The following is a 144,179-nucleotide window of genomic DNA, read 5'->3' on the forward strand; positions in this document are numbered from 1 at the left end:
GTAATAGAATGTTTTTCATAGACTGTTCTAATATTTTCATAAAGTGTTATTAGTTCTTTTTGTGTATGTAAAATGTTATAAATGTGTTTTAGCAGTATGAATGATGCGTGAGTGTGGTTTAAGGTTAATATGAAGATAATTGTTTAACGAGTTATGTAGTAGGATTTAGTGTGGGAACATTTCGAAGAAGGATGGGTATAGAGAATGGGGATTTTTGTAGAATAGATTTTTAAAGTAAGTTTATGGTAAAGGGAAAGTTAATTCAGGTATAAATAACAATAGTAAATAACTTTATGCATACACAAAACTTCAGCATATTAGATAATTACGACGGTAAAAAGTGCAGTCGTTAGGTTTACTATTTTGCAATTGGTTATTGGTGAAAAGCGCGGACTGACGCGGGAGTGTTGTTTTGCGATTGGCTGTTGAGTAAACAGACCAATGGAAGAGCAGTATTCTTCGCGCGCCTTTCTCTGCTGGTAGAGAAGACAGAGAATTCTAGAGAGGAGTCGAAGCCTAGCCATGAAACAGATCGGACGTGTGTAGTAGTAGTTCCGATGTAAATGATAAGTTCCCGGATCTAGCAGTGTTTCATACATCAGAAGTATTGGAAAGTGACGGCATAATTATTCCAATGTGTGTGTAGAAATTTCGGAATTTTTAAGTGAATTTTGTGACGAGAAAAGACGTATATTCCGCGTGGCGTGTTGAGCAGGTCGGTGGCCAAGAACTGTGATTGCATTAGGTACCGACAGACTTAATATTTGGCGAGCATTCTCAATCAAAAACGATCAGTATTTTTGTAGCTATTACGTTTTCGGGAAATGCTAACGTGACTGAAAGGGATTGCGAGAGATTGTGTTAAGACTAGCACGGGCTTGGCAGTGATACTTGTTCACCTAAGTTTCAGAATATATTAATTGAGGACAAAACTTGAAACCTTTAATTTCGTGTGAAAACTTTCTCCCGAAACGTAGATTAGTGACTTTAAATGCAGCCCGGTTCACGTCGAAGTACAGTAGGTTTCACTCGGCTTTCCTTCTGATGATCTGCTGAGACAATGTTCACAGGTAGGTGCAGGTTCCGTCTAAAAGGGACGGAAAGAACCGCGCCGCCGCAACGTATCTCTGTATTTGAATAGGCATGCCTATACCAGTTTCTTGGTAGCTTCAGTGTACTTCTAAACGCGCTGTAGAGCTGACCTGGTTGTGGGCGGCGGCGCCTTCCCGCGCCGCGGCGGCGACGCCTGGACGCGCTTGGAGGGCCGCAGCGGCGGGGGCGGCGGGGGCGGCGTCTCGGAGGAAGTGTCGGTGGCGACGCTGCGGCAGCTGACCACCGGCGCCGCCTCCAGCGCGCCGCGCACGGCCTCCAGCTGCCGCCTGGCGTCCTCCAGACGCCGAGCAGCCCCCTCCGCCTCGGGGGGCGGCGTCGGAGGCGACGGGGGCGGGACCGGCGCCCGCGGGGGCGAGAGGGCGCGCACCGCCTCCAGGTCGGCCAGCTGCCGCCGCTGCGCCCGCAGCGCCACCTCGGCCTGCTGCAGGGCCGCCGCCGACAGGCAGCGCGGGGGCGGCGGGGGCGGCCTCGTCTCCTGCGGCACGCCACACAGCCGCCAGTCACTCCAGTGCGCTCCACATTCGGTACGAAATAGGATGTCAAATTAAACACCTTTCAGCCGTCTAGTTTTCAAACTTATTTTATTTGGCTACCAGTTTGAGCGTTTTACTATGCTATCTTCAGGCCCCTGACCGACGTGTAGGAAGATACCGCGTCGGTTCTGATCAGAATAGAGGCCAGCAATACTGGTATTGCTAGATATTTGCTACAGTGATCACTTCAACCATCATCTACCGACCGTTGGCCCCTGTTTTGATCACAACCGGATTCTTCCAACACGTCAGTCAGGGGCCTGAAGATGGCGTAGTAAAAGGCTGAAACTGGTTGCCAAATAAAATAAGGTTCAAAATTGAAGGCTGAAAGGTGTTTAATTTGACATCCTCTATCTAACAGCCTAGTCCCGCAACCATCTCTAAAAAGACGGACAACGTAAGACTCACGGCATACCATGCTATTTACTCTGATAGATAACATTCGTGTAATAGGAGCAAAGAGCATTGCAAAGTTACAATAAGCGATAAACGGTGTGGCAGTTTGGAGTGTTGAAGACGGATTCGAAATAAATGTGGCGAAAACAGAAATGATGGTACTCCGAAATGGAGGAGGAACACCTGCATCAGCCGAGATCTTCATACGGGAGGGAAAACTGAAAATCATACTAGACTTCAAATACCTAGGGGTCACAATACAAACAACTGCAAAATGTTTCACAAAACATGTAACAGAGGGCTCTGAGTCTGAGGACTATGGGACTTAATATCTATGGTGATCAGTCCCCTAGAACTTAGAACTACTTAAACCTAACTAATCTAAGGACAGCACACAACACCCAGTCATGTAACAGAGAAACCAATGCAAGCAATAATGGCAATGCATGAAATACAATACATCAGATGGCTTAGCCTAGAGAGACCAATGGCACTATTCCGAGCCAAAATCTTCCAAATACTGACGTACGGCGTAGAAATTATCGGACCACGTGTTACAGTAGAAAACTTAACGATACTAGAAAGAGTGAAGGCGACCTACATAAAGAAAGCAGTAGGAGTGTCCAAAACAACACGATCAAGACTTGTATACCTGCTGGCGCGGGAACCTTTCCCCACTGAAGACCTGATGCTACCCATCAGCAGCGCTTTCGAAAGTCTACTTAAAACAATGAAGGAAAAAGGGAAGACGTACCTGCAGAATTTTGCAGCACAGGCTCCATGACTGACCGAACATGGACAAACGACAACTTCGAAATGGGACACGTGGCCAACAGAATGGCAGCCCCTGGTTTCCACCAGCTTATTTGCAACAACTCGTCGTACCGTGAAGTAAACGCAATGTGTAATTGTGAACTGTGTCACACGTTACGATATAGAACCCTGTACGAAAAGGACACGGTCAACAAGTTACTGTGCAAGTCACAGTAGTGTCGCAGAGGAAGCCGAGCGGCACAGTCTCCGTGGTGCAGTGGTCACGACACCGCACTGTTGCAGTGTCTCGATATACTGGCACCATTTTATGAAGTCCTCTGCTGTCGAAACGTCCTTCAGGAGTAGGGCTCGATACATGACCTCAGCAACACCCTTCATGAGATGTGAAACCTTATCTTCATCCTTCATTCTAAGCTACAAGACGTCTTGAATGTAGGATGCTGTAGTTTCTCCTGCACGCTGTGCCCTGCACTTTAATTTATCTTCAGCCTTGCACTTCTGTCGTTGTGTGTCGCCGAAATACTTGCGCAGTTCCGCCTCGAATACTTCCCAGCTTGTCAATTTCTCCTCGTTGTTCTCATACCATTGCTTGGCAGTGCCCTCCGAGTAGAAAAATACGTTAGGCAAACACACGGTGTCATCCCATTTGTTAAATTTGGCTATACGCTCATATGCCTTCAGCCACTTGTTTGCATCTTGGCCATCGTCACCAGAGAACCCGGAAGGATGTCTCATGTGGTTGCACACAGTTGCTGTCATCGCAACGTCCTCTTCTTGTTCTGTCTCCGATAGATTGCGATGTGTTGAATATGGCTCGAACTCGGGTTTCTCGCCACGTAAACGGCAGCTCTGTCGTGGCCTGATGGGAGCCACTGTGTCGTCGATAATGTGAGCGACAACAAGTTCCAACACCCAGCGCCTCCACCAGAATAATGTCACGTAGGAGAAGGTGTAATTAACAAAAGTTTAATCAGCACTTGCACATACAAGAGCGCGGAGCGAACTGCCTCCGGCCAGAATACATAATGTATATATATGGAGTTACATAACATTCCAGTACAATGATTCTTGACATTTGTGGATACTTCTAGATTGTACTCGAATCGAATATAGAAATTAAAATTTTACAGTTCAGGTGAGTTTTGACCTTACGACCCTCCCTGCAACAGTCTAGTATCATAACCACTACACCACAGTGCCTCGGATTCGCAGCCTCTTCTGCGTCAATATGTAAAAGTTTCTAGTTTCGTTTGTTATTATCATTTGTAAGTAGGCTGTTTAGGTTCTTATATTGGTAACGCCGCCGCCACGTAGCCCTCTCTGTATGAAAATCACTGGCTGTGCTGTGTGCAGTCTGTGGCTAGTTTGCATTGTTGTCTGCCATTGTAGTGTTGGGCAGCTGGACGTGAACAGCGCGTAGCGTTGCGCAGTTGGAGGTGAGCCGCCAGCAGTGGTGGGTGTGGGAAATGAGATGGCGGATTTTTGAGTACAGAATGGATGTCATGAACTGCTATATATATTATTACTATTAAAGTAAATACATTGTTTGTTCTCTATTAAAATCTTTCATTTGCTAACTATCCCTATCAGTAGTTAGTGCCTTCCGTAGTTTGAATCTTTTATTTAGCTGGCAGTAGTGGAGCTCGCTGTATTGCAGTAGTTCGAGTAACGGAGATTTTTGGTGAGGTAAGTGATTTGTGAAACGTATAGGTTAATGTTAGTCAGGGCCATTCTTTTGTAGGGATTTTTGAAAGTCAGATTGCGTTGCGCTAAAAATATTGTGTGTCACTTTAGTGAATGTTTAAGTACGTTCAGTTTTGCTCAGCTGTTTGAAAAGCAAATAGTGTAAGCGGTTTATCAGCACAGTAATTCAGAAATTGTTCTAAGGGGACGTTTCACATTTGTACGCCTATTTGACTGCAATAAACGTATTACAAGAAGCTGACGCGTGGCGCCACACTTCAAACGGCCAGGTCAACGGCCAGCCACACTCGTGTGGCCCACGCCTGCCTCTACTCGACGTCAACGTGCGACAAGCACTCAGAGAGAGCAGGCGGCAGCGCTAGCAGCAGAGGGGGTACAAAACGTGCCGGGGGACGCGGAAAACACCGCAGTCGTTGCCATAATGCGGTCACGGAGCGATTATCTGCCATCTAAAAGGGCACCATCACTCGCTTTTCAGCGAAGGTCAAAGTTCGTAGTAATTGATTCAGAGTCATCAAGTAAAACAAAAGTGATTTATGGCGTTCCGCAAGGTAGTGTTATAGGCGCTCTTCTGTTCCTCATCAATATAAACGGTTTAGGAGACAATCTGAGCAGCCTTACTAGGTTGTTTGCTTGTGATACTGTCGTTTATCGACCAGTAAAGTCATTAGAAGATCACAACAAGTTGCAAAACGATTTAGAAAAAGTACACTACTGGCCATTAAAATTACTACACCACGAACATGCCGTGCTACAGACGCGAAATTTAACCGACAGGAAGAAAATGCTGTGGTATGCAAATCATTAGCTTTTCAGAGCATTCACACAAGGTGCTCACATGAGCAAAGTTTCCAATCGATTTCTCATTCACAAACAGCAGTTGAGCGGCGTTGCCTGGTGAAACGTTGTTGTGATGCCTCGTGCGAGGAGCAGAAATGCGTACCATCACGCTTCCGACTTTCATAAAGGTCGGATTGTAGCCTATAGCGATTGCCGTTTATCGTATCGCGACATTGCTGCTCGCGTTGGTCCAGGTTCAATGACAGTAAGCAGAATATGGAATCGGTGGGTTCAGGAGGGTAATACGGAACGCCGTGCTGGATCCCAACGGCCTCGTATCACTAAAAGTCGAGATGACAGGCATCTTATCCGCATGGCTGAAACGGATCGTGCAGCCACGCCTCGATCCCTGAGTCAACAGAGGGGGACGTTTGAAAGCCAACAACCATCTGCACGAACAGTTCGACGACGTTTGCAGCAGCATGGACTATTAGCTCGGAGACCGTGGCTGCGATTACCCTTGACGCTGCATCACAGACAGGAGCTCTTGCGATGGTCTATTCAACGACGAACCTGGGTGCACGAATAACAAAACGTCATTTTTTCGGATGAATCCAGGTTCTTTTTACAGCACCATGATGGTCGCATCCGTGTTTGGCGACATCGCGGTGAACGTACACTGGAAGCCTGTATTCGCCATCGCCATACTGGCGTATCACCCGCCGTGATATTATGGGGTGCCATAGGTTACACGTCTCGATGACCTCTCGTTCGCACTGACGGTACTTTGAACAGTAGACGTTACATTACAGATGTGTTACGTGCCGTGGCTCTACCCTTAATTCGATCCCTGCGAAACCCTACATTTCAACAGGATAACGCACGACCGCATGTTGGAGGTCCAGTGCGGGCCTTTCTGGACACAGAAAATGTTCGACTGCTGCCCTGACCAGAACATTATCCAGATGTCTCACCAACTGAAAACGACTGGTCAATGCTGGCCGAGCAAATGGCTCATCACAATACGCCAGTCACTACTCTTGATGAACTGTGGTATCGTGTTGAAACTCCATGGGCAGCTGTACCTGTACATGCCATCTAAGCTCTGTTCCACTCAATGCCCAGGCGTATCAAGGCCGTTACTACGGGCACAGGTGGTTGTTCTGGGTGCTGATTTCTCAGGATCTATGCACCCAAATTGCGTGAAAATGTAATCACATGTCAGGTCTAGTATAATATACACTCCTGGAAATTGAAATAAGAACACCGTGAATTCATTGTCCCAGGAAGGGGAAACTTTATTGACACATTCCTGGGGTCAGATACATCACATGATCACACTGACAGAACCACAGGCACATAGACACAGGCAACAGAGCATGCACAATGTCGGCACTAGTACAGTGTATATCCACCTTTCGCAGCAATGCAGGCTGCTATTCTCCCATGGAGACGATCGTAGAGATGCTGGATGTAGTCCTGTGGAACGGCTTGCCATGCCATTTCCACCTGGCGCCTCAGTTGGACCAGCGTTCGTGCTGGACGTGCAGACCGCGTGAGACGACGCTTCATCCAGTCCCAAACATGCTCAATGGGGGACAGATCCGGAGATCTTGCTGGCCAAGGTAGTTGACTTACACCTTCTAGAGCACGTTGGGTGGCACGGGATACATGCGGACGTGCATTGTCCTGTTGGAACAGCAAGTTCCCTTGCCGGTCTAGGAATGGTAGAACGATGGGTTCGATGACGGATTGGATGTACCGTGCACTATTCAGTGTCCCCTCGACGATCACCAGTGGTGTACGGCCAGTGTAGGAGATCGCTCCCCACACCATGATGCCGGGTGTTGGCCCTGTGTGCCTCGGTCGTATGCAGTCCTGATTGTGGCGCTCACCTGCACGGCGCCAAACACGCATACGACCATCATTGGCACCAAGGCAGAAGCGACTCTCATCACTGAAGACGACACGTCTCCATTCGTCCCTCCATTCACGCCTGTCGCGACACCACTGGAGGCGGGCTGCACGATGTTAGGGCGTGAGCGGAAGACGGCCTAACGGTGTGCGGGACCGTAGCCCAGCTTCATGGAGACGGTTGCGAATGGTCCTCGCCGATACCCCAGGAGCAACGGTGTCCCTAATTTGCTGGGAAGTGGCGGTGCGGTCCCCTACGGCACTGCGTAGGATCCTACGGTCTTGGCGTGCATCCGTGAGTCGCTGCGGTCCGGTCCCAGGTCGACGGGCACGTGCACCTTCCGCCGACCACTGGCGACAACATCGATGTACTGTGGAGACCTCACGCCCCACGTGTTGAGCAATTCGGCGGTACGTCCACCCGGCCTCCCGCATGCCCACTATACGCCCTCGCTCAAAGTCCGTCAACTGCACATACGGTTCACGTCCACGCTGTCGCGGCATGCTACCAGTGTTAAAGACTGCGATGGAGCTCCGTATGCCACGGCAAACTGGCTGGCACTGACGGCGGCGGTGCACAAATGCTGCGCAGCTAGCGCCATTCGACGGCCAACACCGCGGTTCCTGGTGTGTCCGCTGTGCCGTGCGTGTGATCATTGCTTGTACAGCCCTCTCGCAGTGTCCGGAGCAAGTATGGTGGGTCTGACACACCGGTGTCAATGTGTTCTTTTTTCCATTTCCAGGAGTGTATTTGTCCAATGAATACCCGTTTATCATTTACATTTCTTCTTGGTGTAGCAATTACAATGGCCAGTAGTGTATCTGTATGGTGCTAAGATTGGCAGATGACCGTCAATAATGATAGGTATGAGGTCATAATACTAACGCGAATTCTTTACAGACGAATGGAAAAACTGATAGAAGCCGACCTCGGGGAAGATCAGTTGGGTTCCGTAGAAATGATGGAACACGTGAGGCAATACTGACCCTACGACTTATCTTAGAAGAAATATTAAGGAAAGGCAAACCTACGTTTTTAGCGTTTGTAGTCTTAGAGAAAGGTTTTGACAATGTTGATTGGAATACTCTCTTTCAAAGTCTGAAGGTGGCAAGCGTAAAATACAGGGAACGAAGGCCTTTTACAATTTGTACAGAAACCAGATAGCAGTTATAAGAGTCGAGGGACATGAAAGGGAAGCAGTGGTTGGGAATCGAGTGACACAGGGGCGTAACCTCTCCCCGATGTTATTCAATCTGTATATTGAGCAAGCAGTAAAGGAAACAAAAGAAAAGTTCGGAGTAGGTATTAAAATTCATGGAGAAGAAATAAAAACTTTGAGGTTCGCCGATGACATTGTAATTCTGTCAGAGACAGCAAAGGACTTGGAAGAGCAGTTGAACGGAATGGAGAGGGTCTTGAAAGGAGGGTATAAGATGAACATCAACAAAAGCAAAACGAGGATAATGGAATTTAGTCGAATTAAGTCGGGTAATGCTGAGGGAATTAGATTAGGAAATGAGACACTTAAAGTAATAAAGGAGTTTTGCTATTTGGGGAGCAAAATAACTGATGATGGTCGAAGTAGAGAGGGTATAAAATGTAGACTGGCAATGGGAAGGAAAGCGTTTCTGAAGAAGAAAAATTTGTTGACATTGAGCATAGATTTAAATGTCAGGAAGTTGTTCCTGAAAGTATTTGTATGGAGTGTAGCCATGTATGGAAGTGAAACGTGGACGATAAATAGTTTAGACAAGAAGAGAATAGAAGCTTTCGAAATGTGGTGCTACAGAAGAATGCTGAAGATTAGATGGGTAGATCACATAACTAATGATGAAGTATTGAATAGAATTGGGGAGAAGAGGAGCTTGTGGCACAACTTGACTAGAAGAAGGGATCGGTTGGTAGGACATCGAGGGATCACTAATTTAGTATTGGAGGGCAGCGTGGAGGGTAAAAATCGAAGAGGGAGATCAAGAAATGAATACACTAAGCAGATTCAGATGGATGTAGGCTGCAGTAGGTACTGGGAGATGAAGAAGTTTGCACAGGATAGGGTAGCATGGAGAGCTGCATCAGACCAGTCTCAGGACTGAAGACCACAACAACAACAACAAGAACAACATGAGGTCATCGACGTGAATGCTAAAAGGAATCAATTAAACTTCGTTTATACGATAAATCAATCAAATCTGAAGGCTGCAAATTCAAATAAATACCTACGAATGACGATTACGAACAAATTAAATTGGAAAGAACACACAGAAAATGTTGTGAAGAAGGCAAATCAAAGACTACGTTTCATTGGCAGAACTCTTAGAAAATGTAACGGATCTACTAAAGAGACTGGCTACACTACACTTGTCCGTCCTCTTTTGGGGTACTGCTGCGCGGTGTGGGATCCTTACCAGGGAGAATTTACGGAGTACAAAGAAGAGCAGGACGTTTCGTATTACCGAGAAATAAGGGAGAGAGTGTCACGCGCAAGATACAGTGTTTGTGGTGGACGTCTGTAAAACAAAGGCGTTTTTCTTTGCGACAGGATCTTCTCACTAAGTTTTAATCCTCAACTTTCTTCTCCGAATGCGATGATATTCTGTTGACGCGGACCTGTATAGAGAGAAACGATCATCATAATACAGTACGGGAAATCAAAGCTCGCACGGAAAGATTGAAATATTCGTTTTTTCCGCGCGCTGTTGGACAGTGGAATAATAGAGAACTATTGTGAAGGTGATTCAATTAACACTCTACCAGGCACTTAAGTGTGATTCGCAGAGTATTCATGTAGGTGTAAATGTAGATGTGGAAGAATTTCCAAAACGGCTGAGTTTGTGAACTGTTCGCGTGCCACCACGGTTAGAGTATACGGTGCATGACAAAAATCGCTATCCAGAATCGGCGCCAAGGCGACTGTGGTTCACAACAGGTGACAGATGAAGAGCTTGAAATGTTTCCGCAGTCACGAATATGAGCAACCGTCAGCTGACTAATGGAGTGTGCCGGGCCGGGACTCAAACCCAGAGTTCCCGCCTATCTTGAGCGGTCCCCTTACCATTAGGCTATCCGAGCAAGACTCCCCGCCAGACCCAAACATCCTCATGTCGTCAAACTACATGTCCGTGAGTCGTGTCGGATAGCCTAATGGTAAGGCGACCGCTCATGATAGGCGGAAAATCAGAGTTCGAGTCTCCGACAATTTTCTTACTCGTCGTTCCATTATACAGCTGACGATTCCCCATATTCTCAACTGTGAATACAGTTCACGTCTTACACAATGGATGTAGCCGCTGCAGTGGCTGTTCCAGATGTCCCAACGAAAATTTGCGCCGTAGTCCTGAACAACAAACGCACTGCAATACTGTACAGATGACAGGGCTGAACGATGGCTGTGGCCTACGGGTGAACAGACGTGCAACTGTAGACCACTTGACCTCCCAGACAAAGCAAGAGGCTGCCAACAGGGTCTCTCCAACGACCGTTCAGCAAACGTTGCTGTCTATGGGCTTCCCCGACAGCTGAATGGTTCGTGCAGCCACGCTGACTGCAGTTCGTCGGCGACGAAGGCTGGAATTTGCACACCAGTGCCGCAGCTGAACGTCCACCGAGTAGCGACAGGTGACCTTCTCACACGAATCGTGTTTATGCTCCATCAGACTCAAACTAAGTAGTCTGTAACAACCGTGTCAAGGGCCCAGGCCGCAGGAGGGAGCATTATGGTCTGGGGAATGCTTTCGCGATTCCTTGGGCGATCTCGTCATTCAGGTAAGGACTATGGGCCAAAACGAGCATTAAATCGTCCTCGGGGACCGTGTCCACCCCTATACGCAGTCTGTTTCTCCTTGGCATAATGGCATCTACCATCAGGACAACGCAACGTGTCACACTGCTTATAACGTTCGTGCGTTGTTCCCAGGTGAGTTTACGGTACTACCCTGGCCACCAAACTCCCCAGGGTTAAGCCCAATCGAGAATCTGTGTGAGCACCTTGTTCAGGCTGGTCACGGCCCTGAAGTCGGCGCCTTCCAGAACCTCACTGACCCTCTTCCGGCACGGCTCGCGGCGGTCTGCGCTTCAAAAGGTGGTCACCAGTGTGAGGAAGACCTCCGTCCGGGCCTCTCGCACTGCCGGCTCCGCTTTCGCTTTCGCTCTGTGACGAGGACCCACCTCGGTGTCACTCTGGTTCACATGTGACTGTCGTCCGCATCTTGCTGCCCACTTTTAGCCGTTCTGCGGCGTTGGGCGGCAATGCCTCAACAGTTTAGTTCTACCTTTTATTCGTGAGGGGGGTTTTTATCGTACCATCTAAGGGAGGGGTTTTAGCCTTCTCTCTGAGGTCGCCACCCTCCCTCCATTTTAACACTGCCGCACTTTGCAAAATGGCTCTGAGCACTATGGGACTCAACTTCTGAGGTCATTAGTCCCCTAGAATTTAGAACTAGTTAAACCTAACTAACCTAAGGACATCACACACATCCAAGCCCGAGGCAGGATTCGAACCTGCGACCGTAGCGGTCTCGCGGTTCCAGACTGCAGCGGCTAGAACCGCACGGCCACTTCGGCCGGCCGCACTTTGTATTTGTTTGTCTTTGCGGTCGTCTTTTCCCTGCATGTGTTCACCTCGCCTCGTCTTTTTGGGATGGACATTTTAATGTGTTGCAGAGTGGCTGGCTCATCCTCTTTTACTATTGTGATCAGCCAGTCCAGACCATCTGGTCTTTGGTTTTAATACCTTCTTCTACTTTTCCTTGTGGTGCATGTTTTCCCCATTTTTGTTCATTCCATTCGTTTTGTTTTTACGTGTGGTGTTGGATGTTTTTGTACCTTGAGCCTTGCTTGCTTCAGGAAAAAGGGACTGATGACTCTGTAGTTTGGTCCCTTTACACCCCGAACTAGCCAACTGGATACCGTAGATTTCAACTTGGTAGACGAGGACCGCTCACACCTCTAACAAGAGGCGTGAAGAGTCCACGTCTGTCGAGTAGTAGTCAGTGGAAACCAGTTGCATGTACTAGTCCCATTGTCAAAAGGTGGTTATTCAGGCGTTTGACTGGTGGTCGTATAAACGTCACTGGGCAGTGTATTATATCCTGTTAGAGTGTAGGAGATGAGGTACTCGACCAAACAAGCCATGAACCGCAACAGTACCAGCCTCGTAAACTGACATACGCCCAGGAGAGCGGTGTGTTGACCACATGCCCCACCAAATCTGCATCCCGTGACGCCTTTGGGCCCAGGATGACACGGCTGCCGGTCGGCACAGTTGGGCAGAAGAAAAGCTTGAGAAGAACCTGACATAGACTAATCAACTGGAGCCGGCCGTTGTGGCCGAGCGGTTGTAGGCGCTTCAGTGTCGAACGACGCGGCTGCTACGGCCGCAGGTTCGAATCCTGCCTCAGGCATGGATGTGTGTGGTGTTCTTAGGCTAGTTAGGTTTAAGTAGTTCTAAGTTCCAGTGGACTGATGACCTCAGATGTTAAGTCCCATAGTGCTCAGAGCCAACCGAACCATTTTTTGAACTGGAGAGCGACCATATGCTTTACATAAATTTTTATGCAACTGTCGTGATAGCAAAAGTTTTTTGAACAAGATTAGCGGCTTCGGCTATGAAATAACCATCTTCAGAATCTACGATAGAATTAGAAGACGAAAGCATTGCAGTCTACAACATTAAGAGGTTAAAAGACAAAACAGAAATCATAATATAAACGTAATATATCTCTCATTATGCTGCACTGTGACAAGTCGTAGACATGTAGATATCTCACCAGTTTGGAGGAACTTGAAATTGTGAGCAATAAGAGACAGCATCGCGGTCTTGTCCTAAACGGCCAAAGTGATTTCAACCATTTATTCGGAAATTTTTGAAGCATTTAACTCCTCACGTTTGAGCTCCTAGTGTGAATTGTCAGAGAATGTCGTCGCAGGGTCACAGAGGTCAACCTACGCTGCCGCGCTGTATGAGGTCAGGGCGCAGGGGTCAGCGCGCCTCTCCCTCGAACAACGCCCGCTATGCCGAACGGCACATCAAGCACTGAAGCCGAGACAAACGAACACGGACCTGCGAGCAGCCTGCGCTATCTACCGATGAATGCTATACTTCACTGTCGTACCACTATAAATTATGCTACCTCATTTACACTCCTGGAAATGGAAAAAAGAACACATTGACACCGGTGTGTCAGACCCACCATACTTGCTCCGGACACTGCGAGAGGGCTGTACAAGCAACGATCACACGCACGGCACAGCGGACACACCAGGAACCGCGGTGTTGGCCGTCGAATGGCGCTAGCTGCGCAGCATTTGTGCACCGCCGCCGTCAGTGTCAGCCAGTTTGCCGTGGCATACGGAGCTCCATCGCAGTCTTTAACACTGGTAGCATGCCGCGATAGCGTGGACGTGAACCGTATGTGCAGTTGACGGACTTTGAGCGAGGGCGTATAGTGGGCATGCGGGAGGCCGGGTGGACGTACCGCCGAATTGCTCAACACGTGGGGCGTGAGGTCTCCACAGTACATCGATGTTGTCGCCAGTGGTCGGCGGAAGGTGCACGTGCCCGTCGACCTGGGACCGGACCGCAGCGACTCACGGATGCACGCCAAGACCGTAGGATCCTACGCAGTGCCGTAGGGGACCGCACCGCCACTTCCCAGCAAATTAGGGACACTGTTGCTCCTGGGGTATCGGCGAGGACCATTCGCAACCGTCTGCATGAAGCTGGGCTACGGTCCCGCACACCGTTAGGCCGTCTTCCGGTCACGCCCCAACATCGTGCAGCCCGCCTCCAGTGGTGTCGCGACAGGCGTGAATGGAGGGACGAATGGAGACGTGTCGTCTTCAGTGATGAGAGTCGCTTCTGCCTTGGTGCCAATGATGGTCGTATGCGTGTTTGGCGCCGTGCAGGTGAGCGCCACAATCAGGACTGCATACGACCGAGGCACACAGGGCCAACACCCGGCATCATGGTGTGGGGAGCGATCTCCTACACTGGCCGTACACCACTGGTGATCGTCGAGGGGACACTGAATAGTGCACGGTACATCCAATCCGTCATCGAACCCATCGTTCTACCATTCCTAGACCGGCAAGGGAACTTGCTGTTCCAACAGGACAATGCACGTCCGCATGTACCCCGTGCCACCCAACGTGCTCTGGAAGGTGTAAGTCAACTACCCTGGCCAGCAAGATCTCCGGATCTGTCCCCCATTGAGCATGTTTGGGACTGGATGAAGCGTCGTCTCACGCGGTCTGCACGTCCAGCACGAGCGCTGGTCCAACTGAGGCGCCAGGTGGAAATGGCATGGCAAGCCGTTCCACAGGACTACATCCAGCATCTCTACGATCGTCTCCATGGGAGAATAGCAGCCTGCATTGCTGCGAAAGGTGGATATACACTGTACTAGTGCCGACATTGTGCATGCTCTGTTGCCTGTGTCTATGTGCATGTGGTTCTGTCAGTGTGATCATGTGATGTATCTGACCCCAGGAATTTGTCAATAAAGTTTCCCCTTCCTTGGACAATGAATTCACGGTGTTCTTATTTCAATTTCCAGGAGTGTATTAATTTTTTGAAACTTTCCTGAAATTCACTCTTCTCTGTCATTCCACGTCCGATTTTATTTCCATTTTCATTTGTATTACTTATTTTCCTAACCGCAATGAAAACAGGAATATGGGGGTCATACACGCCCAATTCAAAACTATAGACCACGAACACAGAGAGGAGTTAAACGACTGTACGTCAGTCCCAGTGAACAGGATAGGAGACAGCTACAAACTGGCACGTGCAAAAAGGGCTCAAAAAAAACATGCAGAAATTGAGGTCCAAAACCAAAAATTAAATGGCCTTCGCCATATTGCTTTGGCGGATAAAAAGTAAAACGCGATCGACAGCCCACGCGTCATTCGCTAAAACGGCTGATATGTCAGACGGCAAACCCAAGCTGGAACGTAAATTGTTAAAAAAAAAAGGACACTGCAACAGGAAGTGGCAGACAGTTTGAAATTGGCCGCAATGTGTACAAAGTGGTGCGGCAGCGTCAGTTAGAAAATGACCATGGCTAAAAAGGCAGTGCCCAATACGCAGCCGACTTAAAATAACCTCCTCCCGGCGGTAGGGCCGAGAGGAGGTCGTGCAAGGCGCCGGGAGCGGCTTAATGAGCCGAAGCTCATTCCAGTGAAGGGAGGACCATTGGCGATGCCAAAGGGACGCCACCTCCTGACAGACCGCAACGCAGCGACCATCGCAGGGGATATAGCGACTCGCGGGCTGAGGTCCGAGCACTGAAGCCTCGGCAGCTGCCTCGGCAGCCTCGTTTCCTGCCAGACAGACATGACCAGGGACCCACACAAACATGACACTGGCTCCACGAAGAGTGAGCAAGTGACAGTTTTCCTGGACCCGCTGCACTAAGGGATGAGCAGCGTACAGCGCACACAGACTTTGGAGGGCACTGACTGAGTCTGAGCAGAGGACACAACTGGAAAGGCCGTGTCGCCTGACACAAGGCCCAGAGCTCGGCTGTAAATACTGCGGAGTGTAGCGGAAGCCGATACCGAAAGACACGGGCGCCCATGACGAAGGCGCACCCCACCCCATGGTCAGTCCGAGAGCCATCAGAGTACACAAAGGTACTATCGCGAAGTTCCATGTGAAGGTCGTAAAACTGGAGGCGATACACAGAGGCTGGAGTAGCGTCCTGAGGAAGCGAATGAAAGCCAAGGTTAACACAGGCAGCTTGACGAAGCCAAGGTGGTGAAGATTTCACACCCACCGGATAAGTTGCATGTAGTGTGAAGTTAGGCCGCCGTAGAATACATAGAAAGAAGGATCCTTTATTGTATGATTATATGATAGCGGAACAAACACTGGTAGCAGTTACTTCTGTAAAATATCTGGGAGTATGCGTGCGGAACGATTTGAAGTGGAATGATCATATAAAATTAATTGTTGGTAAGGCGGGTGCCAGGTTGAGATTCATTGGGAGAGTCCTTAGAAAATGTAGTCCATCAACAAAGGAGGTGGCTTACAAAACACTCGTTCGACCTATACTTGAGTATTGCTCATCAGTGTGGGATCCGTACCAGATCGGGTTGACGGAGGAGATAGAAAAGATCCAAAGAAGAGCGGCGCGTTTCGTCACAGGGTTATTTGGTAACCGTGATAGCGTTACGGAGATGTTTAGCAAACTCAAGTGGCAGACTCTGGAAGAGAGGCGCTCTGCACCGCGATGTAGCTTGCTCGCCAGGTTTCGAGGGTGCGTTTCTGGATGAGGTATCGAATATATTGCTTCCCCCTACTTATACCTCCCGAGGAGATCACGAATGTAAAATTAGAGAGATTAGAGCGCGCACAGAGGCTTTCAGACAGTCGTCCTTCCCGCGAACCATACGGGACTGGAACAGGAAAGGGAGGTAATGACAGTGACACGTAAAGTGGCTACCGCCACACACCGTTGGGTGGCTTGCGGAGTATAAATGTAGATGTAGATGTAGATGTAGCAAGTGGCGAAGGAGACACCAGGAGAAGAGGGACGAGCCGCATACTGACGATCAAAGGAATCATCAAAGAAGGAGGCATAGGCGGGATGGCCATGCATACTAATATAACAGGTGTGTGAGAAAAGGAATGAGACTTACTTTTTATCTGGCAATTTTTTTAAAGAACTATATTATCCCCTTGAAAGTAATTTCTTCCGGCAGAATCGTTGTTCCTCGTCTTGGTGGCAGCGCTGAAGGACTTCAATTCATAGGACCTTTAACATGTCGATCGCAATGTTATATGTTCTGGATAATCCTAAAATGGCGTCCTTTTAACACATTTTTCAGTTTCTAGAAAAGAATAAAGTCACAAGTACTCAGTTCAGGTCAGTTAGTAGCTGTGGAACAACAGGTATGCCTTTTCAGGTGAAAAATTCGGTGATGGCAGTGGTCGAATGACATGGGCCGTTGTCACGATGCAGCATCCTCTTGTCTGCACTGTCCGGCCTCACTCTATTCACCCTTTTCATGAGCCTTTCAAGGACATCTTGGTAAAACGCTTCGTTGTACTGGGGGGACAGTCTCATTCGACGTTTCCGTCGGTTTTTGAATTTGAACGTCTCCGTGAGAGAAGTTCATCGTCAGCGTGCATTCGGCCTTCCAAAACTGATCTGTGCCAGCGATAAAAAATGTCCCCATAGGCCTGTTTGAACTTTTCGAAGGTCACACTCGCCGATTCCCCAAGTTTGGCATAAAATTTGATGGCATAACGTTGCTCTAAATTCCACTGTTCCACTTTCATAACACATAACAGAAACACAACTTCACTGACGGCGCTCTCAAAAATCACGAGATGGCTTTACGGAGCTGAATCTCGGGCGGAGCATCTGGATGGGACGAAGACACCGGTCTACACAAGTAGGACAACACAGGGTTGTCAGACTCATTACGTTTCTCACACACCTCGTACATGTCTTCTTTCTCGATAAATACCAATTAAAGTCATCACAATGTGTGAACAACCACCCGGATTTAGTAGTCTGAAATGCCCTTCGGATTAATAATGACATTGGACCCACTCGCCTCGTCCGTGTTTTCTCTGAATCTGCCCTCCTTAAAGAGGGAGCCCTGATACACCACCGCCGCCACAAGGTCGAACCTTCCAAATCCCATCCTCAGTCCTACCTCTGCCAGAACTGCCTACATTACAATGATCACCTTACTGCAGATTGTAAAAACCCACCCACTTGTCCACACTGCAAAAATTCTCATTTTCTCAAACAGTGGCCTGACCTAGCATCCCCTCCTATCCGCAGCACTTGCACCTCCCACCCTACTTAATCTGCGAAATGCAAAGGTAAGCCACAACCTGCCAAATCTGAGCTCACTGTCCCAATCCATCCCACTGATAGCCACATTGACCCCAACAATTCCCTTCATCCAACGCCCACTGTTGAAGACATTATCAAACTCATGACAATCGTCATCCAAAACGTCCATCCACTCTGACGTACACACACAACAAAAAATCTCCCTTGCTGCCTGCCCCATCTTCCATCCCGACACCCAAGCTACCTCCTCCACAACCAAGTCCACTCCGTTTGTAGCCGCCTCGATGCTCTTGTATAAACCTCCTCTATACCTGACCCACACAAACCAATTTCATCCTCTATCATGGTGTGACAGCACTACAAACACCTCTACCACGACATCCACTCCCTCCTTCGTCATCCATAAGTTCATCCTCAATGAAACGTTCCTACAACCCTATCACACCATCCAAACCTCTCCTTGTGTTCTCCTCCACACAGATAACCTCCTTCCCCTGGCCAGAGGCGGAGATGCAGTTGGTTTCCACAAGAACATCCCTGTTCAGCTGAAACCATCATACAATACTCCCACCGAAAACCTTATTCTTATCCTCTTTGTCTTAATTCTAACCATTACCTGTGCCACCACATATATCTGACCTAATCATCCCATCCCCTACGTCTTACTCAATCACACAAACCACACCTTTTCCATCTATATTAACGGCGTTGACCTCATCATCCATAGTACTCCTCCACAGAACTCCAGTGGTGGCCTCAGTTTACCAGCTTCCAGCGAGGCGCCATTTTCCCATCCCACACCACACCTGTCATCTACATCTACATCCATACTCCGCAAGCCACCTGACCGTGATATCAGTACCACCCCAGATGTTCTTGTATCTCAAAACCTCCTTGGATACCTCACTGCAGACGTCCTCAGTCTGACTGGAAGAGACGACCTACCTGTACTCGTTCAACATCCCTTACACACATCCTCATGCCCGTGCCCCCATTCCAATCTCCATCCAAGACTTACCAAGACTACTCCCATGCCAACTGGAATTCTTACCAGCAATTCACAGAAACTCCGACTGGATGACACCCCATGACCTTCCAGCAACCTGTCAATATCTCCCACACAACATTCTCCCTGCAGCAGAACTAGTCAGACACGCTATACCCACCCACATTCCTACCAAGACCGTGTATCGTCACTGGCCCACTCTCCTCCCCCCCCCCCCCCCTCACAAGCCCTACCACTCCTCCGAGACTCCCATTCATGTATTGTTCCTTCTTTCAGGCTCGTGATTGGGATACATTCGTACACCACCGGCAAATACGGAAACATGTCACTAATTTATTAAATGTAAAAAGAGGTGGGACGGACATGCACCAGTCTCAAAACTACACTCCTCATTAACTCTCCCAAGTACTGGAAAGCATTCCATCGTCACACTGGCAATAACACCATACCTCACTACCAGTTTCTCCGCAACAATTATCCCTCACCCGACAACCTGAGCGAAGCTACTAATTTTGCATTCTATCTCACCATCATCTTCTCCATCCCTGGTGACCCCACCATGCATACCGCTGTCACATCCCTGGCTCCCATCTTCAAGCATTTGGACAACATACCATACACAAAATTAAATACACTAACCACAGCACATGACATAAAACAAGTAATCCATAAAAAACGCAACACTTCCTCTGGTCGTGACTGCATTACTTATCGACAGCTTGAAGAATTCCCTGTCTCCTTTCTAGTCACCCTAGCAACCCTTTACACTGCTATCATCTCCACAAATTTCTATCCTCAACAATGAAAAACCTCCAAAGTCCTACTTTTCATTAAACCGTACAAACCTGCTACTGATACGTTCTCCTACTGCCCCATCTGCCTCACCTCAGTGTTTAGCAAAGTCTCTGAGTCCATCCTCTCCCGACGCATCCATCAACAGCTGAACCAACACCACCTCCTTCCCATCAGCCAGTGTGACTTCCACCTCCATTTCTCCTCTGATGACGAGCTCCTGCCCTACCAACTCAACTCTCGTAAATCCGCTATTTTTGTCTAGCGAGAGCTTTGAACCAGTAGAGCATTCTGGTTTCCTTTTCAGACTCCAGCACATGTACTTCCCATTAACTATATCCGCCTAATTGCATCCTTCCTCTTTACTCATCCATCCTTTGTCACTATTAATAACATCAGTTCCAGCACGTTACATCTCAGTACAGGAGTTCTTTAAGGCTTTGTCTTCTCTCCTCTCCTTTATCTCCTCTACAGTGCTGATAAGTCCAAACCAAACCTACCAGATCATCTCTTTCAGTATGCTAAGGACATCGCTTTTCTCACTCTGTACCCTACACAACAGAAATCCCAACGATCATTCCAAATCCACCTCAGTCAGTTTATTTCCTGGTGTAACTAATGGCTTCTCAGCATGAACTCCTCCAAAACCCAGGCAACAATTATCGGATGAACTACCTGCACCTTCTCTCTCCATGACTTCTACCTTACGATTTATGACAGTCGTATCCTGTTAGCTAATACGCTAAAATATCTTGGACTAACCCTCAACTGGCTACTAACGTGTAAAACTCACCTACTGAACATTCAACAGCAAGCCACAATAAAATAAAACTACTGAAACTATTAACAGGCTGAACCGGGAGATTATATCCCTCCTCTATTCTCCACACCTACAAAATCCTAATCTGACCATTCTCTACCCTGTAAATGTTGCATTTCCTCCACTCCAACAAAGTTCTACAAATTCCTCCAAATAATCAAATTCCATGCACTCCATCTCATCTCGCTTTCCTCATCTGTTTACCTTCTCCCACATGGATACTCTGCCATCACATCACATTCCCATCCTTCTTCACCGACACTGAACACCTCTGGATCTCCCATACTATTTACAAACTATATTCCAATAACCCCATTGTCTCCCCTCTGATCACGAACTATGGTATGCTGCCACATTTTTACAAGCGTGTTCCACAGTCTCTAAGCCTACCGACTCTCCATATCCTATCTGAACGCAGCTTCAACCAATTCCCGCTCCCAGATAATGAGACATGCTCCGATGTTTATCCATACTAACAACTACAGCATTTCCCACCTAACTCCACTCCACATTAGAGCTCGCCCATCTTCCCCCCTCTCCATATCACTCCCACCTGTCCTCCCATGGCCCCGCCCTCCCACCAGACCTCTCCTTCCTTTTCGCCTTTCCCAACACCCACCTTACCGCCTACCCTCTTTCTACAGATACGACCTATAAATTTAGAACCACCATCATGCAAACGCTTAATCTCCCCTACAGCTTCTTCAACCAGTGCAGTTGCTTGAGCTGCTTAGTGAAAGTGCAGTACTTCTTTTTAACGGACTTTGCAGTTTCATTTTCAGTTTTAAATGTTCATTTTTATCTTTACCTGTCAGAGTTTTTATTTCCTTTTAAACTTTCAGCCAAACCTATTCTGTACATGTGTACATTGTATTTAAAAGCTTCTCAAATTTTTAATCCATAAATATTTTTGCTAGACTGTACCGCTGGCAGCCCACTCCCGCCCCCTACCCCCCTCCCTGATCATATGGGGCAGGGGGGGGGGGATGAAATAACAGTAAAGAAAAAATCAGAACATACTCAATGTTAGCATAAATTTTGTAAACAAATTTTACTGTACGAACAATTTGCTACAATGAGATCAGCTATAAACTGTGAGAAAATAATAGCACTTTATATTGTTAGATAGAGTAGTTTTCTACTTATTTCCATACAACGTAGAACACTTTTAACTATACCTCTAAATGAATCTTCTTTTAATTATTTTGTACAATTATCTGTACAATATGCATGCTTCAGCGACCTCTATCAATTTGTATCCTATACAAACTGGTTGAAACATGCACGACAACCCTCACATGTGTTACTTCTACGTGTTAATGATTTGTTGCAGTGCAGCAGAATGAGAGGTATACCATGTTTATAATTTCTGTTTTGTTTTTTTAATCTCTTAATGTAGCAGACTATAATGTTTTCTTCTCTTACTTCTACTGTAGATTCCGAAGACGAATATTGCATAGTGGAAACTGGTAAGCTTGCTCAAAAAACTTTGCGATCAAGACAGTTGAATAAAAAATAATGAGAAGTAAATCTATGGGAGCGGTCATGAGTCGTGTCTGGGTAGCTCAGCCGGCAGAGCACTTGCCCGAAAGACATAGGTCCCAGTTTAGAGTCCCTGTCTGGTAGGCAATTCTAATCTGCCAGGATGTTTCAGAAATGGCTCTAGACTGAATAGTTACTGGTACGAATGTTGCAGCGTGTAACGCTGAAGTATGTTCAGATTTTTCCCGAAAAAAATGGATTTGGACGCTTGCTGTCGATCTCGTATGTTAATGATCTAGCATACAATATTAATACTTATCTCTGACTTTTTGTAGATGCGTCCGCAGCTCGTGGTCGTGCGGTAGCGTTCTCGCTTCCCACGCCCAGGTTCCCGGGTTCGATTCCCGGCGGGGTCAGGGATTTTCTCTGCCTCGTGATGACTGGGTGTTGTGTGATGTCCTTAGGTTGGTTAGGTTTAAGTAGTTCTAAGTTCTAGGGCACTGATGACCGTAGATGTTAAGTCCCATAGTGCTCAGAGCCATTTGAACCTTGTTTTTTTTTTTTTTTTTTTCTAGATGATGCAGTTATCTGCGAAGAGACACTACCTGAAAAATGCTGAAAATATATTCGGCCACATTTTGGTAAGATCTCGAAGTGGATCAAACAGTGGCGCTTTGCCGTAAATGTTCAGCAATGTAGAATTGTGCACTGCACAAAAATAACAAAACCAAATATCATAAGACCACACTATCAAAAGCACGATTGGAGTCAGTGAACTAATACAAATACGAAGGTGTCAAAATTTATAGGGATGTGGAATGGAATAATAACAAAGGCTCAGTCACAGATAAAGGAGGTGGCAGATGTCACTCCATTGACTAAACGCTGGTCTGCATGGAGAATGCTCACAAATCACTTGCGTAGCCCATCTTCGAATGCTGCACACGTGTATGGCGCTCATACTAAACGGGACTAAGAGGATATATTGAACGTATACAAAAAAAAAAGACAGCTCGAACGGTGTCACGTTAGTCTGACTCGTACGAACACCTCGCGAATACGCTGGAAAACCTGATTTGGTGGCTTTTTTGAGGTAGACTCCAAGTTCGGATGAACGCCGCTTATAAATTTTCAACAACCAATGGGGCTGTGGTATCGTCCGAAGATTACGGTGCCCCACTACAGTCGGCAATGCGTATCAACGGCGTAGACATTAGCGATGTTTCACTGCAATCCATCAATGTTTCACTGCAATCCAGCAATGCCCTCACACCGAGGACAATATAGAGCCGAGCACTGAAGCGCTTTGCCCCTCTTCGCGACCTCAGCTGAAGCAGTCAGCATCATCGAGTAGGACTAAAGTGTTGTTCAAGACTCAGACGGAAATGTACTTTTGTAAATGTTGAACATTGTACTTCAAGAGAAGTGTTCGTTAATTAGGGCATCACGTGCGTTAACAGTCAATGACAGTTGTGAATTGTCAAGCACTCCTGTGCCAAATGATTCTATCAAGTTACGTAAACAGTTTAATAAATCACAGCTGCAAAATACTAACGCGAATTCTTTACAGGCGAATGGAAAAACTAGTAGAAGCCGACCTTGGGGAAGATCAGTTTGGATTCCGTAGAAATAATTGAACACGTGAGGCAATACTGACCCTACGGCTTATCTTAGAAGCTAGATTAAGGAAAGGCAAACCTACATTTCTAGCATTTGTAGACTTAGAGAAAGCTTTTGACAATGTTGACTGGAATACTCTCTTTCAAATTCTGAAGGTGGCAGGGGTAAAATATAGGGAGCGAAAGGCTATTTACAATTTGTATAGAAACCAAATAGCAGTTACAAGAGTTGAGAGGCATGAAAGGGAAGCAGTGGTTGGGAAGCGAGTGAGACAGGTGCGTAGCCTATCCCCAGTGTTATTCAATCTGTATATTGAGCAAGCAGTAAAGGAAACAAAAGAAAAATTCGGAGTAGGTATTAAAATCCATGGAGAAGAAATAAAAACTTTGAGGTTTGCTGATGACATTGTAATTCTGTCAGAGACAGCAAAGGACTCGGAAGAGCAGTTGAACGGAATGGATGGTGTCTTGAAGGGAGGATATAAGATGAACATCAACAAAAGCAAAACGAGGATAATGGAATGTAGTCGAGTTAAGTCGGGTGATGCTGAGGGAATTAGATTAGGAAATGAGACACTTAAAGCAGTAAAGGAGTTTTGCTATTTGGGAAGCAAAATAACTGATGATGGTCGAAGTAGAGAGGGTATAAAATGTAGACTGGCAATGGGAAGGAAAGCGTTTCTGAAGAAGAAAAATTTGTTAACATCGAGTATTGAGTTAAGTGTGAGGAAGTCGTTTCTGAAAGTATTTGTATGGGGTGTAGCCATGTTTGGAAGTGAAACATGGACGATAAATAGTTTAAACAAGAAGAGAATAGAAGCTTTCGAAATGTGGTGCTACAGAAGAATGCTGAAGATTAGATGGGTAGATCACATAACTAATGAGGAGGTGTTGAATAGGATTGGGGAGAACAGAAGTTTGTGGAACAACTTGACTAGAAGAAGGAATCGGTTGGTAGGACATGTTCTGAAGGATCAAGGGATCAGCAATTTAGTATTGGAGGGCAGCGTGGAGGGTAAAAATTGTAGAGGGAGACCAAGAGATGAATACACCAAGCAGATTCAAAAGGATGTAGGTTGCAGTAGGTACTGGGAGATGAAGAAGCTTGCACAGGATAGAGTAGCATGGAGAGCTGCATCAAACCAGTCTCAGGACTGAAGACCGCAACAACAAACGTAAACATTTTTATCATTCATGTAATAAAATGAATTAAAATTTCACATTCGCAGTTGCTAATATGAGCTACCGTTAGCTGTATAATGAACCCCAGTTTCTGGCTTACCGCGAGCGGTCGCCTCACCATATCCGTACACGACTCACGGCCAGAACCGAAATTCCATACGTCGTCAAGCACGTATCCAATACCTGTACTCGTATATCAATTACGTATATGCCCATACCGGGGAGACATTTTACTTGAAAACTGCTTGCCCGGTATCGACTGATAAATACGATGCTGCAGTGCTTGCGTTATTCCGATTTACTATGCAAATTTGCTTCTTACTTGCATATCCGAAGGAACTTTGCATCGTAATTCGGAATAATAAAGACACTGCAATATCGTAATTTTTCATATTTCGTATTTCCAATGATCCAACTCCCAGAGTAATCAAAAAACCCAGAGCTATGGGTGGACGATCGTAGTTTCATGGTCATAACACCGGGCTATTTAGTGAAGAAACTATAAGGAGCGTGCGAATTTCAGATGCTACCCACAAAGCAGCGGACTGCTGTAAAGATGACTGAATTCTGAGCTTCAGGTTCTGGGAAGGGTGACTGCAATCGTTCAGTCGTTGGCTGTGACTTCATATGTAGCAGCTCTCCTTTCCAAATGTAAAGCAACAGAGCTTGGACCATGGCTTTGCAGAGGAATACAGCTCTCGGTTTCCCGCAAAACTTTCTCGCCTTTGTAGTCGTCATTTCATCAGTGGACAACTCGTCAGCCCATGATATGTACCAAGACTGCACGTGACACCGACACTATTCCGTCTGGAGGTCGTAAAGGATGATATTAGTACGAGATACAAAGGGAGGAAAGGGGTGTACAGCAGGAAAGAAGAATCTGCAGGCAACTACAATGAATCTAGAACATCCCAAGCAAGGACGCACACGGAGTACAAAAATACAAATCCTCCTAATAGCATAAAAAGTAACTGCGAGCCGGAATTACCAACCCTTTCACAACTGAGTAGGATACAACCTTACCTTCACTTTCACATTCTCCTCGTGACGTATGAGACGAGGCGCACTCTTGTTTATTAAGATTGCTGATCCGTTGCTGAAAATTCAACAGACTGTGTTTATTCTTTAACCTTTTCGCCTTCGTAGTACAAGCTGCAATGAGAACGGCATAGATTCTCGCATTGTTCCGAAACGGTTGTTTAAAAAAACCTCTTTCACTATCAATGAATCAGCACAATGCAGCAAAATGTGCAGGCCTGCTTTACACGCACATTCGCCTTCGATCACCTTTCTGTTGCAGCTTTTCTGGAAAAAGTGAGATATTGCGCGTACCGCTTATTAACGTTCTACAGATAACATTCTCATCTTACACAATTACAACGAAAGTATTTTCGCAATTTACTCTGCTTTTAATCGCAAAAGGAGGCTAATTAACGCTGGATTTTGTTAAAAACTTGTGGGACACTTCCTGCCCCAACATTTCCGTAACTTCAAATACATGGTTACTGTTTCGAAGGTTTATGCCTTTCTTTATGTCGGAACATCTGAAATACGATGACTCCCATTTCACATTCTGGAAGCTAACATGAATTAGACTTGTAGTATCGGACGCCATAGGATAGGTGGGAGTGAAACCCCGCAATTCTCAGCTTTTCTAATATTTTGGTCAATGAGGAGAAGATTTTCCCCTCCATTTCAAATTAAAGTCATAGTTTCGGTTGTTAATCATAATACCTCCATATGCCAGCTCTGTACGATTATTAATCAACGAGAAATTTACAATTTAGCTAAAACAAAAATTGCGGGATTTTACCCCACAAAATAGAGAAAAGACCTTCTGTGGCGGTCTATGCCACATTTGAGATAAAGGTCAATAAAATGGAAAAAAACCTTGAAATGGAGCTCTGTAGCACTGTTGTATTGCAGCCAAAAGTTAGCCAACACAGCACTGAACTGAAATGTCTTGTAAATTTGATTATAATGCTTAAAAGTATTTGCACAAAAACAGTGCTTTCTTCTCCACGAAGGGAGGATTAGTAAGGTAACCTGAAAGAGTTCAATTACAGAGACTAAGAAATCTAGGTCCCCAGTATATAGTGTACTTTTTGTAGCTCCTCTGATACTTAGTTGATGTCCTAGGCTACTGTTCTGCGGAAACTTGGTCGCCAAAGAATAAGTCCATATCTGTAAGGTGACAATTATTAAACAATATGAAATAAAATCGCCATAACTTCTCAACGGTTCGCATTAGGACGTTCAAACTGCACGGTTGGTCGCGGGGCATGACGGGAATTAGTATGCTCATTGTTGTTTGGCTTAGTGATGAAGCCCACTTCCATTTGGATGGGATCGTCAACAACCAAACTGATGCGTCTGGGGGCCTTAGAATCCGCATTTCGCGTCCGAGAAGTCTCTTCACCGTCAACAGGTGAATATGTGGTTTGCAATGTTCAGTCACGGAATAATGAGTGGGATATTCCTTGATGGTATGGTGACTACCGAACCGTATGTGAAGGTTTTGGAAGATGATTTCATCCCCATTATCGAAAGCGACCCTGATTTCGACAAGACGTGGTTCATGCAAGACGGAGCTCGACCCCATCGAAGCTGGAGAGTGTTTGGTGTCCTGGAGGAGCAGTCTGGGGACCGCATTCTGGCTCTGGGATGCTCAGAAGCCACTGGCATGGGTCTCGATTCGCCGCCATATCCTCCGGATCTGAACACTTGCGAGTCCTTTTTATGGGGCTATGTTAAACACGTCCGCAGCTCGTGGTCTCGCGGTAGCGTCCTCGCTTCCCGAGCACGGGGTCCCGGGTTCGATTCCCTGCGGGATCAGGGATTTCCACCTGCCCCGAGATGACTGGGTGTTGTCGTGTCGCCTTCATCATCATCATTCATCCCAATTACGGTCGGAGCAAGGCAACGGCAAACCACCTCCACTAGGACCTTGCCGAGTACGGTGGTGCGGCTCTCCAGCGTCGTTCCCCTGCACTCTGTCAAGAGCGTGGGACTTCATTTCCATTCCATGTTAAAGACGAGGTATACAGCAATAACCGCAAAATCATTGCTGAGCTGGAAACAGCCATTCAGGAGGTCATCGACACCATCGATGTTCTGACACTTCAACGGGCCATGCAGAATTTCTTTATTCGTCTGCACCACATTATCGCCAATGATGGTAGGCATATAGAACACGTCACAACCTAAATCCGAATATCTGTAGTAACGTTTACATATTGAATAAAGTGTGTGCCCCGTAGTTTGTAGCTAATTTGAGTATTTTCTCATATAGTTGAGTAACTGTCACCCAGTATATCTGAGCTACTCTTATGGCGTGCTAAGTGTGGATCTGACCCCGGAATATAATCAACTGCCTGTTTGATATGTTTTCTTCGTTTTTTTGGCGTTGATGTAACGAAATCTAGCTTACGTAATTTTGTTTCTATATGACACTCTTCCTTTCTTTGGTACGTCTTCCCTTCACAGTAGCCGGTCGGGGTGGCCGAGCGGTTCTAGGCGCTTCAGTCTGAAACCGCGCGACCGCTACGGTCGCAGGTTCGAATCCTGCCTCGGGTATGGATGTGTGTGACGTCCTTAGGTTAATTAGGTTTATGTAGTTCTAAGTTCTTGGGGACTGATGATCTCAGATATTAAGTCCCATAGTGCTCAGAGCCATTTGAACCTTTTCAGTAGCAATCTTTTCCTTTCCCATGCATCCTTCTTCCTTTCTTTCTTTCTTGGGTAACGATGTCAGAAGCACAGATTTCAATGCTTCGCTAGAAAGCTTTATTTTCGACAGCCGAATCATATCTTCAGATGAGATAATCTCTCGCAGTGTGTACTGAATGTTATTTTTCGCGTGTTTTATCATTGAAGAATTGTCGTCGCTTTAGTGGAACTGAGGGGATTCAGTCCAGAACACCTACAGGTATTTTGCAACATTTTGCCATTCTGCGATAAAAGCATCGTTGTTAATTTTGGAGGCGAAACGGAACAATTATTTTATGCGAAAGTGAAGCTTAAATGCAGTAGTGTAAAAGAGTAATTCACTGATCCCTCTTTTCAAACCACTCATTACAGAATGTTCAAGTAAAACATCATAAAAGTTCCACGTAAGTAGTAAGAAACAGACTTACTTCATTTCCTCACCTCTGCAGCGACCTACCGGGGAGATTTCATGGAACAATAAGTTATAACAAGACAAACCTGCAAGACTGCAAGAGCTGACAAGTGCGAGAAGTATCGCACAATCGGCATAACAGCTCAAGCATCCAAGTTCCTGGCAAGTATGATATACAGAAGAATGGAAAAGAAAGCTGACGGTATGTTAGATGAAGATCAGTTTGGCTTTGGAAAAGGTAAAGACACCAGAGAGCCAATTCTGACGTTGCGGTTGATAATGGAAGCAAGATTGAAGAAAAATCGAGACACGTTCATAAGATTTGTCGATCTAGAAAAAGCGTCTAATGTAAAATCGTGCAAGATGTTCGAACTTCTGAGAAAAACAGGGGCAAGCTATAGGGAGCGACGAGTATTACACAACATGTGTAAGAGCCACAAGGGAATAATAAGAGTGGACGACCAAGAACGAAGCGCTCGGATTAAAATGGGTGTAGGATGGGGAAGTAGCCTTTCCCCCCTACTGTTCAGTCTGTACAGCATAGAAGCAATGATGGAAATAAAAGAGAGACTCAGGAGTGGAATTAAAATTCAGCGAGGAAGGATATCAATGATACGATTCGCTGATGACATTGTTATTTTGAGTGAAAGTGAAGAAGACTACATGATCTGCTGAATGCAATGGACAAGCGAATGAGTACAGAATAAGGACAGCGAGTAAATCGAAGAAAGGCGAAAGTAATGATAAGCAGTAGAAATGAGAACAACGAGAAACGTAACATCAGGATTGATGGTCACGAAGTAGATGAAGTCAAGGAATTGTGCTACCTAGGCAGCAGAATAACCGATGACGGACGGAGCAAGGAGGACATCAGAAGCAGACCAGCACTGGCGAAGAGGGCATTCCTGGCCAAGAGACGTCTGCTGGTGTCAAACACAGGCCTCAATTTGAGGAAGAAGTTTCCGAGGATGTACGTTCGCAGCACAGCATTGCATGCTTGTGAAACATGGTCTGTGGGAAAACCGGAAGAGAAGATAATCTAAGCATTTGAGATGTGGTGCTACAGACGAATGCTGAAAATTAGGTGGACTGGTAACGTATGTAATGAGAGATTCTGAGCAGAATCGGAGAGCAAAGGAATATGTGGGCAACACTGACAGACGTCAGGGAATGACTTTGATGGTACTAGAGGGAGCTGCAGAGGGCAGAAACTATAGAAGAAGACGGAGATTAGAAAACGTCCGGCAAATAATTGAGGACGTAGCTTGATGTTTTACTTGAACATTCTGTAATGAATGGTTTGAAAAGAAGGATCAATTAATTACTCGTAGACGCTACTGCATGTAAGCTGTGGTGCGGTAAGGTGAGTGATTGTAGGAAAATGCAAGCTCACTTAGGCAAAATTTCTAGTTGGTATGATGAAAAGCAGCTAGCTCCAAATGTGGGAAAATGTAGGTCAGTACGGATGAGTCGGAAGAAAACTCTGTAATGTTCGAATGCTGGATTGCTAGTGTCCTGCTTGACACAGTGAAGTCGTTCAAATATCTGGTCATACCGTTGAAAGGCGATATGAAATGGAACGCGTATGTGAGTAATGTGGTAGGGAGGCGAATGGTCGACTGTGGTTTATTGGGAGAATTTTAGGAAAGAGTGGTTCACCGGCGAAGGAGGCACCATGTAGGACGCTGGTGCGACCTATTCGTGAGCACTGCTCGAGTAAATTGCTGCCCAACCCGTCCCACTAATCATTTATGTTTATAGAGACCTACAGCGATTCTATCACACGTCCCTGGAACTCTCCTCGCGATACCTTTGTCCCTGGTGAACACTCGCCTCCTAGGACCACATGCTGGCTTCTATTACTTAAGAAGCCTCTCACGTACCTGTGAACTTATTCCGTGTGCTCGTACCTTCGCTAACACCCTGCGGTGGGGCACCGTGCCAAACGCCTTCCAGAAATCTAGAAACACGGCGTCTGCCTGTTGCCCTCCACTCACTCTGCACATCCACTTCACAGTGGCTAGTGAAGTGTAGACGCACATGTATATGCAGATGTAGAATCTAGATGCATCACCATTATGCGAAATCTTCACGAGCTATCGCTGTTCTTGTGCTTAAAAATATATGTCAGAAAAGTTAAAAACTCGGCCTGTGGACATTCTGATGACATTAAACACCAGGATGCCCGGAAAAATAATCTCTCCAAATTTTTTCCGTGAAAACACTAAACATTTCTTAAATAAAACAAACGTTATGACCACTCTACATACTTACTTCTTCTCGATGTCCACCTACTTATTTCTCAGCATAGTCACGCTGGAGACGACGACGCTTCTCTTGACGATGAACCAGTTTATTGACATCATCACTGTAGACTGTTTGTTCTACACCTACGTGTACATGATTGCTCTGAAATTCATAATTAAGTACGTTGACGCTATTTCTCCACCGTTTCACTCTCTGACGGTACACGGGTAATATGAACACTTCAGTCTTTCCGTGCGAGCTCCGATTTCTGATATTTCGTTACAATGATCCTTTTTCCATATTTAGGTAGAAACCAACAAAATGTTTACTCTGAGGACAAAGTTGGTGATTGAAATTTCACGATAAGATACTGTCGCAACGGAAAACTTTGCCATCCCAGTTCACATATCATATCCGTCGCACTCTCTCCCCTATTTGGCGATAGTAAAAAACGAGCTCACCTTATATTGACTTTTTCGATTTCCTCCGTCAGTCCCACCTGATACAGATCCCATATCGCACGGCAGTACTCCAGAAGAGGACGGGAAAACGTAGTGCAGGCAGTCTCTTTAGTAGACCCGTTGCATCTTATAAGTGTTCTGTCAATAAATTGCCGTCTTTGGTTTCCATCCCACAGCATTTCCTATGCTATACTGGTGTCCAAAATTAAGGCAACAAACTGAAATTTTGCAAGGTAGCGTAATTTTGCCGCAAAACATTACAAACAGGTGGTGTGTGTTGTGGTCTTCAGTCCTGAGACTGGTTTGATGCAGCTCTCCATGCTACTCTATCCTGTGCAAGCTTCTTCATCTCCCAGTACCTACTGCAACCTACATCCTTCTGAATCTGCTTAGTGTATTCATCTCTAGGTCTCCCTCTACAATTTTTACCCTCCACGCTGTCCTCCGATACTAAATTGGTGATCCCTTGATGCCTCAGAACATGTCCTACCAACCGGTCCCTTCTTCTAGTCAAGTTGTGCCACAAACTTCTCCCCAATCCTATTCAATACCTCGTCATTAGTTACGTGATCTACCCATCTAATCTTCAGCATTCTTCTGTAGCACCACATTTCAAAAGATTCTATTCTCTTCTTGTCCAAACTATTTATCGTCCACGTTTCACTTCCATACATGGCTACACTCCATACAAATACTTCCAGAAACGTCTTCCTGACACTTAAATCAATACTCGATGTTAACAAATTTCTCTTCTTCAGAAACGCTTTTCTTGCTAATGGCCAGTCTACATTTTATATCCTCCCTACTTCGAGCATCATCAGTTATCTAAAGGCCATTCTGTCGAAGCCTTCTCCGGTGCTGAGCGCCGTGGGTTTCGAATCCGCGCCAGACGGCATGGAGCTCGATGACCACTAGAGGTCTCGGCTACAGTCGCGCCGTAAGCCATGGCCGCGCGTGCTCCTGGTCCCGAGTCTAACGTGACGGCGCCACTGTGGAGCACGTCGTCCCGGCTATTGGCTAATAGCGACGCAGCCTGTCGTGTATTTAGGCAGCTGCCTCTCACTCAGTGAGATCATCTCCTTTCCCAAGGTGGCTTCCATCAACTCCCCCTCCCGGATGATGCCCTCTCTCCCTCCATTTATCCCTCCTATCAACTCTGATCCTCACCCCCCACCTTTCCTCCGTCCTTTCCTTGGGCTCCCTCTTCCCCCCCCCTTCCATTCTGTTTTCTCCCCACCAAACCTCTTCCTACCTCCCTTCTCCCCCCCCCCCCCGAGTCCTTTTGTATTCCCCTCCTCTGCCTTCCCCACTCCCTGTCGCGTCTGCCCAGCACCCCCCACCCCTCTTATGGGTCCTCATCCTCCATCAGCACCTTTCACCCCTCCCCCCCCTTCGCTTTTCCTCTCCTTCCGCCCTTTTTTATTTTCCCATCATCTGTCCAGTTGCCCCCCACCTGCTCTCGGCTGTGGTATGTCACATTTGCCAATTTTTAGTACAGTGTTCCAGTGACTGTTCAGTGTTGTTCGTCTTTCTCGTGTTGCGAACAGAAACCATGCTGTCGTTAGGTGTGAACTTTATGTCTTTTGCGAACAGAAACTAGGCTGTCGCCGTGTTTCTTTAATTGTCTGTCTATTGTTTTACCTTTCTGCTTCGTATGTACACTCCTGGAAATTGAAATAAGAACACCGTGAATTCATTGTCCCAGGAAGGGGAAACTTTATTGACACATTCCTGGGGTCAGATACATCACATGATCACACTGACAGAACCACAGGCACATAGACACAGGCAACAGAGCATGCACAATGTCGGCACTAGTACAGTGTATATCCACCTTTCGCAGCAATGCAGGCTGCTATTCTCCCATGGAGACGATCGTAGAGATGCTGGATGTAGTCCTGTGGAACGGCTTGCCATGCCATTTCCACCTGGCGCCTCAGTTGGACCAGCGTTCGTGCTGGACGTGCAGACCGCGTGAGACGACGCTTCATCCAGTCCCAAACATGCTCAATGGGGGACAGATCCGGAGATCTTGCCGGCCAGTGTAGTTGACTTACACCTTCTAGAGCACGTTGGATGGCACGGGATACATGCGGACGTGCATTGTCCTGTTGGAACAGCAAGTTCCCTTGCCGGTCTAGGAATGGTAGAACGATGGGTTCGATGACGGTTTGGATGTACCGTGCACTATTCAGTGTCCCCTCGACGATCACCAGTGGTGTACGGCCAGTGTAGGAGATCGCTCCCCACACCATGATGCCGGGTGTTGGCCCTGTGTGCCTCGGTCGTATGCGTCCTGATTGTGGCGCTCACCTGCACGGCGCCAAACACGCATACGACCATCATTGGCACCAAGGCAGAAGCGACTCTCATCACTGAAGACGACACGTCTCCATTCGTCCCTCCATTCACGCCTGTCGCGACACCACTGGAGGCGGGCTGCACGATGTTAGGGCGTGAGCGGAAGACGGCCTAACGGTGTGCGGGACCGTAGCCCAGCTTCATGGAGACGGTTGCGAATGGTCCTCGCCGATACCCCAGGAGCAACAGTGTCCCTAATTTGCTGGGAAGTGGCGGTGCGGTCCCCTACGGCACTGCGTAGGATCCTACGGTCTTGGCGTGCATCCGTGAGTCGCTGCGGTCCGGTCCCAGGTCGACGGGCACGTGCACCTTCCGCCGACCACTGGCGACAACATCGATGTACTGTGGAGACCTCACGCCCCACGTGTTGAGCAATTCGGCGGTACGTCCACCCGGCCTCCCGCGTGCCCACTATACGCCCTCGCTCAAAGTCCGTCAACTGCACATACGGTTCACGTCCACGCTGTCGCGGCATGCTACCAGTGTTAAAGACTGCGATGGAGCTCCGTATGCCACGGCAAACTGGCTGGCACTGACGGCGGCGGTGCACAAATGCTGCGCAGCTAGCGCCATTCGACGGCCAACACCGCGGTTCCTGGTGTGTCCGCTGTGCCGTGCGTGTGATCATTGCTTGTACAGCCCTCTCGCAGTGTCCGGAGCAAGTATGGTGGGTCTGACACACCGGTGTCAATGTGTTCTTTTTTCCATTTCCAGGAGTGTATTTTATTAGCATCATCATCCCTTTGTTGTATGTTTCAAGTTCCACGATTTTTTTCGCCATGTTACTATTTAATTCTCCTATTTTATAGCCTGTTTTTATTATTTATTCTCTTCATCTTTTTCACAAAGTCTGTAGGCTGAAGAGCGGCATCCTAAGCTGCTGCCAGACCGTCCCCTTCGGGGGGGAATCGAAATTCAATAAAAGAAAAAAAAAACTCAGTGAGGCAGTCTGGTATTCGTGCTGAGTCGATTGATATCTCGCTTACCGACATTCTGTTACGTTGCGTGTGTTTGCTACCCGTTTACGAGTGGACGTTGTTTTGATTTCGTGAGGTTATCTCTTGTCACCTCGTTGCTTAATACTTTGTTGTTGGTGTCTCGGTCGCTTGCCTGTCGTCGTGCTTGTCCTTCCATTCCCGTTCGTTCGGTTGTTTGTTCGCGGGCCGCTCTCGTTCGCTCCCGCCGCGATTTCGTTGGCGGCAATCCCGCGCCCGTTCCTGCACCTCCTTTACACCGCTTTCCTCGATACACCACGGCCAGTGGACGATGCGAGCTCGGATGCCAGCTGCTGTGCAGTACTGAGGTGGTACTGTCGTGCCACATGGCGGTCCCCTCTTTCTGATGTCGCAAGTGGTCAGCCCTGCCCAGGTCTTCGAGATTCAGAATACGAGAAACGACAGAACGATTCACATTAAGCCATTGGGCCACACGAGTTTGCGACTGTCCTGCTTCCATTCTTCTTACGGCCCTCCACCACAGAGAGTCTGGTAGGCGCCTTCTTTGTGCCATACTGCACCATCTGTGACTGTGCATGCAGCGATCGTGGATGTGGGACTACCGGCAAACACTACTCCTTTTGATAGGTGCCCTGACTTCATCACTTTTCAGTTGACCGAATTCACATCTTCCATGCAGAATGCGATCATACGGACATCTGTTGACAGTTTGTATGATTACATCATTAATTAGATACAGGACGAGGAAATAGAGGTTTGTTGCTTTAATTTTGTACACTAGTGTATATCTCTCATGGGGAGATGCTTGATAAGCAGTAGTAAGACACTGGTAAACAAAAACAAGGGTTTATGACGACCACAGTAGAGAGAGACTCTGCTGGTGTGAGCTGTCGCCAGCAAACCAGTCGGGAAAGACGTAGCAGGAAGATCAACAGCAGGTGCTGGGTCGAGAGAGGCCAGGGACACACCCACAGGCAACACGCCGCCAACGCCCGCTCGACAGCACGTATTTAGGTCCCCGCCGCTGACCAGAGGGCCTCACTGACTCACCCAGGCTACGACAGGGCAGAGCAACCAGATCGAGACTAGCAGCGAGACTAAAAGTTTGTAATAGTAATATTATCGATATTGTCTGCAAGAGAACTATTATGGATGAGCTTGTACCACAACACATGGACGCTATTAAAGTCAAGTAGCAGCTATCTGTTCATGTAAATAAAGAACTGTGTTAATTCATGTGTGCATTTCTGTTGTAGAGAGAGGATACTGTAAGTGGGCTGCTTCTGTGTTGGCAGCGCTGTGTAGCGCTTTGCATTGGATCTCTGACTGCGCTTTCTTTGTAAGAGACTCTGTGGCTGGTCGGACTCGTTGTTGGAAGTTAATCACCAGTACTGTTGGGCAGTTGGAAGTTAGTAGCCAGCAGTGATGGATGTTACATGTGGGAAGTTAGCATTGATGGAGGGTAGAGGTCTGAAGTGTTGGCGTAGGCTAACCATCTGGAAGTATCCGACTTGGAGACGGAAAATTATTCATGATTATATATCTTTGTACTGGATATCAATGACGATTTATATTCGTGTTTGAACTGGATGTCACATTATTAGGGTAAATAATACATTATTTGGTTGGCAACAAAATCTTTCCTTTGCTAACCACACGCCTATTAGTAGTTAGTGCCTTTAGTAGTTAAAATCTTTTATGTATTTAATAACAAAGGTACAACTCTTCTCAATAAAAGGCCGGCCGCCGTGGCCGAGCGCTTATAGACGCTTTAGTCCGGAACCGCGCTGCTGCTACGGTCACAGATTCGAATCCTGCCTCGGGCATGGGTGTGTGTGTGACGTCCTTAGGTTACTTAGGTTTAAGTAGTTTGAAGTCTAGGAGACTTATGACCTCAGATGTTAAGTCCCATAGAGCCATTTAAAACATTTTTCCCAATAAAAATAATATAACTTCTGAGACACCAATAGCCATACTCCGGGAACACACAGCAAATAAACGTAGTGGAGTATGAAGACTATGCCACTGATAATCCATAACGAATACAAATGATGATGATGTTTGGTTTGTGGGGCACTCAGCTGCGCGGTTATCAGCGACAGAGGTTGAGTGTTCAGCATAGATGGCTGACAAGTGCACTATGTGATCAAAAGTATCCAGACATCCCCAGAAACTTACGCTTTTCGTATTAGTTGCATTGTGCTGCCACCTACTGCCAGGTACTCCACATCAGCGACCTCAGTAGTTATTAGACTTCGTGGGAGAGCAGAATGGTGTGCTACGCACAATTAACGGACTTTGAATGTGTCAGGTGATTGAGTGTCACTTGTGTCATACGTCTGTATGCGGTATTTCCACACTCCTAAACATACATAGGTCCACTGTTCCCAATGTGATAGTGAAGTGTAAACGTGATCGGACACGTACAGCACAAAAGCGTACAGGCCAACCTCGTCTGTTGACTGACAGAGACCGTAGACAGTTCAATAGTGTCGTAATGTGTAATAGGCAGACATCTATCCAGGCCATTACACAGGAATTCCGAACTGCATCAAGATCCACTGCAAGTACTATGACAGTTAGGTGGGAGGTGAGAACGATTTCATGGTCGAGTGGCTGCTCTGAAGCCACACATCACGGCGGTAAATGCCGAACGACGACTCGCTTGGTGTAAGGAGCGTAAACAAAGGACGATTGAACAGTGGAAAAAAGTTGTGTGACGAATCACGGTACACAGTGTACCTCACCGACCGACATCGATGCCTCCTCAGTGCGGCACTCCGTGAAGAATGGGCTGCCATTCCCCAAGAAACCTTCCAGCACCCGACTGAACGTCTGCCTGCGGGAGTGAAAGCTATCATCAAGGCTAAGGGTGGGCCGACACCATAATGCATTCCAGCATTACAGATGGAGGGCGGTACGAACTTGTAAGTGATTTTCAGCCAGGTGTCCGGATACTTTTGATCACACAGTGTACGTGTCGGGATATCGATGGGAAGTCATCCGTCCCGCTGCGGAGGCTTCCGAGCGGGCACTGACTGATGGCTGCTAAGAGCCGGCGCATGAATTGGCCCAGAGCCTCGGTGGAGCAAACTGCCGATGTGTCGGCTTGCACCGTCCTATAAAGCTGGCCGCGGAGGAATTCGTGCCGATCCAGATCCGCACACGTCACACGGCGGAGGAAATGGATCCCTGGCATTGCGCTTGTCCTGCCGTCTGTCGTCTTCGTTGTGAGTGATGCAGCCCGAGCAGGCAACGCCGTGTGCTTATGCAATTCCGCGAAGCTTCAGTGCCCGAGGGGTTGCCTAACAGTTTAGGCGAAAGTCGGGTACATGGTAATCTAAGCGACCGTTCCAAGTTATTCGTAATTGTAAACATTAAGTGTGTAGTTGGAGTTACAGGATGTAGAGTCGTATGATTTATCGTGTAACCAAAACATACCGCACTGCATTTAGCACTTACGTGGATCATTTCACACTTTTCGTTATATAGAGTCAACTGACACTTTACGCTCCATACAGATATCTTGTCCAAATGATTTCGTAACTGGTTTTGATCATCTGATGATTTTACAAGATATTAAGATACAGAACTGTCTGAAAACAATCTAAGAGGGCTGCTCAGATTATCTCCTATACCTTTTACGTAGATTACGAACAGCAGAAGGAATGTAAGACTTCCAAGGAATCGCCAGATATTTATGGTTTACTCTATAACCTTCCGTCAATTACTACGAACAGTGACCTTTCTGATGGAATATTGACCAAGCCACAACCTCACCTCTGCTTCACTGTCAAAGTGAAGCCCAAGATGGCGTTCTTTAAGTTTTGGAAACAAACAACAATCGGATGGGGCCAAATCGGGGCTGCACGGAAGGTGATCGATGACAGTAAACCCGAGGCGCCGGACTGTTGCAGATGTCGCAGGGCTGGCATCGTCATGCTGAAGGAAGGAGTGCTCCATTTGAGGACGAACTCTTCGAATGCGAAACTCAATTACAGAACGCTGTTGCTCACGCAGTGATACACGGGGTGTTCAAAAAGTTTCTCCGCAGTGCCGTATGTTGTTAGCCGCGCGTGCCGTATGATTGTTCGCCTGCCTGGGTTACTTCCCTTCAAGTGGACTCTCCCAACATTCCACTGTTTCGTTTATCTCAGCCAGCGTCAGTAGTATCGTTGGTGTGTGTCGTTACTTGTTGACGTCAACGTTTAACTTTAGTTCCTTTGTTCGTTTGTTTCGTTTTTGTCACTGTTAAAGTGCTAACCATTGAAGAACGTGTGTTTTTAGTCGAACAAGTGTTCAAAGCTGGCGGTAAATACACAGTTTCAGTACGTCAGACATTTAATTCAGTTTTGCAGCAGACAACACTCCCACATCGCGATACTGTGCGAGATTTGATCAACAAATTTCGAAGTACGGGTTCAGTGATAGATGCACCGAGAGGTGGTCATCCTAGCATATTGTCTGAGGATAAACTACTCGATATTTCCGATAAAATGTCCACGAATCCGAACAAGTCAGTAAGAAAACTCGCCCAGGAAATCGATGTTCGTGTCGGCACGGCCCACACAGCTGTAAGGAAAAAATTAGAACTTTTCCCACACAAAGTGACAGTCGTGCAAGAACTGAAAAATAGTGATCATGGCAAGAGACTGCATTATTGTCAATGGTTCAAAAATTTCGTTCAGAAAAATAGAAGGGATATTCTTGAAGAAAGGGTTTTCACTGATGAGGCGTGGTTTCATTTATCCGCGAACATAAACTCGCAAAACTCTCGTATGTGGAGTACTCCAAATCCATCGTGTATTCATGAGGAACCACTTTATTCTGTGAAAATAGGAGTTTGCATTGCAATTTCTAGACGTCGGATTGTGGGTCCCATATTTTTCACCGAAACGATAAACGCACAACGATACTGCGGTGATATTCTCTACCCATTCATAGGAGAACTTGTGATAAGTGATGTACTGCACGGTTATTTTCAACAAGATGGTGCAACCGCGCATACAGATCGCGTTTCAATGTCACTTCTTGCTGATGTTTTTGGTGATCGCATAATTTCACAGGCCCCTGACCTAACACCACCTGATTTTTTCTTCTGGGGTGCAGCGAAAGCATCTGTCTATAAACACCGTCCAAAATCCACCGATGAATTGAAAACGGCGATATCCGATTTCACTGCTTCTGTTACACAAGAAACGTTACAGCTTGTGTTTGGACACGTGATTAGACGAATTGAATTGTATATTCAACAACACGGGGGACATTTTCATCATTTAATTCAACTTTTAATGTGAAAATTTGTAAGTAAAAATGAATATTCAATAAATTAATAAATTGTATTTCACTGAGTTTCATTTCGGTACATTCACAGCGGCATACGGCACGCGCGGCTAACAGTCATACGAATCTAAATAATCCATATTAGTTATAATTCGATTTTGTTCAAATTTTTTGGATAGGGTGGATAGCAATGTGCGGCTGTTTGCTGATGATGCTGTGGTGTACGGGAAGGTGCCGTCGTTGAGTGACTGTAGGAGGATACAAGACGACTTGGACAGGATTTGTGATTGGTGTAAAGAATGGCAGCTAACTCTAAATATAGATAAATGTAAATTAATGCAGATGAATGGGAAAAAGAATCCTGTAATGTCTGAATACTCCATTAGTAGTGTAGCGCTTGACACAGTCACGTCGATTAAATATTTGGGCGTAACATTGCAGAGCGATATGAAGTGGGACAAGCATGTAACGGCAGTTGTGGGGAAGGCAGATAGTCGTCTTCGGTTCATTGGTAGAATTTTGGGAAGATGTGGTTCATCTGTAAAGGATCCCACTTATAAAACACTAATACGACCTATTCTTGAGTACTGCTCGAGCGTTTGGGATCCCTATGAGGTCGGATTGAGGGAAGACATAGAAGCAATTCGGAGGCGGGCTGCTAGATGTGTTACTTGTAGATTTGATCATCACGCGAGTGTTACGGAAATGCTTCAGGAATTCAGGTGGGAGTCTCTAGAGGAAAGGAGGCGATCTTTTCGTGAATCTCTACTGAGGAAATTTAGAGAACCAGCATTTGAGGCTGCCTGCAGTGCAATTTTACTGCCGCCAATTTATATTTCGCGGGAAGACCACAAAGATGAGAGAGATTAGGGCTCGCCGGCCGACTTTGATAAATGTCGGATTGTAGCCTATCGCGATTGCGGTTTATCGTATCGCGACATTGCTGCTCGCGTTGGTCGAGATCCAATGACTGTTAGCAGAATATGCAATCGGTGGGTTCAGGAGGGTAATACGGAACGCCGTCCTGGATCCCAAAGGCCTCGTATCACTAGCAGTCGAGATGACAGGCATCTTATCCGCATGGCTGTAACGGATCCTGCAGCCACGTCTCTATCCCTGAGTTAACAGATGGGGACGTTTTCAAGACAACAACCATATGCACGAACAGTTCGACGACGTTCGCAGCAGCATGGACTATCAGCTCGGAGACCACGGCTGCGGTTATCCTTGACGCTGCATCACAGACAGGAGCGCCTGCGATGGTGTACTCGACGACGAACCTGGGTGCACGAATGGCAAAACGTCATTTTTTCGGATGAATGCAGGTTCTGTTTACAGCATCGTGATAGTCGCATCCGTCTTTGGCGACATTGGCGTATCACCCGGCGTGATGGTATGGGGTGCCATTGATTACACTTCTCGGTCTCCTCTTGTGCAAATTGACGGCACTTTGAACAGTGGACGTTACATTTCAGATCTGTTACAACCCGTTGCTCTACCCTTCATTCGGTCCCTGCGAAACCCTACATTTCAGAAGGACAATGCACGACCGCATGTTGCAGGTCCTGTACGGGCCTTTCTGGATACAGAAAATGTTCGACTGCTGCCCTGGCCAGCACATTCTCCAGATCTCTCACCAATTGAAAACGTCTGGTCAATGGTGGCCGAGCAACTGGCTCGTCACAATACGCCAGTCACTACTCTTGACGAACTGTGGTATCGTGTTGAAGCTGCATGGGCAGCTGTACCTTTACACACCGTCCAAGCTCTGTTTGACTCAATGCCCAGGCGTATCAAGGCCGTTATTATGGCCAGAGGTGGTTGTTCTGGCTACTGATTTCTCAGGATCTATGCACCCTCATTGCCTGAAAATGTAATCACATGTCAGTTCTAGTGTAATATATTTGTCCAATGAATACCCGTTTATCATCTGCATTTCTTCAATTTTAATGGCCAGTAGTGTAACTCATCCCCAAACGTGTTCCATTGGATACAGGATCGAACTCTGGCTACGCCAGTCCATTTCAGGAACGTTATTGTCCAGAAATCATTGACTCACAGATGCTGCCTTATAACACAGTGCATTGTTGTGCTGAAACAATCATCGACTCTGAACTGTTCAGCTGTAGGCAGTACACAATACCGTAAAACGCAATCACATCCTTCCGCTTTTAGCGTTTTCTGACGCACAATAAGAGAACCACGTCCTAACCACGAAAATACCCACATACCCTTACACCAGCTCATGTGCACCACATTGCTGTCACTACAAATGATCGCAGGTAATGCTCTCCACACGTCCGCCAAACACAAAACCCTTCCTTCGGATTCCCAGAGTGCATCATTCCAGATCACTCCTTTCCAGTCATCAACTGTCCAGTGATGTCGCTCCCTACATCACCTGAAGCGTTGATTATCATTGATTTCAGAAATTTATAGGTTACTGTGTTGGCTGGACAGCTGATAGCACTTTGGAACTCAAGAGTGATCCATTTTGTCGATTTCACGTGATTTCTTACAGCCACACTCCGCAATTATCTATGATCCTGTCCGTGAGTAAATGACGACTACCTGCTCTTTGTTTAGCTGTGGCTGTTTCTTCGCGTTTCCACTATGCAATCACACATCACCACATTTGAAATGTGCCAGTGCACAAAATTTTAATATTTTAAACATGGTAGCGCTTCAGCAACGGTGCACGTAGAAACTTGATAGGACTGGGAAATGACAGCCAATGAGTTGCAGCATTAAAGGTTTATTAATCTACCATGATTTCGACAAAACCAAATTTGTCTTCTTCAGAAGGAATATGGACCTACTGAACAAATTATTACAAAATAGTTACAAATGTCAACCACAGAAGGGAACCAGATTTGATAAGGATTAATTTCCAAAAATTTGTAGAAGAGTATACTCACTCACAGAACCACATTTTGACATAAACTGATGTTGCAGCTATAAGGCTCCTGCCTAGTACAATGTGCATGTAAGCCCCAAATATCAACAGCTAAACACGCCCCCAGCGGCTCACGGTTCTTTCGTGAGTTCGTGCGTGGTGCACACGGGAACCTGAGCTATTGCAGACCATTCTTCCTTCCCAGGCTGCGTTCCCTTCCCTGTCCTTTATCCCCACCTTCCCAGCTCTCAGTATTCTTACTTATATCAATCTGGCTATCCACCTGGTTTTCTGTTTTTCTCGTGGCATTGTTCCCCTTGCTTCTCTTTCTCATCTTCCCTTTCTGGCTTTTTTGGCCCCCCTTTGGGGCTTGACCTCCACTTCTAAATCTTCTCGCCATAGTGTGAGTCATTTCTGGAAGAACTCCCTCCCTAGCATCTACAGCGTGGATTCCTCTCCCTCCCCCCCCCCCCCCCGCCCACGCCTCCTTCCCCTCTTCCTTTCCGCTGTAGCCTCTCTCTGTCCTGCTTCGTCACCAGCATGTCTAGCCAGTCCATGTGGTGCTGCTGTTATGTACTCATCTTCCTAACAGGACAGGGATCACACTTCTGATACCTGAGATTGCCTGCCCATGTATGCCTAGGAGTGGTTGCTTGCCATCCTGGAGCATCAGAACTCCCAGCAACGCCTGCTGTGCCTTGGTGTGGCTGACCCGCTGATCACAGTGGGTTGTGGTGGAAAGACCAGCGAGGTAACTTGGCCATTGGGAGGCGGGAAGGGAACGAGGGAATCTATGGGAAGTGGCCACTATTGCAGAGGTCGTGTGGTGATCAGTGAACTGGAGGAGAAAAGGAGGAGAAGTGAGCAAAAGATCAATGGCAGAGAAAGTACCATATGTGGCACTCAAATAAGTAGGATAACCATCATAAAGAAGGCACTGGTCGTGGTCCAAAAGAAATTGATCAGTTAGGAGCCCCGACTAGAAGAAAAGGCACTGTCCCACAAAGGGTGGTGGTCATTAAAATCCTCAAGGAGGAGGAAGGGGGGGGGGGGGAGTTGGTGTAGCTGGGCAGTGAGAGCAATAGGTGTAAGTGACGTGCCAGGAGGGAGATAGAGATTGCAAACTGTGCCTGCACAGTCAAGTGCATCCAGACAGCAACTGCTTCCAATCTGATACGAACGTGGATCCAAGTACTAACAACATCTGTATGGACCAACGTGCGAACGCCACCAGAACCTCTCAGAGATCCGAACTGGTTCCAACAGAAAGCACAGAAACCATAAAGGGTCGGTGATTACGCATCAGTAAAATGAGATTCCTGGAGAGTGACAAAAGCTGTCGAATTAAAGGCAAGAAGGGATTGAAAACTCTGGCAGGTGACGATAGTATCCATTATAATTCTATTGAATAAGCAGGGCGTGGGCATCCAACTGGGAGGCGAATGGGCTGGAACCTATTACACAGCCAGGTCTGTCTCTGTCACCAATGCGGATAAGCTGACATCCATAAATGAAAGGTCATAATGAGATTGTGAGGGGGTGATGGCACTTTCAGGTTCACCAGAGGTGCCTTGTTCAAAGCTTGTGTTTCTTCTTCTTCTCTTTCATAGATGAGGGCAGTTCACGGTGGAAACTGTGGTGTCACCGCCAGACACCACACTTGCTAGGTGGTAGCCTTTAAATCGGCCGCGGTCCGGTAGTATACGTCGGACCCGCGTGTCGCCACTGTCAATAATTGCAGACCGAGCGCCGCCACACGGCAGGTCTAGAGAGACGTACTAGCACTCGCCCCAGTTGTATAGCCGATTTAGCGAGCAATGGTTCACTGGCAAATACGCTCTCATTTGCCGAGTCGATAGTTAGCATAGCCTTCAGCTACATCATTTGCTACGACCTAGCAAGGCGCCATTTATCCTTTGCTATGTATCTAATGAAGCACGAACCATCAGACCGATGTATTCCAATTGTGGATTAAAGTTAAGTATTATATCAACTACGTACTTTATTTGCTACTATTAATTCTCTTAACTGTTCCAGACCTCACGCCAGTCAGCGTGTAATTAAATGCGTGCATTTCGACCTCCTGTAGATACATTCATATTGGCGACAAGTCTAAAAAGGGTCTTCTTATTTCAACTTGCTTAATTTGCTTGTGTCATGGCTTCGCCGCAATCTCCAGATGTACTGTCCGAATTTTATCGCTTGCAGAATCAGCAGACGCAGGCCTTATTGGATGCCCTGGGACAGCTCGTCCAGGGTCAACGTGCACTGCAAAACGATGCGGCAGCCGCCGCTCCACCGCTACAGCAGCCACAACACGCAGTTGCACCACCTTTTCAGCCTTTCGATCCGGAAGTGGAAAGCTGGACGGAGTGGTCACGCCAATTTGGATTCCATCTCGCCGCCTACAGAATTCAAGGTAACGAGCGGCAGCCTCATCTCCTTTCTTGTGTAGGTGTGTCCACCTACCGGTTGATAGTGAAATTGTTTCCCCGACACGACGTAGCAACTCTGCCCTACGAAGAAATTTTGTCTGCATTGGATGCCTATTTCAAAGAATCAGTCAATGTGGTTGCAAAAAGGTATACGTTCTTTCGTACCAAACGTACGGCCGGTCAGACTAATCGGGAGTGGGTTGCAACTTTGCAAGGCCTTACAAGGGATTGTGCTTTTGAGTGTGAATGTGGACTCCCTTATTCAGATACTATGGTACGTGATGCAACTGCACAGAACGTTTCTGATGTTCGTATACGGGAGCAAATTTTGAAACTAGTCAATCCCTCCCTTCAACAAGTGATGGACATATTGGATAGGCAAGACACACTTGACTTTGCTCAGGAATCATTTGCAACTTCGCCAGCCGTGTGTCACATTAACCGGCCCGCCGGGCGAGCTGCACGGAACGGTAAACAGCCCTCGTGCCCGTCCGCGCAGCTGCCGCCTCGCCCTCCGCCACGTGTGCCGCGTAAGCAAGCAAATGCAGTGCTAAAATCATGCCCGCAGTGTGCAACTAGAAATTAGCGTGAGAATTGCCCGTCACGCCAGGCTATTTGCTTTTTCTGTAATAAAAAAGGACATGTTCAAAGTGTTTGCCAGAAAAAGCTACGATCGGACACTCACAACCATTCCAGGCCCTTTGCTTCGCGCCGGAATCGGAATCGAACCCAGAATCCTCAGGCTCGTGAACCTTCGCCCATGGAAATTCATGTAGTTAATGCCACTCCGCCCAGTGCTACTCTCTCTAACAGTGACTGTGTTCGTCCCACACAAAGTGTGCGTGACATCGACGGAAATCCCGTCAAGTCGCCAGTGCTTCTGTCCCAGAAACAGTTCACGTTGCACGAGACAGTCGCTCTTGTTGTCAGCAGGACAATAAACTTTTTGTAGACTTGGAAATTAATGGCAACGTGATCCCATTCCAGCTCGATACCGGAGCTGCAGTTTCACTAATCAATCACGACACGTACCAACAGCTGGGCAAACCTCCATTGCGTGCCACAAATGTTAAGCTAACTACATATTCAGGACAGCGGATCCCTGTGTTAGGACAGTGCAGCCTTCTTGCAACATACAAGGGACAAACAAAACTTGTGTCATTTTACGTCCTTCGTTCTTCTTCTGCAGTGAACTTGTTTGGTTTAGATTTATTTGAGTTGTTTAACTTGTCTATAGTAAATCAGGTCCTCTCAGTGAACCAGACTGTGCCTTCCGCCAGTGTTTCTCGTCTATGTGAAGAATTTGCAGACATTTTTGCACTGGGCCTCGGTTGCGCTAAGAACTATAAAGCACATTTGGAACTGAAAGTCAACGCGCAACCGAAATTTTTCAGAGCGCACAATGTTCCTCACGCATTGCGTGATGAGGTCGCAAGAACATTAAACGATTTGGAATCACAAGGTGTAATTGAACGTGTGCAGGCTTCTCTCTGGGCTTCACCCTCAGTAATTTTGCAAAAACCTTCCGAAAAATTGAGACTTTGTGTCGACTTCAAGGCCACAGTGAATCCACAACTAGTGACTGCAACTTCTCCTTTACCCCGCCCGGAAGATCTTTTTGACAAACTGTGCCCGGGAAAATATTTTTCAAAGTTGGACCTAGCAGATGCGTACTTGCAGATACCGGTGGACGAAGAATCCCAGCGCGTCTTGGTGGTTAACACGCATCTTGGATTGTACCGATTCAAAAGACTGCCATTCGGGTGTGCATCCGCTCCTGCATTGTTTCAGCAATATTTACAAACTGTTTGTGCGTCGGTCCCTACTGCAGCGAACTATCTGGACGATATTGTGATCTCCGGAAAGACGGAAGAAGAACATTTAGCTAACCTCCGAACATTATTTCAGGTCTTGCGACAAAATGGTCTTCGCTTGAGGAAGGACAAATGTGTGTTTTTTGCTCGTGATTTGCCATATCTGGGACATGTACTCAATGCCCAAGGCATACATCCCAGTCCAGAGCACCTTCGTGCCATCCAAGACTTGCCTTCGCCGCAGAATTTGAAGCAGCTACAGAGTGTGCTGGGTAAAATAAATTATTACCATCGCTATATCCCCCACGCCTCTTCCATTTCAGCTCCGCTTCATCGCTTACGCCGTAAAGGTGTTCCCCACGCCGGGGTTCCCGGGTTCGATTCCCGGCGGGGTCAGGGATTTTCTCTGCCTCGTGATGACTGGGTGTTGTGTGATGTCCTTAGGTTAGTTAGGTTTAAGTAGTTCTAAGTTCTAGGGGACTGATGACCATAGATGTTAAGTCCCATAGTGCTCAGAGCTATTTTTCGTAAAGGTGTTCCGTTCGTCTGGACGACGGAATGCGAACGCGCCTTTTGCCAGTTGAAATCGGCGTTGCTTTCCACTACTTGCCTTACGCCATTCGATCCCCGGAAAGCCCTTTTGTTGATGGTAGATGCATCAGATTTCGGGATCGGTGCTGTGCTTGCGCACAAAGATGGTTCGCACGATCGCCCTATTGCCTTTGCGTCCAAATTGCTGTTGTCTGCGCAAAGAAATTATTCATAGATACAGAAAGAAGCTTTGGCTCTCGTATTTGGTGTTACAAAGTTTCATGACTTCTTGTATGGTCGTCACTTTACCATCAGCACGGACCACAAACCTTTGACCTCGGTTTTTCATCCGACGAAGCCTGTACTTCCACGTACAGCGCAGAAATTCATTCGCTGGTCTATTTTCCTCTCGCAGTACCGCTACGATATCTTGTACCGGTCCACTGCTAAGCACGGAAACGTCGATGCGTTGTCCCGTTTGCCTGTTGCTGAGGATAGAGCATTCGATTCTTCCGAACTTGCTTGCATGTTCATTGACTCGGAAACCGATGATGTGGTCGAATCGTTTCCGATTGATTTTCGTCGTGTAGCTACAGTCACAGCTGCTGACCCTGTCCTTGCTACCGTTTTGCGTTTTGTTGCTACGCAATGGCCCTTGTCACAGTCACGGATCGAGGATCCGTTGGTTCGCAGATTTTTTGCTCACAAGGAGAGACTTTTTGTACGACGTGGTGTTTTGCTGTTGCGTTCAGATAATGATCAGTCCAGGGTCGTGGTCCCACGTTCTTTACAGTCCTCTGTCTTAAAGCTGCTCCACCAAGGCCATTGGGGTATAGTGAGAACGAAACAACTTGCTCGTCAGCACTGTACTTGGTTCGGAATCGATGCTGCGATAACGCATATGTGCTCTTCTTGCATGGCGTGTGGCGAACACCAATCCGCGCCACCGCGGAAATTCCTTGCATGGCCACAAGCCACTTCCCCTTGGCAACGCTTACACATTAATTTTGCTGGTCCATTCTGGAATGCTCGATGGTTGGTTGTGGTCGATTCCATCAGTAATTTTCCTTTTGTTATCCGCATGTCTTCCACGACGTCTTCTGCCACCATCCAAGTGTTGTCCGCTATCTTTTGCTTTGAAGGTCTTCCACAGACTATTGTTTCCGACAATGGCCCACAATTCATGTCCGCAGAATTTCAGTCATTCTGCAAGGCCAATGGTATTCAACATCTGACATCCGCGCCGTTTTCGCCTCAGGGGCCGCTGAACGTTTGGTCAGGACTTTCAAGTCCCAGATGTTGAAGTTGAAAGAGTCGCATTCTCGGGAGGACGTGTTATTGCTCTTTTTGTCCTCGTATCGCTCTCAGCCCCGAGATGTTCGCTCGCCGACTGAGTTGCTCCACGGTCCTCATCGAACCTTGATGTCTTTGCTGCATCCGCCGCATCAGGTTCCTGTGCAGCGGCAGACACCTGCTTTTGCTCCAGGCGACGTTGTATATTATCGCAACTATCGAGGTTCACGGCGTTGGCTCGCAGGGCGCATTCTTCGCTGCCTCGGCCGCGCGATATATTTGGTTTTGGGAGCCTCTGGTGAGGTGCGTCGGCATCTCAATCAGCTGCGCCTCTGTCGTCGCCTGGGTTCTGCCGCTCCCCGTCTGCTTTCAGCGACGGTGCCGTCCGGTCAGCGCCCTGGGGACCCATCTACTGGCTCGCCTCATCCCCAGGTGTTACCGACGCTGCCTTCCATTGTGCCCCATGGCGACGCACCGCCGCCGCCGCCGCCGCCTGTTCTCTCGCCGGCGCCCCCGCAGTGGACGCGTCGCTGCAACCGCCGGGCGCCTCCCTGGGTCACGCGCAGCCGATCGCTTCCCGTGACCAGTTGTCCTCCGCCATGGAACTCTTGCCCGCTCCGGACCATCTGTCGTCTTCGCCAGTCGGGTGCTCCGACTCGATGGAGGCCGACCCTTCGGCCCCTCCTGACTATCTACGGGCGCATACACCGCATGTTGGCGTGCACCCTAGACTAGGTTTTCAGGCGTTTCCTAGCTCCCCTCGGACCGAATGGCCGGGTGCGGGTGGCACAGCCTCGCCTGTTGTTCGGCTCCCCACCTCGTCGCATACGTCAACATGGGGTCTTCCCCACGGCGGGCGGAAGCCTTATAACACAACCGTTCGCCGACTTGCGGGGGAGGAATGTGGTGTCACCGCCAGACACCACACTTGCTAGGTGGTAGCTTTTAAATCGGCCGCGGTCCGGTAGTATACGTCGGACCCGCGTGTCGCCACTGTCAGTAATTGCAGACCGAGCGCCGCCACACGGCAGGTCTAGAGAGACGTACTAGCACTCGCCCCAGTTGTATAGCCGATTTAGCGAGCAATGGTTCACTGACAAATACACTCTCATTCGCCGAGACGATAGTTAGCATAGCCTTCAGCTACGTCATTGCTACGACCTAGCAAGGCGCCATTTATCCTTTGCTATGTATCTAATGAAGCATGAACCATCAGACCGATGTATTCCAATTGTGGATTAAAGTTAAGTATTATATCAACTACGTACTTTATTTGCTACTATTAATTCCCTTAACTGTTCCAGACCTCACGCCAGTCAGCATGTAATTAAACGCGTGCATTTCGGCCTCCTGTAGATACAAGGTGTTGGCACTTCTGCCAACACTTCAGAAACAAGGCTTCTGAAACATTCGGAACAGTAGAAGAGTGGATGACCTTGGGGCTCAGAGACTGTTTGTCCTGTTACCAAGAAATGGTAGCAAGCAGTCCTCCACACTTCTCCAGCTGGGGGGGGGGGGGGGGGGGGGGGGGGGAGCGCGGCACATGGAGGGTAAGGCTTGGAAACTACAGGGGTAAGGAAGAGGGAGGAGGGGGAAGTGACATACTAAAGGCAAAGGAACAACTGATCAACACAGGGTGAAGTCGGTCATATTTCTGACAAGCCCCTGTGTGAGATAAGATCACATCAGTGTGCTAGGAATGCTTTGTCTCCTCTCTAGTTCCTACTATCCCTTCGTCACAGGTGTGAAATACACTCTACCCTCTCCAAGTTTGTCAGTGGCAGTCTTTCATTCCAGGCCTTGCCCTTCCAGGTGGCCTTTGTACAGATCCATCAGTTCTCGTGGAACACCTCATGACCCATTTTACGACGGCAATGGCGTCAGCCTCCTATCCAGCTGTTTTCCTTCTCCAGAAACAGTGGCCTTAAGCTCCCACTTATGTTTTACCTCCTGTCAGGGGGAATCTGACAATGAACCTTTTACTGAATGGGAGTTTCTTCTGGCACTCTCTTCTTTCCATGGTTCAGCCCTTACCCTGATTCTATCCATAACCTTCTACACTTCAGTCCTCCACAATGACGATATCTCATCCAGGTGTTTAACCGTATTTGGCTCCAAGTCATCTTCCCCTCTCAATGGAGAGATAGTATGGTGGTTATTGTCCTTAAGCCCAGCAAGGATCCATCATCCCTTGATAGTTACTGTCCCCCACAGGTTACTAGAATGCATGGTGGCTTAGCAAGTCAACTGGGTCCTTGTATCATGGAACCTTTTACCTCCTTAACAGTGCAGCTTTTGGGAGGGATGGTCTCCAATTGATCACTTGCTTCGATTACAAACCACAACTGGGCAGCCCTTTTCTCAGTGCTGCTATTTTGCCACCGTTTTCCTTGATCTTTGTAAGGCCCACGACGCAAAAATGGTTCAAATGGCTCTGACCACTATGCGACTTAACTTCTAAGGTCATCTGAACTAATTAAACCTAACTAACCTAAGGACATCACACACATCCATGCCCGAGGCAGGATTCGAACCTACGACCGTAGCGGGCGCTCGGTTCCAGAATGTAGCGCCTAGAACCGCACGGCCACTCAGGCCGGCCCCACGACGCAGTCTGGCGCCATTCCACCCTCCTTACGTTCGATGAATGGGATTCTTGGGCCCCCTCCCAATTCTTATTCACCATTTCCTGTCCCACAGGTCGTTCAGAGTTAAGGTTGGCACCATTCTCAGCTCTCTTCAGAAACAGGAGAATGGCATTCTATAGGGCTGCATATTACATGTCCTCTTTTTTCTCATTGATATTAGTGGACCTGTGGCATCTGACAGACCGTTAGTCACCCCTGTTCTGTATGTGGATGATTTCTGTATTTGAGATACCTCCCACTTAGTGGCCTCTGCTCAACAACAGCTCCAGGCTGCCATCGGGTGCACTTCCACATAGACATTGTTGCACACTTTTCAGTTCTCTCCCTTACGTCTAGGGTGGCGCATTTCTGTCGCCATACTAGTGTCTGGAGCTCGACCTCAACACCAAACACCTGACTGTGGCCCCTCAGTTCTGTTTCTTGGGTCTTCTTTTTGAGAGCAAGCTAACTTGGTTGTCCCATACCCATTTCTACAGGTTCGCTGTTTTCACAAACTCAATGTTCTTCGCTTCCTTGGGCCCACATCTTGGGGTGCAGATTGTTCAACCTTCTCCACCTTTATCAGGCATTACTTCTGTCCTATCTAGACTATTGTTGTCATGTTTATGAATCAACTGCCTCTCCCACGTTGCTCCTCTTGGACCTGGTTCATCATAATGGTATCCATTTAGCCATTGGTGCCTTTTGCATTATCGACAGTTTTCTGGTTGGCCCTAGGATCCCTTCCCTTTCAGTTCAGTGATCCAAGCTCGTGGTATCCTATGCCATCACTATGAGCTCTTCCCCTGTTCATCACTCTTAATCTATTTTTTTCGCGGCCCTGGACCGCTGCGAGTCCACTGCTGACCCTTGTGTGTCTTTGCTGGTTGGATATGCCTCACTTCTCTCCACCATGATTTCCATCTCCCCTCCTTCTCCTCTTCGCCAAGTTTTCTGTTGACCACCCCCTTGGATAGTTCCTCAGCCTCAGATCAGATTCAGAGCGATCTCTTCCGAATCCAAAAGTCTCCATCACTCTGCTGGTGTTCCACTGTTTGTTCTGAATGTTCTTACGGGAGTTTCGGGATGCCTTTTTTTTTACAAAAGTGACTCTAAATCCGCTGATCGTGTGGGATGTGCCTTCACATCTTCTTTCGGCGGAGAACACCATGTCTTCCCCGCCAGGTGTGGGGTGTTTATTGTGGACCTGATACCCATCTATCAGGCCCTCTGCTTTATTAAATGGTCTAACCTCATCAGAGTTTTGTTATGTATGGGCTAAATGGGTGACCTCCATGCTATCACACGGTGTTTTTCCTGCTATCCCTTGGTCTCTGCCATTCACGACCTTCCTTGCTGATATTGGTGATGCTGCTTGTTTGGTTGATTCCTTTGGGTTCACGGGCACATAGGTATCTAGGATAATGAACTTGTTGATAGTCTGTCTGGAAGTGGGGGCGGGGGGAGATGGCTTTATGTCAAATCCCTTTTTGCTCAATCATGGGTTGCCTCTTGCGAGGCTACGCCATGTCTAATAAACTTCGTGTTTTCAAGGAGACTCCCACCGTGTGGTACTCTTCCCTCCACCTCTCCCGATGGGAATCTACCATCCTCTGTTGTCTTTGTATTGGCCACAATAGGCTGACCCAACATTTCTTACTCAGCAATGAGCTGCCTCCCACGCCTTGTATTCGCGGTGCTCCCCTCATAGTAATCCATACTTTGGTAGACTGCCCCCAACTTTTGGCCTTCACACTAAATATGCCATCCCACCTTCCTTGTCCCGGCTGTTAGTGGACGCCCCTCACACGGTTAGGTCTGTCCTCGGTTTTCTTCGCAAAAGTGGTTTGTCCTCACAGGTTTGAGTCATTGAATCTTCCTCTGGAATTGAAGCACCTCAGTTACCGTTAGCTTCGGTTATGAAGGCCTTGGACTTGCCTTCACACTGGTCGGTTTCTTCCCGCGTTTTCCCTACGTTTTCTATGGTCTTTCGTGCAGTTTTGTGTCCCCTTTCCTCGTTTCTTCTTGCCCTGGTGTCGTCTCTGTTGCGTAGTGATCGTGATATGGTGTGGCAACCAGGGCGGATCGGTGGCGGTCCTGGTGCCCCACAGCGTGTAGCGTTCCTGGAGCACCCCTGCTCTCGCCGTTTCCTCCTACCCCTTCCTGTTCTTTCGTCTTCCTTTTGTCCTGACGTTTCTTTTACCTCTTTGTTTGGCCGTTTGCCCTTCCCCTTGACTAAATCTTCGGTTTTTGTTGTCCGTCCCTTTATTTCTACCATCTTCGACCAAGGGACTGATGATCTCACTGTCTGATCCACTCCCACAATCAACGAAGCAACCAACACTTCAAACAGATAATTGACGGTAGTAGCCCACTACTGTAGGACTTTGCCGTAAAACTTTTTAAATGAAACACATTGGCTCTAGCAGACATTTATATGGCGCAAACAAGGCTAACAGCTAACTTAAAAGGGGGAGGGGGGGTAGGGTGAGGGAAAGAGAGACGCATTAAAGACATATGGCAAGTAAAGAGCAAGCTGGATCAGGTAAACAGTGCTAATTTATGCATACGCATGCATCAAGCAGTACAAGAAGAACTTGTAAATAAATATGGGAACATACCAAGAATTGTAAATAAATATGGGAACATGCCAAGAAAAAGTAATGTATTTTATGGACTATAAGACGCACCTTAATTTTAAGCAGGTTTTTAAGAAAATAAGATACTTAACATTTTTATTATTAGATTGCAGAGCCATGCTAAAAAATTCTTAGTTAATAAAACAGAATTGATCCTTAAAATCCTTGAAAATCGTCATCTGGACTTTCTTCTTCTTCTTCTTCTTCTTCTTATTCCTTTCTCATACATAGTTTAAAAGTTTATTCATCGAGGTCTCAACTGTGAAGTAAGTCCTCCCGAAATAACAGCTAGCTCTTTATTTCCCTGTCTCAGTTCCTCTTTAACAGAATTTTTCAAATGACATCTATACTGATCTAGCACAAGAAGAGAACTCTTCTTCAGTAAAGCACCTTTCCTTCTCTCCCACACGCTGCTAATTCATAATTTCATAACAACCCCATCCATCCAACCCCTCTCATGTACGTGAACAACAACGCCTGGCATCATTTCAGAAGGTTTTGGCATTGTTTTGCGCTTGAGAATAATCATTGGATTAAGTTTAATACCGTCACCACAACATGAAAGGACAACAGCGTAGTGCATTTTTTTCATGTCGACTTGTTTTTATAGTTACAGTTTTAGCATCTTTCATGCCAACAGTTCTGTTACTCGGCACATCAAGCGTCGGAGGAGTTTCGTCCATGTTTGCTATTTGGCTTTGCTCTGCACTGGTTTTCTTTCAATGTTGAATAATAAAGTGATGGAAAGATCATATTTTCTCTTCATATTCTTGTAGCATTTACGGAGATATTTTGGTTTTGGTTCGCATTGCTAAATCCACGACGGTTCACAAACCTGTAACACCAACCAACTTCACCCTTAATGTCTGTTAAGTTCCATTGTAGCGCTAACTTATGAGTGTATTTGAATAATTTTTGCGTTAATTCCAGTCCCATTTCGACGGTTTTCTTGAATCCATCACAATACGTCATCTTCTAGTTTTGGCCATTTTGCATTCAGTCCTCTATTTGCACATTTAGTCTTCCTATTTTTTACAGTTTTTCTTTAGTAGCTCGCCAATCACGAATGGTTTTTTCTGTTGGCGGAGGGCCGAAGTACTGCTCAGTTGCTCTGGCTCCATGTTCTTCTGCATACGCTGTTAGTTTCAATTTATAGCCCGCATCATTTGAGTATCTTCCCAAGTGGTAAGAAATTCATTTATGGGTTAATCCGGTAAAGGGTGACAAGCCTGAGATCAGCATAGCATAAGGTGGTAAAATACGCTGTCAGCAGCACGGTCAGAACTGAAGGGCACAACAGCAGAGTTGGTGTAATTAATATATCTTCTAAGACATCCATCTGTTCTCAGTGCCGAAGCGATAGTCCCACAAGTGGTGAATCCGACAAACCTCCAGTAGCTGAGTTAGTGGTGGTGTATCATTCGGGGAAACACGACCTTAGTTGTACTAGGGTGGACTGTGCAAATAAACTTTCAAAGAGCATAATTGTCCATTCTGGTGTGGACAAATAAATGCATTTTTATAGGACGAGAAAACAGACTATTGCAAAAAATCTGTTAGCAACACGAAGTGGAAGTGATTTCACAGATGTGCTTAATGATCCAGAGAAATGTATTATCTTTTTCTCTGTGACTTCGGATGCATCGAGTTACAAGTTACAAGAATGGGAAAATGTTTCCTGAAGCGCTCAAGCACTTTGAATTAGATCCTGTCAGTCAGAAGAGCATTCAAAATAATCTTGTTTAATTCTACGATACCTTTCACTCTTGCATTGTAAAAAATGTAAACATTTCTAACAACGGTACAATTCAGTCCTTGCTCCCAATGTCCTTAAGGATTTTTTTTTAATTTTAATGGTTTTCAGAACATGCTTACTCATGATCAGCTGGACATAAACGAACACAACCGACGCCATTAATTTTTATTTTGAAAAATATAATAAGCACAAAAATTTCCATTGACTGTACCACAGTGAAAAAGTGGGTATCTGTGTTGATTGAGACAGAGGTCAAAGGCGTTAAAGCCCCATACATAAACAAGATTCTTGAATTTCGTTTCATATACTGGCATCTAACGCTCAAACAGAAAGAATTTTTCTTTGATAAACAGTACATGGTTTGATGATAGGATCCGTTGTGAAGTAGATTTAATGAAAGCTGAGTAACACATGAGTATTAATTTCGGTTACCCATGTGAAGCATTTGATAAATTTGTAGAGAATGATGGCAAACTTCAGGGTGCCAAAAATGTAAGCAAATGTAGTTTTAAGTACAAAAAATATGTAAACCTTCGGTTTGTAATTGTTATTACCAAATTTTTTTGGTTGGTTGTCAAAATAAATTGTTTTAAGATTTAATAAAAACTGCATAGGGCTATTATTTTGTCGGTCGAAGTCTCCCTATTTTGATAAAAAATGTTGGTAACTATAGGGCGGTAGGAAGGGATATGCGAAATAACAAATAGGGAAAGTAGGAGCGAATGATGAATAAGACTATGTAATCAATTAAAATCTGAGGAAAGTAAAGCATATACATAGTGAAATGTTAGAATAGTCAATAAAAACAAAAATGTGTAAAACCGATCTGAGCAGTACGTACATAATGTGAAAGAACAAGATACTTAAAAAGGATATAAGCAGATTTAAATACGGTGAAAAAGGGTGTGGGGGCGGGGGAGGGGAAGACGGGTACCAATGGCATGTATTAAATCTTAAATATAAAAAGAGAGAGGCAGTAGCTACGCATGAAATTACAAAACTAAAAGTAGACTTCATAAATGGAAACAGAATCTTGATGAAAACAAACATCACGCGAGCGGTAAATTTGGCTACGCGGCCAGAAGTAGCGGCTTGAAACCTTGAAGGAAATGTCTACTTCAAAATATTTCCGTTTTTTTCGCAAAGTGTTTCAAAATTTCAAGTGCCCTCCATAAATCTAATCTCCACCGTTTTACCTCTTTGTGCAGAATTATGGTATCCTCTAAATTCCTCGCAGAATGATCAGCAATAAGTAATTCTTCTGCGAGGAATTTAGAGGACGGCGATGCTGGGCGTCGCATAAAAGATGTGACGAGCAGTATTTGTTTGGGTTGACTCCCGCTACACATTGCAAAATAGAAACTGTAAATCCTAATCCTACGGTTAGCTCCAATCGGTCGCTAAATGGAAACCACAGTGAAAATCAGAAACATTTTATTTGCAAGAGTTAGCCAATTAGGGCTGTGCTGTGGGTGATCCAACACTTCCCATCGAAAAGGCTGCAGGAGCGTGTTCACTGCCCCTGCAGAGTGCGGCTGAGAACTGCCACGAAGAAGGAAGTGCGTGGCAGTTGTGTCAGGCGGGCTGCATCCATTAAGGCGAAGCCTCTCAGCGGGCCCTCCTACTCGGCGGGAGGCACAGTTGTTGTAGGCACCTTTACTCGCTCACAGGGCGCTCACAACTGGAAAGGGCGTCTTGATGCAATCTACAGTTATACTAGAGACACTGCGAAACACATCTGTTCAAAGCTTCATCGGGTTTTCACTGTGGTGCCCATTTCACGGCCGATCGGAACTTACTTTCTGGACAACCCTCGTATCTGCCGAAACTTTGTAGAAAATGCGCCTCGCGGCTATTAGGAGGAACGAAAGCAGCAGAATGGGCTGTGGAGTTTTACTGGTGTATGCAATGAAAGAAGAGTGGTACTCACGTTTGGCAGCTGGAAGGTGACATGGCGGCAGCTAGGACACGCCTGGGCAGCGCTGGAACAATGAACACGTTCTTAGGGCTCTGCTAGAGCTGGGACATCATCAGGAAATTCTGTCAACGCAACGTCCTTATCTCAAAATTGACGGTGTAACTTCGAAACGACATACTGAAGTTACCAATACAAGGATTAACGACCAACGTGACCCTAATGTCACATGTTTTTCACGTACAGTCACTGATTGAATTCGCGGGACCGCACACCTCGAGGTTATGCTGAACCGCACAGCTGTACTGTATCTTACGTAGCATAGCTTGTAAAGAACAAAGTGCTATCAACACATTGTCTACAAGTGTGAAGTCAAAAAACTATTCAAGCATTGCCAGACAGTTTGGATAACGTCAGACACTATATTGCTGCTGATTAATTTATCTCTTACGTAGATCAACCAGAACATTATGACCACCAGCCTACTATCGATAGGCGATAGCAGCGTCACCTGACGAAGAGTGACTGTTAGTCAGACACACGCACTTTGCGTGTAGTATCAGTGAGCGTGCTGTCCGTGTGTAGAATGGGGAAGTTGCGCGATCTATCTGTATTTGACCGATGCCAGATTGTGAGTCAGCCGGTGTGGCCGTGTGGTTCTAGGCGCTACAGTCTGGAACCGCGCAACCGCTATGGTCGCAGGTTCGAGTTCTGCCTCGGGCATGGATGTGTGTGATGTCCTTCAGTTAGTTAGGTTTAAGTAGTTCTAAGTTCTAGGGGACTGATGACCTCGGAAGTTAAGTCCCATAGTGCTGAGAGCAATCTTTGAACCAGATTGTGATGGTCCGGAAGCGAGGCACTAGCATTTTGCAAATTGCACGACTTGTTGGGCATTGGAAGAGTGTTGTGGGGAGTGACTTCAGCACGTGGCGAAACGAAGGTCAAACTACGTCCAGACGTCATGGGGTTGGGCAGCCATTTCTGATTATAGAAGTCGGGTGTGGTGGTCTGGGAAGACTGACAGAACTGGACAGGCGGCAGACTGTGGTGGAACTAACATCAGACAGTCTGAACGCACAGTGCACCCAACACTTCTAAATATGAACCACTGCAGCCGATGACCCACGCATGTGCCAATGTTAACATCGCGACATCGGCAACTGGGACTAAAATGGGCAGTTAACCATCGGCACTGGACGGTGGCGTAGTGGCAGAGCGTTGCATGGTCTCGTGAAACCCAATACCTTCTTCATCATACTGATGAGATGGTGCGAATCCCTCTTATTGGGCTTAAGGAAACGCTAGATGTGGAAGGATATGAATACGATTTACAGCACTGACTACTGTGTACAGCAGAGGAACAGTTCAGAGGCGACGATTGTTGGTATGAGCTCGTCAATACACTGTGTCGTAAAGCAACACCTGCAAGGCAACGGTTTGTGGACAGTAACATTCCTGAAATGCACTAACCTGCCCGGAGTCCCGTCCTGAACGTTTGGGACGAGTCAGGACGTCGACTTCGCCCCAGACTCCAGCGTCCAACATGACTACCTTCCCTGGACTCGGCTCTTGAGTTGAATGGTGCCGCCTTTCATCCACAGAGATTCCGTCGCCTCATTGAAACTGTCCCCAGCAGAGCTCAGTCATAAAGGCGAAGAGGGTCACATTCCATATTAATGCTCACTAACACGTGTTTGGATACTTTTGACCTGTATAAACTCATTCTTCCTTTGTTCAGTAGGTGAAAGATACAGGACGGAAAATCACTACACCTGGTATGAAGCACCCTCCGCCATAAACTGTACACTGGCTTAAGAGCGTAGATGGAGAAGTAGGTAGACTACAGAGCCAAGGAAACTGGTAAAATGGTTCAGATGGCTCTAAGCACTATGGGACTTAACATCTGAGGTCATCAGTCCCCTAGAACTTAGAACTACTTAAACCTAACTAACCTAAGGACAGCACATACATCCATGCCCAAGGCAGGATTCGAACCTGCGACCGTAGCAGCAGCGCGGTTCCGGACTGAAGCGCCTAGAACCGCTCGTCCACAGCGGCCGGCGATCAGGCATCCAGTTGCAGCATCATCACGCCCCTCAATACTTAGGAGTCAATCTCGGTAGAACTCTGACATTCAAATCCCACTGCAAGAACATTAAAATCTTCACTCGAAACAATCTAATTTGCAAACTAGCGGGGACACAGTGGGGCTCACATCCACAAACTATTCGCTCTTCTGCAGTGGCACTGTGCTTTTCTCCTGCCGAATATGCATCCCCAGTCTGGTACAGGTCATCTCATGCCAGACAAGTAGACACTGCTCTCAACGAAACCTGCAGGGGGATCACAGGTTGCTTACGACCTACCCCAACCGATAAGCTCTACTACCTGGAACAGCGCCACCACGCACAGTGGCTGCCGATAAGGAGAGACTGAAAGTGGAACAGAACAGTGCCCATCCACTGCTCGGACATAATCCACCACAGCAACGGCTGAGCTCGCGAAAGAGCTTCCTGAGGACATCCGAGAAGCTCACCGTTTCACCAGAGATGGCAAGGGTGGAGTTACGGAAGAAGTCGACGCCTCACCTGCGCGGATGGGTGCCAGAACCTGAAGAACAGCCATCTGGACACAATGAAAGCTGGATAGTGTGAAAATCTTTAAACAGATTACGACCAGGATTTGCACGATCCAGAGACAACCTGAGGAGATGGGGCTTCTCAACAGAGGACACGTCCTGTGATTGTGGACAAGGACAAACCACAAGCCAAACACCTCAGTTCCCTTTGTACCCCACATCCGGCACGAAGAACGTTCTTCTGCAAGCCACTACAATCGCTTTGGAGGTTGCAAAGTACTGGCCACATGTAATATAAATACAATTTGTATCTATATTATGTGATAAAAAGTATTTGGACAGCTCCAAGAAATACGTTCTTCATATTAGTTGCATTGTGCTGCCACCTACTGCCAGGTACTTCATATAAGCGACCTCAGTAGTCATTAGACATAGTGAGAGAGCAGTATGGGGCGTTTCGAACGTGGTCAGGTGATTGGGTGTCACTTTTGTTGAAAAATGGTACAAATGGATCTGACCCCTAGGGGACTTAACATCTGAGGTCATCAGTCCCCTAGAACTTAGAACTACTTAAACCTAACTAACCCAAGGACATAATACACAGCCATGCCCGAGGCAGGATTCGAACCTGCGACCGCAGCGGTCTCGCGGTTCCAGACTGAAGCGCCTAGAACCGCTCGGCCAACCGACCGGCGTCACTTTTGTCATACGTCTGTATGCGACATTTCCACACTGCTAAACATCCCTAGGACCACTGTTTCCTATATGACAGTGGTGTGGAAACGTGGAGGGACACGTGTACAACGAAAGCGCACAGCCCGAGATCGTCTGTTGACTGACAGAGACCGCCGACAGTTGAAGAGGGTCGTAATGTGTAATAGGCAAACATCTATTCAGAACATCAAATAGGAATTCCCAATTGCATCAGGATTCATTGCAATTACTAGGCCGGCCGGTGTGGCCGAGCGGTTCTGGGCGCTTCAGTCTGGACAGCGCGACCGCTACGGTCGCAGGTTCGAATCCTGCCTCGGGTATGGATGTGTGTGATGTCCTTAGCTTAGTTAGGATTAAGTAGTTCTAAGTCTAGGGGGCTGATGACTTCAGATGTTAAGTCCCATAGTGCTCAGAGCCATTTTGAACCGTTGGACTCAGGTGTATCATGTGAAAAGGCTTCTGAAGTGACTATGGCCCCACGACGGCAATTAGCAGACTTTTATGCGGAATCATAGTAGTAGCTAGACGCATGGGACATTCCTTTTCAGAAATCGTTAGGGAGCTCAAGAGTCTGAGATTCATAGCGTCAAATGTGTGCCGAGAATTCCAAGTTTCAGGCACTACCTCTCGACAGGAACAACACAGTTGCCGATCGCCTTCACTTAACGACAGAGAGCAGCGGCTTTTCCGTAGAGTTGTCAATGCTAATAGACAAGCAGCACTGCATGAAATAACCGGAGAAATCAATGTTGGGCGTATGACGAGCGTGTCTGTTGGGCCAGTGCGGCGAAATTTGGCGTTAATGGGCTATGCCAACAGACAACCGACGCGAGTGTCTTCGTTAACAGCACACCGCTTACAGCTGGCTCGTGACCCAGGCGATTGGCAAACAGTGGCCTGGTCAGATGAGTCTCTATTACAGTTAGTAAAATCTGATGGTAGGGTTCGAGTTTGGTGCAGACCCCACAAAGCCATCGACCCAAATTGTCTACAAGGCACTGTGCAAGCTAGTGGTGGTCCCATGATGGAGTCAGCTGTGTTTTCATGCCGGCCGCTGTGGCCGAGCGGTACTAGGCGCTTCAGTCTGAAACCGCGCGACCGCTACGGTCGCAGGTTCGAATCCTGCCTCGGGCATGGATGTGTGTGATGTTCTTAGGTTAGTTAGGTTTAAGTAGTTCTAAGTCTAGGGGACTGATGACTTCAGAAGTTAAGTCCCATAGTGCTCGGAGCCATTTCAACCATTTTTAGCTTCACCTCAATTCATGACGACGTTGACTGCTGTAGCTGATGTCTCGATCTGGGCTGAGCTCTTCCACGCTCGATATTATACTGACCTCACAAGAGGAGGTCCGCAGAGGTGCAATCGACTTTTTGCAGCCACATATATGGTTTTGCAGGCTAAGAACCAAGGTAAAACACACTGAAGCCATTCACCCTGTTGGGCCCTCGTTTACGATCAAACACCCAAAAACAGTTTACCCTGCACCGCTGCTGTGTTACATTAACATCAAACTATCGACTGCCGCCGTAGCGTGCTGGATAGCGTAACAAACTGGAACGTTGAATGTGACGAGCTCACGTTCCTACAAATTTATTTTTAAATTTTATTTTTCTTCAGTTATTAGCTTCAAATGTAATGGTTTTAAAATTTCGAATCCTTTGTCAAGTCATTTTAACCATTATTTTAAGTGTCTAATTTTTTTATCATATTTTCCTCCTGTCATTCTTTTTCCATTTTAAACTTTGTCCAATGGTTTCAATGCTTTTTATTTATATATTGTAATATTTAACCACTTAAAAATAGAAGGACTAAAAAATCGAAATAGTTATTAGTATACTTGATTGTCCAACAGTCACAAAAATTTGTTTTTCTTTGCGAGATTTTTGGGGGGGTAATAATCTCACAAACATTTAAAACACAAGTTGCTCTCGCATAATGGACGAACTATAAAAGCTGTCTTTCTACATTCATATGGTTTCTTCATCAAATTCCTCCATTCTTTCGTCATGATATTTGCTGGTTGATGAGTTGGCGCTGTCGAACATTTTAAATGCCGCACACTCACAAAACAAATGCAAAAGGAAAACGCAAAAAAAATAAACAAAAAAGAACTGATTTGTGATTGGTAACTGCAAATCCACAAACAATTCTGAGCCCAAATGGAGAAATGATAAGAAACCAGGAAGTTAATACAATCGTTCAAATTACTTAGCAAAGAATTAGAAAATTTAAAAACATTACATTAGAAGCAAATAACAGAAGAAAAATGAAACTTTAACGCATGGAAAATCATAGGAACAATACGGGATTCGACGCCGCTACCATCAGTGTTCCAGTCTGTTATGCTACCCATTACGCTAGTGTGGCAGTCGAAAAACTAATTTAATACTCTAGCGGAACAAGCTAAATTGTTTTTCGGCTTTTACTCGTAAACGACAGCCCACCAGGTGGAATGGCTTTAGGTTTTGTTACCTGGGTTCTTAACCTACACTAGTATTACTTAAACGTCGATAAACTATCGATTAATCGATATTAACTGCACTATAGACCTATTGGTATTCTGGTTTAACTATCGATAGTCCTATAGTTTATAATATAATTCTTTTTGAAGTGGCACCTGAAAAATTGTAGGTTCCTATTACCTCCATGGCGTTTGGAGTGCAGAGGGTAAGTAGATTGTATGGGGGTATTTAATCAACAACAAATATGATGGCGGCTTAGCCAGTCTAAGTTGTTTATAAAATGGTTCAAATGGCTCTGAGCACTATGCGACTTAACTTCTGAGGTCATTAGTCGCCTAGAACTTAGAACTAATTAAACCTAACTAACATCCATGCTCGAGGCAGGATTCGAACCTGCGACCGTAGCGGTCGCTCAGCTCCAGACTGTAGCGCCTAGAACCGCACGGCCACTCCGGCCGGCTAAGTTGTTTATAAACTATGTTGTTAACAGATTGGTCGCTGTGGGGGAGGGGTCATAAAAGAGGGAATTTTCTTGTCTGCCTTCCAGTGATGACAACCCACGGTCGTGCGCATCTCGTACCTACACACGCAAATAACATGGATTCGTGAATGTGCATTATACTGATTTTCATCTTCAAATGAATGATCTTGCTTACTTGTAGGAAGAAATACAAATACAAATAAGGCTGTTGTAACACACCGAAGTTAGTAAAGGAAAAAATGACATATTAAAGATTTGTCAAGTGTTTCCGATTGTACTGTATAATGCATTTTAAAATAAAGTGTTCTGGATTCCTCGATTAAACAGTATTGTTTGACTAAATCAGTCAATGAAAGAGTGAAACCATTTAACACATTGATTGTTGATATGCTTGTGACATTATTAGTTCCTAGGTTTAACAAACTTGTTTCAGTAGATTTAAAGAGGCAGAGAACGCTGCACAAGTACTTCTGAAAGAGTATGCAGCTATCATCGCATCAACTACATAGATAACACCTCAAACAGAAGCATCCATCAGCTCAGGCAATGCGTTTACTGATACGTCTAAAAACAGTTTGAAATCGTATGATCTACTTCTTTTGCCCAACCAGCAACAGCGTAATGTCGATGTTCGTTACACCAGTCAGTAATTCCATAATTGGCTTACATCAATATTTTGAAATACCTGTAATAGACAAGCATACTTGTGTATTAGAATACTGTGCAAAATCTAATACTATGTTGCGCGAAATGGCCAATAAATTTTCGTGGTGTCCAGTGACTTCAATTCCTGCAGTGAGTGTTTTCTCCATGGCAGTGTAAATAATTACTTAAAACACAACAGACGAAAGGAAAGAATTTACACACCTTACGTGTATCTTTTAATGTTGTAATGTCTGAAATACTCCTCTGTGATACAGACAAGGGGGAGATTGAGCCAATAATTAAATTACTGAAGACTAAGGACTCTCGTGGTAATGATGGAGTGCCCAGCAGAATATTAAAGTACCGTGCTGCACATGTTACCCCTGTATTTAGCCACGTCTGTAGTTTTTCCTTTAAGAATGGTCAATTTCCTGAACGATCAAAGTACTCAGTAGTAAAGCCGCTTTATAAAAAGGGAGAAAGGGATAATGTAGACAATTTTAGACCTATTTCTATGCCATCAGTGTTTGCTAAAGTTATTGAAAAGGCTGTGAATGTAAGGATAATTGATCATTTTATACCACACAATTTGCAATCAGATATACAATTCGGCTTTAGAAATCATTTAACAACTGAAAATGCTATACTATCTTTTCTCTGTGAGGTACTAGATGGGTTAAACAAAAGGTTTCGAGCGACAGGGCGTGTGATTGTGTTGCTCAAAAAATATTGCTCCAGAAGTTGGACCATTATGGAATACGAGGAGCAGCGCACTGTTTGTTCACCAGTTAGAATAGCAACCGACAGTAAAAGGTCATTATTCAGTGTTGAGAATGGCTGTGATGTGGGCTCTGAGTGAGGCATGGGGAATTGGGGGGGGGGGGGGTGTCCCAGGGATCAGTGTTGGGGCCACTCCTGTTCCTTATTTATATAAATGATATGCCCTCTAGTATTACGGATAAGTCTAAAATATTTCTGTTTGCTGATGACACTAGCTTGGAAGTAAAAGATGTTGTGTGCAACATTGGCTCGGTTTCAAATAGTACAGTTCATGACATAAGTTCATGGCTTGTAGGAAATAAACTAACGCAAAATCACAGTAAGACTCAGTTTTTACAGTTCATAACACACAGTTCAACAAAACCTGACGTTTTAATTTCAAATAATGAGCATATGATTAGTGACACTGGACAGTTCAAATTTATTGATGTTCAGAGAGATAGTAAACCGTCTTGGAAAGCCCACGTTCAGGATCTTTTTGATAAACTTAGTGCGCCATTTTTACTATTCCAACGATATCTGAAGTGAGTGATCGTTCGACACGAAAATTAGTCTACTTCGCTTATTTTCATTCACTTATATCATATGGTATTATATTTTTGCGTAACTCTTCCCATTCCAAAAGGTTATTTCCGGCAATAACTGATGTCAGTTGGCAAACCTCTTGTTGACCCCTGTTCACGAGTCTGGGTATTTTGACATTGGCCTCTCAATATACATATTCTTTACTGTCGTTCCTTGTTAACGATATCAGCTTATTCCCAAGAATTTGCAGCTTTCATTCAGTTAATACTCGGCAGAAATGCAATCTACCTTTGTATTGCAGTTCCTTACTCTCGTGCAGAAAGCTGCGCATTATATTGCTGCATCCATCTTCAATAAGGTACCACTTCAATTCAATAATCTTGGCAGTAAGGCAGGCGCTTTCAAATCGAAACTAAAGAGTTCACTCATGGGTCACTCCTTCTGTTCTGTCGAGCAACTCCGTTGCAAAATTAAGCTGATTCTTGTTGTTGTGTTGATTGCTTTTACTTAAAGTTATGGCTTGAATTTTTCGGGTTCATAGAGATTTTATTTTTATCTGTTATTATATGTTGTAATTTCACGTAGTGACACGTTCCATGACCTTGGAGCTTTGCGCCTCAATTTGGTCCTACGGAACTTGACGTGTAAATAAATAAATAAATGAAAACAACAGACTACAAGACGAGAAGTTAAATGCCTTATTTTTTTATAAAACTAAATTTGCATATTTTGTATTATTGCATAGCCGGCCGGTGTGGCCGAGCGGTTCTAGGGGCTTCAGTCTGGAACCGCGCGACCGCTACGGTCGCAGGTTCGAATCCCGCTTCGGGCATGGAAGTATGTGATGTCCTTAGGTTAGTTAGGTTTAAGTAGTTCTAAGTCCTAGGGGACTGATGACATCAGATGTTAAGTGCCATAGTGCTCAGAGCCATTTGAATCATATTATTGTATTTTAAGCAATAAAAATTCTTAGAAAGCTGTTTTTCATTTGAAATACTTGCCCAGAACGATCGATAGTTAATCGACACGTCGATGGATTATAAAGTTATTATCGACAATATCGGATGTGGCAACTGTCGATGTTTAAGTAATACTAACCTACAAAACCATACAGCTGGTTGCAGAAAGTCCATTACATCACTGGGATCCTCTCTTCGTCAGTGTGAGGGCGCTGCGATTCCTCGCTCATGTCTGTAGCGTCGATTGGCCGTGTCGACTCTGGTGTGGCCGCGCAGTTTCTGGACAGTGTCAAGAGATCGATACACTAGAATTTGGCGCTGAACAGGGTCGTACGGTGATTCCAACGCGGTTAACTCCTATTTTATCCATACTGGATGAGAGGTCGTGGTTGTGAATGTCAATGTTAAAAAATGTATCGACTCAACCACTTGTTTGTAGTGTAAAACACTAAGATTGACGCGTTTCGGAAGTCAAGTATCCATCATCAGAATAATAAAAAGTAAAAGAACCTGTTAAAACTCGCTAAAATGGAACATGCACCAGGCACAATAAAATTAATAATAAAATTAAACTTCATTATTAGCAACTAGCAGGATATCCTCATTTGATGAGGTCCTTTGAAGATGTATACGTTATCTGTTAGTATAGACATGTCTGTGACTTCCTTGTTTACCTGCGCGTGAGCTCACTCGCGTATCAGTGTCGTGTTTGGCTACGTGGTGTGTGGCATCAACGAAGACGCACGGGCGGTTTACGGCGATAGAGGAGAGCGAGAGCCATGTGATTAGATGTTGAACACCATAGGCGATACCTACATCTACATCTACATGACTACTCTGCAATTCACATTTAAGTGCTTGGCAGAGGGTTCATCGAACCACAATCATACTATCTCTCTACCAATCCACTCCCGAACAGGTCGCGGGAAAAACGAACACGGAAACCTTTCTGTTCGAGCTCTGATTTCTCTTATTTTATTTTGATGATCATTCCTACCTATGTAGGTTGGGCTCAACAAAATATTTTCGCATTCGGAAGAGAAAGTTGGTGACTGAAATTTCGTAAATAGATCTCGCCGCGACGAAAAGCGTCTTTGCTTTAATGACTTCCATCCCAACTCGCGTATCATATCTGCCACACTCTCTCCCCTATTACGTGATAATACAAAACGAGCTGCCCTTTTTTGCACCCTTTCGATGTCCTCCGTCAATCCCACCTGGTAAGGATCCCACACCACGCAGCAATATTCTAACAGAGGACGAACGAGTGTAGTGTAAGCTGTCTCCTTAGTGGACTTGTTGCATCTTCTAAGTCTCCTGCCAATGAAATGCAACCTTTGGCTCGCCTTCCCCACAATATTATCTATGTGGTCTTTCCAACTGAAGTTGTTCGTAATTTTAACACACAGGTACTTAGTTGAATTGACAGCCTTGAGAATTGTACTATTTATCGAGTAATCGAATTCCAACGCATTTCTTTTGGAACTCACGTGGATCACCTCATACTTTTCTTTATTTAGCGTCAACTGCCACCTGACACACCATACAGCAATCTTTTCTAAATCGCTTTGCAACTGATACTGGTTTTCGGATGACCCTACGAGAGTTTTTTATATTTTGACGACTATGTGGAGAGGCACCTTGGAAGACACGGCTGCAACAAGGGAAGTAGTCACGATGTTTTCATTTTATTATGAATTTTATTGTGTCTGGTGCATGTTCCATTTTAGCGAGTTTTAACAGGTTCTTTTACTTTTTATTATTCTGATGATGGAAGCTTGACTTCCGAAACGCGTCAGTCTTAGTGTTTTACACTATAAACAAGCGGTCGAGCCGATACATTTTTTAACATTGCGGTTAACTTTTAATGGAGGTTGGTGCACTCGGTCCTCGATTTGGCAGCGTCGGCTCCACTGAATGGTGCCAACATTACCAGACATTTGGCGGTGACATTTTCGAAGCGAAGCGGCGCGCGCGAGCCGCGAATAGCCACTGCGGCCGATCTATATCGGTGCGGCCTGCCGGGGACTTGAACCGCGGCCCCGCGCCGCGCTATTCCGGGAGTTTATAGCGTGCGGCGCTGGCCGGCTGCCCGGCGCGGGGTGTGAACCCGGGCTATTCGCGCGCGCGCCGCGCCCGGAATAGCAGCGGCCGGCCGCTATTCCCGGCGCCGGCGGGTCTTCCTGCTTGGCGGCAGCCGCTGCCCGCTGCCCGCTGCCCGGGTCGGGGCCCAAGGGCGGCGGCGCGGGGAGCCCTGGCAGCCACGGCCGCCTTGGCGGAGGGCGCGCAGCGCCGCCGCAGCAGAGTGAGTCACGCGCGCCGACTGCAACGACTCGCATCCCGCGATAGATGCCAACGTACACCGCGCAACACTACTAAAGCACCGCTTCTTTCAAAACCCCGCACGAGGCTACTTCCCTACGTTAAAAATATGTTGTTATTCTGATTCATTACAACATTTCCGGAAAGCTCTTGACACCGTTCCTCACAAGCGACTTCTAATCAAGCTGCGGGCCTATGGGGTATCGTCTCAGTTGTGCGACTGGATTCGTGATTTCCTATCAGGAAGGTCGCAGTTCGTAGTAATAGGTGTTCCCCAGGGAAGCGTCCTGGGACCTCTGCTGTTCCTGATCTATATAAATGACCTGGGTGACAATCTGAGCAGTTCTCTTAGGTTGTTCGCAGATGATGCTGTAATTTACCGTCTAGTAAGGTCATCCGAAGACCAGTATCAGTTGCAAAGCGATTTAGAAAAGATTGCTGTATGGTGTGGCAGGTGGCAGTTGACGCTAAATAACGAAAAGTGTGAGGTGATCCACATGAGTTCCAAAAGAAATCCGTTGGAATTCGATTACTCGATAAATAGTACAATTCTCAAGGCTGTCAATTCAACTAAGTACCTGGGTGTTAAAATTACGAACAACTTCAGTTCGAAAGACCGCATAGATAATACTGTGGGGAAGGCGAGCCAAAGGTTGCGTTTCATTGGCAGGACACTTAGAAGATGCAACATGGTGTGTTGGCAGAAGAGCCAACACCGTGTTGCTAGAGGAGGACGAAATGCACGCTTTTAAGCTCACGCAGGCTGGCGTGAGGTCTGGAACAATGTAAAGTAGTTGAGTCTAGTAAGAAAAGAACGTAGTTGCTGGAATACTTAACTTTAATCCATAATTGGTGTACATCGCTCTTGACTGTACAGGTTTTATGATCTCAATATTAACTGGTAATGGCGCCTTGCTTGGTCGTAGCAATTGACGTAGCTGAAGGCTATGCTAACTATCGTCTCGGCAAATGAGAGCGTATTTGTCAGTGTAGCATCGCTAGCAAAGTCCGCTGTACAACTGGGCGAGTGCTAGGACGTCTCTCTAGACCTGCGGTGTGGCGGCGCTCGGTCTGCAATCACTGACAGTGGCGACACGCGGGTCCGACATATACTAACGGACCGCGGCCGATTTAAAGGCTACCACCTAGCAAGTGTGGTGTCTGGCGGTGACACCACACAACAAGTCCACTAAAGAGACAGCTTACACTACACTCGTTCGTCCTCTGTTAGAATATTGCTGCGCGGTGTGGGATCCATACCAGGTGGGATTGACGCAGGACATCGAAAGCGTGCAAAAAAGGGCAGCTCGTTTTGTATTATCACGTAATAGGCGAGAGAGTGTGGCAGATATGGTACGCGAGTTGCGATGGAACTTATTAAAGCAAAGACGTTTTTCGTCGCGGTGAGACAGGCTTGTAGCCTCTCCCCAATGTTATTCAATCGGTATATTGAGCAAGCAGTAAAGGAAACAAAAGAAAAATTCGGAGTAGGTACTAAAATCCATGGAGAAGAAATAAAAACTTTGAGGTTCGCCGATGACATTGTAATTCTGTGAGAGACAGCAAAGGACTTGGAAGAGCAGCTGAACGGAATGGAGAGTGTCTTGAAAGGAGGATATAAGATGAACATCAACAAAAGCAAAACGAGGATAATGGAATGTAGTCGAATTAAGTCGGGTGATGCTGAGGGAATTAGATTAGGAAATGAGACACTTACAGTAGTAAAGGAGTTTTGCTATTTAGGGAGTAAAATAACTTATGATGGTCGAAGTAGAGAGGATATAAAGAGAGAAATTTGTTAACGTCGAGTATACATTTAAGTGTCAGGTAGTCGTTTCTGAAAATATTTTTATGGAGTATAGACATGTATGGAAGTGAAACGTCGACGATAAATAGTTTGGACAAGAAGAGAATAGAAGCTTTCGAAATGTGGTGCAACAGAAAAATGCAGAAGATTAGATGGGTAGATCACGTAACTAATGAGGAGGTATTGAATAGAATTGGAGAGAAGAGGAGTTTGTGGCACAACTTGACTACAAGAAGGGACCGGTCGGTAGGACATGTTTTGGGGCATCAAGGGATCACAAATTCAGCATTGGAGGGCAGAGTGGAGGGTAAAAATCGTAGAGGGAGACGAAGAGATGAATACACTAAGCAGATTCAGAAGGATGTAGGTTGCAGTAGGTACTGGGAGATGAAGAAGATTGCACAGGATAGAGTAGCATGGAGAGCTGCATCAAACCAGTCTCAGGACTGAAGACCACAACAACAACAACAGATACAGGGTGACACACGGAAGACGGACGGTTTTTAATGAAATAATACTCAGCCGATTGTAAAATTAAGGCATGTTTATTTACACAAAATCAAAGCTCATTATTTGCCATTTCAGTTAGCAAAGTTATTTGTGAAAAATAATGTCGTCAAGGTGATGTCCATCATTTCGAATGCAGGACTCACGTCTCTTCTCAAAATCGTCCATCACACGGACTAAAATCTCTGCAGGTATGGCAGCAATTTCTTGAATGATTGCATTCTTCAACTCGTGCAAATTTCGTGGTTTGTGGTTATAGACACAGTTCTTAAGGTACCCCCCACAGAAAAAAGTCACATACTGACAAGTCGGGAGACCTGGGAGGCCAAGAACATTGCCAAAACGTGAAATAATCCGGCCAGCAAACGTGCGTCTAAGAACTGTCATTTAAGTGTTTGCAGTGTGCGATGTTGCCCCATCCTGCTGGAGCCAAACGCGTTTTAAGTGTTTCAAGCACACAAATGTTACGAACCGAATTAACAGTAACTGTGGCCCCGTTCTCTCCAAAAAAAAAAAAAAAGGTCCAATAATGCCAACAGAGCCAAGAGCACACCAGACTGTTACTTTTTCTGAGTGTAGAGGACGCCGGTGGATACGGTGTGGATGCTCTGGAGCCCAGTAGCGCAGGTTTTGCTTGTTCACGGTCCCGTTTAAATGAAAATGAGCTTCATCGCTCATCAATAAAATTTCTTTTTCATTCGATCACAAAATCACTTGCATTCTGCAAGCAAAGTCTTCTCGTACAGCAAAATCAGTTTCCTTAAGTTGTTGGACAATGAGCATTTTGTAGGGATGGAATTTTAATTCTTTATGCAAAATTCGTCTAACCGATTCACGATTGATTCGTAACTCACTAGCATGACGTCTAGCCGACCGCCCTGGGCTTCTGACTGCCGCTCGCCTTACCCTGTCATCATTTTCTGGTGTCGTTACTCTGCGTCTCGGGCCAGGATGCTTCTTATCCATCTTATGTTTCCAGTTGATCTGAAGTTTTCCACCCATCTGAGGATTGTGTTACCGCTCGGAACAGCTCCATGTCGACCGACATTAAACCGCGTACGAAACAGTCGCTGCGTACTGTAACGGAACATATTAAAGGCTTTACTGTACCAAAGTATGCGATACCCTCCAAATTCAACCAGTTTAACGAGTATTTATGATTATAGAAAAGTTATTGTGTATGTTAACAATGATTGCGTAACATGTCTCCATAAACAGTCAACCCATTAAATTATACTGAATTACTAACCCACACAAAAGTTAATATCACTTGATCACTGATACAGCAAATGTCATCATGTAAAAACACTGAATTCATCTTAAATAATTAATATGAAGTACGAAAAATAGTGTACAACTTAGGTATTTTGGATCTCCTTAAATAAAAATCACCCAGTGAAACCTATTTGTTCACTAGGAGCGGTTTCACTTAGTATTCACGAAATCAATCCTGTTTTAGACGAAAACCAATGTATTTCTTAATAATTCATGTTAATTACTTATTTATGCAAATTAGAGAAGTCAATTGACAAACTTCTAAAACACGGACTTTTTGTAACAAAGAATTATTCTGTCAAGTCAACAAATCTGTCTGTCATTTTAATAACATGTTAAATTATGTCACTCGATGCAAATTAATAACTTTTCTGCACAAATTATGATAACAGATGTACATGTGACTTGTAAACTATATCTCTTTTTAGTAGTTCTTTGACAATGTTATAAATACGAGCAGCAAGAAGGGTCGAGAGGCAGTCGGAATGTCACTTTGGTACAGTGTGTTTGTGTGTTATTGTTTGAGGTGGATAAACAATGCAAAGAACATGTAAAGGAAGTTGTGTTGTGTCATAGTCTTTGGTGGGCAGCGGAATTAAGATGGCCACCAGAGAAATAAATATTTGAAGTTTACATATTTGTTGGTTTCGTTCATTCTTTATCGTCAAAAGCACATAAAAAACACGGGACCTCATGTTTTTAACCCTAGACAACCAGATTTAGAGCCAGCATCAACATCGAGACACAGCAGCGATCCAGCAAGCAGCAGTGAGTACTACAATGCATTGTAATGGCGCCAACCTAACATCAAGTGCTAACAAGCTCCGTAAAGGGGAGTGAAATAGTGCGATTATAGCAATTAGCAATATCTACGACCAGGCGACCATTACAAAAGTGGGGGCTCGTCCGGGATCTTTAAGTGCATCGATGATAATAGTGCAGCGATAAATTTCGTAAGTGCTTAGCATTCCAAAAAAAAAAAGTTTATTTGTGCAGTGTGGCAACAGTGAAAATATGTCAAAAAATATATAAATAAATAAAGTGTGTTTGTGCGACTACCTAAAACCATCATCACACCGCTCGGAAGATTAATGTCTGGATTATGTCAACAGAAGTCATCAATCAAGACCTCAGCTTCAATAAAACCGAATAGAAGTGAAGAAACCAACAGGAACACCGATCACGACATCATAGCATAAAGCAAGGTATTTTGTTGTTGTTGTCATTTAAAATAATTAATAGTTAACATGTCTCTACCTGAGAGTGATGAGATCGTAGGAAATATAAAAATTGAACCAGGGGATGGTGAACAATTAAACTTAACAGAGTGGCTAGCAGGGTTTGCAACTCAAATAAGCTCGCAACTTAAACAATCCAGTGAAGAAATAAGTGTGAAACTGAAAGAAGTTCTCAATGAGAAGTGTGAGGAAATTAAAACTGCCCTCAGTAAGGACACTAGAGAACAGTTGATACGATTCAGAAAAGAATTTCAAGTTAAAGTTGAAAGTTTAAATGAAAACATACAAGCTAACACAGACAGCATTGCTGTCATCTACAACAGAGTAGATACTGAAGTTGAAAGATTAGATCAGAGAATAGACAAAACTTCAGAAAACCTTAAACAAGAATACAACCTGTATACCACTAATGTAGATACAAAAGTAGAAAATATACACACTAAATGTACACAATTGGAGGACGCATTGATGTCCAAACAAACGATTTACAATCAAAATACAATGTATGGGCACATCCAAGTGAAATGCTTTCCTGGTGAAAATCTGCACCCTATTGACTTTATTCACCAATGTAAGGATATGTTTGTGGTAGGAATGTCAGATAACATAAAAATTAAGTTAGTAAAACGGTTTCTAGAAGGGGAGGCCCTATCCTGGGCAAATGAGAATAATGATTCTTGGAATACTTTTGAAGAGTTTGAAGCTAAGTTTATTTGCAAATTTTGGTCACAATCCATACAAGCCAGATTAAAGTCAGAATTTCTAAATGGACCAGTGTATAGAGGGAAAGTAGGGGGAATGCAAAAATTTTGCAGAGATCAATTGAAAAAGCTTGCTCACTTGAATAACTCTTTTGATATTATGACACAAATTGATGTTTTAAAAAGAAGGTTACCAGAGAGACTGCAGTGGGAATTGGTCCATGGACCTGAAATTTGTAGATAGATTAGATAGGGCCTTGGAAAGAGAAAATAACCAAAGTTTTGGCTCTGGCAACAACCAGTATGGGGGGTGGAACAGGAATGTAAATAGAGATTATTATGGGAGGAGAGACTTTGAAAATTCTGGAAATAATGCTCCAAATAGGGGAGATAGGAGATATGAAAATGATTTCAGAAACAATACACAGGAGGGAGGATGGAGGAGAGATAACAGGAATGATAGAAGTAGGTATTGGGGAAGAGAACAAGATAGAAGGGGGTTTGCTGAAACTAGTGAACAAAACGACAACTACAAACGGACAGACCGAGGGAACCAGCCGGGAAACAGTGGACAGTCCCACTAGATGTCCGTAGTTTTGGGGCTAGACAATATTATGATAGGACAACACATAACCGAAACTGGAAAAGGAGAGGATACAATGTAAAGAGTAAGTACCATGAAAACACTGATGTTGTTAGAATGAATAAATTAGAATTTAATAAAAGGTTTTGGGATACTATGAGTAAAAGTGATACAGTTAATAAAAACAGTGTTCAAGCACAGGTAGTTAGTGAAAGTGCAGAAGTTGAAGGTATTGCAGAGTTCCATAGTTGGGCTGAAAAAGATACTGGTGTTAATATCAAGTCAGACACACCACAAATAGAATCTATTTTGGGGGGTTTATTTGATAAGAAGGGGGATGACGAAGTGGTTAATGGAGCCAAAGACTCAATTGTTGAGATTCAGATACATAGGGGGGAAACTGAAGATGGGGTTGTTGCGGAGGAGGAGGAAGAAGTAATAGAGGGACATTTAAATAATGATCCTAAATCAAGTGATGTTGTTGATGAGAGTGTGGAGGAAGAAATAATAGTATTTGTAGAATTGAAAAGTGATGATGAGGTAAAGGTAAGTGGTGCGACAAACATGGGTCATAATGAGGTTAATGTAAGTGAAATGCAGACTAGGGAATGTGTATCTGAGGACAAGCTATTGCCTATTGGGAACTATGAAACACTAATCTATGAGAATGGTAATAATAATAATAATATTAAAGAAAATATAAAGGGATGGAATGTAAACGTGTGTTTTCAAGAGAAAGGGGAAAAGTTTTTATAAGGTTTGTGGAACAACTATGGAAACTGTATAAACAAAGATGCCTTTTGGAAAGAATTAGCAAAGGTAAGTGCAACCTTGTATCCTACATGGTGGACAAGAATCCGTAGTAGACTTTATAAAAAAGGGGGTGAAAACAGTAGTTGGTTAAGTGACAACACAGTGTTACAAGGAACAGATGAAAACAAAGGTTTATGTTTAAATGTCAATGCTTTGCAAACAGAGAGGGGTGTGTCTAAGTGTAGGAAAGAGACATTAGACTTAGGAACTAAAGAAATTGAAAATGATCTAGTGTTTGCAAATACTGAAATAGACAAAGATGTTGAGCTAGGTTGTCCATATGTTAAAGTAAACATTGACATTGGTCCATTTGAAATAAAAGAAAGCCCACATCCTAATGCGTATAGACTTATCTTTCCCAGATCAAGAAGGTTATTTGGATTAAGAAACATCACTGAATTGAAACCATATAAACATGGTTAAGCACATTTCCCTGTTTGAATACAGTTACTTACCCATTTTCCATAAAGCATGTTATCAGCAAAGTTTTTACTGGGTGTGTCTAATAGCAACTACCACTCATCCTACAGACCCTGGAGAAGTTCCAGATCTCTGAGAGAAGGTTTTTATATTTATATTGTCACTATTGAATATTAAATTTTGAGACATCTTCTTTACTTGCAACGGGCAAGAAGGTGACAAACATTTATTACTTTCCTTTTGTATTGTTGAATATGGGACATACTTGCACCAAATAAAAGACAATGAAAAAATTGTCGTGCAAGACCCATCATTTTGTGACTATTGTGTTCTTAGGCATAAGATTTGTGTACAATTTTCTATAGTTAATCAGATGTTCACCAAGTTTGATGTTTGTGTTATATTGTGACCAATTTAAGTGTCCAATTTTAGTATTAATATGTTCTTGTACTGTCTTGACTATGCGTCTCAATGGGAGACAAGTTTTTTAAATATTTCCTTTTTTTTTGCAAGTGCATATTATATTCATACATGTGACCTCTCTAGTGTTTGTGTTTATATATCATGTCCATACTTACATTTATGTTCTTTGTTTTCATTTCTTTTATGTGGCTCAAAAAGAGCAGACAGTTGCAATATTTTCCTATGGACCTATGACCTGTCCATCTATGTAATATATTTATGTTCCTTCTATTATCTTGATTAATCTGTGACTCAATGAGAACTGACTTTGAAATAATTTACATATATTTTTGATATATCTTAAAATCGCATGTGATATATTTGTGTCTGTTTTTAATCATTTTCCATGTGGCTCACTGGGAACAAAGATTAACATTTTTTTCTTACTTTCATATATTACTAATTATTTTTATTGTGCTGTCATACTGAATGACATAACACAAAGTGCATTTGAAACAACACAACTAAAATATTTGCAGGAAAAAATCATTTTGAAATGGTGTAATGGTCATTGCATACATACACATTATGCATAGTAAAACAAAAAAAATTATTGAAGTAGCACTTTTCCAAATTTTAACAATTTGACACATTTGTCCTAGTCGGCTAATATCATTAACATTCTGTAAATGATATTACCCGAGGGGGGTATTGTAACGGAACATATTAAAGGCTTTACTGTACCAAAGTATGCGATACCCTCCAAATTCAACCAGTTTAACGAGTATTTATGATTATAGAAAAGTTATTGTGTATGTTAACAATGATTGCGTAACATGTCTCCATAAACAGTCAACCCATTAAATTATACTGAATTACTAACCCACACAAAAGTTAATATCACTTGATCACTGATACAGCAAATGTCATCATGTAAAAACACTGAATTCATCTTAAATAATTAATATGAAGTACGAAAAATAGTGTACAACTTAGGTATTTTGGATCTCCTTAAATAAAAATCACCCAGTGAAACCTATTTGTTCACTAGGAGCGGTTTCACTTAGTATTCACGAAATCAATCCTGTTTTAGACGAAAACCAATGTATTTCTTAATAATTCATGTTAATTACTTATTTATGCAAATTAGAGAAGTCAATTGACAAACTTCTAAAACACGGACTTTTTGTAACAAAGAATTATTCTGTCAAGTCAACAAATCTGTCTGTCATTTTAATAACATGTTAAATTATGTCACCCGATGCAAATTAATAACTTTTCTGCACAAATTATGATAACAGATGTACATGTGACTTGTAAACTATATCTCTTTTTAGTAGTTCTTTGACAATGTTATAAATACGAGCAGCAAGAAGGGTCGAGAGGCAGTCGGAATGTCACTTTGGTACAGTGTGTTTGTGTGTTATTGTTTGAGGTGGATAAACAATGCAAAGAACATGTAAAGGAAGTTGTGTTGTGTCATAGTCTTTGGTGGGCAGTGGAATTAAGATGGCCACCAGAGAAATAAATATTTGAAGTTTACATATTTGTTGGTTTCGTTCATTCTTTATCGTCAAAAGCACATAAAAAACACGGGACCTCATGTTTTTAACCCTAGACAACCAGATTTAGAGCCAGCATCAACATCGAGACACAGCAGCGATCCAGCAAGCAGCAGTGAGTACTACAATGCATTGTAATGGCGCCAACCTAACATCAAGTGCTAACAAGCTCCGTAAAGGGGAGTGAAATAGTGCGATTATAGCAATTAGCAATATCTACGACCAGGCGACCATTACAGTACCAATAATAGACTCACCACTTTTCACGAAACTGTCATAGACAAACACTCGACGTTGCAAATCCCACTGCTCCATAGTGAGTAAGTAAATGAAATGGCGTCTTGTGTGGATCAGAACCATCCCCACCACGACCACCTCCCACCACCGCGCCCTCAGTACTGCGCAGTTCAAAACCGTCCGCCTCCTGTGTGACAACGGTTTATCCTTTAGGAACAATATTTTCATTTCCCCACATAATTGCTATCCCTCTCAACTGCCTTACGCCGTCTTGGAACCAGCGCCTGTATACCCGCACGGTAAAATTCTAGACCAACCTGTTGGAGCCACTGTTTGGCAGTGTGCATGAGGGAGTCATCATCTTCAAACCTTGTTCCACGGAGAGAGTCTTTCAGTTTGCCAAAGAGATGATAGTCACGTGAAGCCAGGTCAGGACTGTAAGGCGCGTGTTTCAGTGTTGCCCATCCGAGTTGTGTGATCGCTTCCATTGTTTTTTTGACTGAAATGTGGCCGCGCACTGTCGCGCAACAGCAAAACATCCTGATTTTGCGGATGTGGTCGAACACGATTCAGTCGAGTTTGAAGTTGCTTCAGTGTCGTCACATAGGCAACAGAATTTATGGTGGTTCCACTTGTCACAATGTCCACAAGCAAGAGTCATTGTGAATCGAAAAACTCTGTAGCCATAACTTTTCTAGCAGAAGGTGTGGTTTTGAATTTTTTTTCTTGGGTGAATTTGCATGATGCCACTCCATTGATTGCCTCTTCGTCTCTAGTGAAAAATGATCGAGCCATTTTTCATCTCGTGGCACAATTCTTCCAAGAAATTCATCTCCACCATTCTCGTACTGTTCCAAAACTTCTCTGCAACCCGTTTTTCTTGTTTCTTTGTGAGCCACTGTCAACATCCTGGGAACCCACCTGGCACAAACCTTTTTTAACGCCAACACTTTCAGTATTCTGCAAACACTTCCTTCCCCTATCCAAACGAAGCGTGACAATTTGTTCACTGTGATGCGTCTGTCAGCAGTCACCAATTTGTTAACTCTATGCACATTGTCTGGAGTGTGCGCAGTAGGCCTACGAGGAATGCCGCTGCGAGGACAATCCTCAATATTGCCGTGCCCGCTTTCATCACGTAACCTGCTTGCCCACCGACTAATTGTACTGCGATCGACAGCAGCGTCTCCATACACCTTTTTCAACCTCTTGTGGATGTTTCCCACTGTCTCGTTTTCACAACACAGGAATTCTATGACAGCACGTTGCTTCTGACGAACGTCAAGTGTAGCAGCCATCTTGAAGACATGCTGTGACGGCGCCACTCACGAGAACAGGTTGAACTAAGTTTGAAAACAAGCGGGAAGGATGTATTACACACTTGAAAACTTTCACACATGCAGAATGAAAACTGTATTTTTACAAAAATAGAGTGCATTTCTTTCGGAGTGACCCCCGTATCTGTTATTTTTATGTAATTAAAGCTTAAAAATCATTAAACCGCAAGATCTGGTCACGTGATCGAAAATGCTCTGTTATTGGCTGATGCTCTGTTGACGTCACAGGCTAGGAGTAAGATGAAGCGATACGTGTGTTATAGGAGCGTTATCCGAAGTTACTAGGATATCACGTACTTTTTCTGCAAACAGCAATTACAACTTTTAAGTAACAATAGACAGGAATTTTGTGAACGCTGATAGTGGAAGCCTTGCGACAGTTGACGCGTTTTTGCTGCACCCATTCAGGGCAGCAATATGTGCAATGACGGACATTCTGCTCCGGGCAACATCATTAAACTCGCTCAAAACTAAGGAACTGTAAAACTTTTCCAAATCGTCCCGTATATTACAACTAGATTGTCGAGTCATGAGCTACGACCCAAAGCACAACAAAATTAGTCTTAAGCAAACTTACTGCTGAATTCCTGTGAAGAAGGAACTCAGCAGACACTCTTTATTCAGTATGCGTCCGGCGGCGCCGGCGCGGAAGCTCAGTGTGTTCGGTCAGAGGGTTAGGTGCCCTCTGTAGTAATAATTAAAAAAAAAAAAACTCAGTGAAAACAATGATGAACTTGAATGGATGTCATGGGATGTCCGCCACGAACAAATGCAACGAGCCATAACGAACAAAAAGAGATAAAAAAAAAAAGTGGCGCAACGGGGAGCGCAACCGACAGCAAACTAAGACGTCACGTGTTCGAATCCCGTAAGGTACACATATTTTTAAAAAGTTTTACATGAAAGACGAAAATAGCGTTAGCAAGAAATGATGGTAGCAGTTGTTTCGATTGTGGGATGTATTATATTTAGCTCCCCGTTAGTCTGAGAAACGGACAACAGAGGATAAATGCGTTTACTTTGCGAAGAAACAATTCAGTGTTTTGGAAAACATTGCTCGTAGTGAAGATATCACCATACGCCCAAAGTACAACGAGGTGTAATGTTATACGGAGAGATATGAAACGTATACATCATGTAGGTGGGACAAACGAAAGCGGCCAGCCGCTGTGACCGAGCGGTTCTAGGTGCGTCAGTCCGGAACCGCCCAGCTGCTACGGTCGCAGGTTCGAATCCTGCCTCGGGCATGGATGTGTGTGATGTGCTTAGGTTAGTTAGGTTTAAGTAGTTCTAAGTCTAGGGGACTGACGACCTCAGATGTTAAGTCCCATAGTGCTCAGAGCCATTTGAACCAAACGAAAGTGCTGCGATGTTTGTGACTGCAGGCTAACGTTAACGTCTAAAGAATACTTACTTCATTTTTATGTAGGATGGCGAAACTGCAAAAGAGTAAACAATAAGGATCTCAGCTGAACAGTGCGCTATTAAAAACATTCTTTCTAACAAAGTCAAATGTGCGTGGTCAGATAAACTAGAATATAACTTTCTGAACGTGACGTATGTGAACAGCAATTGCAAATGCAAGCGCATATGAACAGCAAGAAAAATTCAATAATATTCTGTTTCTCCAACTGCGACATGGTCGCGTATACAAACAGTGATCCGATACTGTCAAATGATTTTTTTATTCCAGTCTCTGATCACAATATGAACTCTTTAGACGATGACCGGCTTCAGTCCGTAATGACCATCCTCAGATGTTTTTTACACCGTGTCCTGAAGAGATAAGGCCATAATGGCATCGTCAAAACATAAATATAAAACTTCCTGGCAGATTAAAACTGTGTGCCGGACCGAGACTCGAACTCGGGACCTTTGCCTTTCGCGGGCAAGTGCTCTATCAACTGAGCTACCCAAGCACGACTCACGCCCCGTCCTCAAAGTTTTACTTCCGCCAGTATCTCGTCTCCTACCTTCCAAACTTTACAGAAGTTCTCCTGCGGACCTTGCAGAACTAGCACTCCTGAAAGAAAGGATATTGTGGAGACATGGCTTAGCCACAGCCTGGGGGATGTTTCCAGAATGAGATTTCCACTCTGCAGCGGAGTGTGCGCTTATTTGAAAAGACCAAACACTTCATTGATCCAATCACGAAAAGGATCTTGTGTCACCCAAGCCTTGTTGTTTGACCTCCACATCACATTTAACCTGCTCTTCTGGACTTTTACACTTATTGAAGACTCTTGGAATTTCTGAGTAGCAAGCAAGGAGCAGTTTAATTTTCAAATCGCCCCTTGCATTGGCGCAGAATAGCAGTGCGATACGGTCTTTTCTTGGCTGGTGATCGGGCAATGCATTCTCCTCTGCTGCTATAAAGGTACACTTCGACATCTTTTTCCAGAATAGACCCATCTCGTCACAATTAAAAAGCTGTTGCGGCACATAACCCTCAGGATCTACGAGCATCTTTGAGCTGCTGATGAAGTTCTCTGGTCTCTGGCTACTTCGCCGTTCCGGACAACGCTGTGGATGCCAGTTCTTCCCTCAAACTTCCCGAACCACTCACGGCTTCGCTTAAACACTTCTTCGGCCGCTTATGATGCAGGCCTCTTCTTAACGGGCTCGGCGAAAATCATTCTCGCCTTCTCACAAAAGATGTCCTCGTTAATAGTGTCGTCTTGGAATTGCTTTTCATTTATCCACATAAGGAGTAACCTTTAGACATTGTCCAGAATACGAAACCGTTGTTTACATTCTCTAGTCACTGCCTTTGAAACATCTATCTCCTTAACCTTGTCCTCGATCTTGAGAATAGTGCAAATAGTTGATGTAGGCCCATTGTTTGTGTGCGCTAAATCAGCAACGCTCACACCACGTTTGCAGTTCTCAATGATTTTACGTTTCATTCCTAAGCTCATTTCTTTCTCTCGTGGTCGTCTTTTCGCGGCTTTATCTTCGAGGACATTCTAGGAAGTTTATTAAAATTTGCACACAAAAAAAAAAAAAACACTGCTTGAACACAAGTTCAGAAAAATACGTGTTCACAAGCTGCACTAAGATGGTAGCAGAGAGAACGCTAAACCAGACTGCAGTACGTACTAAAGACATTGTTCATATGCCGCTGCCGACAATGAAAGGAATTTATATTGTTGAAGGTTGCCCCACCGCCCGCCGACAGGTGGTGACGTCACACTAAATCGTCGACACTCACTATGCGAAACATCGCTCGTCAAGGGAGTCATTTTTTTACAATCTGTTTTGCTCGTCTTGCGAATTACGTATTATGGGAGGTGCTCCTTAACCGAGGTTCCACTGCATTGCACATCATCTGGCGAAGACCATTTTGGGAAATAATGTCCTTAAGAAGGCGTTTTCAAGATGAAAAGAATGCACGAACGCAGCGACGTGTCGGTCTGTCCGATGCTCTGGTGGCGCGCCAGCTGTGGCCAGTTGGAGGTCTGTCCGAGACACAGGCTGCGCGCTGCGACATAGTGTCGGCCGTGCGGCCTAGCGCCTTGGAACAAAGAAAAGCTATTGTTCTATGAATGAAACACACACAACACTGGCGCAATATTCTACAATATTAATTATTTGTTACACGAACCGGTTTTCGGCTGTTACGCCATAATCAGCTACAAAGGTAACTATGTGATGCAGTGAAATTTTGTTGGCTCAAAGGTTTTTAACTAGTGCATGTAGAGAGTGTCTCCCCTCTTACTCACATGCACCACTTCCATTTTTTCAGTTACTATAATTTCTCTCGTTGTGTTGAAAAAAATTTACTTTGTATCATCACAGCAGCTTCACTCACCTGCTTAATATTACAGTTATATCCCATCTGCTTGTAATTTAGGATCCATTAAAGACAAGTTTTTCTTCAGCCACATCTTTGGAATATGTCACCAAAGTTTATTGTTCAGTTATGTGCTTTTACGTTCAGCTGTTGTAATTTGTCAATAGATCATTAGTTAATGTGTAACATCATATTTTATCTTCGTTAAGAAATCTTATATCGCATTTAGACTTAAATAATCCCGTTAGTTTTATTCCAAATTCTAACATTAACATTTTTCATCTCTGGAATTTGAGATTTTCTCTGCATGCGTTAGTTTAAAATCTTTGATCCCACAAAATTTCAGTGCACCACGTACTTACATTCGTAGCTGATGCTGTAACAGCTGAAAACGGTTCGTGTAACAAATAATTAATATTGTACTCGAAAGTTCCTGCAGACAAGTACCTCGGAGAATGGATCTCAACAAGCGAGAGCGAAACATTGATCATAGATGCCAGGTGCACCAAGTTACAGAGGGCTTATTATTCCTGTAAGGACATCTATACCTCCAAGTACATATCCAAGAACATAAAGCTGAAGCACTACAACTCGGTAGCAAACCCCTCTGCACTCTATGCGTCTGAATGCCTCTTGATGAATCGAAAGGGCCCACTCGGGAAACTAGAACTTAAAGAGAGGAAGATCCTGAGGAGAATACTAGGATCCATAAGAGAGGAAGACGGTACCTACAGAATCGGGCACAATAACGACCTCTACGAACATCAGGAAGACGTAGTAACGTGCATGAGGAAAAGGCGATTGACCTTCTATAGGCCCATGACCCGCCTGAATCACTCCAGGCTCACCAAGCGACAAGTATGGGAAAGGCGTCCAAAGCCAAGTGGATCAGACTTAGAGCAACTGCAGATCCCATTAAAGACAATCGAGAACCAAATCAGTACCGGCAGGCCATCCTGCAGCCAGTCTCCCCACTGTCTCTCACAAACAGGAAGTGTAACAGGCACCATCAGACCTAAGTGGACGGTTGAGAGGAAGCAGGCTCACAGCCAGAAGATGAAGCCGTACTGGGCCAAGAAAAATCAGAAGACCCTAGCTGAGAGTTGAGACGAGACCCGTGGCCTCTAGTAGGCCGAAACGAAATGAAAAAAGAATTGTAGCATATTACAACAGTGTTTTGTGTCTTTCATTCATAATGTATAAAATATTCTGCCAAGAACCGACGGAATAGTCAATCAATGCAAAAGCGTTAGTTTGTTAGCTTAAGTTCAAAACTTGGTGTAATACGGACATATTTAACGTGGCAGTTTTAGGAGGTGTGTATTTTGAACTGTAGTTGCATCGAATACCGCTAGACGTCGGGCCAGAGCTGCGTCGTTCACAACAGTCTGCCAATATGAACTTTCGAGATTTGTGGTAAGTTTTATGGGGCAAAACTGCTGATGTAATCGGTCCTTAGTCTTACACACTACTACAAGCTATTCCGTTGTAGACGTTCCCGGATGCTGTCTGCTGTGCGCTCCTCGCAGATTTATTTTCTTATTTTGAACTTAGTGAAGAGACGAACCCTGCTCCATCACCAATTTCGATTAAAACCCGCGAAACAGCAGAACGGATCTAAGAATGTATCAGTTCTGCATTCCCAGAACACAGTGAAAGCTCCCCACTATGTGTTTCTGTACGAAATTCACCCCAAATTAATCTCCCACTTTATAAAAAGTTTACATATTACCAAAACTACGAGAGTAAGTAAATTATTATCCGTAAAGTAGTTATAAAATTTTATTGTAATCGAATAGGAAACTTACGAGCACATCATTTTTCGACATAGTCTCCTTGCGTTTCAATGCACTTGGTCCATCGGTGTACAAGCTTCCTGATGCCCTCATAAAAGAAGGTTCTGGGTTGAGCTGCGAGCCAGGAATGCACTGCTTCTTTCACTGCTTCCTCCGAGGTCCAAACAAGTGACAGAAAGGGCAAGATCGGGACTATATGGAGGACGATCCAGTACTTCAAATTTGAGTTTCTGGAACGTTTCAGCACTGTGGGCAGCAGTATGCGGACGGGCATTGTGATGCAACAACACAACACCTTTTGACAGCAATCCTCGGCGTTTGCTTCGAATTGCTGGCTTTAGCCTGGAAGTAAGCATCTCACAGCAACGAAAAAAAAAATGTTTCAAATGGCTCTGAGCACTATGGGACTTAACATCGGAGGTCATCAGTCCCCTAGAACTTAGAACTACATAAACCTAACTAACCTAAGGACATCACACACATCCATGCCCGAGGCAGGATTCGAACCTGCGACCGTAGCGGTCACGCGGTTCCAGACTGAAGCGCCTAGAACCTTCACGGCCACACTGGCTGGCTCACAGTAACGTCCACTGTTTATAGTTGTGCCCCTTTCCCCATAATGTTCCCGTACTGGACGTTGTGCATCCCAAAAAACCGTATGCATCAGTTTTCCAGCGGAGGGTTAGGTCTTGAACTTTTCCTTGCACAGCAAATTTGCACGTTTCTATTCCATACTCTCCCGTTTACTCTCCGACTCGTAACGATGGATCCGTGTTTCGTCACAAGTAATGATCCTGTCTAAGAAGTTGTCCCCTTCGTTACCACAGCGATCCAAATGTTTTTTGCAGATGTCCGAGCGCGTTTGTTTATGCAACTGAGTGAGTTGTTTTGGGATACATCTTGCACAAACTTTAGGGAACCCAAGTCTGTTGTGGATGATCTCCTAGGCAGAACCGTGACCAATTTGCAGACGATGTGCCACTTCGTCAATAGTTAATCGTCTGTCTAGGAGAACCATTTCACGTGAACGCTCAATGGTTTCTTCATTTGAGGCGTTAAACGGTCGTCCGGCTCCTTCATTGTGCGTAACACCTGTGCGACCATTTCGGAATTTTTCAATCCATCCGTAGACACTCCATTGTGCCAAAAACACTGTTCCCGCACTGTACCGTAAGTCTTCGATGAATTTCGGCCCCTGATACGCCTTCCGTGCACCAAAAACGGATCACTGAACGTTGCTCTTCTTTGGTGCAAATAGACAGCGGAGCAGCCATGATTAACAGCACGGCAGTGATACGAAACTAACTTAGCAGGTAGAAAATAAATAAAGCATGCGCCATGTACATAAAACGACAATACTACCAAAATAAACAAAAATATAGTTAAATTGCGGATAATAATTGACTTACCCTCGTATATAATCACAAACTATTATCAAACTTAAACTCATATGTTAACCTTTGACTAAACAGGACTTAATCTGAATTGAACTGCAACTAATCTAAATACAAAAGTCTTCATATTAAATGCGCAACTGAAGTAAAACAATTATCTGGCCCTGATCTAAGTTTCCAGTTACCTCGCGTCTTGACAACGTTAGTGCAGATTTCCTGAAAGCACTACAGCAAACATCAAGCGGGCAGCGGCTGACATACAGTTCTGTTTTTAAAATAAAATTTCAAAAAAAATGGTTCACACGGCTCTAAGCACTATGGGACGTAACATCTGTCCCCTAGACTTAGAACTACTTAAACCTATCTAACCTAAGGACATCATACACATCCATGTCAGAGGCAGGATTCGAACCTGGGACCGTAGCAGCAGCGCGGTTCCGGAATGAAGCGCCTAGAACCGCTCGGCCACAGCGGCCGGCCAATAAATCTTCCAAACAATATTCAAACTGTTGGATACCATGTAGTGCAATGTGGTAATGCGTAGTGACAAACCGTTCTTAAACAGTGGGCTGGAGAGAGTAATTATTCCTACGAAATAATATTCCAAGACAACGATTTTAGAATAAAATATGTAATCAAAAAGACAGAGTAAAATTTGTGTGATCTTCGCTCATTGCATTGGTCTATGCTTGACAAAGTGAACAACGATTTAAAAAGGGTACAGTGTTAACAAAGAATTTCTATAAAAACCAAACCCCTTAGGCAGTTGATACGTTAATGCATGTCTAATGGAAGTAGGGTTGTCTTTCTCTCAGCTCTGAGCACGTGAACAAAGTTAACTAGCTACCAATAACCATTTCTACGAATTAGGTACGCAGGAATTTGTTTTCTTCATAAAAATAACACTATCCAAAATTTTTATTCCTTTCGCCTTTCAGCATATCATATTCATCCTGTCTGTCCTTTACAATAAATCTTCGGCTCTGAGCACTATGGGACTTAAGATCTGAGGTAATCAGTCCCCTAGAACATAGATGTACTTAAACCTAACTAACGGCCGCTACGGTCGCAGGTTCGAATCCTGCCTCGGGCATGGATGTGTGTGATGTCCTTAGGTTAGTTGGGTTTAAGTAGTTCTAAGTTATAGGGGACTGATGACCTCAGTAGTTGAGTCCCATAATGCTCAGAGCCATTTGAACAATTTTTGAACCTAACTAACCTACGGACATCACACACATCCATGCCCGAGGCAGGATTCGAACCTGCAACCGTAGCAGTCGCGCGGTTCTGAACCTCTCGGCCACAGCGGCCGGATAATAAATCTTTCTTCTTCTAACAGATACAATCAGAAGTCAATAAAGAACTACGAAATACATCCATCACCTACCACGTTTCAGCTAAAAATGTATCAAATTGCACAGAGGCAAAGTCTGTGACGCAGCAAGACCAAAGTTCGTTTAACAGTAACATAACTTGCTCTCTCTCTCTAGCTCTCTCTCTCTCTCTCTCTCCGACGTGTACATCGATAACTTACAGAAATCAAAATGCCATGCCTAACTTACAAGAACACGGGTGCAGACTGTGTCGTGCTAGAGGGAGGCGGGTCTCGTTTGTCCATACCTCTCCCCCCTGGCAGTCAAAATTCCAGCCTGTTTACGCAAGCGACCGTCTGCAAGCATAAAGCCGTCGGCACACGGGACGAGTTAGCTAACGTCAACGTGGCGCTCCGCGAGTTTTGTGACGTCACATCCTGCTGCTTCTCGTTGAGAAGCCATTTCGTCACTTGAAACAGAAAATAAGTTCTGCGATATTTCGGCAACGTGCCACGTAAAAGTAGAGCCAATAGGAAACAAGTACGCTACCTACATCTCAAGCAGCAAGCAAGACGCCGTACCCTATTTGTCGTGTTAGCAGTAGCGCATTACGATTTTATGTTATACGCTACACCCTATGAATATGTGCTGTTTCTAAGCACCAGCACGTTGAATGTCTTGAGAACGAATCGTTATTGTACGATTTGTGGTAACAAAATTACGGGAAACGTCATACTGGTGATTAAAGAATTTTCGTATTTATTTATTTTCGCTTTATAATTCGCGTGCAATGAGAGTAACCCATTTTAAGGCAACAGTTAATTTAAAAGTCACGAAAACATGCCGTCCTTATTAGGATTTGTTGCATAATTAAATGTGATTAACATTTCGGCGATTTTATCGTGTGGCTAGGACCCCTCCCCCTCCCCCTCCCGTCGGGCAGACCGTTCGCCGGGCGCCGGTCTTTCAATTTGACGCCACTGCAGTCGATGAGGACGAAAGGATGATGATGAGGACATCACAACAACCAGTCCCTCGGTGGAGAAAATTCCTCGACCCAACCGGGAATCAAACCTGGGCCCAGAGGATTGACAATCCGTCACGCTGACCATTCAGCTACCGGGGGCGGACATTTCGGCGATGAAAGTATAGGAATCGAGGATGTGAGCAGTGAGGTTGCGGCATGGTGGTGTTAGCTGAGGCACGTCGATAGAGAACGGGTAATTAATGTGCCTTCGGCCGTGGTGAGGCGTGCGCAACTTGTTTGCGTCTGTTGTGCTGCTTGCGAGCGAGCGCACGTCTGTTTACAACCCCACTTAGCGCCTCGTCTCAGACTTCAACGACCGTCATCGCGTTTTCTTACCGCCAAACCACAATTAAATTAACTCTTCCTCTGTATCACGAACGACCGAAGGCGTATGAAGCAGAATGTTTTATACAGGATGAAATGCGTCTCCCGCCACAAGATGTTGTCGGAATTCATTTTTCTATCCTCACAAGGGTACCCCCCCCCCCTCAGATTTACTTATAAGTTGGCACAGTGGATAGGCCTTCAAAAACGGAACACAGATCAATCGAGAAAACAGGAAGAAGTTGTGTGGAACTATGAAAAAAATAAGCAAAAGATACAAACTAAGTAGTCCATGCGCAACTTCTGCAACATCAAGGACAGTGTGAGCTCAGGAGCGCCGTGGTCCCGTAGTTAGCGTGAGCAGCTGCGGAACGAGAGGTCCTTGGTTCAAGTTTTCCCTCGTGTGAAAAGTTTATTTTCTTTATGACGTCTCTGTTCACTGTAATAAGTTTAGTGTCTGTGTTTTGCGACCGCACTGCAGAACCGTGCGATTAGTAGACGAAAGGACGTGCCTCTCCAATGGCAACCGAAAACATTTGATCGCAAGGTCATAGGTCAACCGATTCCTCCACAGGAAAACACGTCTGATATATTCTATACGACACTGGTGATGGCATGTGCGTCACATGACAGGAATATGTTGTCGACCCACCTAATAATAATTGTCTGAAAATAAAAAATTAAACTTTTCACTCGTGGGAAGGCTTGAAGCAAGGACCTCCCGTTCCGCAGCTTCTTACGCTAACCCCGGGACCACGGCGCTCCTTTTTTTTCTGTTTGGTCGTTGCGGACGTCACGTGACATCCATTCAAGTTCGTTGTTCATCGTTTCACTCAGTTTTTTTTATTACAGAGGTTAACCGGCCCTCTGGCCGAACACGCTGAGCTACCGTGCCGGCTAATAAAGTGTAATCATGATTCATATTCAGAGGTTGTTGGTTGGTTGGGGAAGAGACCAAACAGCGAGGTTATCGGTCTCATAGGATTAGGGAAGAATGGGCAACGAAGTCGGCCGTGTCCTTTCACAGGAACCATCCCGGCATTTGCATGGAGCGATTTAGGGAAATCACGGAAAACCTAAATCATGATGGCCGGACACGGGATTGAAGCGTCGTCCTTCCGAATGCGAAAAATATAAATGTCTTGTGGCCAGGGACTCCCGTAATGTAGACCGTTCGCCGGCTGCAAGTCTTTCGATTTGACACCACTTCGACGACTTGCGCACCGATGGGGATGAAATGATGATGATGACTGATCGGATATCTATGTTGCGCATGGAGTACTCAGTTTGTATATTTCGCTTATTTTTTGCATAGTTCCACACAACGTCTTCCTGTTTTCTCGATTGATTTGTGTTCAGTTTTTCAAGGCCTATCCACAGTGCCAACTTATAACTAAATCTGAGGGGGGTGCGATGGGGAGGTTGCCTTGTCAGTACTGCCGTGTACATAAAGCTGGCGAATGGCGAGCTGTGCGGCGACATTGCGCTCCCTAAGTTCCGATGCTCTGACGGACATATGGGGAATGTCGTGGTTGATCACGCTGGCCTCCGAACGTTGCAGGTGTTGGAACTCCCGTTTGAGGCCGGACGATGTGGTGGCCGCATTTAAAGCTGACGGCAATGTCGTCAGTCACGTTGCTGAAACGTGGAAGGCCGGCCGTAGTGGCCGTGCGGTTCTAGGCGCTACAGTCTGTAACCGCGCGACCGCTGCGGTCACAGGTTCGAGTCCTGCCTCGGGTACGGAAGTGTGTGATGTCCTTAGGTTAGTTTGGTTTAAGTGGTCCTAAGTTCTACGGGACTAATGACCTCAGCAGTTAAATCCCATAGTGCTCAGAGCCATTTTTTTTAAATGTGGAAAACGTGCGAAACAGACCGTGTCCTTGGTGTCTACGAAACTTGTGCCTTCCTTCTTGGCTATTGCCGGCTGTAGCGCTGTCGTCACATACGATGGCGACCCCCGCACCCTCTCAGGTTGTGTCCGTTCTGAATGTCGCCGACGTAGACAACAGGTTCAGACGCCGATCGCAGCCGTCGCCCTTCCCTGTGTCTCACGCGTGCAGCAGTGCTGAATCAGGCGGTACCGCTGTCGACGCCTCGCGACGACGGGATGGACGTTTCGCCTGTCTCTCCTACACTGATGCAGGAGCCAATACAAATGAACGATGACCGCCAGCAACCACAAGCTGTCTGTCCCCGCACCATGCTTGTTGATCACGGAGCCGTACCGCCCTCAGTTTTCTGCCATCTAGCCACACGCCATACGATAGCCGCTATCCAACAGCATGTTAGGAAGCAACGGTGGCGGAGAAAACAGAACAGACGACGCCGTACCCCTTGTAAAGAGTGCGTCCATCGGATGCCTGCGCAGGATGGCCAGCCCGCTGCCGACGGCGCGCGGTCCTCTGACGCCCTGACACCTGACGACCCGACGTCCTCCGCGCCTCCACGTACAGTCCACAGCGTCCACCCCAGACACCGACCTTTGCCCTGACACCTGACGACCCGACGTCCTCCGCGCCTCCACGTACAGTCCACAGCGTCCACCCCAGACACCGACCTTTGCCCTGACACCTGACGACCCGACGTCCTCCGCGCCTCCACGTACAGTCCACAGCGTCCACCCCAGACACCGACCTTTGCCCTGACACCTGACGACCCGACGTCCTCCGCGCCTCCACGTACAGTCCACAGCGTCCACCCCAGACACCGACCTTTGCCCTGACACCTGACGACCCGACGTCCTCCGCGCCTCCACGTACAGTCCACAGCGTCCACCCCAGACACCGACCTTTGCCCTGACACCTGACGACCCGACGTCCTCCGCGCCTCCACGTACAGTCCACAGCGTCCACCCCAGACACCGACCTTTGCCCTGACACCTGACGACCCGACGTCCTCCGCGCCTCCACGTACAGTCCACAGCGTCCACCCCAGACACCGACCTTTGCCCTGACACCTGACGACCCGACGTCCTCCGCGCCTCCACGTACAGTCCACAGCGTCCACCCCAGACACCGACCTTTGCCCTGACACCTGACGACCCGACGTCCTCCGCGCCTCCACGTACAGTCCACAGCGTCCACCCCAGACACCGACCTTTGCCCTGACACCTGACGACCCGACGTCCTCCGCGCCTCCACGTACAGTCCACAGCGTCCACCCCAGACACCGACCTTTGCCCTGACACCTGACGACCCGACGTCCTCCGCGCCTCCACGTACAGTCCACAGCGTCCACCCCAGACACCGACCTTTGCCCTGACACCTGACGACCCGACGTCCTCCGCGCCTCCACGTACAGTCCACAGCGTCCACCCCAGACACCGACCTTTGCCCTGACACCTGACGACCCGACGTCCTCCGCGCCTCCACGTACAGTCCACAGCGTCCACCCCAGACACCGACCTTTGCCCTGACACCTGACGACCCGACGTCCTCCGCGCCTCCACGTACAGTCCACAGCGTCCACCCCAGACACCGACCTTTGCCCTGACACCTGACGACCCGACGTCCTCCGCGCCTCCACGTACAGTCCACAGCGTCCACCCCAGACACCGACCTTTGCCCTGACACCTGACGACCCGACGTCCTCCGCGCCTCCACGTACAGTCCACAGCGTCCACCCCAGACACCGACCTTTGCCCTGACACCTGACGACCCGACGTCCTCCGCGCCTCCACGTACAGTCCACAGTGTCCACCCCAGACACCGACCTTTGCCCTGACGCCTGACGACCCGACGTCCTCCGCGCCTCCACGTACAGTCCACAGCGTCCACCCCAGACACCGACCTTTGCCCTGACGCCTGACGACCCGACGTCCTCCGCGCCTCCACGTACAGTCCACAGCGTCCACCCCAGACACCGACCTTTGCCCTGACACCTGACGACCCGACGTCCTCCGCGCCTCCACGTACAGTCCACAGCGTCCACCCCAGACACCGACCTTTGCCCTGACACCTGACGACCCGACGTCCTCCGCGCCTCCACGTACAGTCCACAGCGTCCACCCCAGACACCGACCTTTGCCCTGACACCTGACGACCCGACGTCCTCCGCGCCTCCACGTACAGTCCACAGCGTCCACCCCAGACACCGACCTTTGCCCTGACACCTGACGACCCGACGTCCTCCGCGCCTCCACGTACAGTCCACAGCGTCCACCCCAGACACCGACCTTTGCCCTGACGCCTGACGACCCGACGTCCTCCGCGCCTCCACGTACAGTCCACAGCGTCCACCCCAGACACCGACCTTTGCCCTGACACCTGACGACCCGACGTCCTCCGCGCCTCCACGTACAGTCCACAGCGTCCACCCCAGACACCGACCTTTGCCCTGACACCTGACGACCCGACGTCCTCCGCGCCTCCACGTACAGTCCACAGTGTCCACCCCAGACACCGACCTTTGCCCTGACACCTGACGACCCGACGTCCTCCGCGCCTCCACGTACAGTCCACAGCGTCCACCCCAGACACCGACCTTTGCCCTGACGCCTGACGACCCGACGTCCTCCGCGCCTCCACGTACAGTCCACAGCGTCCACCCCAGACACCGACCTTTGCCCTGACACCTGACGACCCGACGTCCTCCGCGCCTCCACGTACAGTCCACAGCGTCCACCCCAGACACCGACCTTTGCCCTGACACCTGACGACCCGACGTCCTCCGCGCCTCCACGTACAGTCCACAGCGTCCACCCCAGACACCGACCTTTGCCCTGACACCTGACGACCCGACGTCCTCCGCGCCTCCACGTACAGTCCACAGCGTCCACCCCAGACACCGACCTTTGCCCTGACACCTGACGACCCGACGTCCTCCGCGCCTCCACGTACAGTCCACAGCGTCCACCCCAGACACCGACCTTTGCCCTGACACCTGACGACCCGACGTCCTCCGCGCCTCCACGTACAGTCCACAGCGTCCACCCCAGACACCGACCTTTGCCCTGACACCTGACGACCCGACGTCCTCCGCGCCTCCACGTACAGTCCACAGTGTCCACCCCAGACACCGACCTTTGCCCTGACACCTGACGACCCGACGTCCTCCGCGCCTCCACGTACAGTCCACAGCGTCCACCCCAGACACCGACCTTTGCCCTGACGCCTGACGACCCGACGTCCTCCGCGCCTCCACGTACAGTCCACAGCGTCCACCCCAGACACCGACCTTTGCCCTGACACCTGACGACCCGACGTCCTCCGCGCCTCCACGTACAGTCCACAGCGTCCACCCCAGACACCGACCTTTGCCCTGACACCTGACGACCCGACGTCCTCCGCGCCTCCACGTACAGTCCACAGCGTCCACCCCAGACACCGACCTTTGCCCTGACACCTGACGACCCGACGTCCTCCGCGCCTCCACGTACAGTCCACAGCGTCCACCCCAGACACCGACCTTTGCCCTGACGCCTGACGACCCGACGTCCTCCGCGCCTCCACGTACAGTCCACAGCGTCCACCCCAGACACCGACCTTTGCCCTGACACCTGACGACCCGACGTCCTCCGCGCCTCCACGTACAGTCCACAGCGTCCACCCCAGACACCGACCTTTGCCCTGACACCTGACGACCCGACGTCCTCCGCGCCTCCACGTACAGTCCACAGTGTCCACCCCAGACACCGACCTTTGCCCTGACACTTGACGACCCGACGTCCTCCGCGCCTCCACGTACAGTCCACAGCGTCCACCCCAGACACCGACCTTTGCCCTGACGCCTGACGACCCGACGTCCTCCGCGCCTCCACGTACAGTCCACAGCGTCCACCCCAGACACCGACCTTTGCCCTGACACCTGACGACCCGACGTCCTCCGCGCCTCCACGTACAGTCCACAGCGTCCACCCCAGACACCGACCTTTGCCCTGACACCTGACGACCCGACGTCCTCCGCGCCTCCACATACAGTCCACAGCGTCCACCCCAGACACCGACCTTTGCCCTGACACCTGACGACCCGACGTCCTCCGCGCCTCCACGTACAGTCCACAGCGTCCACCCCAGACACCGACCTTTGCCCTGACACCTGACGACCCGACGTCCTCCGCGCCTCCACGTACAGTCAGCGCCCACCCCAGACACCGACCTTTCCCCGCCTTCGTCTGATGCAGTTGCCTCCCCTCCCCTGTCTGATGGTAGCTGTGGGCACACTTCCGATAGTGTTCCACTGAACCGGGCCGGTGACACGTCTGTCTCCAACATGGATGTGTCTGATATCCTTAGGTTAGTTAGGTTTAAGTAGTTCTAAGTTCTCGGGGACTGATGACCACAGATGTTAAGTCACATAGTGCTCAGAGCCATTTGAACCATTTTTTTTTCGTTACTGTGAGATGCTTATTTCCAGGCTAAAGCCAGCAACTCGAAGCAAACGCCGAGGATTGCTGTCAAAAGGTGTTGTGTTGTTGCACGACAATGCTCGTCCGCATACTGCTGCCCACACTGCTGAAACTCAAATTTGAAGTACTGGATCGTCCTCCATATAGTCCCGATCTTGCCCTTTCTATCACTTGTTTGGACCACTCAAACAGGCATTAAGGGGCCGACGATTTGCCTCGGAGGAAGCAGTGAAAGAAGCAGTGCATTCCTGGCTCGCAGCTCAACCCAGAACCTTCTTTTATGAGGGCATCAGGAAGCTTGTACACCGATGGACCAAGTGCATTGAAACGCAAGGAGACTATGTCGAAAAATGATGTGCTCGTAAGTTTCCTATTCGATTACAATAAAGTTTTATAACTACTAAACGGATAATAATTTACTTACTCTCGTAGTTTTGGTAATATGTAAACTTTTCATAGAGCGGGACATTAATTTGGGGTGAATTTCGTACAGAAACACATAGCGGGGAGCTTTCACCGTGTTCTGGGAATGCAGAACTGATACATTGTTAGATCCGTTCTGGTGTTGCTCGGGTTTTAATCGAAATTGGTGATGGAGCAGAGTTCGTCTCTTCACTAAGGCGGGCGACGCTGACCATGGACATTCTGGAAGTTCTCTGACCGTCACAGTTATGCGCCCTTCCACAGAGGCCTATCTTCACCCGCGCTTGAATCGTCCTGGCGATGGCACCTTTCCAGACTTACCGCACAGCTACGGTCGATGTCAACACCATTCGTGTGCGCCGCAAACCGGCTTTACTCCGCGACATGCTGTATGCTGTGGACGTTATCGCTCTCCTTCAGGAGGCTCGCGTTGCAGCTTTGTGTGCTCCCCGTGGTTTTACAGCACATGTCTCTCATCCTTCCCCTACTCGTAGTGGGTTGGCGACCCTCTTATGTGACGGTATTCTCGTTGATGTCGGAGATGTGGCCTCACGTTTAGTGACGTCACGATCTACATCTACATCTACATTAATACTCCGCAAGCCACCCAACGGTGTGTGGCGGAGGGCACTTTACGTGCCTCTGTCATTACCTCCCTTTTCTGTTCCAGTCCCGTATGGTTCGCGGGAAGAACGACTGCCGGAGAGCCTCCGTGCGCGCTCCAATCTCTTTAATTTTACATTCGTGGTCTCCTCGGGAGGTATAAATAGGGGGAAGCAATATATTCGATACCTCATCCAGAAACGCACCCTCTCGAAACCTGGACAGCAAGCTACACCGCGATGCAGACCGCCTCTCTTGCAAAGTCTGCCACTTGAGTTTGCTAAACATCTCCGTAATGCTACCTCGCTTACCAAATAACCCTGTGACGAAACGCGCCCCTCTTCTTTGGATCTTCTCTATCTCCTCCGTCAACTCGAACTGGTACGGATCCCACACTGATGACCAATACTCAAGCATAGGTCGGACGAGTGTTTTGTAAGCCTTTGTTGATGGACTACATTTTCTAATGACTCTCCCAATGAATCTCAACCTGACACCCACCTTACCAACAATTAATTTTATGTGATCATTCGACTTCAAATCGTTACGTAGGTATAGTCCCAGATAGTTTACAGAAGTAACTGCTACCAGTGTTTGTTCCGCTATCATATAATCATACAATAAAGGATCCTTCTTTCTATGGATTCGCAATACGTTACATTTGCCTATGTTAAGCGTCAGTTGCCACTCCCTGCACCAAGTGCCTATGCGTTGCAGATCTTCCTGCATTTCTCTACAATATTCTAATGCTGCAACTTCTCTGTATACTACAGAATCATACGCGAAAAGCCGCATGGAACTTCCGACACTATCTACTAGGTCATTTATATATATTGTGAAAAGCAATGGTCCCATAACACTCCCCTGTGGCACGCCAGAGGTTACTTTAACGTCTGTAGACGCCTCTCCATTGAGAACAACATGCTGTGTTCTGTTTGCTAAAAACTCTTCAATCCAGCCACACAGCTGGTCTGATATTCCGTAGGCTCTTACTTTGTTTATCAGGCGACAGTGCGGAACTGTATCGAACGCCTTCCGGAAGTCAAGGAAAATGGCATCTACCTGGGAACCTGTATCTAATATTTTCTGGGTCTCATGAACATATAAAGCGAGTTGGGTCTCACACGATCGCTGTTTCCGGAATCCATGTTGATTGCTACAGAGTAGATCCTGGGTTTCCAGAAATGACATGATACGCGAGCAAAAAACATGTTCTAAAATTCTACAACAGATCGACGTCAGAGATATAGGCCTATAGTTTTGCGCATCTGCTCGACGACCCTTCTTGAAAACTGGGACTACCTGTGCTCTTTTCCAATCATTTTGAACCTTCCGTTCCTCTAGAGACTTGCGGTACACGGCTGTTGGAAGGGGGCAAGTTCTTTCGCGTACTCTGTGTAGAATCGAATTGGTATCCCGTCAGGTCCAGTGGACTTCCCTCTGTTGAGTGATTTCAGTGGCTTTTCTATTCCTTGGACACTTATTTCGATGTCAGCCATTTTTTCGTTTGTGCGAGGATTTAGAGAAGGAACTGCAGTGCGGTCTTCCTCTGTGAAACAGCTTTGGAAAAAGGTGTTAAGTATTTCAGCTTTACGCGTGTCATCCTCTGTTTCAATGCCATTATCATCCCAGAGCGTGTGGATATGCTGTTTCGATCCACTTACTGATTTAACGTAAGACCAGAACTTCCTAGGATTTTCTGTCAAGTCGGTACATAGAATTTTACTTTCGAATTCACTGAACGCTTCACGCATAGCCCTCCTTACGCTAACTTTGACATCGTTTAGCTTCTGTTTGTCTGAGAGGTTTTGGCTGCGTTTAAATTTGCAGTAAAGCTCTCTTTGCTTTCGCAGTAGTTTCCTAACTTTGTTGTTGAACCACGGTGGGTTTTTCCCGTCCCTCACAGTTTTACTCGGAACATACCTGTCTAAAACGCATTTTACGATTGCCTTGAACTTTTTCCATAAACACTCAACATCGTCAGTGTCGGAACAGAAATTTTCGTTTTGATCTGTTAGGTAGTCTGAAATGTGCCTTCTATTAATCTTGCTAAACAGATAAGCCTTCCTCCGTTTTTTTATATTCCTATTTACTTCCATATTCAGGGATGCTGCAACGGCCTCACGATCACTGATTCCCTGTTCTGCGCTTACAGAGTCGAGAAGTTCGGGTGCGACGGTCGGCAGTGCCTGTGCGCCACGTGGTTCGGGTCGCCGCCTGGAAGTCCCACCTTCTCCTCACAGACAGCCGCGCCTCTTTTCCTGGGTCGCCAGGATGCATTAATCATCGGAGGCGATTTCAACTGCACACAGGCTCCCAAAGACCCATTGCCATATCACTCTCCGTGCGCGGCGCTCTCAACAATTCTCCAGCACCTCGAGCTAGTGGATTCTAGGGAGCATGTTCGTGGCGATCGTCCGGAGCTTACGGACTTCACTAGCCATTCTTCCAGCCGCCCCGGTCCTGTTTACACTTGCCGCGATATTGCCAGCGGGGTGCAGGCCGCTGAGGTCTGGCCCGTTGCGTTCTCTGACCGTGACGCATGTACACTGCTGGCCATTAACATTGCTAGACCAAGAAGAAATGCAGATGATAAACGGGTATTCATTGCACAAACATATTATACTACAAGTGACATGTGATTACACTTTCACGGAATTTGATGCATAGATCCTGAGAAATCAGAATCCAGAACAACCACCTCTCGCCGTAATAACGGTCTTGATACGCCTGGCCATTGAATCAAACAGAGGTTGGATGGCGTGTGCAGGTACAGCTGCCCATGCAGCTTCAACACGATACCACAGTTTATCAAGAGTAGTGACTGGCGTATTGTGACCAGCCAGTTGCTCGGGCACCATTGACCAAACGTTTTCAACTGGTGAGGGGTCTGGAGAATGTGCTGGCCACGGCAGCAGTCGAACATGTTCTCTATCCAGAAAGGGCCGTACAGGATCTGCAACATGCGGTCGTGCATTATCCTGCTGAAACGTATGGTTTCACAAGGATCGAATGAAGGGTAGAGCCACGGGTCGTAACACATCTGACATGTAACGTCCACTGTTCAAAGTGCCGTCAAAGCGAACAAGAGGTGACCGAGACGTGTAAGCAATGGCACCCCATCCCATGAGGCCGGGTGATACGCCAGTATGGCTATAACGAATACACGCTTCCAATGTGCGTTCACCGCGATGTCGCGAAACACGGATGCGACCATCATGCTGCTGTAAACAGAACCTGGATTCATCCGAAAAAATGACGTTTTGCCATTCGTGCAGCCTGGTTCGTCGTTGAATACACCATCGCAGGCGCTCCTGTCTGTGATGCAGCATCAAGGGTAACCGCAGCCACGGTCTCCGAGCTGATAATCCATGCTGCTGCAAACGTCGTCGAACGCTTCGTGCAGATGGTTGTTGTCTTGCCAACGTCCCCATCTGTTGACTCAGGGATCGAGAGGCGGCTGCACGATCCGTTACAGCCATGCGGATATGATGCCTGTCATCTCGACTGCTAGTGATACGAGGCCGTTGCCATCCAGCACGGCGTTCCATATTACCTTCCTGAACCCACCGATTAAATATTCTGCTAACAGTCATTGGATCTCGACCAACGCGAGCAGTAATGTCGCGATACGATAAACTGCAATCGCGATAGGCTACGATCCGACCTTTATGAAAGTCGGAAACGTGATGGTACGCATTTCTCCTCCTCACACGAGGCATCACAACAACGTTTTACCAGAGAACGCCGGTCAACTGCTGTTTGTGTTTGAGGAATCGGTTGGAAACTTTCCTCGTGTCAGCACGTTGAAGGGTTCGCCACCGGCGCCAACCTTGTGTGAATGCTCTGAAAAGCTAATCATTTGCATATCACAGCATCTTCTTCCTGCCGGTTAAATTTCGCGTCTGTAGCACGGCATGTTGGTGGTGTAGCAGATTTAATGGCCAGTACTGTATGTACATCACATCTACCAGTTTCCGTCATATTCGAATAATTCCTTCTCAATGTGTCTTTTCTTTAATGTGTATTATCGTTACTGCGTCAGGTTCTGAAACGCCATCAGGTGTCATTCCATCTCGCAGTGGGCAGTGGTCGTAGTATATTGACTAATTAATGTAGATTCCGCTTCTTCTTCTTTTGTTTCACCGTCTTTGGGGTACGCTGGATCAATGATTTCTATGTGCGTTGTTCATTTTTTAGGGGCTAGTATTTCTTCATTCTTTCTGATCATTCGATTAACAGTCAGGGTTCTAAAATATACGCAGTGGATAAGCTTAATCGAAAGATATTTGTGTCTCTGCTGACTACCATCAAGGGGCTGTAATCGCATATACGTGAGGTAGTACGAGGCTTGTGGACTGGAATGAGGAAACCGTCTGGAACTGTCACGAAAGGTGGCGTAAGAATCTGACCGATCTGCGTTCACACTGGCGACAGAAGGGGACGAGGTGTCCGGTAAAAGTACAGTGGGAGGCCGTCAGGGCGGGGCTAACGGTTCGTAGAACCCTGCTGGATAGCATCATGGACTTATCCACTGCGACGTTAGCAAGCAGATCCATCGTCGCATCCACGGGAACCGAGCGAAAGGACAGTCTGGAGCCCGCCATAATGTTGTCAGGGTGGTGACGTTGTTCATAGCAGCATAAAATGGAGGCCTTACCCTGTATCTCCTTGGGTATCAAAACGCCGCCCATTATCGGTCGTTAAGAACAGTAATTAAAATCATCCGACGGTGGCGTCCTTCAGCTAAGGCACGGTAGGCAGAAGGACGCTCCTGAGCTAACCCATCGTGTGTGCGCGCCCTGACCGTAGCTCCTTCAAGGTGGCGGCGAGAGAGAGATGTGAGCTGTGCTTTGGGACGATTGACCATCGCCTGGCGCTCTGGTAAATACGGCACCATAGTACATTCCCGGAGAATGGTGAAGTGGAATTGCTGAGTTGGCCGCCGCCGCGCCAGTACCTCCCTTCCAGGCCTTGCGGGGGGCAGGCTTTGCACAGCGCACCGCCGAGGCAGGCCAGACTCGTAGGCGCCGCGCCGTCGGCAGTAAGCTGTCCACGTGGTCTCGACGGACTCCGGGCAGTCGGCTGAGGCAAGGTGGACCGTGGTCAGGCCCCGTGGTCCCCAGCCGCGCCACAGCCTCTCCAGGCAGACACTGATGGCCCAGATACACAACTGGCCATTAAAACTGCTACACCACGAAGATGCCGTGCTACAGACGCGAAATTTAACCGACAGGAAGAAGAAGCTGTGGTATGCAAATGATTAGCTTTTCAGAAGATTCACACAAGGTTGGAGCCGGTGACGACACCTACAACGTGCTGACATGAGGTAAGTTTCCAAACGATTCCTCGTACACAAACAGCACTTGACCGGCGTTGCCTGGTGAAACGTTGTTGTGATGCCTCGAGTAAGGACGAGAAATTACGTACCATCACGTTTCCGTCTTTGATAAAGGTCGGATCGTAGCCTATCGCGATTGCGGTTTATCGTATCGCGAGATTGCTCCTCGTGTTGGTCGAGATCCAATAACTGTTAGCAGAATATGGAATCGGTGGCTTCAGGAGGGTAATACGGAACGCAGTGCTGGATCCCAACGGCCTCGTATCACTAGCAGTCGAGATGACGGGCATCTTATCCGCATGGCTGTAACGGATCGTGCAGCCACGTCTCCATCCCTGAGTCAACAGATGGGGACGTTTGCAAGACAACAACTACCTGCACGAACAGTTCGACGACGTTTGCAGCAGGGTGGACTATCAGCTCGGAGATCATGGCTGCGGTTACCCTTCAAGCTGCATGAAAGACGGGAGCGCCAGCGTTGGTGTACTCAACGACGAACCTGGGTGCACGAATGGCAAAACGTCATTTTTTCCGATGACTTCAGGTTCCGTTTACAGCATCATGATGGTCGCATCCGTGTTTATCGACATCGTGGTGAACGCACATTGGAAGCGTGTTTTCGTATTCGCCATACTGGCGTATCACCCGGCGTGATGGTATGGGGTGCCATTGGTTACAATTCTCGGTCACCTCTTGTATGCATTGACGGCACTTTGAACAGTCGACGTTACATTTCATATCTGTTACGACCGGTGGCTCTACCCTTCATTCGATCCCTGCGAAACCCTACATTTCAGCAGGTCCTGTAAGGGCCTTTCTGCATACAGAAAATGTTCGACTGCTGCCCTGGCCAGCACATTCTCCAGAGATCTCACCAATTGAAAACGTCTGGTCAATGGTGGCTGAGCAACTGCCTCGTGACAATACGCCAGTCAATACTCTTGATGAACTGTGGTATCGTGTTGAAGCTGCATAGGCAGTTGTACCTGCACACGCCATCCAACCTCTGTTTGACTCAATGCCCAGGCGTATCAAGGACGTTATTACGGCCAGAGGTTGTTGTTCTGGGTACTGATTTCTCAGGATCTATGCACCCAAATTGCGTGAAAATCTAATAACATGTCAGTTCTAGTATAATATGTTTGTGCAATGAATATCCGTTTATCATCTGCATTTCTTCTTGGTGTAGCAATTTTAATGACCAGTAGTGTAAATATATAAAACTGCAACGAGTCACTTTCTTGAATAGTTATTTATTATTCAATGAATCTGTTTTCGAACCTTTCCAGGTTCATCTTCAGATAGTTTTCTGGAAGATATATCACTACTTCTAGTATATTGCTGCGTGCTGGCTTGGAACATTATGGGCGGTTTTTCTCATTAGTGTCCTTCTGCTTGTTTCCAAATGGTTCAAATGGCTCTGAGCACTATGGGACTTAACATCAGTCCCCTAGTACTTGGAAGTACTTAAACCTAACTAACCTAAGGACATCACACACATCCATGCCCGGGGCAGCATCCGATGGTGCCAATGAGACTGGCGTCTTGCTGCGCCCTCCTTCTAGCGACGCAGGTATAGCGCAGCTGACGCTGCTTGCTGTGAGAACTGCTTAGAGTAACATTCTGTCGGTACGAAAATTCATACTCTCTACGAATCTAAATAATCCATATTAGTTATAATTCGATTTTGTTCAAATTTTTTGGATAGGTTGGATAGCAATCTGCGGCTGTTTGCTGATGATGCTGTGGTGTACGGGAAGGTGTCGTCGTTGAGTGACTGTAGGAGGATACAAGATGACTTGGACAGGATTTGTGATTGGTGTAAAGAGTGGCAGCTAACTCTAAATATAGATAAATGTAAATTAATGCAGATGAATAGGAAAAAGAATCCCGTAACGTTTGAATACTCCATTAGTAGTGTAGCGCTTGACACAGTCACGTCGATTAAATGTTTGGGCGTAACCTTGCAGAGCGATATGAAGTGGGAAAAGCATGTAATGGCAGTTGTGGGGAAGGCGGATAGTCGTCTTCGCTTCACTGGTAGAATTTTGTAAAGATGTGGGTCATCAGTGAAGGAGACCGCTTATAAAACACTAATACGACCTGTCCTTGAGTACTGCTCTAGCGTTTGGGATCCCTATCAGGTCGGATTGATTGAGAACGTAGAAGCAATTCAGCGGCGGGCTGCTAGATTTGTTACTGGTAGGTTTGATCATCACGCGAGTGTTACGGGAATGCTTCAGGAACTCGGATGGGAGTCTCTGGAGGAAAGGAGGCGTTCTTTTCGTGAACCAGCATTTGAGGCTGACTGCAGTACAGTATTACTGCCGCCAACTTATATTTCGCGGAAAGACCACAAAGATAAGATAAGAGAGATTAGGGCTCGTACAGAGGCATATAGGGAGTCATTTTCTCCTCGTTCTGTTTGGGAGTGTAACAGGGAGAGAAGATGCTAGTTGTGGTACGAGGTAGCTTCCGCCACGCACCGTATAGTGGATTGCGGAGTACGTATGTAGATGTAGATGTAGTTCACGGATATTAAAGTTTTTATTTAGGCATACCTCAGACAGAACAACATAACCAGCATATGGTCAGGAAAGGGAATGTTCGTTTTAATAGAACTAACGTAGGAATTCTATTCGCGTCCATTTTTGTGTACGAACTGTATGGTTTGCGAGCGAAATAAATCCGACAACAGCCGCTGGAGGAAGGTGAGCGGCGAGAGCGTGGAATCACGTAAAGCAGCTCGTGCCGCGTGTCTCGTGACGTGCGACGTACGACTGACTGTAACGTGCGCGCACGTCGACCTCAGCTGCCTCGTCGCGTGTGCCGACGGCACGAGGGGCCCTTCAAAGTGTCCCTTGCGGAGGCCGTACAGTCCTGCACGGGTATGCCAGTTACGGTTAACCGCCGTCAGCAGTGACCCAGTCACCGCACTGCCGCACCAGCTGGAAGACACCCACTTCGTAAAACGTCGTGTCCTGCTGCGTGGAGAAATCCCCAACTGCGTGCTGCACGTCCTCGTCTCGCAGAAATGTCGAACCTTCGAGGCCGTTTTTAAAAGGGAGCGACGGCGCTGCAGTCGCACGGGGAGAGGTCAGGAGATTCGGGAGGGCGCTAGAGCGTCTCCCACTTGGGTTAGCGCAGCTTCAGTCTTACGACATTTGGAAATTTGTGGTAAGCTCTTATCGGACCAAACTGCTGAGGTCACGCACTACTTAATCTGACTTTAACTTACGCTAGGGACAACACACGCACCCATGCCTGGGGGACGACTTGAATCTCCGACGGGGGACAGCCTTACGACATTTGCGATGTAGAGACGTGGCGTTATCGTAAAGCGGCGTTCGCCCCCGGTAGCTGAGTGGTCAGCGTGACAGACTGTCAATCCTAAGGGCCCGGGTTCGATTCCCGGCTGGGTCGGAGATTTTCTCCCCGCAGGAACTGGGTGTTGTGTTGTCCTAATCATCATCATTTCATCCCCATCGACGCGCAAGTCGCCGCAGCGGCGTCAAATCGAAAGACCTGCACCAGGCGAACGGTCTACCCGACGGGAGGCCCTAGCCACACGGCATTTACAATGTAGGTGTAGAACGGTTACAGGTTTTTTTTTTTTTTAATTACGGAAGAGAGTCGAGAAGAAGCTGGAAAACCTGATGTGGCACATGCTTCAAAACAAAGGCTAGCCATCCCGCGAAAAGTCTACTTACAAAGTTTCATGAACCAGTACCTCACGAAGAAACTAGACACATATTTCAGACTCTTCACGTTGCTCTCCTAGAGAGCGTAAGGACATGATTAATTTCATTACAGCGCACACAATCATTTGATGCAGGTATCCATCGCGCGTGCCATATGCGAATGGAAAGGGAGAAAGCCCTAAGATGCGGTACCAAGCTAAGTATCCCCTGCCATGCACTTCGCAGTGAGTTGCAAAGTATGTCCATGGATGTTTGAACGAGGGAAAAGGGGAGAAGACCGACACTCACAGCCGCCTTTTTTTCCTTCCTCTCTTCACTTTTCTTGCTCCACTCCATGGAATAGACCGGACTGTCTTCGATTCGGCAGATTAAAGAGTTGCGATTCCTTTCAGCCAATACGAGGATAGCTGGCAGTGGAACGGAGATCGTTTCCCTACTGGGAATAAATGGTAGGTGCTCATACACTGTAATATATCTCCGACGAAGATCTTACAATTAGTCAAAGATTTTGTCAAACTTCTTTGACCAAACTACTTCACTGGGGCTAACATACAACCATAAAATTTTTCGTCATGGTACCTCGGCAATGGTTGACGAATAATCAATCGTCCGTACAACAGCATTTAATGTAATATTGGTGGCCACTGCATTTTGTGACTGAAACTGTGGATAGCGACAAGAGAAGCTCGAAGTGTTTAAGAGAATTTGCTTCGTGAGCTACAATGAGAGGACATAAGGAACTACGAGAATTATCTGAGAATGGGCGAACAACGATTCAATTTGTCCTTATGAAATGAGCCTCCCCCCCACCCCATATCCGCAAACAATATACTCATTTAACAAATGCCATTTCTTAATTTTATTAATCATAAATACCTTTCTGAAAAGCCTGCGACTGTGGCGTTCATGATTTAAATCATGAACCACTTCGCTAGTTACGCATTTTTTCGTGCTTAATATGACGCGATTCTAGAATTTATTCTATTATCAAGAGCAAATATTTACATTTCATTTCATTACCGTGAAGCGGCAACACCCTTTACCGCAATTTTCCCCATCGTTTAGGACTTGGCGCACCGTTTCAAAATGGCGGTTTACCACAGACATGCTGCGGACAGTTATCACTACATTACGAGGGCATTTCGAAGAGTAAACATACAATGTCTCGCAGTCCTTAAATAGAACATTTATTTAGAAAACGTCAGTTACATCTTATTAACTGGATTACTTTTTTTTCCCACATAATCACCCCCCGTTATCCAAACATTTGTTACGTCGGTGCACAAGCTTTTGTATCCCACAGTCATAGAAGGTTGCCGCCTGTTGTCAGAGCCACATTTCAACTTCATCTTAAATCTCTTCATCGTCGTGGAATGATTTTCCACCAAGATGTGACTTCAGGTAACGGAAGACACGGAAGTCGGTGGGCGCAAGGTCCGGACTGTATGGCGGATGGTGCAATACGTCCCATTGCAATTGTCTGAGTAGTGCTTCGGTTACGGGCGCTGTGTGAGGCCGAGCGTTGTCACGAAGCGAGCGGACTCCACTTGTCAGCATTCCCCTGCGTTTGTTTTGAATTGCCCTTCGAATACGTTTCAAAGTTCGGCAATATGCAGCAGTATTAATTGTCGTTCCAGGAGGCATAAATTCCAAATGAAGAATACCTTGTCTGTCCCAAAAGAACAGAAGCCACGATTTTCTTCGCTTAAATCGACGTTTTGCATTTCTTGGCTTTTGGTGAATTCGAATGGCGCCATTGCATTATTTGTTGCTTGGATTCAGGTGTACGGTGATAAACCCACGTCTCGTCACCTGTCACAATGTGATCAAGGAAACTCATCACTTGCTTCAGCATAGCGTGTGAGGAAGTCGAGTGCAAAGCCCATCCTTTTCTTTTTGTGTTCTTCGGTTAACAGTTTTGGATCCCAGCGCGCACACAATTTCCTGTACCCTAACTTGACAGTCACAACGTCATAAAGAGTTGTCATTGACACGTCCGGTATGATCTGACGCAATTCTTTCAATGTGAGACGTCTATTCGCACGAATTGCTTCCTCCGTTCTCCGAAGGAGGGCATCGGTGATCACAGATGGCCGACCTGTTCTTTGTTGGTCATGAACATCGGTCCTACCTTCAGAGAAATGACGACACCATTTCGTTACATTTTGTCGATTCATAATGTTCCCATGAACAGAAACAATTTCTTTGTGAATATCCGCTGGTCGCTGACCTTTTGCATGAAGAAAACGTATGACGGAGCGCACTTCGCATTTGGCGGGATTCTGAATCGGCGCTGCCATTTTTAACACGACCCACTCCAACCAGAAGCAACGTTCAACTGCCGAACGACCGCGAGGAGAAAGCTAACGGTTCAAGGTTAACACAAGTGTTGCCAACTTGCTCGCCAAAACTCTTCTGTTCCTCTGGTGTACGGTGTATCTTTACTTTCCGAAGTACCATCGTACTTTGCCCAGAACTTGTCCACTTCCAACGCCGTTTCTGCTCCTTGCTGAAGTTCATGTTCTGAACAAGAGGCTGGGCGCAGTCGGCGTGGAAGCAGATTACGAACAGTCTCGCCTTCTGCACAGACACACTGAATATCATCTCGATCAGTGTCGCCCCAGAGTGCCAAATTAACCTTTGATCTGCCGATTCCAGATCTCAGTCTCTTCAAATACTTCCACTTCTCGTCATGGCCAGGAGGTAAAGTTTCTGAAACTCCATCCAAGGGAGAAGGCAGGTCGTGATCCTACGCAGTTGCAACCCAGCTTCTTCATCAGTAGTTCCGAGTGCCGTCGCTGTCCTAAGGGAACTTCCTCGACTTCGGTGGCTGCGGGTGCGGTTCTCGCCCATACAGAGCATGCGTTCTCCCCGCTGCTCCACTGTCTTTCTTTCCTCATTCGCAGCTATTGCTCTTCGAAAACGAGGCGCTGCTATTCCAGCGAGGTGGTAAAGTTAAGTCACCTTTTTCCCAGCAACGGGTACAGGTATCGAGTCGATATTTATGTCAAATACTAAGGTCTAAGGTCTCTCGGCGGTATAAATGTGGGGCCGACAAATGTCCAGTGGGCAGGGCATTTATAAATGACCATTTGCCTGGGAATTTGCTCCAAACAATTTTAGAAGCCCAAAATCTTGCCATTTATCAAAAAAAGTACTTTATAAACTTTTTACTGCTGGAATGTATAATTTACCAATTAAAAAAAGGAATGTCACGATACTCCCTATTATTATTATTATTATTATACAAATTTGGCCGTTAAAGACCGTGAAAACAGTTATTTCTTGCGCTTCTGGGAAGTCTTCTTTCTCTCAGTCCACACTTCTTTCATTCTTGCGCTGAAGGCGGCTTTTCTCTCTTCAGACCATTTAGTTCCACAAGTCTTCTTAATTTTCACACCGAAACCCGTGAATGAATTCAGTTTTTTTTCTAAAAAGGTTTCTGTTAAATATTGTTTCCTGATCTATGTCCATTTCTTTTAGATCTCTTTCTGTGTTAATAAACCATAAATTTTTATTTTTTAGATTTGCGATGTACGAAAATATTCTGGTTCATCCTCATGATGTGAGCATAAAAGGAGCATCTTCTTTTTCTAATTTCGTCTGTAATTTTGCTGCACTTCGTATACACTTCTTTGTTGCTTTTTAGTCTGTATACAGGCTTGCCTTGATCATCTGTTATTTTCCTGTGTCCAAGAATTGTCCTCACAATTCTTCTTTCACGATTTTCTATCTGTTCTGCGTATGTAAAATTTGCCAGTGTTTCTGATGCATATAGTATCTGCGGTCTAATGACAGTCTGGTAGTGTCTGAGTTTAATGTTTTTGGATATACATTTTTTTGAATACATTTGTCTGCAGTAGTGAGTTGCTGTCTCTAGTTTTTGTATTCTAGCCCTGCAGGCTGGATGACCTTTTGCCACAGGCTGAATTAGTTCACCAAGATATTTAAAATGTTTAGATACCTGTATTTTCCCATATTTCGTAGTTATTTTCTTTGGTGGATTTTTGATATTTGTAATGATTTCTCTCTTTTCAAATGAAATTTGCAAGCCTGCTTTTTCAGCAGTTTCTTTAAGTAATTCTATTTGTTTTATTGTGTCTTTTTGTGTGTAAGCTAAACAGGCGAGATCGTCAGCGAAGGCAAAACAGTTAGTTTCAATGGCTTTGTAGCACTTCCCTCCAATTTGGACTTTCTCAACTCCATGTTTTTGCGTGAGTTTTCTCCATTCTGCTATGACTTTATCAAGAACACAGTTGAAGAGTACCGGGGACAGCGCATCTCCTTGTCTGACGCCGGTTTTGACCTCGAAATGCCGTGAAATTTCTCCTTGGAATTTTACTTTTGATGTTGTATTTGTTAATGTTTCTTTGATTATGGTGATTGTTGTCTCATCTATTTCATATTCTCGAAGTGTTTTGATGAGTGTGTCCCTATCGATTGAGTCATAAGCTTTTTTGAAATCAATGAATGTTATGAAATATTTCTTGCTCCTTGTAGATAAATAGTTCATTGTTGTTTTGAGGTTAAAAATTTGTTCGGCACAGGATCTCCCTGGTCTGAAGCCAGCTTGATATTCTCCAAGTTTTCCCTCTATAATTGGTGATACACGATTGAGCAGGGCTTTTGATAGAATTTTGTATGGGACTGGGAGAAGCGATATTCCACGATAGTTGTTAACATCCCTTTTGTCACCTTTTTTAAACAAAGGGTGAATTAGGGCAGTTTTCCAGTGACTTGGGATTTTCTTGGTTTCCCATACTTGTTCAAGTTCTTTGTGTAGTGCTTCTACTGATGTTTCTCCCCCAAGCTTGAGCATTTCTGCTGTAATTGTGTCTTCTCCACATGCTTTCCTGTTTTTGAGATTTTTGATTATGTTTGTGATTTCCTCTCGTGTCGGAGGTGTTGAATGTGTTGGTAATGTTTCTGGTTGCGTAAAACTGAGAGTCTGGATGGGTGTTTGGCAGTTTAGGAGTGTCTCAAAATATTCAGCCAGGATTTCACAGTTTTCAGTATTGTTGGTGGCGAGAATCTTATTATTTCTCATAAGGTTTAGGCAAGGGGACTGGTATCCTCGGAGTTTCTGGTTGAATGTTTTGTACCAAGCTGCCGTGTTGCGTTTCTTGAAATTCTCTTCGATTGAGTCCAGTTGTTGTTTTTCATATTGTCTCTTGGTGTTGCGAATAGTTTTCGAGGCATTCTTTCTGGCTTGCTTAAATTCATCAAAGTTGTTTTCAGTTTTATGTGAGTTCCACTTTTTCCAGGCTTTAAGTCTTTCATGCAGAACTTCATTACAGTTGCTGTCCCACCATGAGTGTCTCGGTTTGCTCTTTTTTGGAAAGGTTGTTTCTGTTGCCTCAATCAAGTTGTTCTGAAATTCTTGGAGGTTTTGTGAAGGGGAGAATGTCTTTAGTTTTTTCTGAAAATCCTTGAGGTTAGAGTTGGGCTTAAGGTTGTAATTTCTCAGGGTTGTAAGATCAAAATTTATTTTATTTCTGTTTTTATATTCACCGTTTCTGCTTTGTGGGATCAGTTTAGTTTTTATTTTCGTCAGATAGTGGTCGGAGTCGAGGTTTAGAGATTTTCGGACACGTGTGTTCAATATTTCTTTTTCACATTTGGAGGAGATGGCAACGAGATCTATTTGAAATTCTCCGATTCTCTTTATCGGAGATACCCAGGTTTTTTGTTTTCTGGGAAGATGTTTAAAACGAGTTGACATTAGCTTGAGTTTAAACTGCTTACAGAGCATAATTAACCTTTCTCCATTTTTGTTGGTTCGTTTGTGTGCGGGAAAGTTGCCGACAATATCGCGGAATTTCTTTTCTTTTCCAATCTGAGCGTTAAAATCTCCTAGAAGTATTTTTGCATTGTTTTCTGGGATTTCTGATATATGATCCTTAAGGTTTTCCCAGAATTCATCTGTTTCTTCCCTATTTTTAGCATTATTTTTGTCATTTGTGGGAGCGTGAACATTGATTAATGTGTATTTTTTATTCGCACATCGAAAAGTGAGGAAAGATGTTCTCGATGATGTTGACCAAAAATGTTCGACAGAGTTCAGAATTTTTGTGTTTACAGCAAAAGCTGTGCCAAGCTGAGGGCATTTATTCATTACAATTTTTCCAGGTTTTCCTTTAAATATTCTGAATTTGTTTGATTCAAATGTGTTTTCATCAGTGAAGCGAGTTTCTTGTAGCGCCACAATTTGTATATCTTCCGTGTGTAACTGGTCTGTAAGATGCTTAAGTTTTCCCACTTTGAGAAGGGAGTTTATGTTGAGAGTTGCTATGTTGAAGATTTTTCTGGGTTTAATCTTGTTGGATTTGCATGGTGTTGCAGACTCCCCAGAATCCATGGGTCTGCTTGCGTCGTTGCCGACGGTGGATTGGCCACTCCCTATATTATAAGTTAGTAAATGTTTACGCTCAAACCTACGTATGTCATCCATTGCCTTCTTTACTAAGAGCGAAAGGAAAGAAGAGAGAAGCATGGTTTTTTGGTACCACTGCCCTTGCTGTACCAAGGAAGGCCGCGTGTTTTGACCGCCGGTTATCATTTATAATGAGCTTTATCCTTTTACCACTTTTACTCTTCACTCTCTCACTCCCTCTCTCTCTCTATCTCTCTCTCTCTCTCTCTTTCTCACGCACGCACACACACACACACACACACACACACACACACACACACACACACACACACACAGCTGTGTGGTGATAGCCAGTAAAAAAATTGTCCTCAGTTCGTCGCTTTGTAATGTAACTAACTTCATAATGCGTCTGAAATCTCTCAATATTATTGAAGAAATGTTGTTGTTGTTGTTGTGCTCTTCAGTCCTGAGACTGGTTTGATGCAGCTCTCCATGCTACTCTATCCCGTGCAAGCTTCTTCATCTCCCGGTACCAACTGCAACCTACATCCTTTTGAATCTGCTTAGTGTATTCATCTCTTGGTCTCCCTCTACGATTTTTACCCTCCACGCTGCCTTCCAATGCTAAATTTGTGATCCCTTGATGCCTCAAAACATATCCTGCCAACCGGTCCCTTCTTTTTGTCAAGTTGTGCCACAAACTCCTCTTCTCCCCATTTCTATTCAATACCTCCTCATTAGTTATGTGATCTACCCATCTAATCTTCAGCATTCTTCTGTAGCACCACATTTCGAAAGCTTCTATTCTCTTCTTGTCCAAACTACTTATCGTCCATGTTTCACTTTCATACATGGCTACACCCCATACAAATACTTTCAGAAACGACTTCCTGACACTTAAATCTATACTCGATGTTAACAACTTTTTCTTCTACAGAAATGCCTTCCTTGCCGTTGCCAGTCTACATTTTATATCCTCTCTACTTCGACCATCATCAGTTATTTTGCTCCCCAAATAGCAAAACTCCTTTACTACGATAAGTGTCTCATTTCCTAATCTAATTCCTTCAGCATCACCCGACATATTCGACTACATTCCATTATCCTCGTTTTGCTTTTGTTGATGTTCATCTTATATCCTCCTTTCAAGACACTGTCCATTCCGTTCAACTGCTCTTCCAAGTCTTTTGCTGTCTCTGACAGAATTACAATGTCATCGGCGAACCTAGAAGTTTTTATTTCTTCTCCATGAATTTGAATACCTACTTCGATTTTTTCTTTTGTTTCCTTTATTGCTTGCTCAATATACAGATTGAATAACACCAGGGAGAAGCAACATCCCTGTCTCACTCCCTTCCCAAACATTGCTTCCCTCTCATGTCCCTCGACTCTTATAACTGCCATCTGGTTTCTGTACAAATTGTAAATAGCCTTTCGCTCCCTGTATTTTACCCCTGCCACCTTCAGAGTTTGAAAGAGAGTATTCCAGTCAACATTGTCAAAAGCTTTCTCTAAGTCTATAAATGCTATAAACGTAGGTTTGCCTTTTCTTAATCTTTCTTCTAAGATAAGTCGTAAGGTTAGTATTGCCTCACGTGTTCCAACATTTCTACGGAATCCAAACTGATCTTCCCCGAGGTTGGCATCTACCAGTTTTTCAATTCGTCTGTAAATAATTCGCGTTTATATTTTGCAGCTGTGACTTATGAAACTGATAGTTCGGTAATTTTCACATCTGTCATCACCTGCTTTCTTTGGGATTGGAATTATTATATTCTTCTTGAAGTCTGAGGGTATTTCACCTGTCTCATACATCTTGCTCACCAGATGGTAGAGTTTTGTCATGACTGGCTCTCCCAAGGCCGTCAGTAGTTCTAATGGAATGTTGTCTACTCCCGAGGCATTGCTTCGACGCAGGTCTTTCAGTGCTCTGTGAAACTCTTCACGCAGTATCTTATCTCCCATTTTATCTTCATCTACATCCTTTTCCATTTCCATAATATTGTCCTCCAGAACATCGCCCTTGTATAGACCCTCTATATACTCCTTCCACCTTTCTGCTTTCCTTTCTTGGCTTAGAACTGGGTTTCCATCTGAGCTCTTGATATTCATACAAGTGGTACTCTTTCCTCCAAAGGTCTCTTTAATTTTCCTGTAGGCAGTATCTATCTTACCCCTAGTGAGATAAGCCTCTACATCCTTACATTTGTCCTCTAGCCATCCCTGCTTAGCCGTTTTGCACTTCCTGTCGATCTCATTTTTGAGACGTTTGTATTCCTTTTTGCCTGCTTCATTTACAGCATTTTTATATTTTCTCCTTTCATCAGTTAGATTCAATATATCTTCTGTTACCCAAGGAGTTTTACTAGCCCTTGTCTTTTTACCTACTTGATCCTCTGCTGCCTTCACTACTTCATCCCTCAAAGTTACCCATTCTTCTTCTACTGTATTTCTTTCCCCCATTCCTGTCAATTGTTCCCTTATGCTCTCCCTGAAACTCTGTACAACCTCTGGTTCTTTCAGTTTATCCAGGTCCCATCTCCTTAAATTCCCACCTTTTTACAGTTTCTTCAGTTTTAATCTACAGTTCACATCCAATAGATTGTGGTCAGAGTCCACATCTGCCCCTGGAAATGTCTTACAATTTAAAACCTAGTTCCTAAATCTCTGTCTTATCATTATATAATCTATCTGAAACCTGTCAGTATCTCCAGCCTTCTTCCATGTATACAGCCTTCTTTTATGATTCTCGAACCAAGTGTTAGCTATGTTTAAGTTGTGCTCTGTCCAAAATTCTACCAGGCGGCTTCCTCTTTCATTTCTTCTCCCTAATCCATATTAACCTACTACGTTTCCTTCTCTCCCTTTTCCTAATACCGAATTCCAGTCACCCATGACTATTAAATTTTCGTCTCCCTTCACTATCTGAATAATTTCTTTAATTTCATCATACATTTCTTCAATTTCTTCGTCATCTGCAGAGCTAGTTGGCATATAAACTTGTACTACTGTAGTAGGCGTCGGCTTCGTGTCTATCTTGGCCACAATAATGCGTTCACTATGCTGTTTGTAGTAGCTTACCCGCACCCCTATTATTTTATTCATTATTAAACCTTTTCCTGCATTACCCCTATTTGAATTTGTATTTATAATCCTATATTCACCTGACCAAAAGTCTTGTTCCTATATCTAACTTTAACCTATCCATTTCCTTTTTTAAATTTTCTAACCTACCTGCCCGATTAAGGGATCTGACATTCCACGCTCTGATCCGTAGAACGCCAGTTTTCTTTCTCCTGATAACGACGTCCTCTTGAGGATGGCATCATCATTTAACCATACAGTAAATCTGCATGCCCTCGGGAAAAATTACAGCTATAGTTTCCCCTTGCTTTCAGCCGTTCGCAGTACCAGCACAGCAAGGCCGTTTTGGTTATTGTTACAAGGCCACATCAGTCAATCATCCAGACTGTTGCCCCTGCAACTACTGAAAAGGCTGCTGCCCCTCTTCAGGAACCACACGTTTGTCTGGCCTCTCAACAGATACCCCTCCGTTGTGGTTGCACCTACGGTACGGCTATCTGTATCGCTGAGGCACGCAAGCCTCCCCACCAACGGCAAGGTCCATGGTTCACCGGGGGTGGGGGGGGGGGGGGCGGGGAAGAACAGTTATTGTTAACAAAATTACTACTGACTGTATCAGAAATGTTCAAATGTGCGCGAGTTCTTAACGGACCAAACTGCTGAGGTCATCGGTCCCTAGACTTACACACTACTTAAACTAACTTATTCTATGGACAACACACACACGCATGCCCGAGGGAGGACTCGAACCACCGGCGGGCCCCGCAATCAGTGACATGGCGACTCTAACCGATGGCCACTCTTCGCGGCGAATGTATTAATCAGCTGGCATGTCTTTCTTGATGTTACATACATTCTTCACTGTTAAACTGTTTTCAGCAGAAAAAATGGTTCGTTGTCAGCTGTAGCGACATTTCAGAAAGACTGAAGTTTTCTATTCTGCTTCTTTCTTTCTCTACTTCCGTGTGACTCTGTAAGTAGGCTGTTTAGGTTTTCTTATTGGTAACGCCACGTAGCGCTCTGTATGAAAATCACTGGCTGTGCTGTTTGCAGTCTGTGGCTAGTTTGCATTGTTGTCTGCCATTGTAGTGTTGGGCAGCTGGATGTGAACAGCGCGTAGCGTTGCGCAGTTGGAGGTGAGCCGCCAGCAGTGGTGGATGTGAGGAGAGAGATGGAGTTTTGAAATTTGTAATACTGGATATCATGAACTACTATATACGTTATGACTTTTGGACACTATTGAGGTAAATACATTGTTTGTTCTCTATCAAAATCGTTCATTTGCTAACTATGCCTATCAGTAGTTAGTGCCTTCAGTAGTTTGAATCTTTTATTTAGCTGGCAGTAGTGGCGCTCGCTGTATTGCTGTAGTTCAAGTAACGAAGATTTTTGTGAGGTAAGTGATTTGTGAAAGGCATAGGTTAATGTCAGTCAGGGCCATTCTTTTGTAGGGATTTTTGAAAGTCAGATTGCGTTGCGCTAAAAATATTGTGTGTCACTTTAGTGAATGTTTGAGTACGTTCAGTTTTGCTCAGCTGTTTGAAAAGCAAATAGTGTAAGAGGTTTATCAGCACAGTAATTCAGAAATTGTTCTTAGGGGACGTTTCAACTCCACTGATTTAGAGATAAAATTCACTTCATTAAAAATGTGAAAGGTTATGTTTACACTCCCATATATTTTCCCTAATAATTCTCAAGCAGCTTTTTCAGTTTTTTACCCATCCACTAAAGAAGCAGTGTTGCAAAACACTTTTCCAATACAAAATATCTACTTATGATTTGTTTTTCTGTAAGCGCCGCTTATTAGTACATCTTTAAAATGGATAAATGCCCGGGCATTTTTTAATTTTCGGTATTTGCCCACGCATTTATCCTTGGTATTTGCCTCAGTTATCAAATATCTAGGCAATTTACACCACTGCTTGGCGGCGTAAAAGAATGAACGTCCTGAGTTTATGCAATCAAAACATACGCCCATTTATGTCACATATTTTCACAGGTGCGAACTCAATCATCAACACCTATGGATGAACTATGCTCAAGACCCAAATAAACTCGTGCAACTGCCTAATATCGTGTAGGGCCCCCGCGGGCACGCAGAAGTGCCGCAACACGACGTGGTATGAACACCACTAATGTCTGAAGTCGTGCTGGAGGGAACTGACACCATGAATCCTGCAGGGCTGTCCACAAATCCGTAAGAGTGCGAGAGGGTGGAGATCTCTTCTGAACAGCACGTTGCAAGGCATCCTAGATATGCTCAATAATGTTCATGTCTGGAGATTTTGGGGGCCAGCGGAAGTATTTAAACTCAAAAGCGTATTCGTGGAGTCACTCTGTAGTAATTGTGGACGTGTATGGTGTCGCATTGTCCTGCTGGAATTGCCACGCGGAATAGCTGTGCGGTTAACGGCGCCTTGTAACGGTTCGCGCAGCTGCTCCCGTTGGAATTTCGAGTCCTGCGTCGGGCATGGGCGTGTGTGTTGTCTTTTGCGCAAGTTAGATTAAGTAGTGTGTAAGCTCAGGGATCCATGACCTCAGCAGTTTCGCCCCGTAGGAACTTATCACAAATTTCCTGCTGGAATTGCCTACGTCCGTCGAAATACACGATGGACAGGAATGGATGCAGGTGATCAGACAGGATGTTTACGTACGTGTCACCTGTCACAGCCGTGTCTAGGCGTATGAGTGGTCCCATAGCACTCCAAGTGGACACGCTCCACACCATTACAGAGCCTCTACCAACTTGAACAGTCCCCTGCTGAGATGTAGGGTCCATGGATTCATGAGGTTGTCTTCATACCCGTACACGTCCATCTGCTCGATACAATTTGAAACGAGACTAGTCCGACCAGGCAACATGTTTCCAGTCATCAAAAAATGGCTCTGAGCACTATGGGACTCAACTGCTGAGGTCATTAGTCCCCTAGAACTTAGAACTAGTTAAACCTAACTAACCTAAGGACATCACACACATCAATGCCCGAGGCAGGATTCGAGCCTGCGACCGTAGCGGTCTCGCGGTTCCAGACTGCAGCGCCAGAACCGCGCGGCCACTTCGGCCGGCTCCAGTCATCAACAGTCCAATGTCCGTGTTGACGGGCCCGAGTGAGGCGTAAAGCTTCCTGCCGTGTAGTCATCAAGGGTACACGAGTGGTCCTTCGGCTCCGAAATCCCATATCGCTGTTGTTTTGTTGAGTGGCCCACACGCTGACATTCATTGATGGCCCAGCATTGAAATTTATTTATTCATTCATTTACACGTCAAGTTCAGTAGAACCAATTTGAGGAGCAAATCTCCAAGGACATAGAACGTGTCAGTACATGAAATTACAACATAAAAGTAATAACAGATAAAAATAAAATGTTTATGAACCCGAAAAAAGTCAGGCCATAGTTTTAAGTAAACGCAATCAACAACACTACAAGAATCAGCTAACTTTTTCAAATGTGCAGCAACTTGCGGAAGGGTTGCACTTCTGAAACGATTCTCTTCAGTCGTCGATGGTCCCGTTCTTGCAGGATCTTTTTCCGGCCACAGCAATGTCGGAGATTTGAGGTTTTACCGGATACCTGATATTCACGGTGCACTCGTGAAATAGTCGTACGGGAAAATCCCCACTTCATCGCTACCTCGGAGATCCCGTGTCCCATCGTTCGTGCGCTGACCATAACGCCATGCTGAAACTGAATTGAGTTTGATAAACTGCCACTGTAGCAGCAGTAGGCGATCTAACAACTGCGCCAGACACTTGTTGCCCTGTACAGGCGTTGCCTGCCGCAGCGCCGTATTCTGCCTGTTTTCACAACTCTGTATTTTAATGAGCATGCCTATAGCAGTTTCTTTGGCGCTTCGGTGTATCTCTATACCTGTCGGGCCTGTTCGTCTAGCCGGCACGGTAACTCAGCGTGTTGTGGCAGGCGTCTGAACACCCTGAATAACAATAATAATAATCTGAATGAAGTTCTATAGGTGGAATTTGAAAGATGCCATACGACCTCCACACAGAATCACTGACGAAAAAATAAGACGAAGACAAGAAGGGAAAAAATGCGGTAAGGCGCAATGCTGGTAAACCGAGAGCTCGCGGGATAGAATATCAGTTGGAATATGGATTTTTCAGTCTTCATTTGACGATGTGAGGAGTTGCCAGAAACGGTACACGGTTCGGATCCCACGGAAACTTCCAGATCCCCTTACCCCGGTTGGATAACTGGAGGAGGATACAGACGCGTAAGTTGCCGAAGTGGCGTAGAGTAGGAAAACTTTCACGAGGCCACTGGACAGAGCGAAGTGGCGCAGTGGTCAGCACACTGGACTCGCATTCGGGAGGACGACGGTTCAATCCCGTGTCTCGCCATTCTGATCTAGGTTTTCCGTAATTCCCTAGATCGCTTCAAGCTAATGCCGGGATGGTTCCTTTGAAAGGGCGCGGCCGGCTTCCTCCCCCGTCATTCCCTAATCCGATGATGATGATGTTTGGTTTGGGGGGCGCTCAAGTGCGCGGTCATCAGCGCCCGTACAGATTCCCAAACTTTGCTCAGTCCAGTTTCGCCACTTTCCTGAATGATGATGAAATGATGAGGACAACACAAACACCCAGTCATCTCGAGGCAGGTGAAAATCCCTGACCCCGCCAGGAATCGAACCCGGGGCCCCGTGCCCGGAAAGCGAGGACGCGACCGCGACATCACGAGCTGTGTACGCCTAATCCGATGGGACAGATAACCTCGCTGTTTGGTCCGCTCCCCCCAAACCAAGCAACCAACCAGTGGACCACAGGAATTTATTATTATTATTATTATTATTATTATTATTATTATTATTATTATTATCATGAAATGATATATAACTCCTCACATCGTGAAATGAAGATGATGATCATGAAATAATGAATAGGAAAATAGGAATGCGGGTAAGCTACTACAAACAGCATAGTGAACGCATTATTGTGGCCAAGATAGATACGAAGCCCACACCTACTACAGTAGTACAAGTTTATATGCCAACTAGCTCTGCAGATGACGAAGAAATTGAAGAAATGTATGATGAGATAAAAGAAATTATTCAGATAGTGAAGGGTGACGAAAATTTAATAGTCATGGGTGACTGGAATTCGAGTGTAGGAAAAGGGAGAGAAGGAAACGTAGTAGGTGAATATGGATTGCGGGGAAGAAATGAAACATTCATACCGGTAAAAAATTCACAGAACTGCCTGTATAATATTAAGTACAAAATGATTCAAATGGCTCTGACCACTATGAGACTTAACTTCTGTGGTCATCAGTCCCCTAGAACTTACAAGGGAACCTCCCCAACGCACATCAAGGATAATCTAAGCTCAGGAGTGCCGTGTTCCATTGGTTAGCGTGAACAGCTGTGAACCAGAGGTCCTTGGTTCAAGTCTTCCTTCGAGTGAAAAGTTTATATTTTTAGTATCAGACAATTATCAAAGTTGACGCACTCACACATAATCAACTACGCTCCCCAAAATTCCAGGACATGTTCAGATTTGCTTGGATATATGCAGGATTTGATGTTCTACACATGGCAAAATCTGAAAACGTTAAAAACATATGTTTTGACAGAGCACAGGGAAAACTGTGCGACTGTGAAGCTGTTGCAGTCATTTGTTGCAGTTTATGTGACAAACTCTTTTTTGGGAGTGATTATCACATCCACAAGAAAACCTAAATCGGGCAAGGTAGAAGTGTGGTGTCACCGCCAGACACCACACTTGCTAGGTGGTAGCTTAAATCGGCCGCGGTCCATTAGTACATGTCGGACCCGCGTGTCGCTACTGTCAGTACTTGCAGACCTAGCGCCACCACATGGCAGGTCTAGAAAGACGGACTAGCACTCGTCCCAGTTGTACGGACGACATTGCTAGCGACTAGACGTACGAAGCCTTCCTCTCATTTGCCGAGAGACAGTTAGAATAGCCTTCAGCTAAGTCCATAGCTACGACCTAGCAAGGCGCAGTTAACCATATCTAGAGAGAGTCTTACTTGTATTCACCATAAACGATGTATACCAAAAGGATGGATTAAAGTTAAGTATTCCCAAAGCAACGTACTTTTCTTATTAGCATTCATTGAGCATCCTGTTTCAGACTTCACGATATTCTGGGTGAGCTGATAGCGTGCCTATTCGGCCCTTCTAAATAACACTGTGTCGGCACTTCTGTCGACACATAACAAGAAGAATCTTTGTACCCATTCGCCAAGTGTACAAGTTAGGTGGGTCGACAACATATTCCTGTCATGTGACGCACATGCCGTCACCAGTGTCGTGTAGAATATATCAGACGTGTTTTCCTGTGGAGGAATCGGTTGACCTATGACCTTGCGATCAAATGTTTTCGGTTGCCATTGGAGAGGCACGTCCTTTCGTCTACTAATCGCACGGTTTTGCCGTGCGGTCGCAAAACACAGACACTAACGTATTGCAGTGAACAGAGACGTCAATGAACGAACGGTCAGATCATAACTTTGCGAAAATAAAGAAAGTAAACTTTTCACTCGAGGGAAGATTTGAACCAAGGACCTCTCGTTCCACAGCTGTTCACCCTAACGAGTGGAACACAGCACTCCTGAGCTTAGATTATCCTTGATGTTGCCTATCTTGCGCATGGACTACTCAGTTTGTATATTTTGCTTATTTTTTTCATAGTTCCACACAACTTCTTCCTGTTTTCTCGATTGATCTGTGTTCAGTTTTTCAAGGCCTATCCACTGTGCCAACGTATAACTAAATCTGAGGAGGGTGCGATTGGGAGGTTCCCTTGTTAGAACTACTTAAACCTAACTAACCTAAGGCCATCACACATATCCATGCCCGAGGCAGGATTCGAACCTGCGACCGTGGCAGTGGCGCGGTTTCGGACTGAAGCGCCTACAACCGCTCGGTCACCGCGGCCGGTTTAATGTTAAGTATCAACCGTCGTAGGTTGATGAACAAAGGGATAGTGTCGTGTAAGCGAGAGATCTACGGACGCCAGTTGTATAATACTGCCCACGAGATTGGATTCCTCCATATTTACTTTGGTAAGGGAACCTGAAGGTGTTGTAAATGAACACCGAAAGCGGCTGCGTAACTGGATTAAACGAAAAAGTGACGTTTGCTGGTGTTTTAATTTTTATTTCATATTCAACTGACGGTTCGACGGTATTCAAACCTGTCAACACGTGCTTTCCCTGGAACTGGAAGTATCCCGTTCTTCTTGAAGTCTGAGGGTATTTCACCTGCCCCACAAATCTTGACACCATGTGGAATACTTTTGTCACGACTGACAATGCTGAGAGAATCTAGTCTACTTCAGGGGCTTTGTTTCCACACATGTCTTTGAACGCTATGTCAAATTATTCTCGGATTTTCATATCCCCCGTCCTGTCTGCGCCTACTTCCCCCAGGTTTGTTTTCCTTACAAAAACACCCTTTACATCTTCCTTCCACCTTCCAGCTTCCTCTTCCTTACATAGAACTGGTTTTCCATCTGAGCTCTTGATGTTCACGCAGTTGCTCCCCTTTCCTCCAAAGGTCTCTTTAATTATCCAACAGGTGGGATCTATGTTTCCGCTAGTCATGCATATTTCTATAGCCTTGCATCTGTCTCATAGCCATTTCTGCTTGGCCATTTTGCGTTTTTTGTCGATCTCACTTTTTTCACCCTTATTTCCTTCCGCTAGCTTCAGGCCAGCATTTTTGTATTTTCTGCTTTCACAAATCAAATTCAATATCTTCTGTGTTACCCACGGATTTCTACTTGGCCTCGTCATTTTACCTATGTAATCCTCTGCCGCCACAATTACATCATCACTCGAAGCTACCCATTCGCCTTCTATTGTATTGCTTTCCGCTGTTTCAGCCGAAGGTTGGCTAATGGTCCCTCTGAAACTTTCAACAACCTCTGGTTCTCTCAACTTATCCAGGGCCCATCTCCTTTAATTCGCACCTATTTGTAATTTCTTCAGTTTTGATTTGCAGTTCAACATCAATAAATTACGGTCAGAGTCCACATCTGCTTCTGAAAGTGTCTTGCACTTTAAAACCTGATTTTGAAGTATCTATCCTGCCATTATACAATTAGTATTAAACCTCCCCGTGTTCCCATCTCTTTTGTACGTGTACACCCATTTTTTATGAATCTTAAACCGTGGTTTAAGAATGAATCAATTATGCTTTGTGCTGTATTCTACCACATTGCTTCTTCTTTCATTCCTTTCCCCGAGTCCATTTCTCCTAGTATTTTTCCCGCTCTTCCTTTCCCTCTCCCGACTATCGAATTCCAGTCACCAATCACAATTAAATTTTCGTATTCTTTAACTTTCCGAATAGCCGGCTAAATCTTATCGTACATTCTTTCACTATCTTCTTCATCTACATTGTTTTCATATAAACCTGTTCTACTGTGGTGCACGTTGGCTACGATAACGTAATCGTTATGTTTGTCGTAGTAGCTTACCCCCGCCCCCCTGACTGTCTCGAGTCATGGCTTTCAGGATATGTGAGAAAATTGAGAGTTGGATTTTACAAGATCGATGTTTACGTAATGCATGCTGGTTGGCATAGGGGAGGCCATCCTGTTGGAGATACCTCTTTACATCTAAATTCACAACACGTTCTAGAATTATAGAACAGATGACCAACCATAGAGCACGGTTTTTTGTTGTATGTATTATGGCTGAAAAAGTGGCATAGTCAGTCGCAAATTCCGTTTAAATTCTTATAGTCATTGCATAGTATTTTGAGAATTTTAGACACCGACACTAATATCTATTTCACTCTTCTTTGCAATGGTACGAGAATTAAACCGAGCCATTACTCCTGAGTTTTTCTTTGTAAAGGGACGTTTGTAAGGTTTTGCTCTGTTACTCTCAGTTTCACTCCCTGTCTCGACTGAGAGTGTTGATGTAATGCCACAGATCGAGACGCACATGTAAGAGAACACGATACATTAGTCTACTAAACGCCACAGTATATTTCAGATTCTATAAGCACGTAAATGTGTAAGAACACGTTTGCTTCTCTAATTACATTAATTGTTATGCAACATGCTATATGAAAATTTTCTTAATATATCTTCATATAGCCCCGTAAAATGAAGTTTATAACTGTTTGTCACATAAACACGTACCTTAATTTCGTCCAAGTTTATGATACATACAGGACTTGCCCTCAAATGAAAGTGACAGACTGAATGCTCCAGACGGCCAAGCGTTTACAAAAATTAGCATTATTGGCGGGCGAGGCGTAAGCCATTTATGTTGACGTAGGCTCCACACGGAGGTTGTCACAGCGGAAAGAGAACAGAACGATAGTGCTAAAGGCATGGGTTCGAGACTACGCGAAATCTTTTTCTTTTATTTTCAGTTTCTACGTTACTTTGTAAACAAGCCGAGATAATGACAAGAAGAAAGGACAGGACGATAGTGAAGTGTTTCCGACCCTCTTCTTATGTATTTGGAGCTGAGCCAGAACATTCACAGTTGATCTGTCACCCGACGTATCGCGTGTTAATTTACCTTTAATGTAACTCGGTCGCCTTTAATTATCTCCTTTATGTGGAGATCCTGCAAAGCAGCACCTACGAAACCCGTGCTTAGTAAGGAAAAACGATATCTGTTCTAATTACGAAATGTGTCAATTTTTCATCATTGACTATCTTGTGTTTCTTTCAGTAGGTGTACAGATGGCAGTTACTTCGTAACTTGGAGCAAATACAACTTAATTCAAACATGACATCCGACTCGAAGGCTGACAAGAATTAAGTGCCATTTCACTTTATAGCTTCCTTTATGCATTGCTGTACGCATCTTTGGAGAGGGTGTCTGCTCTTTCACAGTCTAAACACCGCTAATCCGCGACGTCAGAACATAAAAGCCCCCGCCCACAGCAGCAACCTTTCCACCTCAGAGGAGCACTTGCAACCTACGTCCCTGCCGATTACTCGAACCGCACACCTCGCCATTCAACTCTGCACAAACGTGAAACAAAACCACCGCGCATCAATGATACGATTCGCTGATGACATTGCTATCCTGAGTGAAAGTGAAGAAGAAGTAAATGATCTGCTGAACGGAATGAACAGTCTAATGAGTACACAGTATGGTTTGAGAGTAATTCGGAGAAAGACGAAGGTAATGAGAAGTAGTAGAAATGAGAACAGCGAGAAACTTAACATCAGGATTGATGGTCACGAAGTCAATGAAGTTAAGGAATTCTGCTACCTAGGCAGTAAAATAACCAATGACGGACGGAGCAAGGAGGACATCAAAAGCAGACTCGCTATGGCAAAAAAGGCATTTGTGGCCAAGAGAAGTCTACTAATATCAAATACCGGCCTTAATTTGAGGAAGAAATACAGCATTGTATGGTAGTGAAACATGGACTGGGGGAAAACCGGAACAGAAGAGAATCGAAGCATTTGAGATGTGGTGCTATAGACGAATGTTGAAAATTAGGTGGACTGATAAGGTAAGGAATGAGGAGGTTCTACGCAGAATCGGAGAGGAAAGGAATATGTGGAAAACACTAATAAGGAGAAGGGACAGGATGATAGGACATCTGCTAAGACATGAGGGAATGACTTCCATGGTACTAGAGGGAGCTGTAGAGGGCAAAAGCTGTAGAGGAAGACAGAGATTGGAATACGTCAAGCAAATAATTGAGGACGTAGGTTGCAAGTGCTACTCTGAGATGAAGAGGTTAGCACAGGAAAGGAATTCGTGGCGGGCCGCATCAAACCAGTCAAAAAAAAAAAAAAATGCGTTGACCACAAAGCTTCAAAACTACTCTTATCTTGTCGAGGGAGAGAAAAAGAAATCACATTCCCAGGAGACTCATGAAAATCCATTTCATTCTAATCACAAAGTCTCCTCGACAATATTAGGTGAAATTATGCCTCATACGTGGTTTACTGCCAAACGGTGCGACGGGAGAGAATCTTTTACGAATGTCAACCAAATCTGCTTTTTATTAGAACATTTAAAACATCCATGAGACTGAAAAATGCGACGTCTACAACGCATGCAAGATGCCACAGAAATTGTTGGTTCCACAGTTTTTACAATGAATATTACCGCATCACGTACAAATCATTAACTGTTAAGTAATAAAATTATCCAAGCAAGTTCTCGAGTACGTATTACAATCGCCTCCTCGAAATTTATCTGTAATCCCAATTTTCCCTTTGCATATTGTAACACCTCGGTTCAGTTTACAGTGATAAAAGCTATAGAAAGAATAATTTAAAATTAAGAATAGAATTTTTAGAGGGGAAAATAGTGTAGAATCAGAGCTCGGTATTGCAGATCAAAATTATAGTATATCAGCAAGTAGTTTAACGTCTAAGTACAGCAGAGCCACGGAAGCTCCGTCATGGAGAAGGCAGTGACGTTACACCCTTGTGATGAAAAACCTATAAAAAGGCCTGATCGTCATTATTGCCGCCTTTTTTTCCTTGACTGTTTCGTTAAAGGCCGGGGAACCCGTGACAGTCAGCGAGACAATAATTAGATTGGACTTTATCGTGTTAAGATTCACGATAAACTGTTAGAATATTACGGAGATTAAAAGTGATGTAGTGTACGATCTCTGACTGTTGGTAGCAACGGAGTATTAAGGGGATTTCAGGACTTTAGTGTTAGATTGGAACTTTACGGACATATAGACGACAGAAACTCAAATTATCTGCTGATACGAGTGAATTCAGAGGTACCGGTATTCAGGTATTAACGTGTGGACTTTTGAAAGTGTCGTGTGCCGTTAGTTGCGAATCTGGACGTAGAGGAGGTGCATGTCGGCATTTGCGGACTATTTAGATTCCTCCAGGCTAGGAACCTTTTAAATAGACCATAATCCATTTTAATCCTTGAATATAGAGTGAAAATGAAATACAAGACTGTTGTACTTACTTTATTTACGTAGTACTACTCAGTGAAGCTTTTACGGAACCAAAGCTATCCAGCAGTAAGTCAGCACCATCTAGCGGAAAGCGTAGGCATTAACTAACACGCTAACTGAAGTGAACGTTTACGTGTTTTACGGAGTGCTTAATATGAACGTCTGTGACTCTTTGACGTCCCCACTCCCTCCGAAAGGTTGCGCAGGCTGTCTTAATGATAAAAGGGGAGAGTTTTAGACGGGCAAATTACTAAATGAAAGCGATATTTACAAGACTCGCAGTAATAGCAAAACACAAGGCCCGCACCTCATCGGAGAGTCGTCGCTGTCACGTCGGGAAGTAAAGCCGGGAAACGTACCGACGATACGTATCTATGAGCAGACGTCGACGTGGAGTACCTAAAAAGGGAACTACAAGAGAGTTGGGGATGCTTCAATATCCTTTTCACGCATTTTATGAAATACAGTACACTGAGCATTATCTCGGTTTATCTGCAGTAACGTACAAACAGAAGACCAAGAAGTCCGGCGCAGTGGCGCACTCCGCCTCACCTCGGACCAACACTGTGCACTGCAGTCCGCTGGCTGGACAGCCCGCCAACTAAGAGTTGTCTTCTGCCGAACCTAGGGTTCCGTAGTTTAGGTACAGTACCCGAATGACGTGGCAAATCGTAAGATTATGGCGAATGTCGGAACCATTGGCAACGAAAGAAAATTAAATCAATGTGTGAGAGAGAAACTGGGACCCGACGACCTCTGTTTGTTTTTTGTTTCTCTGTTCGCTTGTTTTGCACGTAATTAGAATCGCACACCATTAGTGCTAGCCCAGGGTGTATTTTTTGTCATTACAAAATATAAATCGAATTTTACAAAAATTGTTCAAATGCCTCTGAGCACTATGGGACTTAACTGCTGAGGTCATCAATCCCCTAGACTTAGAACTACTTCAACCTAACCAACCTAAGGACATCACACACATCCATGCCCGAGGCAGGATTCGAACCTGCGACTGTAGCAGCACAGCGGTTTCGGACTGAAGCGCATTTTACAACTAATAATTATTGGCTGATCGCGTAAATACCGCGCTTTCCTCTGACCAAAACCATTACTTTTGATGCAATAACAGAGTACATGAAGAAACAAAAAATCTATATAATTATTGTTGTTATTATGTACTAAACAGAACGTTCTCCATCAGGATTGAAGGCATAAAGTTTCCTGTTACTATTGATAACAGGAAAGTCGTTTATGAGTATCAGAAACATGTTTTATGCAAGGTCGACAGAGTACTGAAGCAGTGTTTCATATGTTCCTGTTTTACCGTTTTCTTAAATTTTACCTCTTTTTGTGGGAAATTGCATTTTAGAGCGCTACATGATAAAATCTGTATTACTTTTTATTTCTTCTACAACATCCTTCTGTTTCGCGTTGCAGATTAGCAATTTTCCAATGAAACAATAATTAAACGTTAACAATTTCAATTTTGCTACAAACAATGTTTATTGTTAAGCAACTGACAGCAGGATAACTATGTAGAACTGAAGAGTTCCGAAGGTTACGTGGCCCATCATACAGCCTTACTCAGTTTGTAGACGGGTCACCACTTCCGGTTTCTGATCGCATACGCCAACAAAGCGATCGAAATGGGGTGACGCCTGATAGATATGCAACACACCTAACATAGTGGCAACGTGGCTACGATTGTAGCCGGCCAATGCAACCAGTAGAACTACTTAAGGGGGGTAGGACGTCAAACGGGCCGACTTGGAGTACGAGAGGCACCACAGGACATTTTAATTTCCACTGTCTATACTTTTACAAATAAATTCATAAAACTTTGTCACTATGACCAGGAATGATTCAGGATTCATACTCATAGCAGTGGAAGCTCAAAAACGTAACAAAACAGATTTTTTTTACATGTGAAATTTCATCATTTTTTTCACTTACTACTGGCTGCATTTGTTGCTATAGATACAGTTTTCTTCCTAAGTAAGAGAGATTCTTCGATGACTTTTGCGCAGCATATAAACCATAAATACAGGTGTATGAAACTCTATAAGTTATTTAATTTATGAAAAAATGAATGAACTGTTACATTTTAAACTTCATGTTTAGAAAAAACTCAAGTTTTATAGTTAATTATGTCAATTTTTCCACAGTTTTTTAATAGATTTGGAAAATTCTAGAGGTTCATACACCTGTAACTACTGCTTGTATGCTATGAAAAATTCGTCGAAGAATCTCTCTTACTCAGGAAGAAAAGTGTAACTATAGCAACAAATGCAGCCAGTAATAAGTGAAAAAATGATGAAACTTCAGACGTAAAAAAGAGGTATTTTGCTAAGTTTTTGAACTTCCACTGCGATGAGTGTGAGTCCTCAATCCTTTCTGGTCATGGTGACAAAGTTTTATGAATTTATTTGTAAAAGTATAGACAGTAGAAATTGAAATGTGCTGTGGTGACTCTCCTGCTCCAAGTCGGCCCGTTTGACGTCCTACCCCCCCTTAATATGATAGCCTACGGTAGTTTTACAACTCTAGCGCTAATATAAATGGCATACGCCCTGTCCGACCAGCGCGAAAAATTTTACTTTTTTAAAGTTTTGGCCACCTAGAGATCACACTTTCACTTCTGGCCAAGCCCTGCAGCTGCCACAAATTTGGACGAAATCGGTGATGAGGCTTAGCGCGGTGGTTTTGTTAGTAATATAATGTATGTATGTATGTATGTATGTAGTTTTGTTCTTCTAATCGCTTTAGTAATGGTTAGGACGGGTTGCGTTTACGTATTGGGTTAAAGCTCCAATAAATCACCTCAAAAGTAAAAATACTTAATTTTTTGCAAAAGTCAAATAAAGTTTTTATTTTTGCAGTCAGATTGCAAAGTTAGACTGGACACTATGTGGCATGTCGACGTTTATTGCGTGTCGCCTTCATGGTGTCGTAATATCAAAGCGTCCACATCGGAGCCTCCTTCCCAGCAGTTTAACACCGCTCGTACAGCGCACTGCATAGCGCAGGCCACCCCATCTCTCTCTGTACTGTCCCTCGCACGTGCAGAATACAGCCACAGGATGCTCTAAGCACTCACTGTCTGCCGATGCAGAAGGCGAAACGGGATGGGGAGGGGGAGTTGGGATGGGGGTAGGCGCTGTATTGATCTGCTCGCCGGCGGTCCCCAATGCCCCTCACAACGACGGGCGGGGCTCTCGATGACGTCACACGCGGGACGTTACAGGCCTGCCGCAGCGCCCGGAGCACGTGGGCAAGCGTCCGCCCTCACCGGGCAACACGGCACAAACACTCCGCGATGCACACGAGAAGAGTAAAAAACAGACTTGAAAAAGTACCGTAGGCTACTGTAGACTATCAAAGTACGGTAGTTCCCCTAATAGTCTTGGTGAGGTAATATCGTAGCTGCATTACCTGTATGTAAGGTGTGTTGCATATCTATCAGGCGTTACCTCATTTCGATCGCTTTGTTTGCGTATGCGATCAGTGTCTTACCAGATTCCCTTAGAAACCAGAAGCGGAGAACCGCCTAGAGACTAAGTCAGGGTGTATAAAGGGCCACATAACGCACAAAAAATTTTTATCCTACGTGGCTAGTTATCCTCCTGTGGGTTACTAAAAAATAAATAGTGTTTATGGAAAAATTGAAATTGTCAGTGCTTAATTCGGTTTTTATTCGAAAATTGTTGAACTGTATTGTGAAACACAGGGATGGTGTAGTAAAAATAAAAGTACATAGTTATCATATAGTGCTAGAAAACCAGTTTCGCCAGAAAAGGTAAAATTTTAAAACAAAAGATGCAAAACATATCAAACATCACTTCAATACTCCATCGAACTAATGTAAAACATGTTTCTGATATTCATGAACAACTTGTGCACTTATCAGCAATAACAGAAACTCTTGCCTCAGGTCATGATGAAAACATGTTCTATTGATTACAATACAATAACAATAATTACATAGATTTTTCATATTTGTGGATACATGCAGTTACTACAAGGAAGTAATTGGTTTAATTACACAAAATCTCAGATGTTACCCAATCAACAAATTATTTTTACTTATAAAGTGCAATTTATATTTTGTAAGCAGGTAAAATACACAATTGACTAACACCGAACAACGTGCGATTCTAATAACATGCCAGAAAAAGAAGAAGCCAAACAAAAAACAAAGAGAAGTCCTACGCTTCCAATTTCTCTCTCACACATTCATTTATGTTTATTTCCCTACCAGTGCTACCAGTGCTGCCTGTAATGATACAGTTTATTACGTCATCTATGTAGTCTATTGTACCAAAATTCACGAACTGCAAAAAAATGGAAATGATCGTATGGCATTGTTGGCCGGGAGACCCCATTCAGAGGACTTCGGCCGCCGTATTGCAAGTCCTTTTTCGGTGACGCCATATCGGCGACTTGCGAGTCAATGATGATGAAGGACACGCAACATCCAGACCCCTGCCGGGAACTGAACCCAGTTTTTGTAGAGCGCAACTCTAGTAAAAAAAAAAAGAAAAAAAAAGAAAAAGCTTCTAACAATATCTGCACTTTATTCTGTTACTCGGTGCGTGTTACCTCGGATAGATAGTCATCGATACATACAGAAGTAACTTCAGGCGTGCCCTAGTGAAATGTGATGGGAGCCCTGCTGTTCAAACGAATGACAATTTCAGTAACGGTCTCAGACTTCTCGCCCATGATGCAGTTAATTCAGAATAAGACAAGGAAGCGATTTCTCTCCGATTCATTTCAATGTTTGTATTGATGGCGTGCTGAAGCAATGGGTTACACCGGTAAACGAAAGGAATTATTCTATGACATTACTATTTACCGATGGTTAAATGGTGATAGCTGACAGCGAGAACACATTCCGAAGAACTGCTAATATTTTATTTATTTATTTTGTTTCACGTCTTCCCGCACTGGGCAACTATCAACTCGGAAGTGTATTCTGCTACCATAACGACTTCAGCGTGTTCGTTGCCATAAAATCCAAACGAACTTCTGCATGAAAACAATGTACGCACACAAGAGGAGCTCACGAAACTACATTGGACTGTTCTTACTCATCCACCCTACAGCCCAGATCTCGCACCTTCCATCTACTTGACCCCACGAATGATCTACTCCGCAAGAGTCAGTACGTGCGGAGGTTACTGATGCGGCAAGACTCCGAGGTCGACCAGTAGGGTTGTACCAGGCGGGCACGCAGACACCCCCGTCGCACTGGACGGAGATCATGTTTAAAAACAGGGTTTTGAAGCCAAAAGAGTGAGCAACAGCAAGGTGTATTTGGAATCCCGAAAACAAGAAGCCTGATTTCAGAAAAAAAGTGTTGTATTACATATCGATAGCCTCTCGTACACTACTGGCCATTACAATTGCTACACCAAGAAGAAATGCAGATCATAAATGGGTATTCACTGGACAAACATATTATACTAGAACTGACATCTGATTACATTTTCACGCGATTTGGGTGCATAGATCCTGAGAAATCAGTACCCACAACAACCACCTCTGGCCGTAATAAAGGCCTTGATAGGTCTAGGCATTGCGTCAAACAGAGCTTGGATGGCGTGTACAGGTACAGCTGCCCATGCAGCTTCAACACTATACAACAGTTCATCAAGAGTAGTGACTGGCGTATTGTGACGAGCCAGTTGCTCGGCCACCATTGACCAGACATTTTCAATTGGTGAGAGATCCGGAGAATGTGCTGGCCAGGGCAGCAGTCGAACATTTTCGGTATCCAGAAAGGCCCGTACAGGACCTGTAACATGCGGTCGTGCATTATCCTCTTGAAATGTAGGGGTTCGCAGGGATCGAATGAAGGGTAGAGCCACGGGTCGTAACACATCTGAAATTCAACGTACCGTTCAAAGCGCCGTCAATGCGAACAAGAGGTTACTGAGACGTGCAACCAATGGCAGCCCACACTATCACGCCGGGTGACACGACAGTATGGCGATGATGAATGCACGCTTCCAATGTGCGTTCACCGCGATGTCGCCAAACACTGATGCGACCATCATGATGCTGTAAACAGAACCTGAATTCATCGGAGAAAATGACGTTTTGCCATTCGTGCACCCAGGTTCGTCGTTGAGTACACCATCGCAGGCGCTCCTGTCTGTGATGCAGCGTCAAGGGCAACCGCACCCGTGGTCTCCGAGCTGATAGTCCATGCTGCTGCAAACGTCGTCGAACTGTTCGTGCAGATGGTTGTTGTCTTACAAACGTCCCCATCTGTTGACTCAGGTATCGAGACGCGGCTGCACGATCCGTTAGAGCCATGCGGATAAGATGCCTGTCATCTCGACTGCTAGTGATACGATGCCGTTGGGATGCAGCACGGCGTTCCGTATTACCCTCCTGAACCCACCGATTCAATATTCTGCTAACAGTCATTAGATCTAGACCAACGCGAGGAGCAATTTCGCGATACGATAAACCGCAACCGCGATAGGCTACAATCCGACCTTTATCAAAGTCGGAAACGTGATGGTACGCAATTTCTCGTCCTTACTCGAGGCATCACAACAACGTTTCACCAGGCAACGCCGGTCAACTGCTGTTTGTGTATGAGAAAGCGGTTGGAAACTTCCCTCATCTCAGCACGTTGTAGGTGTCGCCACCGGCGCAACCTTGTGTGAATGCTCGGAAAAGCTAATCATTTGCATATGACAGCAACTTCTTTCTGCCGGTTAAATTTCGCGTCTGTAGCACGTCATCTTCGTGGTGTAGCAATTTTAATGGCCAGTAGTGTATATTCTCTGAAAGTCGACGTGAGGCTTTTAATGTACCGCCCCTCCACTTCCCTGCCACCGGGTCCCCTAAATGCGATTTGGTGTGATTTTGGTGCCCCCCATTTTGAGCTCACACAGTTAATGGCCGTCCTGGGATGCTATGAAGCAGAGGGTTGGGACGTTTTGGCTCATCACTGTATCACCGGCTAATGCACGTGACTCGTGCCGACGCCCCCCTGCGCGATGCGCGGTGCGCGTTCCCGGGAGCTCGGGCAGACCGCCGCCGTCACTTGTTAACCGCAGAGCAAGGCCGTGACCGACAGACGGCTTGTGACGTCACGGCAGCGGCCCGGCCGCCGCATCGATTCGAACCCGTGACCCGCGAGCCGGGAGTGGGGCGACGCGGGTCGACGGCCCGACAGCGGCGGCTGGCTGCGGACGTGGCGGATCAATAGCGGTGGTCGGCGCCGCGGAATGGGGGGTGCGGGGCAGAGCACAGCGCACCTCAAGGCCGCGCGGGGAAGTCCCGCCGCAGAGGGGAAGCCCCGCCGGAGAGGGGAAGTCCCGCGCGGAGGTGCAGGCCCCTTTACAGTCGTCGCCCGCGCGTGAGGCTGTGACCACCGCGCGGTGGACCATGCTCTCCGAGGAACAACGACCAAGTGGTTTACATCATATTTTACTGATAGCAAGTAAAAGCTCTCATCATAGCCGCTTTTACACTGAAAGTTTTCTAGACTGCAGTCTAGGGGGACCAGCACCACAAAAATTTAAAATTAAAAAAAAATGTGTCTTCTCTTGGAGTCCAATCATATTCTAAAAATGGGTGTGCGTATACAGGGTGTTACCCTAACAGCGTGCTAAAATTTAACAGGGCATAGAGGGTGCTCCACTAAACAGTTGGAGGTACGGAACCTGCAGTCGGAGATACCGACCAGCTTAAGGAGGTGTTGTTGCTGTTGTTGTGGTCTTCAGTCCCGAGACTGGTTTGATGCAGCTCTCCATTCTACTCTATCCTGTGCAAGCTTCTTCATCTCCCAGTGCCTACTGAAACCTACATCCTTCTGAATCTGCTTAGTGTATTCATCTCTTGGTCTCCCTCTACGATTTTAACCTCGATGCTGCTCTCCAGTACTAAATTGGTGATCCCTTGATGCCTCAGAACATGTCCTACCAACTGATCCCTTCTTCTAGTCAAGTTGTGCCACAAACTTCTCTTCTCCCCAATCCTATTCAATACCTCCTCATTAGTTATGTGATCTACCCATCTAATCTTCACCATTCTTCTGTAACACCACATTTCGAAAGCTTCTATTCTCTTCTTGTCCAAACTATTTATCGTCCATGTTTCACTTCCATACATGGCTACACTCCATACAAATACTTTCAGAAACGACTTCCTGACACTTAAATCTATACTCGATGTTAACAAATTTCTCTTCTTAAGAAACGCTTTCCTTGCCATTGCCAGTCTACATTTTATATCCTCTCTACTTCGACCATCATCAGTTATTTTGCTCCCCAAATAGCAAAACTCCTTTACTACTTTAAGTGTCTCATTTCCTAATCTAATTCCCTCAGCATCACCCGATTGAATTCGACTACATTCCATTATCCTCGTTTTGCTTTTGTTGATGTTCATCTTATAGCCTCCTTTCAAGACACTGTCCATTCCGTTCAACTGCTCTTCCAAGTCCTTTGCTGTCTCTGACAGAATTACAATGTCACCGGCGAACCTCAAAGTTTTTATTTCTTCTCCATGAATTTTAATACCTACTCCGAATTTTTCTTTTGTTTCCTTTACTGCTTGCTCAATATACAGATTGAATAACATCGGGGAGAGGCTACAACCCTGTCTTACTCCCTTCCCAACCACTGCTTCCCTTTCACGTCGCTCGACTCTTATAACTGCCATCTGGTTTCTATACAAATTGTAAATAGTCTTTCGCTCCCTGTATTTTACCCCTGACAGCTTTAGAATTTGAAAGAGAGTATTCCAGTCAACATTGTCAAAAGCTTTCTCTAAGTCTACAAATGCTAGAAACGTAGGTTTGCCTTTCCTTAATCTTTCTTCTAAGATAAGTCGTAAGGTAGTATTGCCTCACGTGTTCCAACATTTCTACGGAATCCAAACTGATCTTCCCCGAGGTTGGCTTCTACCAGTATTTCCATTCGTCTGTGAAGAATTGGCGTTAGTATTTTGCAGCTGTGACTTATGAAACTGATAGTTCGGTAATTTTCACATCTGTCAACACCTGCTTTCTTTGGGATTGGAATTATTATGTTCTAGGGAGGTAATAGGAATAAAATCACATTACTCTGTACTTTTTTATTTACAGTAGTTATAGTTAACTACAAATACCACTAGAGCCACAATGAACGTACCGTTTGTTCTCTATCTTATAAAATACAATCAACCTCAGTCAAGTATGACATCGGCGAACACGATTTTGATGCACCCTGGCAAATATCCCTGGTGTTTTTCGAATCACATCACAGGCAGCTACAATTCCGGCAGCTGATTCCATTTCCGTATCCACTGGGGTCTCGTACGCGAGTAACTTTACATATCCCCATAGCAAATAATCGAGGGGATTCAATTCAGGTGACCTCACAGATTACGTAACAAGAGCCCCCCTTCCAATCCAGTGACCAGGAAATGCAGCATTGAGACAGTTGCGGACATCCACACATCGTCATATTGCATCCACATCTTCTCACGAATGGCCAAGGCTACGTTCCCCAACAATTCAGGTAGCACTCTTCGTATGAATCTCAAGTAGAGGTGGCCATTCAGACTGCCATGTAGAAGATATGGCCCAATGGGAGAGTCGCCTACAATGCTAGCCCAGAATGTACATGTAAATAAGCAGCACAGAACGTGTAGACTTAACGCATCTTAGTTGCAAATAGGCTGAAAACAGCTGTAGACAAGTTTCAAAAAATGGTTCAAATGGCTCTGAGCAGTATGGGACTTAACATCTGTCGTCATCAGTCCCGTAGAACTTAGAACTACTTAAACCTAACTTACCTAAGGACGTCACACACTTCCATGCCCGAGGCAGGATTTGAACCTGCGATCGTAGAGCCTGCGCGTTCCCTACCTCAAATAGTTACCTCATTTGCAAAGTAATCGTACGTTTGAACCTGACATGGGAGTTCTATTCTTTAAAGCAGTGTTTTTCAACCTTTTCGAATTCGCGACTCCTTTCCAAGTAAAAATATTCTGGCGAGCCCCTGAACCATTATAAAAGTATGTCAACGATTTCAAAGGCAACGCATTTAATTTTCCTTCTATTGATAATATACTGATCGAGAAACCAAGTACAATGTGAAAAGAGGTGGCAGTACTCTGCTGGCAGAGACATAATCATATTCTTTGCCGCGGTAGAAGCGTGGGGGTGGGAAGCGGTCAGCGGGGGCGTAGTCGAGACGCGCGTTTTCGGTCACTACACTCTGTTGTCCGAGTACCTCGGCAAGTACGGAGGTGATAAAATGGACAACTTGCTGTTCTCCTGGGACCGCGGCCCCCTGAGCAAGGCTTTGTGACCCACAGCTAGAAAAACATTGCTTTAAAGACTCGACAGTTTACTGGTGATCACTAAGACCTGTGGACAAGGATATTTCAAAAACTGAACTTGGTCAAAGACAGGGTCCAAACCTCGATGTTGGAAGACAGACTCAACATTTTCCTTTCGTTCTGTACGGTACTGATTGAGATATTTTTGGACAACTAATTTACAAAGACGTTTTGAATAGCTTCACTAGTAACAAATGTAAGTGGGGCGTAAAATAATTGAAAACTTCCATTTTACCGTTAATTATTGGTGAAAGTACTGTATCCGAATTGAATATCGCTAAGTACTGTTTGGTCAATACTTTCCTATTGTTATCGTCTATTTTCCTAAGAAACATGTTTGTTTATAATGGCAACATGTAATTTTTAGAATTAAAAATGCTGTATTTTGCAATTTCACTGATCTCAACTATTTATTCTGTATTTGAACAAAGGAAGTTATTCAAAGCCTTACTAATAAATTGTATTCAATTCCTGAATGATTAAGATTCTTTTCGTTCCCTAATAGCATCTGTTTGTTACACCATAAACTGATACAATTAAATAGCAAAGCTTAAATGTTGCGTTGCAGCCTTTCAATTTTACAATTCCTCTAAAATGTCATTTTTACGTGTTAGTGTTCGTAAAATTATTTCTAAGTGGTGTATAGATCGTAAATTCGGCGCTGGATCTCGCAACGAATCTATTCGTGGCTTCAGGGATGTTAACATCCGCAAACAATTGCCTCACGGGTACAGCTTTACGACACGCTGCATTGTCACGCTGACGCAAACAACCTCGATTCTTGCTCTATCGTGCGCCCCGGTAGCTGAGTGCTCAGCGAGACGGATTGCCGTCCTACGGACCGGGGTTCGATTCCCGGATGGGTCGGGGATTTTCTCCGCTCAGGGACTGGGTGTTGTGTTGTCTTCATCATCATTTCATCGCCATCCGGCGTGCAGGTCGCCCAATGTGGCGTCGAATGTAGTAAGACCTGCACCGAGGCGGCCGGACCTGCCCCGTAAAGGGCCTCCTGGCCAATGGCGCCAAATGCTCACTTCCATTTCCAGTACACAGCAGTGTGGAGTACTTCCATATTGACCGCTTTATTGCCCGCAATAAGAGGGCGACAACGTAACCACGAGAAACATGCAGAAGTGCCACAATATGACGCGGCATGGATTCGACTAATGTCTGATGCAGTGCTGGAGAGATCTGGCACTTTGAATTCTGCAGCGCTCTCCATAAATCCGTAACAGTACGAGGACGTGGAGATCTCTTCTGAACAGCACGTTGCAAGACATCACAGATACGCTTAATAAAGTTCATGTCAAGGGTGTTTCGTGGCCAGCGGATGTCTTAAATGGCTCTGAGCACTATGGGACTTAACATCGGTGGTCATCAGTCCCCTAGAACTTAGAACTACTTAAACCTAACTAACCTAAGGACATCACACACATCCATGCCCGAGGCAGGATTCGAACCTGCGACCGTAGCAGTCGCGCGGTTCCGGACTGAGCGCCTAGAACCGCTAGACCACCGCGGCCGGCAGCGGAAGTCTTAGAAGAGTGTTCCTGGAGCCACTCTGTAGCCATTTTGGACGTGTGGGCTGTCGCATTGTCAGGCTGGAATTGCACATGTCCGTCGGAATGCACAATGTAGACGAATGGATTCTGGTGATGAGGCAGGGTGCTTACGTGTCACCTGCCAGAGTCGTATCTGGACGTCTGAGGGGTCCCATACCACTCCAACTGCACACACCTGACACCATTACAGAGCCTCCACCAGCTTGAACAGTCCCCAGCTGACATGCAGAGTCCATGGATTCATGAGGATGTCTGTATACCCGTACACATCCATCCGCTCGATACAGTTTCAAACGAGATTCGTCCGACTAGGTGTTGACGGGCCCAGGCGAAGCGTAAGGCTTGGTGTCGCGCAGTCATCCAGGGTACACAAGGAGGCCTTCGGGTCCGAAAGCCCATATCGATTATGTTTCGTTGACTGGTTCGCTGGCCCAGCAATGAAATCTCCAGCAATTTCCGCACGGGTTGTACTTCTGTCACGTTGAACGATTCTCTTCAATCGTCGTTGGCCCCGCTCTTGCAAGATATTTTTCCGGCCGCAGCGATCTCGCAGGTTGGATGTTTTACCGAATTCCTGATATTCACTATACACTCGTGAAATGATCGTACGGGAAAAATCTCAATTTCGTCGCTACCTCGGAGATGCTGTGTCCCATCGCTCGTACGCCGATTGTAGCGGCCATTGTAGCAGCATTAACGGATCCAGCAACTGCGCCGCACACTTGTTGTCTTATATAGGCGTTGCCGAACACAGTGCCGTATTCTGCCTGATTACATATCTCTGGTTCAAATGGTTCAAATGGCTCTGAGCACTATGGGACTTAACTTCTGAGGTCATCAGTCCCCTAGAACTTACAACTACTTAAACTTAACTAATCTAAGGACATCACAAACTTCCAAGCCCGAGGCAGAATTCGAACCTGCGACCGTAAGGGTCGCGCGGTTCCAGACTGTCGCGCCTAGAACCGCTCGGCCACTTTGGCCGGCTTCAAAGTAGTCACCAGCATTGTGTATAACGCGTTGGCAGCGATGTGAAAGTCGTAGGATACTCTTAGCAGTGCAGTTGTGTTGACAGTTCGAGCGGCGCGGTCTATTGCTCGAGAACTTATAGTAGTTCTGAAGCGAAGGACGTAAAATGTTTCCTTCAGTTTAGAAATCGAGTTGAACTTACGAGTGCTCAAGTCAGGGGAGTGCAGTGGGTGGTACAGCACTTAGCAGCCCCATCAGTAAAACAAATCAGTAACAGCTTGCACTGTACGTGCTTAAACAGTGTCCTACAAAATGATGGTCAGGTTCTACAGAAAGTGTCATCACTTCTGTGTCTATGCTGTTCATTTTTGGAACACAACCTACGACCAGCTGTACGAGCTGTAGATAAATAGTTGCCACTATTAAAGTTCCAAACCTCCTATAAAGCAGTTATTAACATTCGTTAAAGTGCAGTGAAAGTGCTGCACTCAATATGACAAAAAATATGGATCACGCAGCAGTGGCCAGAAGACTGGAAAAGATCAGTATTCATCCCCATTCCAAAGAAGAGAAGTTCTAAAGAATGCTCAGATTACCGAACACTCGCACTTATCTCACAGGCTAGCAAAGCCATGTTGAAAATCTTACAAAATAGACTTCGCCAATATCTAGATCGAGAGCTACCGGAAGAACAAGCTGGATTTAGGAAAGGAAGAGGAACTAGAGAGCAAATTGCTAACATTCGGTGGATTATGGAAAAAGCGAGAGAATTTCAGAAAGATGTGTACCTCTGCTTTATTGACTACGCCAAAGCCTTTGACTGCGTCGATCACAACAAATTATGGAACGTACTGAAAAACAAGGGTGTACCAAATCACCTCATTCATCTGATACGGAGTTTATACCTTGACCAAGAAGCCACGGTCAGAACTATGTATGGAACAACGAAATGGATAAAGAGTCAGAAAGGGGTCCGGCAAGGCTGCATACTGTCACCATACTTATTCAGTGTGTATGTAGAACATGTTATGAGGAATGCGAGGCTAGATGAAGGAGAAACAGGAATTAAAATAGCTGGAATAAATGTAAACAACCTCAGGTACGCCGATGATACGATCCTGTTGGCAGAAAGTGGAGAAGAATTGAGAACACTCTTGCTGAAGGTGAAAGACGAAAGTTAAAAGGCCGGTCTTAGGCTGAATGTGAAGAAAACGAAAATTATGGCAACTACACCTACCAATTCGTGGGATATAGCAGGAGAAACCATGGAGGTAGTGACCACATTCAGATATCTCGGTTCCCAGATCTCTGCTGATGGCGACTGCAGCCATGAAATCCGGAGACGCCTGTTGCTCGGTAGACAGGCGATGTCAAACCTAGACAATGTTATAGGGTCCAGAGATATAACACTAGCAACAAAGATCCGTGTTGTGAGTGCTACGGTCTTTCCAGTTGTGATGGATGGATGTGAGACCTGGACCATTAGAAAGGCTGTACGGCGAAGAATTGACTCCTTCGAATTGTGGTGTTGGAGGAAACTTCTTAGAGTTCCATGGACTGCAAAGAGAACCAACAGATCAATATTGGAGCAAATAAAATCGGATTTCTCCCTGGAAGCTCTAAGGTTAAAACAAAAGCTGACCTACTTTGGACACACAATGCGAAGACATGCCTCGCTGGAAAAAACATTAATGCTGGGGAAATTTGAAGGAACTAGAAGAAGAGGACGTCAGAGGATGAGATGGATCGATGGCATCACAGAAGCAATGTGTGTTCCAACCTGGAAGGTGTGCGGGAGAAAGTGCAAGACAGGAAAAAGTGGCGTGATTTGGTTCATGGGGTCACGAAGAGTCGGAACCGACTAAACGAATAGAGAGAGAGGGAAAGTAATGAGATTCTGAAGTTATTTCCTAGACAGTAGTCCGATTCTTTAAGAAATCAGTGATGAAGGAGGGGGCTACTGGTCATTGACTAAAAGCCCCTCACGGTGGTAAACGAAATTCTCTAAAGAAACCAGAAGAGCAACAGAGCCAGTGGTAGCCCCCCTTCACGTGAGCCCAGCCGCCTTCAGGCCTCGTCCGTGTTTGTTGACACTGGAGGCTGCAGCCCGCCGCGGCGAGTGGGGGCGTGAAGGCCGCCCCGCCTGGCCGCCGCCCCCAGGACTCGCCGGCGCGCCGGTCGATACGAGCGGCCGGGCCGTCGCCAGCTGCCTCCGGGGGTGGATTCCCGCCCCCAGCAACAGCCGCAGGCCGGGGGCAGCGGCTCAAGGTCGCCCCGACTCCGCCGTAGCCGCTAACCCTCGTCTCTCGAACCTTCCTAAGCCTAACCGTGACCGCCACATTCCCGACAGATAAACGAATTATTGGCAGAGCCATCCAGTGCACAGTACTCAGGATGTGATCAGCACTAAGGGGGATTGAGTCGTGGGACACCTTCTGCTATCGTATCGGACTTCCGTCCGCCTGGCTTACTACAGCAACACGACGTGGCACGGACTGGACGCGTCGCTGGAAGTCCACTGCACAAACACTGAGACACGCTGCCTTTACAGCCGGTGCAGGACTTTGTGCACGAGCTGCCCCCTCGATTTTGTCCCAATAATGTTCGATGGGATTCGTGTCGGTCAACATGCGTGGCCAAATCATTCGCTCGAATTTTCGAGAATGTTCTTCAAACTAATAGCGAGCAACTGTAGTCCAGTTTGTTGTTTGGGAACATGAAGTCCACGAAGCCGAACATAACCATTTCCGCAGGGGACCCAGCCCATTCTATGCAAAAACAGCCCGCGTCTACATCTACATCTACATACATACTCCGCAATCCACCATACGGTGCGTGGCGGAGGGTGCCTCGTACCATAACTAGCATCTTCTCTCCCTGTTCCATTCCCAAACAGAACGAGGGAAAAATTACTGGCTATATGCCCCTGTCCGAGCCCTAATCTCTCTTATCTTATCTTTGTGGTCCTTCCGCGAAATATAAGTTGGCGGCAGTAATATTGTACTGCAGTCAGCCTCAAATGATGGTTCTCTAAATTTCCTCAGTAGCGATTCACGAAAAGAACGCCTCCTTTCCTCTAGAGACTCCCAACCGAGTTCCTGAATCATTTCCGTAACACTCGCGTGATGATCAGACATACCAGTAACAAATGTAGCAGCCCGCCTCTGAATTGCTTCTATGTCCTCCCTCAATCCGATCTGATAGGGATCCCAAACGCTCGAGCAGTACTCGAGAATAGGTCGTATTAGTGTTTTATAAGAGGTCTCCT

General features: G+C 45.7%; 1 protein-coding gene across 1 annotated transcript; it reads right to left on the reverse strand.

The window, feature by feature from the left end:
* Positions 1-1,180: 1,180 nt before the first annotated feature.
* LOC126106283 (atherin-like) lies at positions 1,181-69,745 on the reverse strand. Its single transcript, XM_049912504.1, has 2 exons — positions 69,425-69,745; positions 1,181-1,588 (listed from the first exon to the last, which is right to left on the reverse strand). The coding sequence occupies exons 1-2, from the start codon at positions 69,743-69,745 to the stop codon at positions 1,181-1,183; spliced, it is 729 nt and encodes a 242-aa protein (XP_049768461.1).
* Between the last annotated feature and the right edge of the window lie 74,434 nt (positions 69,746-144,179).

The sequence above is a fragment of the Schistocerca cancellata genome, chromosome 10, assembly GCF_023864275.1.
Source record: "Schistocerca cancellata isolate TAMUIC-IGC-003103 chromosome 10, iqSchCanc2.1, whole genome shotgun sequence".
Lineage (NCBI taxonomy): Eukaryota > Metazoa > Arthropoda > Insecta > Orthoptera > Acrididae > Schistocerca > Schistocerca cancellata.

What these genes read in the sequence shown, in the direction of transcription:
- LOC126106283 (XM_049912504.1), bottom strand. Translation starts at nt 69,745, where the DNA reads ATGCGAGTCGTTGCAGTCGGCGCGCGTGACTCACTCTGCTGCGGCGGC. An exon ending in GCGGTTCAAGTCCCCGGCAG is followed by an intron (nt 1,589 to 69,424) that starts GCCGCACCGATA and finishes GGCGTGCCGCAG; the next exon opens with GAGACGAGGCCGCCCCCGCC.